The following is a 120026-nucleotide window of genomic DNA, read 5'->3' as shown; positions in this document are numbered from 1 at the left end:
GTCTCATCATCTTACCCACATGCCCTACACATGTTATCACTTGCCCCACCGATTTTGTATAAGTGAGCTCGTAGTCCTATGTGTCCCTTTATGACACCAAAAGCTATACTGACCTGCTTCTTACTTCTTTGCAATAATAGCCTCGTCCCCTCACGATCCGGATCATCCCATAGTATTTACGCCAACCTACCGACTGTTTCGCTGTTCCATAGTTTTTTACCTTTAATCGGATTGCGTCGACCCGAAAGGATTCGGGTTAACCAAGTTTATCGACGGCAGTTCTCTGGCCTTCACTGCCAAATCGTCTGCCTTTTCATTCCGTTATGGCCCGACAACAACCAATGCGGTTTGTTCCATTCTCGAAGAAGGCGTTAATCTTCTTACACTGCAAGACTTCGTGACCTTACCCTCCTGGTTGGTATTACCCTTATGGCCATTTTACTCTCCGTAATGATGTTTAAACTCGACGTCCTTGCGTTAACTCCACACCACCGCATTCCGTGATCCACCTGCAGGACCGTATTATGGTCAGGCAGTCTAAAACATATCTCAGTCCCTGGGTTCTCAATGTAGACACCTAAGCCTATTCGGTCCTCTAGCTTTAATCCATCCGTGTAACATGATCTTCCAGATGGCAATGCTAGAGTTCAGTCAATCCAAGACTGTGCTTCTGGTAGCAGTGCCTCGCGCTTGACCTCAAGCGTCGTCTCAGGTATCCGATCGAAAACCTTATCCAGATTTCCTAAAACTTCATTAAAGATATTTTATTGAAGTTTTTCACAATTAAAAACAGAAACTTTTTGATAAAATACAATTTTATTCAATGGTAAGCTAATGCCAGTTGTGTCTGTGTGACTTGGGATTTCGGAAACCAATCAACGGTTCCAATTGGTTTTGGCTTGGCAGCTTACCTATGAAACGATAAAAAGATAGGTTGGGGCGTCGGGATAGTAGCCCATCACCCGGAAAATCTGAATGAATTACTTTAAAAAAATGAAGAAGAGAAACAACGGATCCCCCATGTTGACGGCCCCCGCAAACTTTAAAATGAACGTGATTTGCGTATCCGCACTCTTTATACAGAGGATGCTATGTACGCACTGGCGGATGTATTGGAGACGCCCTATATTATAGCTGCCATGAGACGAGACATGAATTTGGCTGCGAATGCCGCTGTCCCACCCTTGATATTAAAATCGTCCAGCGAATATAGAGAAGGAAAATATCTTTGGCCCTACAGTCGGAAAATTTACCATACACTAAGAAGCTAATAGACTTCGGCAAAGAACATGATAGTTAGCAGCAACAGATTCAAATATCGAATGATTCACACGGCCACATGGCTGTCACCCGATCAAAATACGAGAAACCAACCCCATGACAGCCGGTTGTACGTACCGGATTGACATCGGCAAGGGCTGCCGCCTCAGTGTATAACACACTGCTACAACAACAACAACGAGAAACCAAATATATCATGTTGTAATAGATGGAAGGCATTCAACTAACGTGTTAAATGTACGATTGATCCGAGGGGCGAACATCAATTCGGATCATCACGTTGTTGCAGCAAAGGTTCGCACCCGTCTTAGTGTGGCGAGGCGTTCTGAGACTGCACGGAAACTGGACATTGAAAAGCTGCAACCACAACAGATAGCAACGGCCTATTCCACTCGACTGATGGTGAAAGCACTCCTTTCCCCGATGGAAAATGCCGCGAAATCCGTACTTGGGTTCAGGAGTTCTCCCCCCAAAGAACCCATGGCATGACCAAGAGTGTCGAAATGCTACTGAAGCCAAGAGAGCGGCATACAGAACCACTCTGTAATCAGTAGAAACGTGCCAGAGGAAATGGAAGCGCGTGAGTGTGAGCGAATTGAGATGTATAGGAGTCAACCGGAAATCCAGATATTCTACCAAAGAGTAAAAACATCAAACCGATAGCTTTGGTGCAGGCACATCCTCCTGCAGAGGCAAAGAAGGAAATCTGGTTACCCAACTGCTGGTGCCCGATGATGGCGGCGAAGAGGATACCGCTGAACCAATCCCTGATAAAGGTATAGATTGTTTACCTCCCAGTCAGAATGAGGTCATAGTAGCTGTGACCTACCGGAGAACAATATGGCAGCAGGAGCCGTTGGGTTGCCGGCTGAACTGTTTAAGACCGGAGGCGACAAGCTGACAAGGCGTATGCATCAGCTTGTCTCCGCGATCTGGATAGAAGAACACATACCCGATGATTGGAACATCAGCATACAATTACCCGTACACGAGAAAGGAGACAAGACATAATGTGCCAACAAAGAGGAAAACATCGCATACAATATACTTATGAGCATACTGTGCCCTATCGATGCAGCTTTATACCTGGTAAATCCACCATAGACCAGATATTCACACTGCCCCAAAACCTGGAAAAACCCAGAAAGAAGGACAAATTAGGAATCCTAGTCGACTTTCGCCTAATCGATTAGTCGACTTTCAATGATTAAAAAGTCAAATACGTAATCGATTTTGAAATCAAATAGTCGAAAAGAAAGCTGCACAGAGATACAAGTTTTGTTTTACCCATGTTGCCGCTAGGTAAAACTTATTTCCATTTTTTCTAAGATGCACTTGGGTAATTTATTCTTAAGTGCTACGATTCATCGCTCTTTGGTTTATTTTTGTTCCTATAAATTTTTTTTAATTGAATAGTTATTTAAACATTTAAACCTAATGCAAACCTTGGTAATCGCATTACATGGTTGAATCGATTTTATGATCTTCGGCAGCGGTATTCAATGGTAATAAAAATTCGTGCCATATCCAAGCAAATTTTTTGGGATTACGTCCTTATAATAAGTGTATGATTCAGCTTAATAGATTCACGTTTATGGAAGCTGAATTTTAGCGCAAATGTATTTTTTATTTTATTTCACATACAACGAGGCTTTACAATCTCATGATTAGAGTATGTGAATTTTAATAGTATAAAAATTCTGTTTACAGCATTTGATAACGTACCAATTCCTTCAATTCAAATGTATTTTGTTAAACAACAATTTCTTTACAAAAACTATTAGTTGTAAATAAATATTTAATAAATGTTGAAAAGAGGTATGTTGAACTTGCTTGCGTCGCTTAAAAATTGTATTGATGTTGTCAAAGGGTTCCATAGACGGGCTGCATTAAAAAAAGAAATGCCATTGGGACACTAGCAGATTGTGTCGCTTCGGGACGATCAATATTCCTCTGGTGGTGGTTATTGTAGAGATACACTGGTATTTTTTTTTTTTAATAATTTAATACAGCATCATTAGAGCCTTGATGTTTAAAAGGTTGTTAAAAACAACCCCTTGCAATTCTTTTGAAAACTGCGAGAAATATTCATGTTTCATTCATTCTCAGGTTGTTGTTGTAGCAGTGTGTTGTACACTGAGACGGTAGCCGATGAAGGAATTTATCGGGTCAATCCGGTACGTACAACCGGCTGCCATGGGATTCATGGGATCAGTGTTGGCAGTAAAATTTTGCCAGAAGAGTTCGGATATGTTGTGGGTTTAGTAGTTGAGTTTGATATCGTGTTCTAAGCATTCCAAATACTTTTCCCGTCGTTGCGATGACGTGATCCTTCCATGTTAAAGTGATATTTATTATTATACCTAAATTTATAGCTTTGTAAACTTGCCAACTTATCTCCGATGAGAACTGGAAACTCACAAGATATAATTTGCCTTCTGTTGTTGTTGTTGTAGCAGTTTATTGTGTACTATCTTTCGTCTGCTTGATTCTGTTGAGTGTCAAGACCCAGGAACTCCGCGACTAGGATGGGGTGCGTCCACAGGGATCTGGGTCTGAGTCGGGTGGGTCTGGCCGGGCAGTTAAACAGGTGACGTGTATCGTGCGGTCCCTGGTTATAATCGGAACATACATCTTGCACGTCGGCATCAATCCTAGCTCTGTGGGAATTGAGGCGGCTGTATCTGCCGGAACGTAATTGAGCCAGAACCACTCTGGTTTGCCGGGGGAGGTCGATTTCTTCGGGTGCAATGGGTGGTGGTCGTTCTCCAAGGACTACATTCACCCGGTAGCCAAATAACGCGTCTGCTACCGTGTCTGCATGAATGTTGTTCAGACCCGCTTGGTATGCCGCTTGATCTAGAGGTTCTCTCTTGTAGCGCTGGACCTCACGCTCTAGATCGTGTAGATCTACCTTAAGGCTTCCGGGCGGTGGGTATCTATCCACAAGATGATGATTTGGATGATTTCTGCGATAACAGCCCAAAAGGTATTGCTTAGACAGCATGTAGTTATGTCTTCGCACTGGTAGGATCTTTGTCTCCTGATGAAGGTGGTCCACATGAGAACTGAGGAGACAGCCCGTCGCAGTTCGGAGGGCGGCATTCTGACAGATCTGAATATTATTCCACTGCGTGTCACAAAGTTGACGTGACCACACTGGCGCTGCATAACTTACCACAGACCGGCCAATTGCTTTGTACGTGGTCAACAAGGTTTCTTTGTCTGCGCCCCAAGTGCTGCCAGCGAGTGACTTGAGGACCTTGTTTCTACTTTTGACTTTATTGCAGATTGCTGTGGCATGTGGGGAGAAAGTGTAGGAGCTGTCAAATGTGACGCCAAGTATTTTGGGACACTTGATGGTCGGAATCATTTCTCCATCGATCATCACAGTCAGCTCAGTATTCACCTCACGCGTATTTGTAGTGAACAGTATGGCTGAAGATTTGGTGGCGGATATCTTCAGATTTCTTGCAGCGAAATATGAGGCAAGCTCGTTGAGGTAGACGTTCAACCTATCGCAGATGTCATCAATGGGTGGGGGGCCTGATGCCATGATCGTACAATCGTCCGCATAAGATACGATCTCTATGCCGTCTGGAGGAGGTGGGATGGAGGATACGTAGAGGTTAAACAGAGCCGGAGATATCACCCCACCTTGGGGAACTCCCTGTTTCACTCTACGGTGTTTTGACTTCTTATCCCTAAATTCCACAAATGACTGGCGGCCACACAGATAATTCGCGACCCAACGTTTCAAGCCTGGCTGGAGGGACGTGTTGGCGATGTCCTCAAATAATTTGGCATGGCTGACCGTGTCGAATGCCTTCGATAGGTCCAGTGCCACGAGGACCGTCCTATCACATGGCCTGGGTTGATTGAAGCCACGGCAAATGTGTGTGGTGATGGCATGCAAAGCTGTTGTTGTTCTGTGCAGTCTCCGAAATCCGTGTTGATGCTCGGCGAATGGAAATTCTCCTACGAGGCTCGGGAGGAGTAATGCCTCAAGCGTCTTAGCCACTGGTGAGAGAAGGGAGATCGGTCTGTACGACTCCCCCAAACTCGGGTCTTTACCAGGCTTCAGTAGCGGGATCACTCTGCCCATTTTCCAGACATCGGGAACTATAAGAGTGTTCAATGACAGGTTAAGGACAGTAGTAAGGTACTCAACTCCAGGTAAATCCAGATTCTTCAGCATCAATGTAGAGATTCCGTCGGGACCCAACGCCTTGGAAGATTTGGCGCCACGGATGACATTCGTAACTTCGCCCACGGTAAATTGTGATGACTGTTCATCGGCTCGGAGACCACGAATACGGCGAATGGCTCTCCTCCTTGCCCTGTCTCTCTCAGGATGCACAATAAATTGACGGTTGAAGAACCTGGCGCATCTCTTTGGATCAGTCACGGTTACCTCGCCAAAAGTGACTGAGGTCCTGTCGTCCCGTCTACCGGGGTTCGAGAGAGACTTAACAGTGGCCCACAGTTTGCCTGCACCGGTGCCTAAGTTACATTGCTCCAAGTGTTCCAGCCACAAATTCCGCTTATGTTCGTTGACTACCCTGTTTATTTCCAGATTCAGCTCGCTGATTCTGGGGTTAGCGGGGTCCATAGCACGAATCCCATCACGCTCGTCTGCGAGTACCACTACTTGCGCCGGGAAATTGGGTCGCACTTGCGGTATTCGACCGGCTGGTATAAAGCGAGCGGCTGCTGCGTTGATGATGTCTCGGAATTTCCTCTCGGCCACAAGCACATCAGAGGGGGGTGGCAGTTCATTGAAGCGGCGATTGGTATACTCTCTGAAGCCGGTCCAATTGGCCTTCTTGTAATTGATGAACGTCCGGCGCTCAGAGGTTATGAAGTCGGGTGGTCGGTCGATGGTGAGGATTATGGGGAGGTGGTCTGACCCCAAAGAGATGACGGCTTGCCAGGATACGTCACTCAGGAGATCAGGGAATGCAATTGAGATGTCTGGCGAGCTGCTGCACCTCCTCGTAATCCTAGTGGGGGCATCCTCATTCACCGTGCAAAACGTGGAGCTATCTATCTGCTCTGCCAAAGCTATGCCACGCTGGTCATCTGATAGTGATGATTTGTGGCAATGAAGGTATATTTGATCATATGCATATATATATATATAAATATATATATATGCGTTTGACTACTCCAGTTGATGTGGCAAGTCGTTGATGTACATGGAGAACAAGAGCGGGCCCAAGATAGAACTTTAGAGATAGAACTGATTGAGTTCCATCTCGTAAGTAGTTCGATATTGGTGCGATAGCTGTGTTGGAAAAATTGAAGTAAAGGGTGATTTTTTTGAGGTTAGGATTTTCATGCATTAGTATTTGACAGATCACGTGGGATTTCAGACATGGTGTCAAAGAGAAAGATGCTCAGTATGCTTTGACATTTCATCATGAATAGACTTACTAACGAGCAACGCTTGCAAATCATTGAATTTTATTACCAAAATCAGTGTTTCATTTCCGAAAACATTGTAGCCTTCGACCTTTATCATATTGTCGGTAACTGATTCTCTGAACCAGATACGGATATTATATCCACATTAGACTGTTCGAAGATGTATCTAAATTCATCTATTTTGGTTTTTTAAACTAATGCGAAAAAAGACACCGTAATCCGTCATTGGAACTCGATGTTTTATTTAAAATCGACATATATGTGATAAACAGGCAACGCAAGCTTTGCAATATGGTTATAGTATAGGCATATGAATAGGACTGATTTAGCAAAAAATCGAAAGGACAAAAGTTTAATAAGATTATAGTAAAATCAAATTTAACTATTCATTAAGCGTTTATGTTCGAGGATGGGCTGTATAAGACAATATCTTTTCATTGTCCCCGTAAAGACTGGACTCCAGAATTGAAATCTTCAGCTACTAAAAGGTATTTAATGTCCGATATTAACAATTTTAAGCCTGCGAATGCGGTCCCTATAGGTCCAACTGTGTAGGTCCCATAATAACGTACTCATAAATTTCGGTATTTTTGCTCTGAAACCCACATTTCTGTTCCAATTTGTCTAACATTTCGCAAGCGACTTTCACGGCGTGAAAGTATAGTCCAATCATGGATGAATCGAAAAATATTTTGTAGTAGCTCCCATATAAGGGTAAATTTCACAAATAGAGATTTTTGCACCGAATTTAGCGAAGTCCAGATGGAATTTAGAATAGATAGACTACGAAGGAAATAGAAAATTATTCAGAAAATTTTGGAAATTTTTTACAAAAGGTTGAGACGTCTACTTTTTGCAAAAGTCGACTTTGATAAAGTCATAAAGTCAACTTTTTGCCAAAATAAGTCGAAAAGTCGACTTTTCGTTCCAAATTGGGATCTCCAGGAAAAATCAACATCTACCATCCATTTATTGAATACAAAGCCGCTTTCGATAGCCCTATACGTTCAAAGGTATTTCAAGCAAAGGCAAACACAAAACCATTCATTGGTGACTGTTTTTGCTGAACCCACATGATTTTGTATTCCATGACCATTGGAGAGCGAGACATGAAGACAGAGTAAAACGAACAAGTTGCTGTTGAGCAGATAATCTTGAAAAACAAACACCATCAATGCACAGACCAAATAAAACCAAGAATATTAAAATCGGTTGGATGTCATGAGAGAAATCATTATACAAAATGTTAGCCTAATCGGATGAAAATTGCGTCCTCTATAGGCGCAATGCATCTTAAAGATACATTTAGTGTCGCATTGATTATTTTTATTTAATTTTGGAAAACATTTGATTTTTCCGATAGTATCCATTGGAAAAATATCGATCGATATTCAGTGAAAAAATTAAATATCGATATTATTGATAGTGTCATCGACATTTTGCCAGCTCTACTCGGCGGAGGTTTTCAGATGGGATATAGTATCCGTATTAAATCTCGAGCAAATATGTTATAACTACGTAGTTGTAATAACTACGGCGATGTATATATTGTTACGTTTTTACCGCACACGTTTTACTTCCAATTAAAACACAGTTCGTTTACAATTACTTTACATCACAATGATTTATTGATCTACTTATTTGCTTTAAAACTTCCCAACTGCTGTTTGCTGATACGTGCTGATGCGTTATATACCTCTTGCTGGCCACATCGATGTTGCGAAAATGCCCAATCTGGTAACTTCGCGATAGGTCCTCTCTTGATCTCTACTAAAGCTAACCAGCATTAACGAAGACAAACACACTTAATTAACATGATACTTGACAGACAAACACATACACTTACATCTATTGAATATTTAGGTTAGGGGTGCAACCAACCAAAAGAAACACAAACGAAATTATTACGAGTAAAAAACAAACAACAAAGAATAATAAAAAAAAATTCCAGGGAATACTAGAAACAATATTTGATTACGTAATAAGAAAACTGTTGCAATTTGAAACTTAAAATAGCGGAAACTAAACTTAAGAAACCTTAAAACTAATAAACCCCATTTGTAACATTGCCCCCCGCTTAAGCCTATTCGTTCCGAATAGACACAGTTTCTGTTCCATATGAGGCCAACCGCTCGAGATGCACCACTTTCATTTTTGACCTTGGACATCCGTCCTTCTGGATGCGATATACGACGTCATTTATTTTCTTGATGACTTTGTATGGGCCTCCCCATTTGTTTGCAATTTCGGACATAATCCCTTCTTTCGTTGATGGTTAAATAGTAGTACCAGTTGCCCTCCTTGGAAGCCTTCAATATTTGCCGCACAGTCGTATCTTGCCTTTATCCGATTTCTGACCATTTTTATTTGATGACGAACTAAATCGTTAGGTTCACGAAAGGTTTCCTGAACATCTGTTCCATAGTCTTCAAAATGGTCTGGCTTGCCACCAAAAATCAAATTGCCAGGCAATTTTAACTCGATTCCAAATAAAATTTTGGCCGGTGTCTGAGTTGTGGAATCGTGTACTGCAGATCTATATGACATCAAAAATTTCGGTATGAGCATATCCCAGTCTTTCTGGCCTTTATCTGTCACTTTCCGTAGGTGTTCATCCAGGGTGCGTTGAACCTTTGCACCATGCCGTCGGATTGCGGATGTAGAGGCGTTGTTCTGGGTTTCCTGATTTCATATGAGTCGCACATTTCTTTAAAAATTTTAGACTCAAAATTTCTGCCCTGATCAGAATGAATCTCCAATGGAACTCCATAGCGACATATTCAAATGTTTCTGAAAACATTCACAATTGTCTTTGCCTCTTGATTCGGGATGGCATAAACCTCTGCCCATTTGCTGAAATAGTCCAAGACCACTTAGACATCATGGTTTCCTAAGTCACTAATTGGGAATGGTCCAGCCACATCCATTGCTATCCTTTTAAATGGAGATCCCGAATTATACATATGTATGGCCCGACTTTTCCGTGTTGGACCTTTAGCCTTGATACACCTTTCTTTTATCTTCTTCCCTTGCCAGAATTATCTTGTTTAGGATGTTATCTTTTCGATGTTCTACCGTCTAATCCTCACCAGACTCAATCTTCATTAGTCGGACATCCACGATGCTTTCCTCGGATTCAGCTTTTGAGCAATGCCTGCATTCAATCTTTCTTGACCGTTGACTTCTTGCGACAAGACACCTACGATACCATATGCACTAGCGTCAGTATCCAAAACAAATTTCTCGGCGGGAACAGGGTATGCCAAAAGAGGGGCTGTACATAGTAGTTCTTTCATTTTCTGTTTCAGTTTCCTCTTGAGCATCGCTCCATTGACACTTTTGGGCTTTCTGTGTCAATTTATGAAGGCTGGCAGCTGTTCTGACGAAATTTGGAACGAATCGTCTGTAATAAGTACAGAGACCAAGAAAGCTTAGTAGTTCGTGTAACTTAAGACTACGCGGAGAACATCCTTCAATACACGCTCCATAACTCTCTCAAAGGTAGCCAGGGCGTTGCACAGATCGAACGGCATAACGTTGAATTGCCAGAGACCGCCATTAACGCCAAATGTAGTTTTCTCTTTGCCTTTGACATCGTTAAGCGTTCTATAATCCACACAGAATCGAGTGCTTCCGTCTTTCTTTTTACCCAGTACCGCTGGGGAGCACCATGGACTCGATGATGGTTCTATAACACCGTTTTCTTCCATTTCACTTACTAGCTTCTGGACTTTCTCCCTTTTTGCCAGGGGAACACTTCTTGGAGCCTATTTTATCGTGCTTGCTTCCATGGTATTTATTTTATGCTTTACTGCTGATGTTCTTCCTCTATTTTCATTCGTAAAGGCAAAAGCGGATATGTGTTTAAAAAGCAATTGCTTAGCCTTATTCTTCTCAGAAGGAGAAAGAATGCTTGTCCAAACCTTGACGTAATCTTCAAGATGCTGCTTTCATTAAAAGATTAATTAGCTGAGCGGCTTTTTAAATGTACTGTTGCTTCGGCTTGTGTATATTGCCCAACATCGCCAACTACGTCAATTTCCTCATGCTTGTTTGACAATTTCAGGACTCGCACTGGGATAAGTCCCTCATCGTTCGCCGTTACCAGGCATTTGCTACTAAGTTGTTGTTGGTCTTGGTTTCTGCTGGTTCAACCACCCTCATATTGCAGGCTTCACATTCTCCATTCATTGACACCCATCTCGGAATTTGGAGGTATTATCTCCGGATGGTTCGTAGTTAGACGTCTAATATGGGTATTCTCGCCATAACCCACATTCAACGGTACGTCGATGTTAGACCAGGTCATTACATGATGCTTCATATCCAGATTAAGAATAAAGGCAATGATAAAATCGGCACCAATTATAACTTCGTTTACAATATCGGCCACTATTAACTCATAGTTTACGGATATACCGGAGATAGTCAGCTTCAAAATAACCTTTCCTTTAACTGTTGCGTGCTCCCCCGTGGCCATACGCAGTCTGATTTCATTTAACGGGGATACCCTTCCTTTTACCAAATCTGCCCTAATAAGAGAATTTAATGCTCTTTATCCAAAGTCAAGATATGCCTGTCGACATTGATATAACCAGCCAGCTATGGCTATGGAGATTGTGGGGCCATAATCTATGGGAGCCAGTTCATGCCCCGTTGGACTAGCTCGATTTAGTTTAAAGGTTACTCATTTGATGAGCTTTGAGTCACTCTTTTGCTATCCTGTGTTGGAGGTGGCGATGCGATATGCAACGTTTGCGTCTCGCTCTACATTCTAAGGCAATGTGTCCAACTTCATCACAATGGTAGCATTTTATCTTGGCCTTGCTTGATTCTCTTTTTATATTTTCTATCGCCTGTTTCATTGCTTCCTTCATAGAATCAATAAGAGTTTTTGAATCATCATACTCGGTGTCCAACTTACGCACCTTGTGTATCTGGGGCTTTGTATTAATTCTCGCCGTCTCTTGTGCAAGCGCAAATGACACGGTTTCTGCGAACGTAGCCTTTTGCGACGAATATGTCGCACATTTAATTTCAGGGTCCTGGATGCCGTTGACGAAAGTCTCGATCTTCTTCGGTACACCAACGGATGACTTTCTCCTGTGTATGTCAATAGCAACAATCGCTTTAGCTCCGTTGCGAAATACTCTAGGGTCTCGTTTAATATTTGAACTCGTCCCCTCAATTCCATTCGGTATATGTCTTGTTTATGCTCTCCCCCGTGCTTTCGTTGAAGTGCAGCTATAACTTCTTCATAATTGTTTCTTGCGGCAGCGGGTATACTTTGTATTACCTCTGCAGCACTTCCCTTTAATGCCAGCAGGAGTTCTATTGCCTTGTCGTTCCATGAATTTCTTGAGGCTACCGTTTCAAACTGGTATTTGAAGATATCGAAGGCTGTTTATCCGTCAAACACCGGAGGCTTGATTTTTGGGGTACTATCGATAATGCGCACCGGATCGCCCTTGATTTCCAGTTCCGATAATTTCTTCTAAACGTCCAGAAATTTCTCATCATACGTCAAGAATTTCTTACAAGTTTCCTAATTTGACCTTTTACATTTTCTACTCTTTTTTTCCATAGTTTTAGATATCTCCTCGTTTCTCGTTTAGAATTGAAGTATTCTCGCTTTGTTTCGCATCCAATTCATCGAGTTTTTCTCCCATTCTTCTGGAATTGTCTTCCATTCTTCTGGAATTGTTTCCATTATTTTTCTGGAATTTTTTTCCAACATAATGTCAGCTAGCATTGTTGCAAAATTTACACCACTTGGAGCTACTTTCGAAAATTCCTCGCCGCTAGCATGACCTCTTATCGATACTTCGAGATCATCCTTACTGTCGAACTTATATTCGTTGATATCAATTTTACGGCGCTCAAATTCCTCTAACAACTGTCTTTGTAGTTCCGCCTTATTGCCGGTAGTTGCTAGCTCCATTTTACTAAGCTCTTTCTTCAAATCTTCCACACGTAGATCGGCGAATTTCATTGTAGAAGTTTATTTCGTAATTTTACTTCTGACACCAGTTGTAACGTTTTTACTGTAGACGTTTTACTTTCAATTAAAACACAGTTCGTTTACAATTACTTTACTTCACAACGATAACTGCTGTTTGCTGATACAGTTTTCAGATAAGACTGACTCGCGTTGCGTTACTCCACTGCGGTATATACCTCTTGCTGGCCACATCGATGTTTCGAGAATACCCAATCTGGTAACTTCGCAATAGGTCCTCTCTTGATCTCTGCAAAGCTGACCTGCATTGACAAACACTAACACACAAACATAACATGATACCTGACAGGCAAACACATACACTTACATCTATTGAACATTTAATTTCGGGTTGCAGCCAAAAGAAACACAACAGACATTATGACGAGTAAGAGACCAACCCGGCCGATACGGGATAATTATGAGCACCACACAGGCTGGCACTTTGAGTTCCGACTTGTGTGGTGCCCATCGTTATCACGGGTAACCCCGAGTAACCCCGCCCCTGGGAAACTGAGAACTACTATGAGAAACAAATGAATAGTAAAAACGGACCCCCCAACGTTGACGACCCACGCAAACGAAAAAAGGACCATGATTTGCGGATCTGCACCTGGAATGTCCGCACTCTTTATAAAGAAGGCACAGTATACGCGCTGGTGGATGTATTAGGGAAGTACAAGGCTAATATAACCGCCTTACAGGAAGTGCGATGGACTGGGAATGGCGTCACTACAACACTAAACGGTGACGAACTATACTATAGCTGCCATAACACGAGGCATGAATTTGGCTGTGGATTTGTGTATAGACGGAGACTGAAACACCTTGTTTCCAGCTTTACTCCGGTGGATGAGAGGCTAGCCACAATCCGCATAAAAGCCAAATTCTTCAACATCAGCCTTATTTGTGCCCATGCCCCGACGGAAGACAAAGACGTGCAGACCAAGGACCGCCCATGATATTAAAGGGATACCGCCCATGATATTAAAATCGTTTTGGGAGATTTTAATGCGAAAATAGGGAAGGAAGACATTTTTGGTCTAACAGTCGGAAAGTTTAGCCTCCACGAGATAACGTCCAGTAATGAGTTGAGGCTGATAGATTTCGCCGCGGCAAAAAACATGGTAGTTAGTAGCACCAGATTTCAACATAAAAATATTCAAATAGCCACATGGCTGTCACCCGATCAAAACACGAGAAACCAAATTGATCACGTTGTGATAGATGGAAGGCATTTATCCAGCGTGTTAGATATACGATCGATCCGTGGAACGAATATAGATTCGGATCATTACCTCGTTGCAGCAAAGGTTCGCACCCGTTTGAACATGGCGAGGAAAGTACGATCTGACACTGCACGGAAGCTGGGCATTGAAAAGCTGCAAGAAACCCATGGTACGACCAAGAGTGTCGAGATGCTACTGAAGTCAAAAATACGGCATATAGAGCAACCCTGCAATCAGTAGCAACGCGCCATATGAGGGAGTGGTATCGGGAGAAACGTCTATTCCGCAGAAAGAAAAAGGAAATGGAAAGACGTGAGTGTGAGCGAATTGAGATGTACAGAAGTCAGAATGAAGTCCGGAATTCTACCAAAGAATTAAACATCAAACCGATGGCTTTGGTGCAGGCACATGCTCCTGCAGAGACAAAGAAGGAAATCTGGTAACTGACACAGATAACATGCTGAGGATATGGAAAGAACATTTTACCCAACTGCAAGTGTCCGACATTGGCGGCGAAGAGGATACCGAAGAACCAATCCCTGATGATGGTATAGAATGTTTACCTCCTAGTCAGAATGAGGTCCAAGTAGCAGTGACCCGACTAACGAACAACAAGGCAGCAGGAGCCGACGGGTTACCCGCTAAACTATTTAAGACCGGAGGTGAAACGCGAAAAGGCGTATGCATCAGCTTATCTGCGCAATCTGGCTAGAAGAACGCATACCCGATGATTGGAACCTCAGCATACTATGTCCAGTACACAAGAAAGAAGACAAGGCTACAGAGGAATAAGTCGCCTCCCCATCGCATACAAGATACTCTCGAGCGTACTGTGTGAAAGATTAAAACCTAAAGTCAATGAGGTAAATTCACCCTAGACCAGATATTCACACTGCGCCAAATCCTGGAAAAGACCCGAGAAGGTCAAATTAACACCTACCATCTCTTTGTTGACTACAAAGCCGCCGTCGATACTCCTTTACGTTCAAAGGTATTTCAAGCCATGTCTGAGTTTGGTATCCCTGCAAAATTAATAAGACTCTGCAGGATGACACTTGCTGATACGCGTTCCTCAGTAAGAAGAGGAAAGAATCTCTCCGTACCATTTAATACCAAACGAGGTTTCAGACAAGGAGACAGCCTATCGTGTGATCTCTTTAATATCCTACTGGAGAAGATTATACGAGATGCAGATGTGAATAGATATGCCGACGATATCGATATCATAGGTCGGTCACCGGAAGTAGTACCTGCAGCCTTTGAAAGAATCGAAAGAGAGTCAGTGAAAATGGGTCTGGCAGTAAATGAAGATAAGAAGAAATGGATAATATAACTCCCAAAACGCCTTGTAGAAAGAAAGTTGGGAACCACAACTTTGAGATAGTCAGTAGCTTTATCTACCGTGGCACCAACGTAACCGAAACGAACGACGACAGTTTTGAAATAAAGCGAAGAATAGTGCTGCCAAACAGGTGCTACTTTGGAGGTTTGGATGCTACGAGGGAGTGTTTGAGAGAAAGATTCTTCGTAGAATATATGGACCAGTTTGCATTAATGGAGAATATAGGCGTCATATGAATCACGAGCTGTATCAAAAGCCCAATGGAAAGATCAAGTGGTGTGAAACATGGTCAGAGATTTTAGAATGAGCGTAGAAGATCGTGGCGCATGGAACATTATTCTACATTCGGCTAATGGGACAAATGTACTGTCATAGCCAATTATATAAAGGGTGATTTTTTGAGGTTAGGATTTTCATGCATTAGTATTTGACAGATCACGTGGGATTTCAGACATGGTGTCAAAGAGAAAGATGCTCAGTATGCTTTGACATTTCATCATGAATAGACTTACTAACGAGCAACGCTTGCAAATCATTGAATTTTATTACCAAAATCAGTGTTCGGTTCGAAATGTGTTCATTCACCGTAACGTTGCGTCCAACAGCATCTTTGAAAAAATACGGTCCAATGATTCCACCAGCGTACAAACCACACCAAACAGTGCATTTTTCGGGATGCATGGGCAGTTCTTGAACGGCTTCTGGTTGCTCTTCACTCCAAATGCGGCAATTTTGCTTATTTACGTAGCCATTCAACCAGAAATGAGCCTCATCGCTGAACAAAATTTGTCAAAATTTGAACACATTTCGAACCGAACACTGATTTTGGTAATAAAATTCAATGTTTTGCAAGCGTTGCTCGTTAGTAAGTCTATTCATGATGAAATGTCAAAGCATACTGAGCATCTTTCTCTTTGACACCATGTCTGAAATCCCACGTGATCTGTCAAATACTAATGCATGAAAATCCTAACCTCAAAAAAATCACCCTTTATATACATAAACATATTAATTTTTCGGTCGTCCAATATTATTTGCTGTTCTAGAAGCACGGTCAAATGCAAAAATAAGAGAAAAAATGTTACCGCAAAGAAAGTGTTCAGAAGATTAGTCGGAAAGATATCGTCAAGGTCAAGCGCCTTGAATGAATGACATAAATAATTTCGTCCACTGTACCCAAAAGTGGCATATGTCCCAATGTTGGCGACACACGACCGTGGCCAAAAATGTGTCAAATGTCAACATATTCGGAATGTAAATTGTTGGATGCAATTTGATAGAGAACACTCCAGTTACTCTAAATGTGAATTTTGGATTCAATATGTCAAGTATTTTTGTGTAAATAGGAGTTTAAATCCAAAAATTTTTGGGAATGCCTTTTTTCCTTGCTTAAAATAAAAACCTGCATCTGATCTCATAAATTTTAATATTTAGGTTAACGGTCGATATAAAAGTGAGTCACTAGGCAAATTTATACAAGGTTAAGTCATTAGCCCAAAAACAACGATATCCTAATTGACATTCTAGTTTTTATTTGCATTATCATGTGTAGCAGCTACAAGATCGAAAGATTTATGATTATAAACGTGTAAATTAAAAATTCAAACGATAAAAATTTAAAGAAACAAAATGAAAAATCCTTTAAAATCCTAACAAAGCATTTGACGTTCTAGTAGGATTTGCATATAACCCTGGAATTAGAAAACTTCATCAGCTGGGCTAATGACTTAACCTTATATAAATTTGCCTTGGTAAATAATATGACACTATGTTTTTTATATAAATATTAATCATATGGTATTTACTTCATAAGCTGCCATTAGACGGTTAGTCATGTCACATAATATTCTCATATTCATTGTACTTTTTATAGACGTGTATCTACATGTATGTTTGTTGAAATAAAAGCTCGATTTAATTGAAAAAGTAGCATATTTATTCCAAAATCCATTTGTCATATTAAATTTTTCGTACGTATCACACGATGTGTACAACTTTCAGAGTTACTGCTTTTGAAATTACATACGACAAGTCTTACCGCCTAAAGGTTGGTACTATATTCGGCTTTCGCGGTGAAACTCCATACAAAGAAATAAGCGAAAAATATTGATGAAAAGTGTTCGTTTCGATACAGAACGACTTAATGACTTGAGGTCATGCGAACAGCTGAGTACAATTTCTTTATTTTTGTTTTGAATTTGAAGTAAATCTATATGTTAAAGGCTTAATATCACAGCTGTGATATTTTCCTAAAATCTTAAAAAGATGTTCTAATTGATCCGATTTTTCACACATAACCAACAACAGTGTTATAATGATGAAAATACAAATATAAAAACAAATTTGTAAAAGATCCGTTGTAAACCAAGTTTTTTTTAAACCACTTCGACATTTAAATTTACGACATTTGCCACTGAAGGTAGTTTCGTTAGGGTAGATTTTAATTGTGCTAATTAAGCTACCTCTTATTTGTACCATGGTTTCGATTAAACTTGTTTTTTCATCTAGAGAAAATTTACATTCCACGACGCCCAAAAAAAGCACTGCGCAACAAGTCGTTTTCTCACGTAAAATAAACTTCCAATTGTAACTAAGTGTTTGTTGGTGTTAGGGATCTTGGTCATATGTACTCATGGTACAATCAACAGGTAGTGTCATTAGTACAACAAAATTCTACCCCTAATGAAACTACCTTGAGTGGCATTGCGAAACAAAGGTGGTCTCATTTGTGGAACAACCGCAAATCATATGGTGCAACCCGTCATATTGGCATCAAGCTGATCGACGTTTTGCCAACACACACAAAGAAATTTGTGTGCGTGTGTGTATACGTGTGCGTACATGAGCAGAGAATATACGAGAAAGAAGATAACAACAAAGAGAATGCAAACAAAAATCTGACATCTTAATACCGTCAAACTTGGCCGGCTGTTAACAGCTATTTGCTTGAGACAGCCTTTTTAAATCCGCCTTGCTTGAATGGCAAATGTCGTAAATTGAAATGACAAAGTGGTTTTAGAAATAAACATTGTTTTACAACTTATCTTCTTCAAATGTGTTTTGTATTTGTATTTTCATCATTTTAAAACTGTTTTGTTGCTTTTGTGTGGAATATCGGATCAAATAGAACATATATTTTGGATTTTTCCCGAAAATCACAGCTGTGTTATCAAGCCTTTGACATTTAGATTTACTGTAAAATCCAAAAAAAAGTAAAATTGATTGGTGCCATATTAATTTTTATATGTAAATGGCAACATTTTGGCGGAATGCTGTCAAACTTCATACAAAAAACGCCGGCGAATTGCTATAGGAAAATGGGCGAAAAAGTAGTACTCTGTATATATTGAGCAAAATGGAAAAAATAACTTTTAGTGGCAAATCTTGAAACCATTGTCGGCATTGTTTTTGTTTGTTTTATTGGTTTGATTGGTTCGTTTCTTCTTTTTTTTTATTTATTAGCGAAAAAAAAACATGAAACCATAAATGCAGATAAAAAACGTATTTTGGTATGAAAATAAAAACAAATGATAACTGTTAAATATCGCTCGCAAAACAATTAAACATTTCAGCGACAAATCCGGAAGCAGTTATCATGACTTTTTCCTTAAGCTGTTATCACACTATATGTTCTTGTCTTATGACATGCCACTTTTTATGTATCATTAGTATTTCATTATTTGTGACAAATTTGTCTGTTTACATACGATTCATTATTTTTGCTATCACACTAGTATGTTTTTTTTTTATGACATAACTTAAAAATGTAACAAAAGCTCATATTTCAACCCGTACAAATTGTTACAGCTGCGCGAAAGCTGGCCAAGTCATAAACAATTTAATATGGGTTTGCTCTCATCTGAATGAGAGCAAAAACAGCTGATTTCTTTATGTTTTTGTCAGAAGAAATAGAGCACCGCTCTAATCGAAAAATAACATGTGCTATTTTAAAATGTAATTGGCTTATTTTAGTTTCATTCGTATCACACTGTGTGCAACGTTAACAATAGCAAAATTTGACATGTCATAAGACAAGAACATATAGTCTGATAGAGCCTTTACTTAAATTGGCTATGACAGAACTTTTGTCCCATTAACCGAAAGTAGAATAGCGTTCCAAGTTTCGAGGAGTATCCCACCACTTGATCTATCCATCGGACTCTTGGTCGTCCCGGTTTGCGTGTAGCACCTTGAACGCCCTTAAAAGACTTCTTTCCTGGGGCTTCTTCATCCATTCTGACAGCATGATCTAGCCAATTCAACCGTAAAAGTAACATCTTTTAGCCAGTAAGACCGGTGCCGAGGTAGATAAAGTGGCTTACTATCTCAACATTTGCTTAAATATTAGCCAAGCCCTTATTTGACTAATGCACTACATTTAAGTTAAAATATTAATAATAAATGAATGACTACACAGTTGAGACAACTTCAATGAAAAATAAATAATAATTTTAATAATAAATTACATGGAACAAGATATGAACTAACACAAAACAAGTGATTGATGAATGGTTGACTACTCTAATAACTTCAGCAACATAAAGTAGCTGAACACAGTATTAAAAATTCTAAAACTTGACATCAATTAAAATATAAATTATGGCTTTTATGTTTTTTAAGAAACCCTAAAATCAAAATGAACTAAGATACATTTAGTTTAACATTTTTAAAATATTTGCATGAGTATAAATATTTAATAATGGATGAAAAACTACTCAGTTGAGACAGCTTAAATGGAAAATCAATAATAATACTAATAATAAACTACATGAAAAACAAAAAGAATTAAAACAAAAAAATAAATCACTTGATGAATGAATGGCTACTCTTTATCTGACCGGGTTTTCAAGGATTTGTGGGAGTTGATATCATCCATTTTGTCTTATCTCAAGTTACTGCCAAATCAATTATCGTTGATTCCCTTTCTATACTTTTAAAGGCTTCGTTTGCTTCCTCCGTTGACCGACCCATAATATCGATGTCGTCGGCACGCGAGTAGCATATGTTCTCTTGTGGTTAGTGTACAATGCCTATTCACTCCTGCATATCGTATAATCTTTTCCAGAAGCATGTTAAAGAGATCACACGATAGGCTATCTCCCTGTCTGAAACCTCGTTTGGTATTGAAAGGTTCGGAGCATGCTTATCAGCATGCGTCATTCTGCAAAGTCGTATCAGTTCTACAGGGATACCAAACTCAGATATGGCTTCAAGTACCTTTTGAGGGCTGTCGAAGGGGGCTTTGTAGTTAACGAAAGGATTGTAGGTGTTGATTTGTCCTTCTCGGGTCTTTTCCAGGATTTGCCGCAGTATGAATATATGGTCTAGGGTGGATTTACCAGGTTTAAAGCCGCATTGATAGGGCCCAATTATCTCATTGACTTTAGTTTTTAATCTTTAAAATAGTACGCTCGATAGTTTCTCGAATGCGATTGAGAGGAGACTTATTTCTCTGTAGTTGGCATATACCACCTTGTCCCTTTTCTTGTGTACGGCACATAGTATGCTGAGGTTATAGCAGATTTTCTTCTTTGTCTCTGTAGGAGGATGTGCCTGTATTAAAGCTATCGATTTTCGCAATGGTTTGCCATTGCGCTGCTATACTTTCGGAACAGCGAAATGTTGTTGTAGTAGTGTGCTGTACACTGAGGCGGCAGCCCTTGCCGATGAACGAATCCATCGGGTCAATTCTTTACGTACAACCGGCTGCCGTGGGATTGGAGACAGCGAGCATGCAATTGGGTCAGCCGAGTGGAGAATGTCGTTGCCTCCTGTTGTGTTCGCAGTTTTCCGATGTCCAGCTCCTGTGCAGTGTCAGATCATACCTTTCTGGCCACACTAACACGTGTGTAAACCTTTCCTGCAACAAGTAAATAATCCGAATCGATGTTCGCCCCTCGGATCGGTCGTACATCTAACAAGGGGGTTGAATGCTTTCCATCTATCTCAACATGATCTATTTGGTTTCTCGTGTCTTGATCAGGTGACATCTAGAGGCCGTGTGAAACCTTCTATGAAGGAAACCTTGTTATTTGCCGCGGCGAAGTCTATTAGCCTCAATCCATTATCGGATGTTACTCCGTGCAGGCTAAATTTTCCGACTACTAGGCCAAAGATATTTTCCTTCCCAATTTTCGCATTAAAATCTCCCAGAACGATTTTAATATCAAGGGACAGACAGCGGTCATATTCTCATTCTAGGCGCTCGTAGAAAATTTCCTTGGTCTGTTCGTCCTTGTTTTCCGTCGGGGCATGGGCACAAAAAAGGCTGATGGTGAAGAATTTGGCTTTTATGTAGATTTTGGCTAGCCTCTCATCCACGGGAATAAACCAGACGACTAACCACAAGTCCATAGCGGAATTCATGCCTCGTTTCATGGCAGTTATAATATCACGTCTCGGTGTTGTAGTGGAGGCCTTTCCGAGCCATTGCAATTCCTGTACGGCAGTAATGTCTGCCCTGTATTTCTCCAATACATCCAATACACCCTCTCTATAAAGACTGCGGACATTACAGGTGCAGATACGCAAATCATGGTCCTTTAAACGTTTGCGGGAGTCGTCAACATAGGGAGGATTGTTGTAGTAGTAGTGTGTTGTACACTGAGGCGGTAGCCCTTGTCGATGAAAGACTCCATCGGGTCAATCCGGTACGTACAACCGGCTGACATGGGATTGTTTTTTCATAGTAATTTGTTCAAGATTTCCATACTTTTCCGGGTTATGAACTACTAACTCGACGCCCCAACCTATTTTTTTATCGTTCTACAGGTGAACTCGTGGCACATTTTAGCTCACTACCTTTAACGGATGTTGGAATGACAAAGTAGGTTCTTTAACCTGTAAAGGTACCAACTTAGTTTATCTGCATCAACAAAAGTTATTAATCTTTTTAAACCCACCACCATACGATGGAATTGGATAACTGTCATATAAAGTTATACTTCTTGAGTCACTAGAAGCCTCAGTTTTTTTCCGGTTTGGCTGAAATTTGCATGGAGTGTTTGTAACGACTTTCAACAGACTTGCCAGGTACTGTTCAAATCTGTTTATGTTGTTGTTGTAGCAGTTTGTTGTGTTCTATCTTTCGTCTGTTTGATTCTATTGAGTGTCAAGATCCAGGAACTCTGCGACTAAGATGGGGTGCGTCCAGGCTGATCTGAGTTGAGTGAGTCTGGATGGGCAAGTTATACAGGTGACGTGTATCGTGTGGTCTCTAGTCACAATCGGGACATACATCTTGCACGCCGGCATCAATCCAAACTCTTTCGGAGTTGAGGAGGCTGCATCTGCTGGAACGTAATTGGTGCAATGGGAGGCGGTCGTTCTCCAAGGACTACATTCACCCGGTAGCTCTTTATTTATTCATTCAGAACATGTAACGAAAAGCCATAAAAATAGCCAATGTAGATAATTACAATGGGCTACTTTAGGGTATTTTACTTTTTTTTGGACTTTAATCGAAATGGCAGAGTACGACTCTATATGCCAGGTTGTACTTCCGAAGTTGGTGTCCCCACCAACTGTAAATTAAAACACGTGTATTAAAAATACAGAATTAAAACCAATGTACAGTTATAACTGTACTGTGTATAACGATGACTAAGCATCGAATCCCGAAGCGTCCGCTTCAGACGAATTCTAAATGCAAAGTGAGGGTATTTTACAGTTAATAACAATGATTAAGTAGCAAATGCTTAATGACTAAGAAATAGTTAACAACAATAGTGGGCTGATTCATGTTTAAATAATACTTTTTCTTGAAAGAGATTTTATATTTTAAAATAATTTTAATTTAGTATTTAATTATATTAGTACAATAGAAAGCTACAAATTGGTCTTTTATAAGGTATAAAAAAAGTTTTATTTTATTCACTATTTTCCAAAAGATAAAGAAATAAAACCATGCCAATCGAGGATCGAAGTTCCCAAAAATTCAACGCAACAACAGGAATTAAAGAATCAGAAACCATTTTTTTAATGTGCAATATACAATCATTAATAGTCTGCTTGTGACAATAGACGTAATTACCACTACCTCAAGGCAGTAAAGAATGTGTGGCATAATTAACGCATGTTATAAAGAAAACGAAGTGGCAGATGGGTATGTGTGACATTGTCTATATGTGTGACATTGTCTATCAAAATACAATTTATCATCGATACTCACCCCTAAATATTTTATGTTTCGTTCGAAATCAATCGCATGGTTGTTATAAACCAAATGTAAGTCCTTGCAGTTATGAGTGGAAAACAAAATAGCTTTAGTCTTCGAGGGATTAATGGACAATCTATTAGACACCATTAAATTGTACATCATCCCCATAAGAAAAGGGTGAACACCAGTCCCTCAAGTCGTCAAATAAATCGCTCAAAATATGATCAACAATATTGGCCCAAGGACAGACCCTTGGGCACGCCACTCTTAACAAGGAGAACATCTGAAACCACTCCATTCACATTAATATATTGATTTCCCTGACACAGGTAAGAAAAATTAAGCATACATGCACTCAAATGCCTTCTCTAAGACCAATGAGAGAAGGACACTGATTTTCTGAGTGGAAAAATTGTTTCTTATGTAGTCGGGTAGTCCAACAAGCAACATTGAAGAGCTCCTATGACTTCGGAAGCCACACTGAATATCGCTCAAAAGTCTCCTCTCCTTTAAGTAGCCATCGAGTTGTTTCTACAGTACATACTCGACTTCCTTTCATAATACAGGCAATATATTGTAGATATCGGCCTATAGCTATCCGAATTTTTCCACTCCTTCGGAAATGTGGAGGCCATTATTATCGTATTTATCAAGTGAAGAAAATTGGCAGATATATGGGGAAATAACATCTTGAAGAATTTCTATGGATAGCCATCGTGGCCGTAGCATTTGACATCACATTTGAGAAGGCGGTAAAAGGGTCATCAATTGAGACACTACTAAATGAGAACCCCAAATCAGAGGGTATAGACCCCAAAAAAAAAATCGCCCGATTCGTCAACTACATCCAACTGGTTACTAATAAAGGAGGCATTTAGAAAATTCATGTCCTTGGTAGTAGGTGATTCCGTACGAAAAGTTTCCGAGTGGAAACCGATTATAATCTCAATTGAGATGAATATAAAGGCATGCTTTGATATGTTAAGGCAAACGAATTGATTACTGATGCTAATATTGCGGGGGTCAGAGAAGAGAAAATAATCTAGAAGAGAAGATGAGCGATGAAATGAGTCGTAATGTGAAGGTTTAGAATTATGTGAAACTGAGACACCCAATCTAGCGCATGAGCGGCGAACAGAGTGGGCCTTTGCAAGGTCGAACATATTATTATTGAAATCACCCATTATAATGATTTTGGAATAACGGACCAATAAATCCGCAATATCACACTCTAAAGACTTAAAATCGCTATAAGGTAAATATACTACACCAATCAACGCCTTCTCAACGCCAACCATAGTCTGGACAAACAAGTCCTTCAAGATGCCATATCTCTGATTGTAATGAACAATTGTACCTAGATTAGTGAGATCCAGTTTTTAAACATTTTTGCAATAATAAGAAAATGGCAGACAATATTTATCTTGAAAACACCAAGAAAAAATAAAATAAAACAAAATACGAATTGCAGCTGCTACCAATTAAAAAACAATATAAACTAATAAATATTTAACTACTCAATTATATCCGTTCTTCAACAACCGTCTGGATTTCGGACTCCATGAGGACGCCAGCAGTCAAACTAGCACATTGATCATAATGTAGAACTTTGCGTGTGCCATTAGGAAGAGTCACAATGAATGTTCGTTTATCAGCATTTACAAGTTAAAATGTGTTAATGTTAATGTTTCTGTCGCCGTAAATTTCGACATAAAAAGAGCAAAATTTAAAAGATCATTTAGAAATATTCTCTCTTATATTAATGCCCCCTACGATATCTGTCTGCCCTTGTATAGTTCGCCATAATTGTGTCTCTAGTAAAGACAGAGTTGAATTTATTGTAATTAAGACAGATTTTCCTTTAGCCATATAACAACAATGTTGTATATCAGAATGATTTATATTTATGTTGCACAAAGCAGCAATTCTTATAACTGGCTGTAGCAAATCCTGTATACCATCCGGAAAATCATTAACGACAATATCCGCGCGGTTCAGTCTTCTTTGTAAAATATCATTTTGACTTCGCAGCTGGGAAATGGCACTACTCTGATTCGACTCTAGCTTCCTGGTTACTGTTAGTCAATTTTCATGTTATTCTTGTAGCTTCTTTACTATGGTGTTAAATTCCGTTTGGACTGTTTTTATCATTGCATCCATATGATCTTTCATATCTTGAACTTTCTTGCTTATTTCCGATTTAAAAGTATCAATCTGGTTTTCAAAAGACGATGAAAAGTCAGTAAATTGGCCACGAAGTTCGCTTGACAAATTAGTGCTATTAGCAGAAGGCAAAGAAATATTTGCTTCAACAGAGTCTTCGCTAACTATGTTTATTTTTTGCGAGTACAATTTAGACATTTGTAAGAAAGGTCTTAGTTTTATGCAAAAATGTGTGCTGCTCCTTAGTAATCATAGTCATCGCAAACACAACATCCAATACTACACTGGTTTTTTTGTATATTGCTTGTAAATTTAGGGCATTTATAAGCTTTGGTTTGCAAAGCCATATTTAAGGCAAAGAAATGGTATATGGCAACTGATGAGAGAAAAATGCAACACCAAAACCAACCAGCCAAATCCACAAAACAGCAAATGGTAAACCAAATTCACACCAATACAAGCAAACAGGTTCCACAAAAACACACCAACAATTGCTCAATTGTTCTAAAAAATTGCCGCAAAAAATAATAAAAAAAATTATTCCAGGCGTTCAGCAACAGCCAATGCAAAAGAAACGCATTCACTCGTCCTTGGCGGAAAAAAACGCATGTGAATGGTACCAACACAATTGCTGACACAGCCTCGGCAGAAATGTAAACAAAAGCTCGGCGCCCAATCACAATTCAACCAGAAAGTTTTGCCAATTGCAGTTCACGTGGACAAATTCAGCTGACGTTCGCTTGTTTCAACTTACAATTTATAGTTGTTAGTTATAGTATGAATTAGTAAAGTAAAACTGATTGACTACACTTTATTTTTCAAATTATAATTCTTTTTTATTTTCTTGGAGCTCGCTAATTTTGCTTTCAATAACAGGGTTGCCTACCATTTTCCCCTATTTACCGCATCAATTACCGTGCCTGCAAAAATGTTGTCTAGCCCCGCTTGATATGGCGCTTGATCTAGAGGTTGTCTCTTGTAGCGCTGAACCTCACGGTCTAGATCATGTAGATCTACCTAAAGGCTTCTGGACAGTGGATATTTTTCCACAAGATGATGATTTGGATGGTCTCTACGATAAAACCCTAAAAGGTATTGCTGAGATAGATTGTACTGTAGTTATGTCTTCGCACTGTAGGATCTTTGTCCCTGATGGAGGTGGACCACATGAGAACTGAAGAGACAGCCCGTCGCAGTTCGGACGACGACATTCTGACAGATCTGATTATTATTCCAGCTGCCGGCAAGTGACTTGAGGACCTTGTTTCTACTTTTGAGTTTATGGCAAATTGCTGTGGCATGTGGGGGAGATGTGTAAGAGCTGTCGAATGTGACGCCAAGTGTTTTGGGACACTTGATGGTCGGTATCATTTCTCCATCGACCATCACAGTCAGCTCGGCATTCACCTCACGTGTATTTGTAGTGAACAATGTGGCTGAAGATTTGATGGCAGATATCTTTAAGATTTCTTGCAGCGAAATATGAGGCAAGTTCGGTGAGGAAGACGTTCAACCTATCGCACTGGGTGGGGGGCCTGATGCCATGATCATACAATCATACACATGGCATGGGCTGACTAAAGCCACGGCAAATGTGTGCAGTGATGGCATGCAAAGCATTTGTTGTGCTATGCAGTCTTCGAAATCCATGTTGATGCTCGGCAAATGGAAATTCTCCTACGAGGCTCGGGAGGAGTAATGCCTCAAGCGTCTTTGCTACTCGTAATCTCACTAGGATTACGAGGTGGTGTAGCAGCTCGCCGGACATTTCCATTGCATCCCCTGATCTTCTGAGTGACGTAGCCTGGCAAGCCATTATCTCTTTGGGGTTGGACCTTTCCATAATTCTCACCATCGGCCGACCACCCGACTTCATAACCTCTTAACGCCGGATGTTTATCAATCAGAAGAAGGTCGATTGAGCTGGCTTCAGAGAGTACACCAATCGCCGGTTCAGTGAACTGACACCCTCCTTGGATGTGCTAGTGACCGAGAGGAAATTCCGAGACGTCATTAACGCAAATCCGTTTACAATCGGATATAGCTCCCATATACACCAATCTCCCGATTTGACATCTTGAGCCCCTGTAAGCCGTAATTGTTGTATGATTTGGCAGAAATTTTTGTTGTCGTTGAAGCCACATTTCCATGTGGAGGTGGCGATACTCGTCAATGTCCTGTAGGTGAGTAAGCTCGTTTCGGTCCATTGGACCGATCGCCAAGGGAACAGAGTGGCCAATGGTTATTTAAAGGCGCCATTAACTCGCCTTTTCATATCGAACATCATAGGCACTCAGTATTTGTGCAAGAGCCGGTGCCGCCCGACCTCCCACTGACACTCTCCGCTCGATACCGCTGATTGTCCGCGACTGCCGTTGCAACTACTCCGTATGGATCATTCCAATATCCGCAAACTGCGGACGCTTTGAACACTTGAAAAAAATGTTTTTTATAGGCTAAAACCATTAATCAGGAGATCCGTATATGTCTTTACGGCAGCTATATGGAAAAACTATCCGAATTGGCCCATATTTCCATTGGTGATAGGCGAGAGGCCCAAAGCAAGTATTTGTTTAAAATTTGAGGGAAATCGGATAGAAAATTAAGATTTTTTGGTCTTGGGAAATAAAATCGGATAATCGAGCGATTTGGGATCTATTTCAAAACGTGTACCTATGTGGTACTGTTTGATCCTAAGTCTTCTATATTAAAAAAAATATCTTTGCCAAGTTTCATCCGCCCACGTTAACTCCTTCTATTTTTGCCCAACTTTACTATGAACTCACGACACTATGCGACATGAGCAGGGTATAAGACAATGTAAAACTTCTCTTTAAAGAGATGACTTTCAACGCGCCGTGCTTTGGACATGCGAGTGAAGATAAATTCCGAATTTAACTAGTGGAGACACAAACCGCTGACATAGCAGTTCTCTGTTGCTGGCATTAGCAGAACACTGTTAAGCAATTTTGCACGCAATTAATTTCAAAAAAAAAAATATTTGTTCATGAAAAGGCAAAAAAAAAAAAAATATTTGGAAAATAATAAGGTGATCCAACATTAAAATTTGGTTCCCTCAATATCCGCAAGGTATACTAACAAGATAACGAAGATTGTAAAATTGATTGGTCCACTGTGCAAAAAAGGAAAATAGTAAGTCGATGAGACCGGCATCAATCGACAGCTTAGGAAGCCTAGTAATGGTTAGGGTTTTTGCCAAAAAAGCGATAGTTGGACGATTATTTGGAAAATGTGGGCGTATGTTTAAGAAACTAGGCTTCCTAAGCTGTCGTTTGATGCCGGTCTGATGACTTTTTTGTTTGCTTGTTTGTCTTGTTTGAAATTAACTTTTTATGAACAAATATATATATATATTTTGAAATCAATTAATTGCGTGTTAAATAGCTTAACAGTGTTCTGCTAATGCCAGTAACAGAGGACTGCTAAGTAAGTGGTTTGTGTCTCCACTAGTTAAATTCGGAATATATCTTCACTCACATGCTTGGGACTCGCCTACAAAAAGGGCTATCTTATCATTGAGCTACAATTTCAATGGAACAGCACTCATTGATATGATAGACTAATATTTCATTAGTAATCCAAAGTTCGTGGCAGTTTTTGGAGCGCTGTTTACGAATTTTCAAAATATGAGAAACTTTTTTTTCTATATCCTAACCCTTACCGTTTCAAAATTTTGGATCTCTGTGAAAAGAGATCGTTGGCAAATTTGCGTTTGCATTACGGTTTGTTATTGAGAACATAATTTGATTGCTTGAAATCACGATCATTATTGGCCGCAGCCTCACGTTATTAGCTTGGACTAAATTCAAAATAAATAACATTTACGTATGCAACTAAAAAAACAAACATTGTTAAAAGAAAAAAACGAATTTATGAAAATATTACATACGTCTTCAAAAATTTATATATGAAATATTTATGGTAAAATTTACTTACTTGGATGCTGCTAAATCTTCCAACATTCGGTAATAACAATAACGACTGTCATATTCCATGTCATACCAGAAATTCACAGCAATACACTTATGACTTTGGCGCACATGATGATACCAATAATTTGGTAAAAACAGCAAATCTCCAGCATTAACTCGCACATGCAAGGGTTGTATTTTCGAATACTGTGGATACTTTTCCAAGTCAGGCGATAAGGGATCAATACTTATCCATTCTGTTAGTAGAGGCTCAGGGCCGTATGAAATCACATCATTGTTTTCATTATAATGTGTTTGCAACAGTGGTTCAATGTAATATTTTTTCGTCTCGTCATTTCGTTTATATACCCCTGTTGAGTACAGTCGCTTAGGTATCCACGGCAGACAGTGGGGCGGAAACAATATAAAATCCTTGTGACCAGAAATCACACAATACAAATTATCATAGGGATCCTTGTGCATAGAAGTTATGGCCTTTTCATCGCCCATCCAAAAATTGACGGCATCTGGAGGTTTATTAAAACAATGTTGTGCAAAATCCAGCAGGGAGGTGTCAATATCTTCCGTTAGCTCAGGAAAATCTAGGGACAAATTGGAATTTTGTTTTTGTATATAGTAAACAGCTCCCATTGCATCGTCCAAATGATCTAAAAATGATTCCATTGTAATTTGCTCCTCTAATGGTAAAACAAAATATTCCTTGTTGTCTTGATGACGGGTAGCTAAACCATCAGCATAACCATTTGGTGTTACAGCTACATCGACTAACTTTTGGCCCAAATGTTCTCTGAAATAATCGCCATTCCATTTTTGCAAAGCTTTCCACGAGGAAAGCACATTTCTGAAGACAACAGGTCGTTGTTTGGCATAGTATTCGCGAGCAAATTCTATTGGTTTAGGTATATTGAATACTTCGAGCACTTCAGTTCCAATGCACAAATCGTTGGCTTCATTCAGTAACAGTTCGAAAGCTGAGTTTATTTTGCTATTAGCCATTATAAAACTTAATGTGATACGACCTAGTTTGGGCGTTGAGCTTCTTACTAGACAAAACAGCTGATATTTTCAGACCATAATTCAAATGCACAAATTGCTGCAAACACTGCATGACGTATCGTACCAGTAAATATACAAAATTGTATTGCAACGAAGTCTTTAGTTTTATTTCTTTTTAAAAAGCACTTCATTTAAATGTAGTTGCTATGCAAATAATTTAAATAAAACAGTAGCACTACTCCAAAAGTTAAGACATTACAAATTTTAGGTAAACATACTCCACAATACCAAAACTACGTTACGTTTCAGCCATCGTAAAAAGTATCTGCCAACAAAGAAAAACATATGCTGAAAATTTTGCTACTGGTAGTAGTGGCATAGATCTCAAATTCCAACATATGTGGTAAAATTAGTTAAATAAATTTTTTCGTAAAATAGTGAATGAACTATTGCAAATAATTTTGCCAAAGCTACATATAATATAAAAATATGGACGGCAGCATAAAAGATGCGGAACCAGTGGCTTTGGGTACCGACAGCACTGGCATACGTCCTCCATTAGAAGGTGCCGATAATGGAGAGGAAATAATTAATTGGGAGGAGGAGGCGACAGCCATAATTAATGATGTTAAAACACATGTAGCCGAAATAGATATTGCCAAGAAATTGCCCAGCAACGAGAGTCATATATATATGAACATTTGCACTTTTGAGGGAGCTAGCTATTGTATTCATGTAAGCAGTATTGGTTTTCGCATAGTATCCAAAATATATGATACAATTGATGAGGGCAAAGAGGAGGTTTCCGAAGATGATGAAGTCTTTGAAACCCCCTACGCATTGCTGGACAAAATAAGTCCGGGATATGTGGAATCATTTGGAAATCAATTGTGCAAACAACTATTGCAGCTACAACGGATGAGAACTGAATTTAAAGAAGAGGACGAAGAAGGCCTTGAGGAGGAGGATGAGGAAGAAGAGGATTGAAGTGAAAACCACAGTCATCGAACAAATCTAGGAGAATACAGACTAACGTTTCGTTGCATTTTAAGTTAAGACTAACCCACCATCCCATGTCTCAAAACATACACCATAACCACACAAACTCTAGAAAATTAAACCCAGATTTATAACAAAATAAAATAGTTTTGTTCTGTTTTTGGTTTGTTTTTTTAGCAGCAACTTGCATTAATGTATGTTACGTATGCAAGCAATGTTTTTAGCTATAATAGTTTTAATATATGTGATTGTAATATTTAACCACTAATATTTTTCGTAATACGGAGTTGTATGGTATGACGATCGCTCCACACAAAAGATGTAATTGTCTATAAGCTGTTTAGACTTTTAAGCGTTTTAAAAATAAAGATTGTGATTGCAATTCCAAATCGGTGAGCTTTCTAACAACGGGCACCAATTGTTGTACATGGTCTTTATAGCCAGAGCCAGTATTTAGATTTTTCTGTCCATACACAACCTTACCATCGAAATCGTTAAGTGGTACAGACAAGTTCTTATCAACTTGTTGAATGGTAATATTCAAATGGTCTTCTATTTCTGCCAAGAGCTAAAACAAAATAAAAATATGAGAAAGTAAAAGTATTAAAATATATGTATTAAAATAAATGTATATTGTAATAATGATCTTTTCAAATGGTATGTTCCAGCGATACAGAAACATGAAACATAATATGATTGACTTTCAATCCCAAGATTCCATGCAATGCTTATTTTGTATCTGCTCGAATCCAGTAATTTGGTTTGTTAATTATCTTCAATATCTGATTCTTGGGAATGATTACACTCTGAACTTACATTCTTTTCATTATACCAAATACAACATCCACGATTATCTGTAAGATTGGTATTATAGCAATTTCGGCCACGGGTTTTACACCAATCGCCATGATACCACACCTAAAAGGTAAAAATAAAATTTTAAATCGAAATGTTAAGATATTAAATGACATACCTTTTCTGGAACCGTTGACACCAAGCTAATAGCCAAACCCATACGTTCGGCTCGCCCTACACGACCAATACGATGGACATAATTGGATTTCTCATCAGGCAGTGTAATGTTAATCATATATGGTAGGCCAGTTATATCCAAACCTCTTGCAGCCACATCGGTACATATCAGAAATTTAACATCCCCTCTCTTAAATAGTTCAAGATTTTGTTTGCGCTCATTTGGTTTGCGATCACCATGCAAACAAACGCAAGAATACTTTTGCCCTCCCCGGATTTTTAAATATTGTTCCAGATTGTCACAATCTAACTTGGTGCGACAAAATATAATGGCCCTGTCCATCTTGTGCTCCTCTATGGCGTGTATGCAATATTCGCCTTTCAATAATTTGATAGCCTCAGAAAAAGTTTCAGGACATTGATTTTGGGGATGTGGATTATCGCGGGCATGAACGGCATCAGTGCGTATACGCTGACGCAAATGATGCCATGAAGTATCGCGTTGTGGATCTACCATGCAGACGACATGATGCACGGTCTCGGGGACAGCATCCTCTCCTTTGAGATCTACCCATGTGGGGAAATGCATTAAACGGTCAGCCATTTTTTTAACTTCAAAGGCATGTAGTGTTGCCGAACACACCACCATCTGTAGGCGACGTCCATCTGAAGTCATCTTTGGTATTTGTTTGTGCAAGCGATCGATTAAATCAGTGTAGCCTTGTTTCAGTAAGGCATCAGCCTCATCCAAAACGAAAAATCTAAGAAAAAAAAACAGTATAGTAAAAAATCTATAAAATGTAAAAAAAGAAATAATTGTCTTACTTGCAATGAGTCAATTGCACAAAACCACCGGATATCATTTCTTCCAAACGGCCTGGGGTGCCAACTACAATGTGTACACCTTGTTGCAAAACACTTTTCTGCTGCTCTAGTTTAACGCCTCCTATCAGTAGCAAGCTTTTAACGTCTGGATTAGATAAATGTATCTTGAACTTTTCAATTTGATTGTATGTTTGTTCGGCCAGTTCTCGACTTGGCTCTATAATGATGGCCTGTGGAGCATTTGGTGAGGGTTTGTTTGAACCAGCATTTGCAGAGGGGCTTGCCAATGGATTTGATTTTGTATGGGACGGGCCTACTTGACTACCGCCAATGAAACCACCTTTAGGCGGATATCTAAAATCTGTGTTACCAAAATTGAATGCCATTTCAGCATTTTTTAAAACCACCGCTGGGTAGAATGTTTCGTTGCGTAGATTTTCATTTAAACGAAATGCCAAGCCTAAATTGGTACCATTCTTTGTGAATGACACCTCCATTTTCTCAAGGTCCAAATAGCAGCCTATAACATCATTTTTGCCAAAGGCTTCGCCATAATCATCAAACTGTCGATTATTCGATTTTTTCCCAGTGCCTCCAAAGCCAAAGCCTAAAATAAAAAAAAATGGTTGTGAAGAAAATTTTAAAACAAAATTTTTTCCAATTACCAAATCGGCAAGTGCCCAGATCTAAATTAGCTTCTTGTGTGGACCAACCCACTCGACATAACCCTTCATCCGTTACAGTTGCCTCAAAGTAAAATTTCCCTTTTCCTTTAACTCCCGTGGTACAACGACAGCCATGCCATTCTTTAAATTCCCTACTCTGACAACGCAAACCATCCGGGGTGACGGCTAAAGCATTGCCTCGGTCAAAAAAGGACATTGTCCAAGGAGCCACACTACCACTTAAGGCACCTCCTTTGCTTTTACCCTCTTCTAAATCTCTAAGGGTTTCCCAAACAATTTGTAATATTGGCAGACAAAATGCTCCCGTCTTGCCGGAACCGGTTTCCGCAGCCATAAGGACATCACCACCACCCAAAATAAGGGGAATAGCCTCTGCTTGAACATCGGTGGGTAATCTAAAATGGCAATAACAATACTAAACTTTATGTATATACAACGCCAATGAAACTTACGTCCACTCCATTTCATCAATTGCCTTGGCAATTTCTGGTAAAACTCCAAACTCTGTAAATTTATATGTTTAAAAAAACGTTTTTGCAACAATATGTGCAATAAATACCTTCGAAAGCAGTCATTTTTCTGGATTAATTAATCGGCAATCCGCAAAATTTCGTCCTTTCCAAAATGCCGGTGATGGAAAAGAAAATAGAACTATTAAAACAATGATAGCGACGTAACGTACTGCCTGGCGTGAAAACGCAACGTTATCATTCATATTTTCCGTCGTAACGTTAATGGCATCTTGTTTCTGTATGGAATCAGTGTCCATGCCAGAAAGAAAAATGTTCATGACATTAATGATTTTGTCATAACATCTAACGTCTGAAAAAAATTTTAAATACGTTCCAATGAAACTTCATTACATTTCAAAAATTTTTTTTAGTTTCATAAATCTCAATTCAATGGAACATGTCCTAATATTTAAGAAAATCGAACATCATAAACTATAGAAAAGTTGTCATAACAATTATAGGTATTTTTCATAACATTTAAGAAAAATGTCATAAAATTTATTAAATTCATGTAACCCTGTTCTGCTGCTTATAAAATGTTTTCATTACATTTATAAAAAAAAAGAAAAATAAAACCAAAAGCCTGGATATTTAGTTATTTGCTTTTACATAAATCTAGGTACTACGTTGTTGTATTGACACTTGCATGTGGAAGGTGTTAGCGATTCTTGACCAGACCGAAGCTATACACGAACACAAGTGTTCTACAGTTGAAAACAAATATTGCTTAATGTTTACTTTTTTGTGTAAATTTTGATAGTCTGGTCAATGACTTCACTTTGCAAACTATGTACTAAGTTCTTAAGCTTCAATTCATCGTACAGGCGATAGTCAGTTCAGGACGCTCCTAAAAATGTAAAGATGTGTTGTTAGATTATGGAATTCTAATGAAATATCGCTTATCCTCAGGTTTACCTCATGTTGGAAAACTTTTTTGGCATAAAAACACTATATTATCGGCAGTACTTACTTTTTACACTTTTCACTTTACTGCAAAGTTAAAACCTAATAGCTTCAATATTTTTCATAGAATGAATGACGAAGAAATCTTACTGTGTCCATTGTTATAATGTAAAATATGCATGTAGGTATGCGTATGTGAAATTTTTCATTCTTTCTTTTGCACACAACGAAAGCGTGTGAAAAAAATGGACAACAAACAAACAAACGAGAAATAGTGATAAAATGCTGAACCTCTTCCAAATATACTTTAAGTAGTTTACTGAATATTTTCCCATCAAATTTTCATAATGAGACAATTGTCATTGTATACATACATAGACATATTTCAATAACATAATTTTTGGATTTATGAGAAAAATTATTTATATTATGAAAATTTTCTTTTCATTTATGAAACAAAGTTTCATATATATAAACATTTTTTTTCATAATCGATCATAGTCATGTACTTACTTTCATTGAAAAATTTTTTTCTTATGATTTTTTCATTAAAGGTTGGTACTATATTCGGTTTTCGCGGTGAATCTCCATATAAAAAATTAGAGGAAAATATTGATGAAGTGTTCGTTTCGCCATAACTGGTTTTTTTTATCTAGTGAAAATTTACATTTCACGACGCCAAGAAGAGCACAATCACAGTTGCTGCGCAACAAGTCGTTTTCTTATGTAAAATAAACGCGATTACCAAACTTCTAATTGTAACTAAATGTTTGTTAGGGTTAGTGATCTTGCTCATATGTACTTACTCGGGGTGGAAAAAATACTGCTTGTTGATGCATAAATAAGAAACTATTATAATAAAAATATAAATAAATATACTTCTAAAATAAATTAAAAATAAATGTTTCTTTCATAACCAACTATTGTATGAATTAATAACGATGGTGAAAGTGTTGTGCTTTTGGTCTTGCTATTACAACAATATAATTTTTATACAAGTGGAAGATACTGGCAAATGCTTTTGGAAAGTTGTTTTTATTGTACTTATACTAACAATACCACAAAATCTAATTATTTTTACAAATAAAAGCATAATTTGTTTCTTTTTAAATAGTTTTGTGTTTCATTACTTATTAATTTCGAAGGGGTGAGTTTTGGTTGAAATTGCAACAACATATATGAATTTGAGTGCGGTCAACACACTCACATTTGTATGTAAACATTTACGAAAGCAGTTAATAAATTGGTTGGTGCCATTTGAATTTTTATATGAAAATGGCAAATTTTTGGCCAAAGAAACCCAAAAAATCGAATGTGGTAACCTTGTCAAACCACTGAAAGAACGATATAGGGAAAATTTTCCACCAAAAAAACATAGTACCAGCCTTATCATAATAAAACTTTTCATAATATGGTTTAATTTCCGTTACTTTAAATTTCAAATTGTAACAGTTTTCTTATTACGTCATCACACATTGTTTCTAGTATTCCCTAGTATTTCTTTATTATTCTTTGTTGTTAATCTCTTAAGCCTAGTACTGGCTTCGAAGATAATGCGAACACATTCCCTACAAGTGGTACTGAGTTCTATGAGCAAAATAGTAGCGACATGTCGCTGCATTAGCATAAATTTTGCACAATTTTAATTGCAAATGCTATTAAATGCTCACGAAATGGACCGAATCAACTCTGCTTCAGTATTATTTTGGTTGTTTATTTTTTTTTTGATCTGACAAAGAAAATAGCGCTTCGGATTTCGCAATAATTTAATAGGCATTTATGCTGTGGTTAAATTCAGTACAGGCTTTACTCATAAAAATGTCTGTTGTGTTTTTTGTTTGGTTCCACCCAAGATATATTCATTTACAGGTAGCGGCAGTTGCCCATCAGTGATTCGTGCAACTCTGATTTTGAGAATGTTACTAGTTGCGCCATTTTTCGTTGGTTTGGTGCTTAACTATAATACACACACACAACTAAAACTCATTGACAGATAGTGCACTTCGCGAGAAAAAATTGTATTCAGCTGTTTACGGTACACTACCAGTTAGTTATGTGATGGTTGCACCCAAGATAAATTCATTTACAGGTAGTGGCAGTTGCCCAACAACAAAATAGATGGGGCACTATCGGTCAAAATCATTGATTAGTGCAACTCTGATTTTGTGTATGTAACTAGTTCCAGCCTTTTTTCGTTGTTTGTGTGTTATGGTTGTTATGAAGAATTGTCACTTTTTAAATTCTTTTGTGTGATACTTGGTAGAGATGTCATGATTTAAAACAACAAAAGACATTACTATCGGAATTCTATCATTCACGTTTCGCTTATTGGTTTCACATGATCCACTCTTATTGTAACAAATTTAAAAATAGGTTTTGTGTTGTTGTTTAAGACGCTAATTCAAAAACCCCACACAAGAGAATGTATGTTCACCTTCTGTATTGAAGAAACGCGCGTAGCACAGAGGAATAGCATACAACTAACAATCGTAAGGTTGACTGTTCAAATCTCAGTCAGAGAAAATAATTTCAAATAAAATCTTCGACTATTAATTTCGATTTGAAAAAGAAATAAATAAGAAAATGAAATAAAAAAAGCCTCACTTTAACAGGTAAAAAAACATTAGACAAAAAAATATATTTATTTATATTAATGACGTTGATAATTGAAATTTAAACTTTTTTTAGTCTCTCATGGGTATTTATCGCCAAGTGGCACGTTTTCTCCCGTACCAACACAATAATTAGAGTAAAAATAGATATCGCCTGAGATTTTTAACTTCCTTGAGTGCAGATTTAGTGACTCGCACGACAGAAAATGTTTGCAGGTTCATGTTATGTACAGCGGTCAAAAAAAGTATTCATCATTAGCAAAATTGATAATAAATTCACTTATTTTGGGTAATTGAAGAAAATTTAAAGTAAACAAACAATGCAGTTTTATGCAATAGTTTATTTTTCGTAATATGTTTTAAAATAAATTCAAAAAATAAATTTAATTAGCGCAAAAAATGCAATTTTATATAATAACACCAAAAACAGAACAAAAAAAGTATTCATCATTGATGTGCTATCATCAAAGTCAAATTCAAATATTATTTGGGAATCCCCCTTTTCTGTTTTATTTAGTAAAGGAGGCTTTGCCCTTGACAGCAAATATTTAATTTCATTGAAAATATAGTTTTTGTCAAAATGGGTCGTAAGCAAAACGAGGTTTCTGATGAGGTAAAAGTTTTGATAATAAAACACCACAGGAATGGTTTAACTCAAAAAACTATCAGTGAAATATTAAATAGACCACGATCTACTATACAATCCATCATCAGAAAGTGGACAGAAACGAAAACTGTTGACAATAAACCAAGATCTGGTCGACCAAAAGCACTTTCAGTTGGAGATGTGCGTTGGCTAGTGCGGCAAGTTCAGAAAACTCCGAAGACAAATGCGACCATTCTTCGTAAAAACACTATGGAATATTTAGGGAAGGAAGTTACTACACAAACAATTCGAAATACACTCAAAAGGCATAGTTACAGAGGAAGAACTGCACGTAAGAAGCCCTTTATAAATAAAATAAACCGAGTGAAAAGGCTAAACTTCGCAAAAATGTATGTAAAACAGCCCGAATCATTTTGGAAAACAGTCATTTTTGCAGACGAGAGCAAGTTTAATCTTTTTGGGTGCGATGGAACGGTCATAGTGTACAGAAAACCAAATACAGAGCTTGAAGAACGAAACACAGTTGCTACTGTAAAACATGGTGGAGGTGGTTTAATGGTTTGGGGGTGTATGGCGGCTTCAGGAGCGGGAAATCTTGAAATTATTAATGGAGTAATGGATCATAAGTATTACATTGACATTTTAAAGAGGAATTTAAAAGATAGTGCTGTAAAACTTGGGCTTGGTAATAACTTTCAATATTATCAAGATAATGACCCCAAACATTCTGCTTTAAATACCAAGATGTGGATGCTGTATAACTGCCCCAAAGTCATTAAAATTCCTCCTCAAAGTCCCGACTTGAACCCAATTGAACATCTTTGGGAACATCTCGAACGCAAATTGAGAACGCGCAATTTTTCGAGCAAGAGTCAAATGCAACAGGTGATAATGGAGGAATGGACTAATATAGACCAAAATATAACCGCTAAATTAGTCCAATCGATGTCAAACCGTTTAAAAGAAGTTATAAGACGCGGTGGTCGAATAACAAAGTATTAATTTTTTTTAAATTATGTTATTTATTTTTTTGTTTTTTTGCAATGATGAATACTTTTTTTGTTTAATTTTTTGTGTTCAGCTGTAAAATGGCCCTTTTTGTTCCAATAAATACTATTTTTTTTTCTTTAAAAACAATGAAATTGTGTACATATATATCACACAAGCACTACTGCATCATTAGTTTAATATGTTTTTATTCCAATTGTCTTTTGTAGACTTATTAAAAAAAAAACATTGAATGATGAATACTTTTTTTGACCGCTGTATGTGTGTTTGGCTTTGTCAAGAAAAACAACCCTAGACTTCGTACTGGGCAGACGTATCTTTTCACTGCAAGATTTTTAAAATTTTTTTATTATCAGCGAATTAAGAATAAAATATATATCTCCAGGCATCCAATTGCACATTTTGCAACCGCGATGCCAGGATCCTTACCCCCCGACATGGATTATGATGTCGTGGAAGTAGTGGCCTCATCATCTAATGCACAGAAGGCGATGCATATATTACCAAACAACAACAAACACAAAAGCCGGCAAAACGAACGCAAAATTTGAATGATGATTTGCGCTCAAAGATTCAGATAACTCTTTCAAAGTTAAAAATATCAACAGAAATAAAAGCAAAGTATACTTTGACGAAGTGAATGTTCATGCAGCTATGATGGCGATTCTCGGAAAAAAGAACATCTAGTCTCACTCCTTCACACGTAAAGAACTGAGACAAGATTCCGTGGTCATAAGTGGCGTCCATTCCAACACTGATGTCGAGCAGATTGAAGCCAAATTGGACGTCCTGGTTCCAGACATTGTGGTTTCCACTACTAAATTTAAAACACCTGCATCAATAAAGAAAAATATTGACACTGCCTTGTTTCTTATTTCCCTAAAACCTGGCAAGACAATTGGTGACGTATCAACCATTTGGGGAATTCTGAATCAAATTGTAACCTCGGAGAAGCTTAAAAGGAGGAACGAAATTCAATGCCAAAGATGGGACCATATTTCTCGCAATTTTAATTCGGCGTACACTTGCGTTAAATGTGACCAGCAACATGAACCAAGAGAGTGTGCCCGTGTAAAGAAAGAATAAACAAAGCCATCCAGAACAATACTATTTTCAAAAAATAATGTGAGTAAAGCCATTACTATATCACCTAAGCTACCTTCAAAATCATTTGCAAACCTCTTCCATCAAAACACTCAACAAAAATTTTCTATCATTGAGCAATATCTAAACCTTACCAACTTTTTCTTGGAGCCTGGGGAGCTGCAAATAAAACAGGAAATCAGCACACTTCCTATGGAATACCAGACAATGTCAAAGACTCAAGCAAAAGCAGAGTTTTTCCGTCTTTTGAAAAAGGTAAAGTCTAATGATCCATAGATCATTAAAATGTCTGACTTTCAACGTAAGGTCACTTGTTGACCTAAGTCGTCAAATAGACCTAGGTAACACTCTTTTGAACAATGATATTAATGTTGGTTTGATTCAAGAATGCCACCTTAGAAAGAGACGAAACATAAAAATTAACGGCTACAACTTTGTTTTTGATGGCTCGCCCCTAGGGGTAGCTATTTTAATCAGAAATAACTTTGAATACAACACAATTTTATTCAGGGACATTGGGCTGAACTCGACTTTTATTCAGATAAATACATAATCCAACAACACCCATAAAAGAATCCTAATTGGCTCCATCTGCATCTCATGTAGTTATGCAGTGTCGAGACTGCAAGTTGATCTTGTCAAGCTATTAGAATTTCTCGCTAGATTTGACGGCTTTATAGTTGGTGGCGACTTAAATTCCAAAAGTTTTTCTTGGGGCGACAGTTCTGAGAACACAAATGGAAAAACATTGCAATCCTGGCTATTGGATAACCCTTTGGACTTGACCAGACTCTGACTCTTCGCCTTCCTATCCAAATGGTCCATCATTTCTCGACCATTTTCTCGTCAGTCCAATTCTTATAAATCCTATAAACGCTAACTTTATGATTTCAAGCCTTCCAACCTTCTCGGACCATTTTTAATAAAACTCGAACTGAATCTAATCTCCTCCGAGGTAGTAACTAAAGCACCCCGAATGTATACATCTTATAATGATACTTATTGGAATGACTTCCGAAATGATTTGGATTCTGCGTCCTTGAATATTATCTGATAGGAATCTGGAGACTAATGAAATTGACGACTTTATTAGCGAATTCAACGGCATAGTCACTTCTGTACAAGATACCCATTCCCGCAAAATTCTAATCCAATAGGACAAACTTCCACTCTCAGAGAAGGTGAAAAGATTTTTTTTAATAAAACACACTTGGCAGAAAGACCTCAAAAAGATCTTTCATAGGACAGGCAACAGGCAGTCAGGAATATTTTATTCTCTCGAAACAGATCCAGCTTCTAAAAGTTATAACTAAAGGAACTATAAATATAGAGAACACTCAGCTTTTCAAAAGAAGATTACAAGACATCGAACTGGGGCCCTCGGCTTTTAAGCAAGTCTATAATATAGTTGGGAAAAGCAAGTCCTCTTTTTGTTATAGCATTACTCACAATAACTCCGTTCTGCTGAACAAAGTGACGTATGAAAGAACCTTCAGCCAGAAAACTCCGGAAAACCCTGTCAGTGATTTTAGTACAAGGGTGGAAGATGTCCTCTCAACTCTATCGCCAAAAATGTATAACTTCAGCGAACATGTCCCGGCCATACATAACCCGGATACATTCCATTTCTCTTCCACTGACCAGATCAAAAGCCTCATCTGTAACATAAATAATAAGAAATCAAGCGGAGCTGATGGGATTTCGAACTTTATCTTAAAACAATGGCCACCATCTTCACTAAATTCCTTGAATTTTTAACCACTGCATTAATCTGGGGTACTATTGGTTGCGGTGGAAAAAGGCCATTATTATACCAATAAAGAAAAAGCCAAACAGCAAAACGGTGGCTGAATATACAATATCATTACTTTCCAATGTCGGCAAAATTTACGACCATTTCCCAAAATCTTAGAAACCAATCCAGTACTATTGCTATTGCGCTATACATAGAAAAAGCCTTTGAATCTGCTTGCCATAAAAGAATCCTGTACAAATTGATAAAAATTGGAATTGATCCTTAAGGCTGGTACTACGTTCTTCTTTATTTTATTTCCGAAAATCGTTCTTTCGGTGGTTTGAAAAGGTTGCCACATTTGATTTTTTTGGTTTTCCTTGGCCAAAATGTTGCCAATTGCATATAAAAAATAATATAGCATCAAATAATTTATCAACTGCTTACGAGCATGTGTACACACAAATGTGAGTGTATGGGTCGTACTGAAATTCATGTATGTTTTTGTAATTTCAACCAAAATTCACCCCTTCGTAATTAATACATAGTGAAACACAAAACATAGTGAAAAACAAATCCAGAATTTATTTGTAAAAATAATTAGATTTTGTAGTATGCCAAATATATCCAAATATTGTTGTTGTAATTGCAAGACCAAAAGCACAACACGTTCTTTCACAAACCCTTTTATTTCGTACAGATAGATTGAGTTGCTTTTTGTGAAAGAAGTATTTAATTTTCTTTCGAGCATATTTAGGTTAGGTTAGGTTAGGTTGAAAAGAGGGTGTAGATATTAATCCGCCCAATGCCACTATGGACATACACCTAAGCCAGTAATCGGCTTGTTGTGCGCTCTAAAAACTATAGATACCTCTAAAAAGAAAATTTAAAGTTAGGAATTCCGTGCTACTTACAAAATCCTTAATTGTTTTCAATACCACTCCCTTAAGTTGGTTCATGTCTGATATTGTGTCTCCACCTAAGTACCGGTATCTGTATGACGCAAAAGCCGGGCAATGACAAAGGAAATGCTCCAACGTCTCATCGTCTTCCCCGCATGCCCTACACATGCCATCAATTGCCGCACCTATTTTACATAAGTGAGCCCGTAGTGCTATGTGTCCCGTTATGATACCAATAGCTATACTGTCCTCCTTCTTGCTTCCTTTCAGTAATAGCCTCGTCTTCTCATGAACTGGATCCCCCCATAGGATTTTCGCCGTCCTACCGACCGATTCGCTGTTCCACAATGTTGCATGCGCATTCGTCACCCACTTCCTTAACTAGGACTGCGTCGACCCGAAAGGCTTCGGGTTAACCAAGTTTATTTATCACCGCCAAATCGTCTGTCCTTTCATTTCCCCTTACTCCGTTATGGCCCGGCACCCAAACGATGCGGATTTTCCCATCCTCAGAGAAGGTGTTAATCTCCTTCTTACACTGCAAGACTGTTCGTGACTTTACCGTCCTGGTTTTTATTGCCCTTATGGCAATTTTACTGTCGGTAAAAATGTTCAGACTTGACATCCTCGCGTTAGCACCACACCACTTCACGCATTCCGTGATCGCCTGGATCTCCGCCTGCAGGACCGTATTATGGTCAGGCAATCTAAAACGGATGTCAGTCCCTGGGTTTTCAATGTAAACTCCCAGGCCCACTCTTCCAGATGGCAATACTAGGGTTCCGTCAATCCAAGACTGTGCCGATGGCAGCAGTGCGTCGCACTTGACTTCAATGTTCATCTCAGGTATCCGATCGGAAACCTCTCTACTTCCTTCCATGTTTCCTATCATCGCCGCGATGGTATGAGCTGCTCCCATCCTCAATCCATTCTCCCATCGCCTTAAGTCTCATACCCGTAGTGGCTGCCTCACACTTAATCTGTATGTCAATGGGTCGGATATCTAAACTAGTCTCCAGTGCCCTAGTGGGCGTGGTCCTCATCGCTCCGCCTATGCCAAGACAACATGTTCTCTGAACCTGTTGTATGGTCGACTATATTTACTAATATTAAAAAATACATTCTTATTTATGCATCCACAAACACTTTATTTATTTTTTTCAACCAGATTAAATACTTGTGAGCAACATCACTAACACTAGCAAACACTCAGTTACAATTAGAAGTTTGACGATCGCGTTTATTTTTCCGTTTGTTTTTTTTATATGGAGTTTCAACGCGAAACCCGAATATAGTACCGACCTTTACTTGATAAAGATATTGAGTAGTTTCCTTACAAACCGTTACTTCACCGTGAAGATCCACGATACAATATCGTCTCCGGGCGGCGTTGGAAATGAAGTTCCTCAGGGGAGTGTTCTAGCGCCTTTTTTTCAACCTGTTATTATATGATTTCCCTCGTACCAGTCGAGATTCGCAAGCAATCCTGTACGCCGCTGACTGTATAATATATGCGCATAATTCCTCACTTATACAGGTCCTTTCCAATGCATCCACTCACCTCAGCTTGATTAATAACTGCTATAAAAAATGGGAAATTAAAATTAATGCTATTAAATCGGAATTTCCAAGGAATGTTGTTCCTGAAAGCAAACTGTTGTAGCTTTTATTTGATGGGCATTGATTTCACCAACCTGATGAAGTTTAATTCACATGCGAGGGCCACTCTACAAAAAGCAAAAAAAAATTACAGCCTTATTCGCGTATCTATTTAATAACAAATATTTATCTCAGAACACCAAATTATTGCTTTGTGAGGTTGCAATCAGGTCTGTACTCCTATATGGGTTTGCCATCTGGTTTTCAATCTCTCCTGTGGTGGCCATGGAACTTGAAATCATTGAGCGCAAAATCGTTAGAAAATGCGTTAACAAAAACTTTGCATCACCAACAAAAAGATTCTCCAATGGCACCATATACGACGCCGCAAAAATCCAGCCTCTGTGTAGATATGCTTGCACCACCAGAAGTTATTCCGTAAGAAATTACAACACCATGAGAACGCACTGCTGATTGATATTTGTAACGCTGAGCTAAATTCGCGCTGGTCTGAAGGGCATACCTTTCTCCTATTTCCATCCTCAGCGAAATGACCGACAACCATTCTGACCAAAACATCTTGCCTGAATTCTACACTAAAACGTTTTATCTTATAAGTACAACATACCTCAATAGTGCAATAAGATCCCACATACATATGTACCTGTAAAAAAGAAAGACAATAACTAATAACTTTAAGATTTCATTTTACACAAATCAATATTTATTTATACAAATTTTCTTTTACTTACCCTATGTGATATCGTGCTCAGCACGTTCATTCATTAAATCATATGCTTTGTTTTTATACACATATATACATACATACAAGCCACTGTCACTGTTTATGCAGATTCGCTTGGTTTTTTAATTTTAAGTGTTATGTAGTTGTAGTAGTTATTTACTTTGACAGAAGATTTAGCTCTGTAGACATATGTTAAGGCCGAGAGCAAGCCTTGTCTCACTCGAACACATTGGTTGCCCCGTAGATCAACCTTTCACGTAGCATGTAGCTTAAGTTCAACAACATAGAATATTAGAACAAGACAAGTATAGTTCCAAGGGTAAAATGTTACCATTCATTATGCATGTACTTACAGTATTGATAATGAAAAAAAATTTCTCAATAAAGAAAATACTTGTACTTTGTCATTGCTGGTCGGCATTAGCAGATATTAACAGAGGACCTATCGCGAAGTTACCAAATTGGGTATTCTCGAAACAGCGAGGTGGCCAGCAAGAGGTATATAACGCAGTGGCGTACCGCAGCACGAGTCAGACTTAAGGCTGGTACTATATTCAGTTTTCGCGTTAAAACTTCATATAAAAAAACAAACGGGAAAATTTGCCGAAATGTGATCGTTTCGTCATAACGTTTTTTTCGTCAAGGGAAAATTTACATTTCGGGACGCCCATTGAGAGCACAACCACAGTCGCTGTGCAACAAGTTATTTTCGTACGCAAATAAACGTGATCGTCAAACTTCTAACTGTAACTGAGTGTTTGTTAGTGTTAGTGATGTTGCCAACAAGTATTTACTCTGGTTGAAAAAAAAAAAATAAAGTGTATGTGGATGCATAAATAAGAAAGAATTTTTTAATATAAGTAAATATACTCGAAAGAAAAATAAATATTTCTTCCACAACAAGCAACTCCATCTATCTGTACGATAAAATAGGGTTTGTGAAAGATTGTGTTGTGCTTTTGGTCTTGCAATTGGCCCTACCTACTTGGTCCTACTACAAAATCTAATTATTTTTACAAATAAATTCTGTATTTGTCTCTTTTTAAATTGTTTTGTGTTTCATTATGTATACATGAATTTCAGTACGACGCAACACTCACGTTTGTATACAAATGCACGTAAGCAGCTGATAAATTTTTTGATGCCATATTAATTTGTATATGTAAAGCTGAGTATTCTGTTCAGCTTTTCAAGCGGAATTCTGTCGAACTCCATATAAAAAAAAACGTCGGCGTAACGTTGGCTAAAAATAGGCCTAAAAGTAGTACTATGCTTATAGTGAGAGAAATGACAAAAATCTAGTGGAAACACTTCAAAGCCTTGCGGGCATCGTTTTTGTATGTTTTATTGATATAAATGTTTCGCTTTTCTTAATTTTTTTGCGATAAAATAAATTAAATGGAGAAAACAATAAAAGCAGATAAAAAACGTGTTTTGGTATGGAAACAAAAACATTTGTTTTCTGTCAAATTCCGCTCGCTGAACAATTAAAAATGTCAGCAACTATTCCGAAAGCAGAATAGAATACCAACCTAAATAGCAAGATTTTGGCCAAAGAAACCCAAAAAAAATCAAATGTGGTAACCTTGTCAACCACCGAAAGAGCGTTTTTCGGAAATTTTTCCACAAAAAAGAACGTAGTACCAGCCTTTATTTGAAAGCGCGTATTGAAAACGTATCAGCAAACAGTAGTTAGCAAGATTTAAAGCTAATATGTAGCTCAATAAATCATTGTGAAGTAAAGTAATTGTAAACGAACTTTGTTTTAATTGGAAGCAAAACGTCTACAGTAAAAATATAATATTGGGTTGCCCAAAAAGTAATTGTTTGTATTATAGTAGTAATATAGTCGGCGTTGACAAATTTTTTCAACGGCTTGTGGCTCTGTAATTGCATTCTTTCTTCTGTCAGTTATCAGCTGTTACTTTTAGCTTGCTTTAGAAAAAAAGTGCGCGAAATTTTGTACAAATACAAATACAAAATTTTGTTTACATTTGTTTGTTTGGCGTCAATTTTAATATGGGTACCACATGTATTGAAAGAAATTCATTTAACAAACCGAATCAACGCTTGTGATATGCACCTTAAACGCAATGAATTCGATCCGTTTTTAAAACGAATCATAACTGGAGATGAAAAATGGATTGTTTACAACAACGTTAGTCGAAAACGATCATGGTCCAAGCATGGTGAACCAGCTCAAACCACTTCAAAGGCTGATATCCACCAAAAGAAGGTTATGCTGTCTGTTTGGTGGGATTGGGAGGGTGTGGTATATTTTGAGCTGCTTCCAAGGAACCAAACGATTAATTCGGAAGTTTACTGCCAACAATTGGACAAATTGAATACAGCCATCAAGAAGAAGCGACCAGAATTGGTCAATCGTAAAGGTGTCATATTCCACCAGGACAACGCTAGATCGCACACATCTTTGGTCACTCGCCAAAAACAGAGTGACCTTGGCTGGGAACTTTTGATGCATCCACCATATAGCCCTGACCTTGCACCATCAGACTACCATTTATTTCGATCTTTGCAGAACTCGTTAAATGGTAAAACTTTCGGCAATGATGAGGCTATAAAATCGCACTTGGTTCAGTTTTTTGCAGATAAAGGCCAGAAGTTCTATGAGTGTGGAATACTAAATTTGCCAGGAAGATGGCAAAAGGTTATCGAACAAAATGGCAATTATATATTTGATTAAAGTTCATTCTAAGTTTCATTAAAAATGCATTTACTTTCTTTTAAAAAATTCGCAATTACTTTTTGGGCAACCCAATGTATATATAAGTTGAAACTCACAATTCAATGGGGGTAATTATTTCAATGGCGTACTAACAGGCTGTTTGAAAAGATACCATGGCAACGTTATTAGATTAAAAAACTAGTTATAGCGAAACGAAAACTTTTCATCAATATATTCCGCTTATCACATATATTGAGCTTCACCGCGAAAACCGAATATTGTACCAACCTTCAATATCAAAATACTAGCGCCGACGTATCAACGATACGGCAAAAATTTAGGTGAATTTCACAAAATGACCATGAAGTTGGCTGCAGTTTTTTTTTTGTTCAAGTCCAATTTTGACGTTTTCTCGTTCTTTTCGTCGGAAACGTTAACGTATACACGTCGCTTGGCTTTGGTGAGTGCTTTTTTTTTTTGTCTTATTAAATCTTGAAAATATCCATTCATCCTTCGCATGTTTATACGAAATTATATACATTTTAACAAATTATGGACAAGCGCGTTGTTTAATTATGCTATTTCGTTTTTCTAGTTCTTAAATTCATTTTCACGAGTCCCTAATTTCACATACTTGCTACAAGATGGTTAGGGAGAACAAAGCTGCCTGGAAAGCTCAATACTTCATTAAAGTCGTCGTAAGTATTTTGTTCTATGATTTTTGTTTGTTTTAATTTGTCCGAACTAATGATGTAAAAAATTCACGTCTGAATGTTTGCCGTCTGAATGCCCCGCTTGAAAAAGCTGAACCCAGGTATTCTGGAAGACTAGTAGTTGAGAAAATGCTTCTTTGAGCGTGTCTGATGCCAATGCAAGCAAGAAAAGTTTTTAATAACAAAGGAACTGTTGACACATCATTTGTTTTTATGTCTTTTTAGGAACTCTTCAACGAATATCCCAAATGCTTCATTGTAGGTGCTGACAATGTTGGTTCACGTCAAATGCAACACATCCGTACCAGCCTTCGCGGCTTGGGTGTCGTTCTAATGGGTAAGAACACTATGATGCGTAAAGCCATCCGCGGCCATTTGGAACAAAACGGGCAATTGGAAAAGTTGTTGCCTCACATTAAGGGCAATGTAGGCTTTGTCTTCACCAAGGGCGATTTGGCTGAAGTTCGTGACAAATTGTTGGAATCCAAGGTCCGTGCTCCTGCTCGTGCCGGTGCCATTGCTCCATTGCTTGTTGTCATCCCAGCTCAAAACACTGGTTTGGGTCCCGAAAAGACTTCCTTCTTCCAAGCCTTGTCCATCCCTACCAAAATTTCTAAGGGTACAATTGAAATTATCAACGATGTGCCCATTTTGAAGCCTGGTGACAAGGTCGGTGCTTCCGAAGCTACTTTGCTTAACATGTTGAACATCTCTCCCTTCTCATATGGTTTGATCATCAACCAAGTCTACGATTCTGGTTCCATTTTCTCTCCCGAAATTTTGGATATCAAACCCGAGGATTTGCGTGCCAAGTTCCAAGCTGGTGTTGCCAATTTGGCTGCCGTCTCCTTGGAAATTGGATATCCTACCATCGCTTCTGCTCCTCACAGCATTGCCAATGGTTTCAAGAACTTGTTGGCTATTGCTGCCACCACCGAAGTGGAATTCAAGGAAGCCACCACCATCAAGGAATACATCAAAGATCCCAGCAAGTTTGCTGTCGCCGCCGCCGCTGCTGCTCCAGTTGCTGCCAGCGCCACCGAGAAGAAGGAAGAAGCCAAGAAGGAAGAATCCGAAGAAGAAGACGACGACGATATGGGCTTCGGTCTTTTCGACTAAAGTCTGCAATACGGCTAATCACAGTCAACACATCATACCAATACAATTTGGTATTATTGCTGTAAAAATTGCGCACTACTATTGCCTAGCATATATCCATCTTTTGTGTTCTATCCATCAAGGCATTAGCAAATTTTGATGTTTTTCGACGACATCTTGAAAACAACTTTTTAACTGTGATTTGTTGGCTTTCACAGGTGCAACAAATTATTGTCGAGGTGTGACAAACCCAATGGCAAGTTGTTGTTACCCTGTGTTTATGCTTAGAAATCTTAATACAAAAATAAAAAGTCGTAATCATAATGATTTTTGTGTATTTGTAAATGCATTGGTATGGTGGGTATCATAATGTACTTCGGGTCCCTACGAAATTTCTACACTGATGTTGAAGAATTTGGATATATCGTGGAATCGAGTACCTGAATTTAAATTTGGGAATTGCTTTATTTTGTACATTGCATGGCACTACGGCTGCTATGTACTATCACCCTATACGGCCCTCCAGCCAGGCCTGAAACGTTGGGTCGCGAATTATCTGTGTGGTCGCCAGTTATTTGTGGAATTTGGGGATAATAAATCGAAACACCGTAATTTCCCAATTCGGGATGATATTTCCGGCACTGTTTAAATTGCTATCCTCCATTTCACCCCCTCCAGACGGCATAGAGATCGTATCATATACGGACCATTCATTGTACGATCATGATATCAGGCCCTCCACCCATTGATGACGTCTGCGATAGGTTAAACATCTACTTCAACGAACTTATCTCTTATATTGCTGCAAGAAATTATAAGATAACTGCCACCAAATCTTCAGCCACATTGTTCACGACATACACGCATGAGGTGCGTACGGAGAAATTGGCCGGTCTGTGATAAGTTACGCAGCGCCAGTGTGGTCCCGTCAGCTTGTGACTCGCAGTGGAATAATATACAGATCTGTCAGAATGCCGGCCTTCGAACTGCGACGGGCAGTCTCCTCAGTTCTCACGTGGACCACCTCCATCAAAAGACAAAGATCCTACCCGTGTGAAGACATAACTTCATGCTGTCTAAGCAATACCTTCTGGTCTGTTATTGCAGATACCATTCAAATCATCATCTTGTGGATAATTATTCACCGCACAGAAGCCTTAAGGTAGATCCACATGATCTAGAGCGTGAGGGCGCTTCAAAAGAGAACCTCTAGATCAAGCGAGTCTAGACAACATTCATGCAGCCACGGTAACAGATGAATAACAGGTGAATCTAGTCCTTGGAGAACGACCGCCTCCCATTCCACCTGAAGAAATTGACCTCCCCAGGCAAACCAGAGTAGTTCTGGCAGATGCAGCCACCTCAACACCTATAGAGCAAGGATTGATGCCGACATGCAAGATGTATGTTCCGATTGTGACCAGGGACCACACGATACACGTCACCTGTTTACCTGCCCAGCCAGACCCACTCGTCTCAGACCAGATCCCTCTGGACGCACCCCATCTTAATCGCAGAGTTCCTGTATCTGGACAATCAACAGAATTAAGCAGACGAAAGATAGAATAAAACACACGGCTTCAACAACAATTCCATGGCAGCCGGTTGTATGTACCGGATTGCCCGATGAAGTCTTTCATCGGCAAGGGCTCCCCCGTGCAAAACACACTGCTACAACAACAACCCCATATATTAGTCGGGGTCTCAACCGGATCGGATCGCGAATTATTTGTGTGGTCCACTGCCGTATGAGTGATGCAGGAATTTCCCTAAGGAGGAGTTATATCCTTGGCACTGTCTAACCTATATTTATCCCCTATGTCACACCCACAACGCGGCATCGAGAAAAAAAATTAAGATATCTGCCACTAAATTATCAGTCAGATTGTTTTCTAAATGAAAAGCGGAATTACGCCCACAGTTTGCGGTTAGTGGATTGCTCCGTACACGGAGTAGGTGCAACTGCAGTCACGGAATCGATTGGAGAGGCCGGGCGGCACCGGGTCTTGCTTAAATAATTAGTGCCTGTGCCCTTGCCTTACTCACCTATAGGAGATTGACAAGGATCGTTACCTCCACAAGCAAGTATTTCGCTACGATGAAGGATTCCGGACACTAACTATTCCAAAATACTTGGTGACACATTGGACTACATTTGTATGCCACACGCAAATTAGTTACGGATATCATTTGGGTATCAGACAAAGAAACCTTGTTAACCACATATAAGAAAATTGACCGAACAGTGGAAACAAACCAACGCCCAATGGCGTCAGGTTGAATCTTCACGGTAGCAGAAGAAGTAGATATGGAGTGAATGCGATTATGGCGATAAAGAAGATATACAAGTTTGAAAAATTCACCCTAATTCCGGATGGCAAAGGCGTAGTCGAATTTCGTCGTGATTCCATTGCTTGATAAGGCGAAAACTATTAGAATACAAATTTATGACAATCCCAAGTACATCACACCTATTTTTTGTGGCCACCGAAGCGCAGAGATCAGCATATCCGACTATGACGGATATCCATGGCAGCCGGTTGAACGTGCCGGATTGAGCCGATGGAATCCTTCAACAGCAAGGGCTGCCGCCTCAGTGTACAACACACTGCTACAACAATAACTACGCCTGGTTTCGAATCCTGGCCAAGAACATCAGAAAAATTTCAGCGGTGGTTATCACCTCCTAATGCTGGCGACATTGGTGAGGTACTTTGCCATGTAAAAACTTCTCTCCAAAGAGGTATATTATAAATAGGAGGTCCCTTATCATTGAGCTAAAATTTGAATCGGAAAGCACTCATTGAAGTTTGCCCCTGTTCCATAATGGAATGTTTATTATTTACTGCAATCGAATTTCGCCATCGACAACCTGAATAAAGATTATTAAAAAAGATTGTATTACTGTAGAAAAGAGCAATTTATGCATGTGGATGATTTTTTTTATTTCCTTACTAATTACATTTGTACGGAAATGAATGCAGAATTTTTAAATTTCTATTTTGGGATCAGACAAAACACAAATTTTAAGTCAAGGTTTCTAACCCCAGAACTTATATACGAATGCTGACATGGTTTAACAAATAAATATTTGTACCTACTATTTCCAAAATATATTACTTTCTTTTATTTAATAACAGTTTTTCCCAAAAATTAATTGTAACAAGAATATGACTGTATATTGCTTTATAATTAACAAATAGCTTTTTATGAATAGTGGATTTATATAACACAAAATTTGTGCTGTTTCTTTTCAAGGTCACATATGTAAGTTCGTAAGGCACATTATGGAATCGAATGAATCGTACATAACTAAACAAAAAACATTGAAAAGAATAGATACTGTTTATACATATACGAAATTGAAACCTATAGAGACATTTTCGACAAATATAGGACTATATATGTTATATTGAAAGGAACACCCTCAAAATGTAGTAGAGCTATGATCTCGAAACGATTGGTAGCCACCACAGTATACTTTTAGTAGTAAGTAATGTCAATAGTATCTTTAATGGGATTGCCCCATTCCTGGGCAATAATCATGATTTCATTCATAGATAGCTTGGGGCCAATTAAGGGATTCATTTGAGTCATGTAGCAACACAGCCAGCTAGAAAAAGAAAACTTGTAAGACGCAGAAGGCAACCATGATAAGAATTGTTGATAAAAAGGGGCAAACACTTACAAGAGCCAACAGGTGGCTGCGGTCAACATTAGGCAGCATTGGGTTATACTGTTTGTAATAGAGGATAAATTAAAAAAAAACACATTAAAAAAAAACCTCAAGTTTTAATTGACTCACCCTTTGTTAGGTCCTCTGGCGAAAAATGGACAAATAATACCAATAAAAGCCCATATGCAGGTGATGATCAAGGGAGGGACATAGGCTTCAACCATTTTGTTCGTTTACTTTACACAAAACACAAAGAAATTAAAAAGGAACGAAGAAATTAAAGGAATTTGGCCAACTCCAAAAAAACTCCCAGCCAAAATAAAAACAGTAAAAATTATTTGCTGTCACGGGTTGTCACATGACTTTTGGTTTGATTGTAGTGTAAAAGTAACCAACATACACGATTACTTGTTAATTTTAAAGCTAACGATTAAATAAGACGTAACGTAACAACAACATTACTATTCTCTTTTTATGAAAACATGAAATTACAGAAATATTTTCATTTTTGTTTTCTTATAAATATATATGCAGTTTTGTTTTTGTCTTTACGCAAAACAAAAATTAGAAATGCTATGTAAACTTAAAAAATAATTTTCATTTTGTGTTTTTATAAGAAGAGATTTACCAGGTCTAAAGGTCTCAATTATTTCGTAGGCTTTAATCTTTCACAAAGTACACTCAAAAGTGTCTTGTATGCTATTGGCAGATGACATATTCCTCTGTAGTTGGCACGCACCATTTTGTCCACACTCTAGTATACGTTTCCAATCATCGGGTATGCGTTCTTCTAGCCAAATTCAGTCGGCAACCCATTGGCTGCTGCTGCCTTATTGTTTTTCAGCCGGGTTGTAATGGGCTGGTTCTGTGTAGTAAGCGTAGGTTCGTTTCCGCTTTTAACCCATCAGCATTTGATTATAAGTGCCTTGTGGTAATAAACTGAAGTTGTGCTTCCTTAAGGTTGGTACTATATTCGGTTTTCGCGGTGAAACTCCATATAAAAAAATGAGCGGAATATTATTGATGAAAAGTGTTCAATTCGCTACAACTTATTTTTTCATCTAGGGGAAATTTATATTTCACGACGCCCAAAAAAGCACAATCACTGTCGCTGCGCAACAAGTCGTTTTCTTACGTAAAATAAACGCGATCGCCAAACTTCAAATTTAACTAAGTGTTTGTTAGTGTAGGTGATCTTGCTCACATGTATTTACTCGGGGTGGAAAAAGATATTATTTGTGGATGGATAAATAATAAATTATTTGTATAAAATATAAATAAATATAATTCTATAATAAATAAAAATTAAATGTTTCTTTCATAACAAGCTATTGTAATAAATCTGTACGAAGTAATAACGATTGCGAGAGAAAGTGTTGTTTTTTTGGTTTTGCTATTACAATAACATGTTGACAAAGGCTTTTGGAAAGTTGTGCTTATGTTGTGTGCGCGACGACAGGGCCCATATTGATGCTATTGTGACTGACATGTTTGTTTAGTTGGCAACTCGGCTGAAACAGCTGACACAATATTTAACTTTAGGCACGTCAGGTCGCTTGCGGACATGGAGGAAAAAGAGAAAGGAAAGGCCATGACAGGAAATTTTGGGAAGATGGCCGGTTTCCTGGACTTTTTCCGCTCTCTTTGGTTTGGATATTGGAGCTGACTGGACGTCGAAGTTGCGTAGAAACTATACCAAACGTTGTGGTTCGAGAGAAGTTTTTTTTGTGGCGAAGTGGCCAGTCGACACAACCCACCTGATATCAACCGTATAAACAAAAAACAGAAACAAGAGACTTGATAGTCCAAATATATATTTTTTTTTATCGAATTTCGTTGTGCCTTAAATCTTAAATTGGTGAAAGGGCATTAGCCCCTAAATAAAGTGCGACCTAAGGGTCGAAGAAAAAAAAAACACTTGTGGATGTGGCAGTCGTACAAACCAAAAATCTGCAAAAGAGAAAAAACTGTGGCATTTCAATTCTATTGTGAGCGCAAACTATAAACTAATAAAAAATAAAGATTAACTAAAGTCTTAAAAGCTAAAATAAAGATTTAATCGTTACAAACTATTTAAAAGAAAAGAAATAAGCAATTAAAGTCTTACAGGCTAGATACTTTAAAGCTAATTAAACATACAAAATACAAGCAAAATTAAAAAAAAAACACGTAAGCACGCGATCGGTCATCCAGCACGTCCAGTCACCATCACCGCTCCAGTCAACGGGGGAGGCGCGAGAAAACCGGCATGATCATACCGACATGCCCATGTAAAAAATCCCTATCCCCTTGGACCGACGAACTACCGACAGACCTCCTTTTTTTATTGCAGTGGTGTATATTTGTAGCAACTTAAAAGAAAAAAAAAAACAATAGTGAAAGTTTATTTATGAAGGTGGTTAGGCATTACAATTGTGCGTAGACGAGACAGCTTACCTTTCAGCGTAACGTAAGAAGGATGTCCAAGGAGACATAGGTTGAGCTCAAGCTAGGTAGCTTAAGTGCAAGTCATAATAGGGTTATTGCCCCATTAACCCAGGCCGATTGTGGTGTCTCTGTAAAGGAGAAGAGAAAAAAACACATTATTATCCCATCGCCACTTAATTATTAAGAAAGAAATGGTATCACATATACAAATAAAATCACACGACAAAAGAAGGAAAAAGCAAATGATGCGTACATATACTAACCGACGGACATATACGGATGGACGGATCAATAGGGTCTAACTACAGCTGCTGATACGGAGCCATCGTCTACTGAGCCCGGATATCCGTCTATATAGGAGAAATAAGAAGCACATCCATCACCGATTGTTTTGGGATCCCCCTTTTTTAAAGCAAACCATTGTTTTACTTGATTTGAATTCTCTAATTGTTGTTCCCTTGAGTTTTTAATTCGATTTGTTCTTGTATTTGGAATCCATTTGCTTTCTATGACTTTCATTCCTTTTGCTGTCAATTTCAAAATCTGATTTCTTTTGTATTTAAATGGGTTCTGATGCTCAGGAATAAATACTCTCGTTTATAACGTGTGAAGAAAAGAAATCATAACGATGGTGGCTTAAGCTAATTCAGGAAGGTGGTAGGGAGCATGTAAAAGGTAAGTAAAGGTACCCGGTGTTGGAATGCCTAGCGCATGAAGTAGGTATCATGGTGAGACCCGATCGTGGTTTCTTTGGGAGGGTCAGACGCTTGGCATGTCAGCCGCCAAGTCACGTATAGTCGGTTGCAGTGTAGGTTATTTGCCCATTCGTTTCGTGAGTAAACGTGTGTGTTTTTGGTTATTGTCCCCTTTTTCTCTTTTGTATGGACATATTTCGGCGTCAATCTTTTTTCCATTTTCATTTAAGCCCGGTATGATATTCTTTTGGTATGGTGTTGAGAACTTCCCTGCAAGAACCCCCCCATCCGGCGAGCGATAGCCGCTCAAAACGCCAGCATACAGGCAAAGCCAAAAGCTCTAGCGGCTGGCGATTTATCGCCCAGCTGATACCAACCTCCAAACACGACCATAACAAAATGGCGCCCGTCGTGTCCTTTTAGTGTCAATAGCTCATGTTTTGTGTAGGAAATTTCTATGATTACTTGTGCGTCGAGAATGAGTCCCGTTTAGGTCATGTAAGAGCCCCTAACGCGTAGACAAAATCAGTTTTTGGGATATGTTGTTTTAATCTAGAAGTCTTGATAGCTCAATAAAAATGAGTTTTTAATTGTTTTTTACTTTAAAATTAATTTTGTTCCTAATTTCATTACAATAGCCCAGTCGTTTATATCTATCATTCCTACGCATCATGTAATCTCCAAGTAGAAGGTGTTTCGTTTGTTGAAGTCCCGTCCAATCGAGTTGAGAGATTCGGGAGGACGAGATGCTTCATCAAAGAAAGCGGTAGATACTTGCAGATTACAGAATGTTTATTTAAGTGACAGTTTTTTGTCTTCAACGTTTACACTCACGGAACCCTTGAACTTAAATTAATAACTATATTGGAACATGTATACACTGGCATTATACAATACGTACATCATTTTACCTTTACTTACCTTTTTGTTGATTTGTTACCTATCACCGATCCATTACATGAATTTGCAGTTCCTTTTCTTTTCCTTCAGTTTTTTTTACTTGGGTAGATTTATTCCCTTAGTAGCAGGAGGTTGCTTTTTGTACGCTAAGTGCTTTGGTGCTTCCTGTTTTTCAGTTTTTCCTGATTTTGCATCCAGCATTTACACCGTCATAAAGGAGATTTCCTTTTTGATCATACATTTGTTAGTTTTGGTTTTTTAAATTCGGCTTTTTGGCGGTATTAGTACGTTTTAGACATTTGGCATTTTGGGCAGATCTTATACTACAATGGTGAATACTCGTTCAGCAAGTAGAGAAGGTTCTGGGTATTCCAGGATGCAGCCAGGAACTTCTCGGGATTTTCGGGCGAGTACAACCTAATCAGCCGTGACTTTCATGACAGCTACAACAACCACAACGGCAGCTAGCAATGCTCCGATCATCAGCTCTTTGGTCCGTGGCTCCACCACTACCTCCAGGCATGGACGATTTGTCTCGGCTATTGAGCAGTACATTCGGCTCGCAAGGCCATATATCCTCTCCAACTTATAGCCCACTCACGTGTCTCAACGTCCCCGAGCCTCCAGCAGATCCGGCTATTAACGTTGGCATGCGCGAAATTATCGCTTCAGTCGTTGGTTTAGCCCGGATAGATTTTGAAAGAGAGCAAACGAAAATAATGAACCGCTTGATACCCACCATAGTCGAAGCTACGAGACGATCGTTAGGAGTGGGTAATTCCGTTCCTAGCAGCAATGTACCAATGGCTCCGATAGTAGCAAGACAGCCTGGACGACCACTTTTAGGCCAGGGACAACATATGTCTTTGGGGCCAACGCAAACGCATCCGCCTAGGGGTTTGCCGTACATGCAGGCGCCAGTTTCGTCGTACCAACAGGCCGAGGCGTTATACTCACAGCCACCGCCTTTTGAACCGAGCACCAGCGCTGTCCCACCATCATCGGTACCAGCACCACCAGTTTCGGAAACCGGTTGTCTTAGCTTGCCATCGGTGTACCGGAATTCTTGGGGTCCAGGCCAGCCAAACTATTATACGCGATTGAATGAGAGGACACAGCAGCCAGATATCAGTGAGCCACCACCATATTTACCGCCGCCGAATTTACCAGGTCATTATTCACACTTTGGAAAGCCTGGAGGTAGCACACACACTGATATGATCGGCAAACTACATCTGGCTAAGTGGGGAATTAAATTTGATGGAACCTCCAAGACCTTGAACGTGCAGGAGTTCATATTTCGAGTAGACGAGCTTAAAAGAGATTACGATTGCCCGGAAGGCGAGTTCCTAACCAAATTCCACCAACTCTTGGAGAAACCAGCTCTTGACTGGTACTGGAACCACCGCAAATGTGGGCCATTTCGGTCTTGGGAAGAAATTGAGAGTGCTCTGCTGACGCAATACCAGCGGTTCGAAAACGAATTCCAGATTGAATCGCAAATTCTTAATCGTCGTCAGCAGCCCCATGAATCCTTCGAAGATTTTTATAATGCGGTGATTCAGTTGCGAAACCAGCAGAAACCGCCCTATCGAGAGGCGGAAATGGTAGAGATTATGAGGGGCAACCTGAAAACAGCATTGGCGCAGATGATATTCTCAGTGAGAGTTAACGACTTGGGGAACTTCTACAGAGAATTTAAAAGAGCGGAAAGCCTTCCTGCAAGTCAGCAGTACCAGCACTCAAATCTTGTGCCACAGCGCGTTCATGAGTTAGCCTGGGAGGGAGAGTTACGCCCAGAGGCCTTAGAAGTGGATGCACTTCAGGGCAAACAAATTTGAAATGTTGGAATTGTGGAGTTGAAGGTCATAGCTGGGTGGATTGTGCCGCGCCCAGAAAATTCTTCTGCTATAGGTGTGGTCATGATGGAGTAACCGTCAAGAACTGCCCGAAATGTCAGGGAAACAGACAGAGGATCCCATCTCAGACTGGAGAGGTGCGGTCGACACCAGTTTAGATCCAGTTCCATCGTCTGATAAAAAAATCACCCTTCTTAGTAATTCCCAACAGCATACGCATAGCTCTACACTTGTCCCGAAGCTGAGAGAATTAAAGCCGTTACATGTCCGGGTTCAAGAGTATAGGGAGGCAAAGGCGAGGATTTTTGGGATCTTCAATAAGGTTAAAAAGGCGCGCGAGCGTTAGAAAAGAGAAAAGCTTTACGGCGACAAATTGCAGCGGCATCGCTCTACGAGGGCGATGACACACACTTTTATACCCGGTTGGTAATTGGCGGTCAGGAAATAGAGGGCTTACTCGACAGTGGTGCCACAGTATCCTGTCTGGGTAAAGGGTGTGTCGACTTTGTCGACAAAGCAAATTTAGTGGTACATCCATTCTACTCGTATATACACACGGAAGATGAAATTTTCTTTTTGGTACCGACTTTGGGAAGGTCTCTTTTCCTCGGCATTGATTTAATGTGCAAATTTCAACTTTTTGTCTAAATTGAGAGTTTGACCACCAACAATGTGAGCCTTTGTGAAGAAGCTGACAAGAAAGTCCATGTGTTGTCAGACTTTCAGCGGAAACGCTTGGAAGATGTGATAGAAAAATTCCCTTGCTTTACTAAGAAAGGCTTGGGCAGGACACAGTCTGAGGTAAACACAATCGACACACATGATGCAACTCCTGTGAAAAGTAGGCACTATCCGGTGTCGCCAGCTGTGCAGAAACTAATGTATGCGGAGTTGGATAGGTTGTTAGCCTTGGGGTGATAGAGCCAAGCGATAGTCCCTGGAGTCATCCAGTGACATAAGTCCACAAGGGCGAGAAAAATAGACTATGCGTTGATGCTCGCAAGCTGAATGCCCTCACCGTCAAGGACGCCTATCCTCTTTAGCATATTGAAGGTCTACTCAGCCGGCTTGGTGACACCTATTATATATCCAGTGTCGACCTAAAGGATGCTTTCTGGCAGATAACCCTTGACGAATCCAGTAAAGAGAAAACAGCCATTACGGTGCCGGGGAGGCCTCTTTACCATTTTACCGTCATGCCTTTTGGGTTGTGTAATGCAGCACAGAGGTGACGCCGGTTAATGGACAACGTGATTCCCACAGCACTAAGAGACCGTGTTTTTGTTTATCTTGGTGGTGTCGCCAGATTTTGACACTCACCTGGAGTCGCTGAAGCGTTTGGCCAAATTGTTAACCAAAGCGGGGCTCACGATAAATGTGGCAAAATCCAAATTTTGCTTCAAAGAGCTGCGATACTTAGGCTATATTGTTTGTGGAGGTACTCTCAAGGCGGATCCAGCATAGGTTGAAACTAAAGGGTGATTTTTTTGAGGTTAGGATTTCATGCATTAGTATTTGACAGATCACGTGGGATTTCAGACATGGTGTCAAAGAGAAAGATGCTCAGTATGCTTTGACATTTCATCATGAATAGACTTACTAACGAGCAACGCTTGCAAATCATTGAATTTTATTACCAAAATCAGTGTTCGGTTCGAAATGTGTTCAAATTTTGACAAATTTTGTTCAGCGATGAGGCTCATTTCTGGTTGAATGGCTACTTAAATAAGCAAAATTGCCGCATTTGGAGTGAAGAGCAACCAGAAGCCGTTCAAGAACTGCCCATGCATCCCGAAAAATGCACTGTTTGGTGTGGTTTGTACGCTGGTGGAATCATTGGACCGTATTTTTTCAAAGATGCTGTTGGACGCAACGTTACGGTGAATGAACACATTTCGAACCGAACACTGATTTTGGTAATAAAATTCAATGATTTGCAAGCGTTGCTCGTTAGTAAGTCTATTCATGATGAAATGTCAAAGCATACTGAGCATCTTTCTCTTTGACACCATGTCTGAAATCCCACGTGATCTGTCAAATACTAATGCATGAAAATCCTAACCTCAAAAAAATCACCCTTTATAACTCGATTTGACTACCCATAGACGGCCAAACAAGTGAGAAGTTCCATGGGCGCCACCGGCTGGTATAGGCGGTTCATACCCGAGTACGCGACGATAGCTACCCCGACCTTCGACCTTCCCATTGCATATTTTTCACGAAGGAATTATTCAGTAACGGAGAGAGAGTGTTTGAGTTAATGGCCCTATATTGAGTTAATGGCCTTCACCATCATCACTGATCATAGCAGCCTCAAATGGTTGATGTCCCATAGGGATTTAAGCGGAAGACTGGCGAGGTCGAGCCTCCACTTACAGTCCTTCGCGTTCGATATCGAGCATAGGCAGGGTACCCAGAACATTGTTCCGGATACCTTGTCTAGGTACGATATGGACGAACTGTCCGCGGACTTAGGACAATTATTGACCCTCTCCTCGCCAGTCTTTAAGTCTGACGCCTATCAAGATCTTACCCGGAGTATTGAATAAAACGCGGCAAGTTTACCCAATTTTCGGGTTATCGATGGTATCGCCTACAGAAGAACGCGACACTACGACGGTGATCCTTTGCGTGAGGATTTCGCGTGGAAGTTGTGGATGCCGGCCGAGCTGACTGAAGAAGTCATCAAAAGGCCTCATTGCCCACCTACCTCAGCTCATGGCGAGTTTCACAAGACGTTGCACCGTGTAAAAGAGTTATTTTACTGGCCAAACATGAATGTAATTTGTAAAGAGACAAAGCCGGCAACCAGAACTTTACGTCCGCCCATTGGAAAGGAATTTGAGGTGGGACGACCATTCCACCGCATCTATATGGATTTCCTAGGCCCCTATCCGCGCTCCATGTCGTGGAATTCCTTTATTTTTATCGTTTTAGACCATATGTCTAAATACGTGCTGTTAAAAGCAATGGGTAAGGCGAATGCCAAAAATGTGGTAGTTTCTGAATTTCGAAGTTTTCCACAAGTTCGGCACTCTAGAGGTCATTGTCTCCGACAATGGCAAACAGTTTGTAAGTAAGGAATTCCAGGACTTGGTTAAAAATTTCGGCGTAAGCCACATGAGGACCGCTACCCATTCGCCACAGGCCAACGTGTCGGAGCGTGTTAACCAGTCGATACTGGCCGAGATAAGGGCGTACCTTAGCGAAGACCATCGCGAATGGGACCTGGGGCAAGAACTAGACCCCCACCAAACAATGAGTTTATCCATGAGCGCTACGCTTCGCAATCAGCCGAAGATCTTTACTGGCAGTCTCCACAAAACATGCCGTATTCACAAATGCCGTCTCCGTGCCCAAGATATGACGTGAAGAAATTGAGAGTGCGTTTGATGGTAGCAACCAGAAGATGGACGCGAAGGATTTTATGTTTCAACTAGAATCCATGAGGCAAGACTACGGATACCCGTATGAAGAGCTGCTCAGAGACTTCCCAAAGCTACTCGAGAGTAGCGCACTGGACTGGTATTAGCAGCAGCGTCGTATCGCTCCATTCTATCACTGGAGAAGCATTCTTGGCCCAATTTCACAGCTTCCAGAATGAATTCCAAATTCAAAAGAGGATTATGGACAGACGACAATTACCTAATGAGTCGTTCAAAGATTTTTTCATTGCAATAATAAAAAGACAAATCAGTGGAAATTATGAAAGGGAACTTACATGGATTGAACCATTTCCGCCAAGAATTTAAACGTGCCGAGGCGATGGTTGCTAGACAAAGACAGGCTTATCATCAAAGACCCTACCAAACACCAAGAGTGCATGAGCTCTATTACCAGGAAATATACCCTGAGCCAGTGAAGGAAACAGTCGATCTAGAGATAGATGCGCTAAGAGATACAACGAAGTACACTTGTTGGAATTGCCGCAAGAACGGCATTGGGTGTCCTGTACCCGTAAGCTGAGAGTTTTGCTTTCGATGCGGTAAAGAAAGAGTTGTAAACCAAAGTGTCCTAAGTGTCAGGGAAACTTGATACGGAGAGCGTCCCGTACTGCGTTCGACACAAACGGAGACCCCACAGCAGTAGAGGAGGATTCCAGACAAACACCTAGCTTTTCTAATTCAACACCCATGAGAATTCTGGTTAATCCAGAGCCAAAGACTGCTAGATAGCTAACCAGATTAGGGAGCTAAAACCATGGCATGTGCGTATGAAAAAGCGAGAGTTAGAATTTTTGGACAGGTTTCCACTAAAGTAAAGAGAGCACAGGAGCGGTATAAGCGAAGGAAGCAGATTCGTCACACAATTGCTTCGGCTTCTTTGTATGAGGGTGACGATACAAGGCTCTACACTAAAATTCGAATTCAGCACTTCGAAATAGAAGGCTTGCACGATAGTGGTGCCACCGTATGCTGCCTTGGTAAGAATTGTATTGAATTTGTTTAGCGAATTGGTGTAGATATACTGTACTTTTATTCGTTTATTATTCTTTTGATGTGGAGCATCGGCAGGGTTCTAAGAATGTAGTGCCAGATACCCTGTCCAGATATGGCATGGAGGAGTCGATTCTCTGATAGATTTGTCCGCGGAGGTTTTTAAGTCGGATAGTTATAATGAACTGATTTCCACTATCTTGAGGAACACTGACAATTTTTCAGATGTTAAAGTTGTAGACGGGTATATCTACAAAAAGACCCAGCACTACGAAGGCGTGCCCATTCACGAGGATTTTTCGTGAAAACTATGGCTTCCCCAAGAATTGACCGCAGGTATGATTGAGAAACCTCACTGTTCACCGCAGGCTTCGCATGGGGGGTTTCATAGGACTTTAAGGAGGATAAGGGAGTATTTCTATTGGCCCAACATGCCTAGGTTGTGAAGTTTGCAAGTCCGCGAAGCCAGCCAATACTACCCTTCGTCCACCGATGGGGAAGGAGACCCTATTGGAGAGACCGTTCCAGCGAATCTATGTAGATTTCCTGGGTCCATACCCCCGCTCAAGGAATAAGAACTCTTTTATTTTTATCGGGTTCGGCAATGACGAAAGCAAGTTCTAAGAATGTCACAAAGTTTCTAGTTTATGGGGTCTTCCTTAAATTTGGTACGCCTCAGACAATTGTGTCCGATAACGGGCCGCAATTCGTTAGTAAGGAGTTTCGAGAGTTGATGACAAGATTCGGGATCAGTCACCTAAGAACGGCTACGCACTGTCCCCAGACAAATGCTTCGGAGAGGGTAAATCAGTCCATCCTGGCGGCTGTACGTTTGTATTTGAAGGAAAGCCACCAGGAATTGGATAAGCATTTGTCTGAGATAGAGTGCTCCCTGCGTTCTTCAGTGCACTCATTGATAGGAGTTACCCCCTACTTTGCCTTGTTTGGCATGAACATGATTTAGCATGGCAGCGTGTACGCCCTGGCAAAGAAGTAGTGGTTTTTGAATGATCCCGAAAATGACATCATTCCGAAGTCGATCAAACTGGAGCTGATAAGGAAGACCGTCAGAGAGAATCTACATAAAGCCTATTTGGGCAATAAGAGGAAATACAATGTTAGGAGTAGGACTGTTCGGTTTGTACCAGGAAAAGAGCTGTACCGCAGAAGTTTTCAACAGAGTGAATTTAAGAATCAATTCAATGCGAAATTAGGCCTGAAATTCCACAAATGCCGGAGAGTGAAACCAGTTGGAAACTGCCTCTATGAGGTAGAAGGTTTGAAAGTCAAGCCTTTGGGTGTATATCACATGAAGGACTTGAAATAGTAAAGAATCTGCGATTGCTCCATGCAGTGCGAAATTTTTTTTATTTTCTTTTTTTTTTGTCTCGAGGTTGACACCAGACGACTTCCAACAAGGAGTCAGATTTTCTCGGCGGCGATTGAGGAGAAGATATAGTTTCGACTATTATATCATTGATACGGTAGCATTTTGGCAGCTAGAATATGCCTGGAAAATTTTAGTCTTTCACAACTCGTGGAGAGTTTTTTCGGCAACAGTGGTTGGAATTGAAAGGTTTCAAACTCTGTTCTTTTTCGGTGTGGTTTGAGAGAAGGTAAAAGGAGTTCCTCCTATGTGTTTTTGAAAGACCGCGGAATGTTTGTATTTTCAATTCAATTCAAAATTAAATTTTTGTTTTGAGAACAATTTGAAAACTCTGTTCTTTTTCGGTGTGGTTTGAGAGAAGGTAAAAGGAGTTCCGCCTATGTGTTTTTGAAAGACCGCGGAATGTTTGTATTTTGAATTCAATTGAAAATTAAATTTTTGTTTTGAGATTTCAATTCACCTATTTCGAGCCCAGTGGCAGAAGTTGTTTTCGTTGGTGATTTGAGCGAAGTACATGGGACAGATGTTGCATAGATACTACAAGTTTTTTTTTTCAATCCTTTCGCGCAGATAGCGAGTGGTACTGAAACTGGTTTCCGCAAGGATAATTGACATTCCAATTTTCCCGTTCGCATTAATTTTCGATTTAAATCTTCCATTGCGGAAGAATTCTGTCCTTTGAACAACAATCTACTCTAATTCTGGTTACTATTGGGTTTGCGTAGTTCACATACTCACCGTTTACAGGATTTTTGTTGTTGTAACAGTGTATTGTACACTGATGCGGCAACCTTTGCCAATGAAGGACTCCATCGGGTCAATCAGGTACGTACAACCGGCTGCCCTGAAATTGATTTATTGTCCCGGCCAACTACTGCCCTTTTTTGGCGTATGAAATGGCCTAAAGGAAAGGAAAGAAAAAAAAAACAAGATTAGAAAAAGAAACTTTTTTATTTTTTTTATAACGCGACACGTACCTGTAACATTACGATCTTTGGACGGACATAGACAGACAGACAGAGAGTAAGCGTTCAGGTGGGACGAGATACCACCATTGACTGGCTTTATCTTTCCCAAGTGCTTACTGACCATAGAGTCAACGATGAACCATTTGCACCAAGCAACGGAGATGACTGCCGGAGATTTCGTAACCAGAGTACTACGATATCTTTCCTTAAATAGTGATTCCAACGGATGCTAACGTCTCTGGGCGGTCAAATTGTGACGAGCCTACCCCCTGGGCCCCACCGAATCTATGACAGGATGCACATCGAAGGACTATGAGCTGCCAAAGGAAATTTACAGCAGTTGGAATCCCAGTGGGAGGAAAGACACGAGGCAGAGTCACTACGGTGAAAGGGCCGAAACGCCGTACTCGGTGACGAAGACTCTGGTACCCATTCCCGAATTTGGTCTTCAGGAGCACCGCGGATAACTTTGGCACATGTTATGCTCCAAGGAGTGTTTTGGCCACACATGTTTTTGACCCGGATATTGCCCGGTGGATCTTGGTATCCAGGCTTATTTCGACTAAGCATAGTCTGGCGCTTTATTTTTAGGCATACTTTTGGTCTATGGAGGTTTTTGTTGGTACCTAGGGAATCAGAAGGTTAACCCTTTGTTAAATTATGCACTTATTACCTACCTCGCATATTAGTCCTTCGCGGAAGGCCCCCTACGTTTTCCGATGGAGGATGCTCCATTCATCGAGATGTGGGTTACGGCTTGGTCGTCAGTGCCGTCCAGTAGTTCTTTTTCTTGAGGTCTGGAAAGATATAAAGAAGATATAAAATGTTTTTTGTGCAGAAAGAAGAGGAAAAATTAGACAAAATGTAAAGAGAACTTTCAGTAGAGGTTTAATTTTTTATTGCGTTAATTTGTCGATTAGATTTGGTAATATGTTGCCTTGATTCATTTTGGGCTTCGGTTTTGGCTCTTTTCTCTAGATTTATATTTCCGTATATTCGTTTGAAATTTTTCAGTTTGCACCTTTAAATTGCATAAATTCTGTCAATCTATTTTCACTTATTTTAATTTTCTTTGGAATTTGTCCAAATTCGGTTTTTACGATTTTTAAATATATTCAAGTGTGTGTTTTAATATAAAGTTTTCTAGAAAGCGTTTTGAAAGCAAATTTTATATTTTATTCATTTATATATTTATTTTTTGTACGTTTCGTTGGAAATTTGTTTTTTCAATATCGATTTGTTTCATCAGGATCGCATGAATTTGTGTTTTCAATAATTTTTTAGGCAAACCTTATTTTGCTTGAATTTTTATTATAGTCATTCCTATTCTCACTAGATCTTCATTCCAAATTTTTGGTCTATATCTACCATGGTGCGGAATATGTTTTTTATGACCATTAGGACCCAAATGGGGTTCATACACACTCACACAAAAAATATATTTTTTTAATAGCCAAGTCGTGCATATATATATATATATATATATATATTTATATATATATAAATATATATATATATATATATATATATATATATATATATATATATATATATATATATATATATATATAGAATTCCAATGGGAATTCTGTTAAATTATAGGCTTTTATATTCATTTGTAGGAATAACATTTAATAATTTGTTTTTACACCGCTTGTAGTGGGAAATCTCTGCCTTTCATTTTCACTTACACACACACGTAATTTTTTTGCAGGGCATTTATTTTGACACAAAATTTTCGCGAAAACAATTGAAACGGGATCACGAGCACGATACACACTTTGTTTAATTTTTTTCGCACGATACTTACAAAAATTATTTTTTTTGCCATAGCCGGTCCAGTTGGTGCTGCTGCCGTGTTATTGTTATGGTGGTGTTCGGAGGTGCAGGATTTACCGTGTTTGTGGTGTCATGTGGTGCCTTGCCGGTATGCTAGCGTTGAGCACGGCTAGAGCTCGCCGGATAGGGTTGGTTTTTGCAACCAATGACAACCTTATACCATACACAAAAAATCATACCGGTCTTAACTAAATAAAAATGAAAAAGGAAGGCCGAAATAAGTCCACAAAGATAGGGGTAGACGAAGATACAATGCAAAAAAAAAGGAGAACACGTTCACTGACGAAATGAATGGACAAATAACTTACACTGCACCGGACGGTACGTGGCTTGGCGGCTGCCTTGCCAAGCGTTTGCCCTCCCACAGAAGCCGCGATCGGGCTTCACCATGATATCCATTCCCATGCATTGGATATCCCAAACTCAGTACCTTTACTTACCCTTGAACTTTGTCCCTATCACCTTCCGAAATTGGCCTAAGCCAACAACAGGTTTAGAATTCTGTTCAACGTTATAAAATCTTTCATAGTTTTATTCTAGCGAACGACTAAAATACAAAACAGGATTTGAATAGAAATTTAGTTTGAAAATCCAATGGGAAATTAAATGCAAACATTCGGAAAAACGTCAAAAAAAATCAGAATAAACTAAAAAAAAACAATAATATGAAACGGCGTTTCTCTTCTTCTTCTAGTGTAGGAACAGGACCAGGAATAATGCGAGATGGACTCCCAGATCGGCAGATGATGATGGCACCAGCTTGGTACCGGTAGATGGACCCTCAGTTGATCTGTCCGTCCGTATGTGTCTATCTGTTTATTGGTAAGTATGTTTATTTTTTCTTTGTGTTTGGTACCTATATTTGCATTAATATTGTTTTTATGTTCTTTTTATGTAGTATTTTTCTCTCGGTGGCTTTATATGTAAAAATATGCATATGCATGTATTTTTTCTTAGCTTCTCTTGCATTAGAGACAGCACAATCGGCCTCACTATTGGGACACCACCCCCACTTTAAACCTACGTCAAAGCTACCTAAGCTGAGCTCAACCTGAGACGCCTTGGCCACCTTTTATACAATAGTTAAAAAATGTAAATTTCATAGCAACTAAATACACGATTGTCTTGCCTAACCACTCTTAATAAACATTTGCATTTCTCTTTCTTTACAAATATAGGCTGAAACAAAAGGAAAATAAGGAAGTCAAGTCTGGAATCCGTTTGTCCGAAGTTAATTGTAATTCAACTGTCGGCATAGGGCTTTACATGGGGCATGTCGGTCTGAGCATGCCAGTTTGCTGCGTCTCCAACGTTGATTGAAGCGGTGATGGTGGCTGCACGTGGCCGAAAAGATACGATCATTTTGAGGTTTTGTCTAGCTTGTAAGTTTATGGTTTATTTAGCTTGTAAGTGTTTATGGTTTATTTAGCTTGTAATTGTTTGGGTAGTTTATTTTAGTTTGCAGGTTATTTATCAAGTAAGTTCATTTAGCTGTTAAGATTAAAGTCTTTTTTTTCAGGTTTCACTTTTTCATATTTCTGTTAAAAATTCAAGTTTCAATGTTTGTTTGGCACACAATTAACCATCAGTAAAAAAAACACAAGCATTAGCATCTCTTTCTTCTTCTTTAAAAGTGTTGGTTTGGTCGTACTACAAGGCATATGCCTGGCTTTAGTTTTACAACAACAAAAAACACTAGATTTCACTCGATTCCCACGTTCAACCAGCTTGAATGTTCAAATCCAAGAGAAAGGAAATGGCCCAGGAAATCGTCCATCTTCCAAAAATTTCCTGTCATGGCCCTTTTCCCTTTCACTTTTCTTCTCATTGTTTATATTTGTCCCCAAGACATCAGTCATGAACAACGGCACCTATACGGCAGCTGTTTATGCCGTGTTGCCAATCGAATACACCTTGTGTCATTCACAATACCACGGTTAGTGGCCCTATTCAAGTTTTGACATCGCGCACACAACATTATTTTAATTATGAATGACAGTGGCCATTCATCTATTTTAACAGCGTTACAGTGGTGTGGCCACTCATACAGGATACCGACCCTATTTCAATAAAGAAACGTATACGGCTGTCATTTATAGTTCCTAGCAATTCATCGTTCTTAGGGGTTGTATACACTATTAGATACGTGTGTTTGGCAGGGAGATGTAAATAGGAATTAAACCAGGGTAGATTTACCTAGTAAATTCCATAAAAAGGTCAATGTCAAACAACCAGAATAGAAATGTATTAGACGAATTGCCATGGGAGCAAGTTGTTGAAATAAGATGGCTGAACGATATGTCGCACAAAAATGAGGTTTTCCATGGTATAACTAAGCAAGGTAGCGATCCAAATATTTAGGGATTGCAGACCAAGGTAGGTTTTAGGGATCGCTGCTCGGATTTATTCGAATATAAAGCCAGGAATATCTTAGGAATTGCACTTTTTTCCCAACCATTCTTTAACAGTGATGTTGGATGGTTGGGTTTGTCGCGTGCGCCTTGACGTCGCTAAAAGCCCCATCTAGCCGACAATTGCCGAACGTAGTCAGCTGCTTAGTCATGAACCACGACCCCTGTCTGAATGACAGTAGGACAGTTGGTTGTGTGTTGTCATTTGGCTCACCAGAGGAAATTCTGGCTGGGAAGAGCGCCATGATGGGAAAAATGATAACGTAAGCCACTGGAACAGGAGGAAAAATTTGAGACGTCGAAGCAGCCGGAGGTGAGAACGAAGTGACTATCAATGAAAGTGCAGTGCCATTTATCAAGTGACAACAACAACAAAACGTGTAAAAAAATAATCTTAGCCTTTGGTCAAATTTTTTTTTTCTTAATTGTTGATGCTTGCCGGTTTCTAAATAGCAACACCGTATTTCAATCTGTGGAATTGCAAGTTATTCGACATCATTGTGAGTTATTGCTAGGGCAGGAAAGTAAACGAAAGAAGTGAAATTCCAACTCTTTCACGGTCCTTGCCCTTCCCCTATAGAAAGAGCTCGATCTGGGCAGGTAGGAAAGTTTATTAGGGATTTTTGTTCCGGCCAATTGGGCCGCAGATGCTGTCCTTTTTTTGGCGTATGAAATGGTCTAAGGGAAAGAAAAGAAAAAAAAACAAGATTAATAAAAGCAACGTTTTTATTTTTTTTGATAACGCGACACATACCTGTAACATTACGATCTTTGGACGGACATATGCGGACAGACAGAGAGTAAGCGTTCAGGTGGGACGAGATACCATTGGCGGTAAATTCCCTGGCAGAAGAGAAGCCTATGTGTAATCAGCTTTACCCTACAAATGTACATATTATTAAATGCCTTTCGTTTTGTAACATTTTATTTAATTTTCCAGAATTTTAAATTTTTATTAGTAGTCAATGAATTTGTTTGTTTATTATGAAGGGATTTAAAATTAGATTTGAGAAATTCACTTTGTTTTACTGAATTTTTAATTTGTTTACCATATTCCTTAAGAATGAGTCCATCTTATAGGAAATAAATAAAAACGGTCTTGTTTATAACGTTTAATGAAGATGATGTCTTTGATTAAAATCATGTAGATCTTACAATAGAAGGAGATACGAAAGGGATAAGATGAAGAGGTAGGTACGGGGCAACAGATTGGAAAGTTGCTATGGTGGAACACTTGCTCCAGAGGGAGAGCTATACCTCGCCATAACACCAGGCGAGAAGGCATTCCAACAGGTAGGTGTGGTGCTTCCTCTTTTTTAGTTAGACATTAGATATTTCGTTTCTTTTTCGGCCAAACATACCTTTTTTTCAGATAAGCCTGGCATGTAAAAATTTTGTTCTTGACATATGATACGCTTGCGCAAGAACCACCCTATACGGCGAGCATTAGCCGCGCATACTCCATCATGCCAGCACAGCAACAAGGGGTCAGAAAATACATGGAAATCATTGGACCAGGACAGGACAAATGCGATCAAAAAAACGGAAGTTGCAATAAAAACCTAAAACAAAACAAATTGGTTGGTGAATCCTTGAGTGGTGTAAACGAGTTCAATAGCCTGACGAGTGAAAGTGAAAAAAGAAAGTTACTCCGAGAAAGGTCAATAAAAAAAATTAAAATGTCAAAAATAATTAGTGATTACGAATAAATGCTAAAGTTTACAAATCGACCATCGGCAACCAAAAAACGAAGTAAAGTGAAAAATCAATTAAAAAAAATGTAAGAAATGGGATAGTGAGAAAGGAAAATTCAGTAAAAAAAAAAATAAAAATGATTTTTGCAAATTTTTGAAAATTGGCCAAAAAAATATAAAACCTTTTCGCAAAATACAATGAAAATAACAAAATTTAATAACTTAGAACCATATCGTTGAAATTTACTAAACCATCATATCTCTTCTTCCACTTTCAGGCTCAAGGACCACAGTCCAAAGAGGAAGCCCTCGGGCAAGCTGAAGATTAGCCATCCAGAAGCAGAGTTAATCAGGTAAGTATTGATAAATGTAGCCCACTAACACCAAAAGCTACTTTTAATCCTGACATCTCACATCTAGCTTGTCACCTCGAGGTACACCACATTTTGCCATGAGGACCAAGAGGAAACTTAGGATGACCCCAACTAAAAGGACAGGTAAGTATCCATCCACTACTTTAACTGTTTTGCAGAAATACTATCTTACGACTAATCCCAGGCCTCGCTTCAGGACCCCTATGGAACGTTACACAAGGCACAACTGAGATAACCCGTTTCTCCTCTCTTATTCCTCTTAAACCTTTGTCCGTTGGCGCTTTTCTTCGCCTATTTCGACCTCTAAATCCGTTCGTGCTTTCTGAAGATATTCCGGTTGAAGATCATATTCCACACTTTCTATATATATATATATATATATATATATATATATATATATATATATATATATATATATATATATATATATATATATATATATATATTTATATATATATAAATATATATATATATATAGAATTCCAATGGGAATTCTGTTCAATTATAGGCTTTTATTTTCATTTGTAGGAATAACATTTAATAATTTGTTTTTACACCGCTTGTAGTGGGAAATCTCTGCCTTTCATTTTCACTTACACACACGCGTAATTTTTTTGCAGGGCATTTATTTTGACACAAAATTTTCGCGAAATCAATTGAAATGGGATCACGTGCACGATACACACTTTGTTTAATTTTTTTTCGCACGATACTTACAAAAATTTTTTTTTTGCCATAGCCGGTCCAGTTGATGCTGCTGCCTTGTTATTGTTATGGTGGTGTTCGGAGGTGCAGGATTTACCGTGTTTGTGGTGTCATGTGGTGCCTTGCCGGTATGCTAGCGTTGAGCACGGCTAGAGCTCGCCGGATAGGGTTGGTTTTTGCAACCAATGACAACCTTACACCATACACAAAAAATCATACCGGTCTTAACTAAATAAAAATGAAAAAGGAAGGCCGAAATAAGTCCACAAAGATAGGGGTAGACGAAGATACAATGCAAAAAAAAAGGAGAACACGTTCACTCACGAAATGAATGGACAAATAACTTACACTGCACCGGACGGTACGTGGCTTGGCGGCTGCCTTGCCAAGCGTTTGCCCTCCCACAGAAGCCGCGATCGGGCTTCACCATGATATCCATTCCCATGCATTGGATATCCCAAACTCAGTACCTTTACTTACCCTTGAACTTTGTCCCTATCACCTTCTGAAATTGGCCTAAGCCAACAACAGGTTTAGAATTCTGTTCAACGTTATAAAATCTTTCATAGTTTTATTCTAGCGAACGACTAAAATACAAAACAGGATTTGAATAGAAATTTAGTTTGAAAATCCAATGGGAAATTAAATGCAAACATTCGGAAAAACGTCAAAAAAAATCAGAATAAACTAAAAAAAAAACAATAATATGAAACGGCGTTTCTCTTCTTCTTCTAGTGTAGGAACAGAACCAGGAATAATGCGAGATGGACTCCCAGATCGGCAGATGATGATGGCACCGGCTTGGTACCGGTAGATGGACCCTCAGTTGATCTGTCCGTCCGTATGTGTCTGTCTGTTTATTGGTAAGTATGTTTATTTTTTCTTTGTGTTTGGTACCTATATTTGCATTAATATTGTTTTTATGTTCTTTTTATGTAGTATTTTTCTCTCGGTGGCTTTATATGTAAAAATATGCATATGCATGTATTTTTTCTTAGCTTCTCTTGCATTAGAGACAGCACAATCGGCCTCACTATTGGGACACCACCCCCACTTTAAACCTACGTCAAAGCTACCTAAGCTGAGCTCAACCTGAGACGCCTTGGCCACCTTTTATACAATAGTTAAAAAATGTAAATTTCATAGCAACTAAATACACAATTGTCTTGTATGTTTATTTTTTCTTTGTGTTTGGTACCTATATTTGCATTAATATTGTTTTTATGTTCTTTTTATGTAGTATTTTTCTCTCGGTGGCTTTATATGTAAAAATATGCATATGCATGTATTTTTTCTTAGCTTCTCTTGCATTAGAGACAGCACAATCGGCCTCACTATTGGGACACCACCCCCACTTTAAACCTACGTCAAAGCTACCTAAGCTGAGCTCAACCTGAGACGCCTTGGCCACCTTTTATACAATAGTTAAAAAATGTAAATTTCATAGCAACTAAATACACAATTGTCTTGCCTAACCACTCTTAATAAACATTTGCATTTCTCTTTCTTTACAAATATAGGCTGAAACAAAAGGAAAATAAGGAAATCAAGTCTGGAATCCGTTTGTCCGAAGTTAATAGTAATTCAACTGTCGGCATAGGGTTTTACATGGGGCATGTCGGTCTGAGCATGCCAGTTTGCTGCGTCTCCAACGTTGATTGAAGCGGTGATGGTGGCTGCACGTGGCCGAAAAGATACGATCATTTTGAGGTTTTGTCTAGCTTGTAAGTTTATGGTTTATTTAGCTTGTAATTGTTTGGATAGTTTATTTTAGTTTGCAGGTTATTTAGCAAGTAAGTTCATTTAGCTGTTAAGATTAAAGTCTTTTTTTTCAGGTTTCACTTTTTCATATTTCGGTTAAAAATTCAAGTTTCAATGTTTGTTTGGCACACAATTAACCATCAGTAAAAAAAACACAAGCATTAGCATCTCTTTCTTCTTCTTTAAAAGTGTTGGTTTGGTCGTACTACAAGGCATATGCCTGGCTTTAGTTTTACAACAACAAAAAACACTAGATTTCACTCGATTCCCACGTTCAACCAGCTTGAATGTTCAAATCCAAGAGAAAGGAAATGGCCCAGGAAATCGTCCATCTTCCAAAAATTTCCTGTCATGGCCCTTTTCCCTTTCACTTTTCTTCTCATTGTTTATATTTGTCCCCAAGACATCAGTCATGAACAACGGCACCTATACGGCAGCTGTTTATGCCGTGTTGCCAATCGAATACACCTTGTGTCATTCACAATACCACGGTTAGTGGCCCTATTCAAGTTTTGACATCGCGCACACAACATTATTTTAATTATGAATGACAGTGGCCATTCATCTATTTTAACAGCGTTACAGTGGTGTGGCCACTCATACAGGATACCAACCCTATTTCAATAAAGAAACGTATACGGCTGTCATTTATAGTTCCTAGCAATTCATCGTTCTTAGGGGTTGTATACACTATTAGATACGTGTGTTTGGCAGGGAGATGTAAATAGGAATTAAACCAGGGTAGATTTACCTAGTAAATTCCATAAAAAGGTCAATGTCAAACAACCAGAATAGAAATGTATTAGACGAATTGCCATGGGAGCAAGTTGTTGAAATAAGATGGCTGAACGATATGTCGCACAAAAATGAGGTTTTCCATGGTATAACTAAGCAAGGTAGCGATCCAAATATTTAGGGATTGCAGACCAAGGTAGGTTTTAGGGATCGCTGCTCGGATTTATTCGAATATAAAGCCAGGAATATCTTAGGAATTGCACTTTTTTCCCAACCATTCTTTAACAGTGATGTTGGATGGTTGGGTTTGTCGCGTGCGCCTTGACGTCGCTAAAAGCCCCATCTAGCCGACAATTGCCGAACGTAGTCAGCTGCTTAGTCATGAACCACGACCCCTGTCTGAATGACAGTAGGACAGTTGGTTGTGTGTTGTCATTTGGCTCACCAGAGGAAATTCTGGCTGGGAAGAGCGCCATGATGGGAAAAATGATAACGTAAGCCACTGGAACAGGAGGAAAAATTTGAGACGTCGAAGCAGCCGGAGGTGAGAACGAAGTGACTATCAATGAAAGTGCAGTGCCATTTATCAAGTGACAACAACAACAAAACGTGTAAAAAAATAATCTTAGCCTTTGGTCAAATTTTTTTTTTTCTTAATTGTTGATGCTTGCCGGTTTCTAAATAGCAACACCGTATTTCAATCTGTGGAATTGCAAGTTATTCGACATCATTGTGAGTTATTGCTAGGGCAGGAAAGTAAACGAAAGAAGTGAAATTCCAACTCTTTCACGGTCCTTGCCCTTCCCCTATAGAAAGAGCTCGATCTGGGCAGGTAGGAAAGTTTATTAGGGATTTTTGTTCCGGCCAATTGGGCCGCAGATGCTGTCCTTTTTTTGGCGTATGAAATGGCCTAAGGGAAAGAAAAGAAAAAAAAAACAAGATTAATAAAAGCAACGTTTTTATTTTTTTTGATAACGCGACACATACCTGTAACATTACGATCTTTGGACGGACATAGACGGACAGACAGAGAGTAAGCGTTCAGGTGGGACGAGATACCATTGGCGGTAAATTCCCTGGCAGAAGAGAAGCCTATGTGTAATCAGCTTTACCCTACAAATGTACATATTATTAAATGCCTTTCGTTTTGTAACATTATATTTAATTTTCCAGAATTTTAAATTTTTATTAGTAGTCAATGAATTTGTTTGTTTATTATGAAGGGATTTAAAATTAGATTTGAGAAATTCACTTTGTTTTACTGAATTTTTAATTTGTTTACCATATTCCTTAAGAATGAGTCCATCTTATAGGAAATAAATAAAAACGGTCTTGTTTATAACGTTTAATGAAGATGATGTCTTTGATTAAAATCATGTAGATCTTACAATAGAAGGAAATACGAAAGGGATAAGATGAAGAGGTAGGTACGGGGCAACAGATTGGAAAGTTGCTATAGTGGAACACTTGCTCCAGAGGGAGAGCTATACCTCGCCATAACACCAGGCGAGAAGGCATTCCAACAGGTAGGTGTGGTGCTTCCTCTTTTTTAGTTAGACATTAGATATTTCGTTTCTTTTTCGGCCAAACATACCTTTTTTTCAGATAAGCCTGGCATGTAAAAATTTTGTTCTTGACATATGATACGCTTGCGCAAGAACCACCCTATACGGCGAGCATTAGCCGCGCATACGCCATCATGCCAGCACAGCAACAAGGGGTCAGAAAATACATGGAAATCATTGGACCAGGACAGGACAAATGCGATCAAAAAAACGGAAGTTGCAATAAAAACCTAAAACAAAACAAATTGGTTGGTGAATCCTTGAGTGGTGTAAACGAGTTCAATAGCCTGACGAGTGAAAGTGAAAAAAGAAAGTTACTCCGAGAAAGGTCAATAAAAAAAATTAAAATGTCAAAAATAATTAGTGATTACGAATAAATGCTAAAGTTTACAAATCGACCATCGGCAACCAAAAAACGAAGTAAAGTGAAAAATCAATTAAAAAAAATGTAAGAAATGGGATAGTGAGAAAGGAAAATTCAGTAAAAAAAAAATAAAAATGATTTTTGCAAATTTTTGAAAATTGGCCAAAAAAATATAAAACCTTTTCGCAAAATACAATGAAAATAACAAAATTTAATAACTTAGAACCATATCGTTGAAATTTACTAAACCATCATATCTCTTCTTCCACTTTCAGGCTCAAGGACCACAGTCCAAAGAGGAAGCCCTCGGGCAAGCTGAAGATTAGCCATCCAGAAGCAGAGTTAATCAGGTAAGTATTGATAAATGTAGCCCACTAACACCAAAAGCTACTTTTAATCCTGACATCTCACATCTAGCTTGTCACCTCGAGGTACACCACATTTTGCCATGAGGACCAAGAGGAAACTTAGGATGACCCCAACTAAAAGGACAGGTAAGTATCCATCCACTACTTTAACTGTTTTGCAGAAATACTATCTTACGACTAATCCCAGGCCTCGCTTCAGGACCCCTATGGAACGTTACACAAGGCACAACTGAGATAACCCGAAAACAGCTGAGTCCGTTTCTCCTCTCTTATTCCTCTTAAACCTTTGTCCGTTGGCGCTTTTCTTCGCCTATTTCGACCTCTAAATCCGTTCGTGCTTTCTGAAGATATTCCGGTTCAAGATCATATTCCACGCTTTCTATTCAAAGAACAGCATGGTAAGGAAATTTACTCATCTATTTATTTACATGCTAGGCTTATAGTAAATATAAATTTAGTATTGGGGATACAATAGCATTGGCTGCTAAAACCACCAGCTAAAAAATTCCTTAAAAGCAAGGCAAGTATGTGATATTGGAAAAAAACACTTTTAGCCAGAAAATTATCACTAGAATCGGGTACTACGAAAAAATAACGGTATTGGGCGTTGAACCAGGGCTAAGGCTTGGCAGATGATGATAGTAGATGATGAAGGACACTCCGCTGAACTGTCCGTCCGTACGTGTATGTCTGTTTGTAGGTAAGTATGTGTATATTTTTCTTGCTTGTTGTACCTATATTTGTAATATTGTCTTAATGTTTTTTCTAGGTTTCATTTCCAATTTTTAGATTTCAGTTTGTGGTGTCGTATAATTAATCATATGTTTTTTCAATTGTTAAAAACATTAATGGGGCAAATTTAAAAAGGTGAACAACCGTCCTAATAGGGTTCTTTACATGGGCATGTCGGTCTGAGCATGCCGGTTTTCTGCGCCTCCCACGATGACTGGATTGTGACTGGACGTGTTAAATGACCGACTGGGTGGTTATATAGTTATTGATTTTGTTCATATTATTTAGGTTTAATTAGTTCATTAGCTTGTAGGTATTTAGCCTTTTTTTCGTGAGTTTATATATATTTAGGTTGTAAGTCTTTAGTTTTTTTCTTCCTGTTTTTAATTAATATGCAACTATTAAGTTTTCTTTTTCTACTTTAGCTTGTAAGACTTTAGTTTTTTTATCTTTTAAATTAGTTCGTAAGCCTTGTTACTTTAGCTTGTAAGATTTTAGTTTATTCATCTTATAAGATAACATTAAGACTTTTAAGTTCATGTTCAAGCGATTTATCAGACTCTAGGTTATTTTGCCGTGTACATTAGTGGCATTATTCACACGTCCATTAGTGACACAAAATTTAATTTATTAAAAATGGACTAAAGTCTGTTTTATTTCTTGTTTTTCTCTTTTTGTTTTTGTTTGGTTCATCAGGCTATTTCAATTGGGTCGGTAAGCAACTTCGCTCGTATTACAAAGTATCGTTTTTATTCTTCTTCACACGATCCAGACGTCCAGCCAACTCCAATTTTCAAATCCAAGAGACAGGAAAAAGCCCAGGAAATCTTCTATTTTCCACAAATTTTCTGTCATGGCCTTTTTCCTTTCACTTTTCTTTTTATTGTCCATATTTATCTCCAAGCGACCAGTCATGAACATAGGCACCTATACGGCCAGCTGTTTCTGCCGTGTTGCCAATCAAATAAACATTGTGTCATTCACAATAATACAGTTAATGGCCCTACTCACGTTTTGTCATTGCGCATACAACAGTGTATTATAGTTAAGAACTATAACACGCACAAACAACGAAAAATGGCGCGAACTAGTAACATACACAAAATCAGAGTTCCACTAATCACTGATTTTGACAGATAGTGCACTCAGTATTTTGTTGTTGGGCAACTGCCACTACCTGTAAATGAATATACATACGTATCTTGGGGTTTGCCATTGCGCTACTATACTATCGGGACAGGGAGTGCTTTCTTCAAATAATTGGGTTAGCCGAGTGGAGTATGCCGTTGCCACCTGTTCAGTGCAGTGTCAGATCGTACTTTTTTCGGCACACTAAAACGTGTGCGAACCATTGCTGCAACAAGTTCAGGATGCACTTATAAGGTGAGGTCAAGGGAACAGTAAATATAAATGTCAAAGGCTTAATAACACAGCTTCGATTTTTTTCTTAAATCTTAAAAAGATGTTCTATTTGATCTAATATTCCACATACAATCAACAAAACATTGTTATAATCACTTTGACATTTCAATTGCACTTCCTATATGGCAGTAATGTCTGCCCTGTATTTCTCCAATACATCTGTACACCGCACCCTCTCTATAAAGAGTGCGGCCATTCCAGGTGCTGATGCGCAAATCACGGTCTTTAAAAGGTTTGCGGGGGTCATCAATATAAAGGGAATCGGTTTTTATTCTTCTTCGCTATTTCAAAGTAATTTCTTTAAGTTTTCCTGGTGATGGGCTATTAACCCGACCGCAACCTGTCGCGGCGCTTGAGTTTACATTTGGGATGAAGAAAGATCAAGATAAGCCTGCATTTTCCAAGTTAAAACCAATCAGAACCGTTGCTTGATTCCCAACACGTTTTATAGAAAATTTTATGTAAATTCTAGAGTGCCATTCTTGGGAATATGTACACTATGCAAAGCAAGTTGTGCAAATTTCCTTAAGCTGAGTATTCTGTAAAGCTTATGTATGCTGTCGAACTCCATATAAAAAAGGTCGGCGGAACGCTGGAGGAAAATAGGCGAAAAAGTAGTACTCTGTTAATAATAAGGACAATGACAATAAAAAATTTTAGTAGCAAAGCTTGAAACCATTGTCCGTCATTTTTGTTTGTTTTATTGGTTTCAAATTTTCGTTTTTCCATACCACCATAGGAAGGGGGTATACTAATTTCGTCATTCTGTTTGTAACACCTCGAAATTGGCGACTAAGACCCCATAAAATATATATTCTTGACCGTCCGTCTGTCTGTCGAAAGTACGCTAATTTTCGAGGGAGTAAAGCTAGTCGCTTAAAAATTACACAAATACTTTTTATTATTGTAGGTCAGTTGGGATTGTAAATGGATCAAATCGGTCCAAGTTTAGATATAGCTGCCATATAAACCGATCTTCGGGTCTTGAATTCTTGAGCCTCTAGAGGGCGCAATTCTCGTCCGATTTTACTGAAATTTTGCACGTGGTGATTACGGTAAAATTTCGCTCGCGAAACAATTAAACATTTCAAAACATAGTGAAGCCTTAAAATAGGTCTGAAACTTCTATAAAGGAAATCTGTACAAATAAACCTATTTTAAATCTACATTAAGTTTTGTGAATAAAGTCTGATAGTATATTCGTTTTCCACTGTTGAAAACACATTTTTCACGGGTCTTTTTTAAAACACTACAAAAATCTCAATGAAAACATAATACTTTTATGAAGATTTTTTCATAAGTAAAGGCTGGTATTACGTTTTTTCGGGGGGAAATTTTTCCAAAAATCGTTCTTTCATTGGATTGACCAGGGGACCACATTTAATTTTTTTGGCCAAAATTTTGCCATTTACATATTAAAATTAATATTACACCAACCAATTTATCATCTGCTTACACATGTAAGCATGTACACACAATTGTTAATGTGTAGAAATTCATGCAGTGCAATTCAGTTTTTATTCGTAAAACCTAACACTAACAAACACTTAGTTACAGTTAGAAATCTGACGATCGCGTTTATTTTACGTAAGAAAACGATTTGCTACGTAGTGACTATGGTTGTGGTCTTTTTGTGCGTCGTGAAATGAAAATTTTCCCTAGATGAAAAAACAAGTTATAGCGAAACGAACACTTTTCATTAAAATATTCCGCTTATTTTTTATATGATGTTTCACCGCGAAAACCCAATATAGTACCAACCTTAATGAGAGAATGTCCTACTGAATGAAATCAGCAAGTTTATTTCCTTCAAAATCTGTTATCTAAAAAAGAAATCACGAAAAATTTCGCGATAAACGAAATTAGCACCAGCCATAAGGCCGTTAATCGTTAAAAAGTACTAACAATTGGTTCGTTTTATTTACCAGTCTTGTGGATTCGCTATCTTAAGGGTGGTACTATGGTCTTTCAAATGAAAAAGTTCCGGAAATTCGTTTTTTCACTTATTAAAACAAAGATGCCGTATTGGAAACTTTAGTGATGTTGGCTATTACAACCGCTTTTTCGTTAAAAATGCACTTGGTTACTGTCAAGTAGACTGATGATTCATTGATTTCTAGAAAAGTGGGGTTTAAAATTAATACATTCCAAATTTTTATTTAAATATTTTTGTGCATAGGAGTGCGCTGAAGTTGCTACTCTGCCGTCACATGCCAAGAAAAAGGGCTTTATTGTACATGCCGATAAAACTGCTGGCGACAAATCGTTAACGAAAAAATACAGCAGTATGGAAGCGGATTCGGCTCATATTGCTGTCTTTGTTGGGTTTGCCCTTTTTTTCTGGGAAAAAATTTCTCAAAATCGTTCTTTTAGTGGTTTGACAAGGTTACCACATTTGCCAAAATGTTGCCATTTACAAATATTAATATGGCATCAATCAATTGAACAGCTGCTTACGGGTATTTGTACGCACAAATGTGAGTGTGTGGACCGTTCTCAAATTCACATATGTGTTGTAATTTCAATAATAACCCACCCGAGCTTTTATTTGTAAACATAATTAAATTTTGTAGTATTTCATTGGTATAATTTCAATAAGCACAGCTTTCCAAAAGCCTTTGGCATCATCTTCCACTTGTTTCAAAATAATGTTTTTGTAATTGCAAGACCAAAAGCAAAACACTAGCTTTCACAATCGTTATTACTTCGTACAGATTTATTGTAATAACTTGCCATGAAAGGAATTTTTTTTAATTATTTTAGGAATTTTTTTATTTATTTATTTTTATATGCAAACTCTTTCTTATTTATGCGTTCACATACAACAAATTGTTTTCCACCCGAGTAAGTACATGTTAGCAAGATCACTAACACTAACAAACACTTAGTTACAATTAGAAGTTTGGCGATCGCGTTTATTTTACGTAAGAACCCGACTTGCTGCGCAGCGACTGTGATTGTGCTCTTCTTGGGCGTCGTAGTGAATTGTAAATTTTTCCTATATGAAAAAACAAGTTATAGCGAAACGAACACTTTTCATCAATATTTTCCGCTTATTTTTTTATATGGAGTTTCACCGCGAAAACTAAATATAGTACCAACCTTCAAATTTTGAAAATTTATCTTGATGTAGCGACATGTCACTACTATTTTGCTCATAGAAGTCAGTACCACTTGTACGGAATGTGTTCGCATTATCTTCGTCACCTTTTTTTTAGTCGAAGTCAGTACTAGGCTTTAGAAAGAATACCAAGTGGCTTGAAGAAAAGGGCGCTACTACGCTCAAGCGCAAGAACAAAAATGTTGATTTTGCTGTGAAGTCTTCTTTTATATCAATGACAAAAATCAATCTGCGAAAGTTGGACTTGAACGCAACAAAACTATTATGTTCATTTGCTCTAATAAGGTGAATTTGATCCCAAAGAAACATGAATAACGTTCATGTATTTAAAAGCTTGACATAACTCAAAAAAATTAATTTGCAGAAAACACATTTTAAGTTTTCAAAATTTTAATGTTTATAAATCATTAACTCACAAAATTTATTTTTTTAGTTCTGTATGCCTCACTTTAAGTACGTGAGCGAAGACATTGTTTCGTTAATTTAACCAAACACGTTTTTATCATTTTTATTGCTTGTATTATAATAGTCTATGTACTTCAACTTCTTAGCGTTGGTATTCTATTCTGCTTTCGGAATAGTCGCTGAAACTTTTAATTGTTCCGCAAGCGAAATTTGACAGCAGTTAAGTTTGTTTCCATACTAAAACGCGTTTTCTTTTATCTGCACTTATTGTTTTCTCTATTTAATTTAGTTTTTAGCAAATAAATAAGGAAAAATGAATCATTGAAACTAATAAAAGATACAAAAATGATGCCAGCAATGGTTTAAGTGTTGCCACTTTGAGGTTTTTGCCATTTTCCTCACTATAAACAGAGTACTACTTTTCCGCCTATTTTTAGCCAACGTTTCGCCGACGCTTTTTTTTTATATGGAGTTTGACAGCATTCCGCTTGAAAAGTTGAACAGAATACTCAGCTTTATGATGCATGCTGTTACGTGCGAACGTAGCACTTACTGTCATTACCAGTATCATTAATTGTGATGATGATATCCACTAAAATGCTTTGGGAGTTGCTGTTGATGGTTATGAAACGACGATGACGACTAATAGTGGGAATGAGTTGATTACGTTGTCGATGTCACTGAGGAACGTTTGGCAGCATTGTGGGCGTCCTTGGGCTTGCTCTGAAAATTAAAAATAAAACAAACGACCATACTCCTATGAAGTTAGTTTTTAAAACCCGGACATAGCTGGATATATAAAATTAAATGTTGCATCGAAGCAAATAATAATCATACTTTAAAATGCTGAGTTTGTGTTTGGGTTGGTATTCTATTCTGCTTTCGGAATAGTCGCTGAAATCTTGAATTGTTTTGCGAGCGGAAATTGAGAGTTATGTTTTGTTTTTATTTTGGTACCAAAAGACGTTTTTTTAACTGCACTTATGGTTTTATTATTATTTTTTTTTTTGCAATAAATAAAATAATAAAAAGAAAAAACGAATCATTAAAATCAATAATAAAACATATATGATGCCGACAATGATGTCAAGCGTTGCCACTAAAATTTATTTTTGCCATTTACCTCACTATAAACAGAGTACTACTTTTTCACCTATTTTCCTCCAGCGTTTCGCCAACGTTTATTTTTATATGGAATTTGACAGCATTCCGCCTGAAAAGCTGATCAGAATACTCAGCTTTTGTTTGATAAGTTATGGATAAAGGGTTTGTGTTTGAAGTCGTTGAGGTGTCTTGTGTTTTGCTGGTAATTGAATTTGGGACTATTTTTGCGCAGTCCTGGCGGCTGTGTTAACTTTGTATTGACGTCTTTATCCAAACGACTGTTTAATATTGGGTTATGGTATGCAACATCTAAGCATGTGTGGAGTAATATTGGGTTGCCCAAAAAGGTAATGTCGGTAATATAGTAGTAATATAGTCGGCGTTGACAAATTTTTTCAACGGCTTGTGACTCTGTAATTGCATTCTTTCTTCTGTCAGTTATCAGCTGTTACTTTTAGCTTGCTTTAGAAAAAAAGTGCGCGAAATTTTGTTTAAATTTGTTTGTTTGGCGTCAATTTTAATATGGGTACCACATGTATTGAAAGAAATTCATTTAACAAACCGAATCAACGCTTGTGATATGCACCTTAAACGCAATGAATTCGAACGAATCATACCTGGAGATGAAAAATGGATTGTTTACAATAATGTTAGTCGAAAACGATGATGGTCCAAGCATGGTGAACCAGCTCAAACCACTTCAAAGGCTGATATCCACCAAAAGAAGGTTATGCTGTCTGTTTGGTGGGTTTGGAAGGGTGTGGTATATTTTGAGCTGCTTCCAAGGAACCAATCGATTAATTCGGATGTTTACTGTCAACAATTGGACAAATTGAATACAGCCATCAAGGAGAAGCGACCAGAATTGGTCAATCGTAAAGGTGTCATATTCCACCAGGACAACGCTAGACCGCACACATCTTTGGTCACTAGCCAAAAACAGAGTGAGCTTGGCTGGGAACTTTTGATGCATCCACCATATAGCCCTGACCTTGCACCATCAGACTACCATTTATTTCGATCTTTGCAGAAATCCTTAAATGGTAAAACTTTCGGCAATGATGAGGCTATAAAATCGCACTTGGTTCAGTTTTTTTTGCAGATAAAGGCCAAAAGTTCTATGAGCGTGGAATAATAAATTTGCCAGGAAGATGGCAATTATATATTTGATTAAAGTTCATTCTAAGTTTTATTAAAAATGCATTTAATTTTTTTTAAATCCGCAATTACTTTTTGGGCAACGCAATAATAGTGGATATTTGATATATATTTTACCAAATTTCGCTTTAACCAAACACAAGTTTATCAAATTTTATTGCTTTTATAATATTCTATGTACTTTAACATCTTAGGTCGCAAGTTGTTGGTGTGTCGATATTTCTTCAATAAATAATGCATTAAATTTATAGTACAAACAAATAAACAAGATTAATAATTTACCACATATGTGTGTATAAACATATCTTTATGGGCGTTCTCTTTGTTGTAATCAGGAATTTTACAAGATATACAAACTGCTTGGTCTTCCTAATATCGTAAAAGTTTAGATTCATGCAAGTTGGCGTGTCGAATGCAGCATTTTAACCAATTCCTCTTTTGTTTCTCCGTAATGGCTGGTACTATGTTCGTTTTTCACCGTTGAAAACCCTTTGAATTACTTTTTTGAAACATTACAAAATATTAATAAAATTGTTATTTTATCATTGTTATTTTCAACGGTGAAAAACGAATATAGTATTAGCCATTAAATAGAAAATGAATTAGTTAATTTTGGATCGCACTACATTCGTTTTTCACTGTTGAAAACCCTTTATCGTGATTGCTTTTTTGAAAATAACAATGATAAAGTAACAGTTTTATTAAAATTTTACCATAAGTGTTGAGGGAATGTCTTACTGAATGAAATCAGCAAGTTTTTTGCTTTAAAATCTATTATCTAAAAAATTAATCGGTGAAGATATAGCGAAAAGCGAATATAGTACAAGGCTTTATTACGAATTTACGCTCAAATATACATATAAACAATTTCTTTATCGTTTGGCAAAATGTATAGCAAGTTTAGAGGACTATTTTTTAATAATAGATAAATTAATAGGTAAATAAATGAAATTACAATAGATTAAAGGCTGGTACTATATTCGATTTTCGCGATATTTTTTACCAATTTTTAGACAATAGATTTTAAAGCAAAAAAACATGCTGATTGCATTCAGTAGGACATTCCTTTTGTACTTATGATAAAAATTTTTCATTTTATCATTGTAATTTTTGTAATGTTTCAAAAAAGTAATCGCGAAAAAAGGGCTTTCAACGGTGAAAAAGGAACATAGCACAAGCCATAATTGAGAAATTGGAACATGTAAACATCATACCGTAAGTAAAAAATGGCAGTTTAACACATGTTTGAATCTAAATTGTGGGTTTATTGGAGAAGACCAAGCAGTTTGTATATTAGTAAAATTCCTAAAATCTTTATAAGTGGCGATAATATTAGCCGCTTTTCTAATCGGGGACAGCTTTTTTCTCCATACAAACTAAGCGAGCAATCCCCTTACATACTCATAATCAGAGTTGCACTATTCACTGATTTTGACAGATAGTGCACTCAATATTTTGTTGTTGGGCACCTGCCACTACTTGTAAATAAATATATCTTGGGCCTATCCACATTTTGTTTACCCATGTGACCTACCTTTTATTAGGTCAATCCCATGGCAGCCGGTTGTACGCACAGGATTGACCCGATGGAATCTTCATCGGCAAGGGCTGCCGCCTCAGTGTACGTGTTCGTCTTTTTTCGTCATGGGAGAGGCACATCCCGGAGTGCCTTCTCCGTATGCTTTTGGTCCGTGCCGGGATTGAAAAGAACCCCGGACCCTGGTTCTGTTCCGTTTGCCAGAACCGCCTTCATCATCGGTCAGTGTCGGTGAGGTGTAACGGGTGCTTGGAGTGGGTACATTTTCGTTCTTGCTTTGGCCTAACTTCGCTACGGGAGTATAGTCATACTGGCTATGTCGCTAGGTGCTGTGCGAACATAGCCAGCAGTGGGTCACAAGCGTCGCCGTCGTCGCTATCGGCGTCCTCGTCGTCGGACTATGTGACCCCCCGACCTCTCCCGTACGGCAATTTATGCAAAGACAGCACCCTAGCCCTACTATTGCCAGGCCAGTGTCGGGAAATGTATCGTTCCTGCAGTTAAACTGCAATGGACTGCGAGGCAAGATTGATGAGATTGTAGATTTTATGAGTCGGAAGAGCATATCGGTCGCAGCGATCCAGGAGACAAAGCTGACTAACACCTGCAGCTTGCAAAGTTGTCACGGCTACAATGTGCTACGTAAGGATCGCTCAAGGAATGGAGGTGGGGGATTGGCCTTCCTTATACACCATTCCGTGCAGTATAGACCTATCTCGCCTGCGCTTGACGCTAGTGACCCATACATGGAATGTATGGGGGTAGCAGTCAGGTCTGGTACTGCCGAGATAGAGATATACAACGTGTATATACCGCCGGTTGGCAGCTGTGTCCCGATTAATGGCCAGGCCAACAGCCCCCACATAAGTGGGTTGCTATCTGGCCATAGTCGTCTGGTTCTGGGGGATTTTAATGCACATCACTCGTCATGGCATTCTCCCCTAGGCAACGACCAGCGTGGCATAGCTTTGGCAGAGCAGATAGATAGCTCCACGTTTTGTACGGTGAATGAGGATGCCCCCACTAGGATTACGAGGAGGTGCAGCAGCTCGCCAGACATCTCAATCGCATCCCCTGATCTCCTGAGTGACGTATCCTGGCAAGCCGTCATCTCTTTGGGGTCAGACCACCTCCCCATAATCCTCACCATCGACCGACCACCCGACTTCATAACCTCTGAGCGCCGGACGTTCATCAACTACAAGAAGGTCAATTGGACTGGCTTCAGAGAGTATACCAATCGCCGCTTCAATGAACTGCCACCCCCCTCTGATGTGCTTGTGGCCGAGAGGAAATTCCGAGACATCATCAACGCAGCAGCCGCTCGCTTTATACCTGCCGGTCGAATACCGCAAGTGCGACCCAATTTCCCGGCGCAAGCAGTGGTACTCGCAGACGAGCGTGATGGGATTCGTGCTATGGACCCCGCTTACCCCAGAATCAGCGAGCTGAATCTGGAAATAAACAGGGTAGTCAACGAACATAAGCGGAATTTGTGGCTGGAACACTTGGAGCAATGTAACTTAGGCACCGGTGCAGGCAAATTGTGGGCCACTGTTAAGTCTCTCTCGAACCCCGGTAGACGGGACGACAGGACCTCAGTCACTTTTGGCGAGTTAACCGTGACTGATCCGAAGAGATGCGCCAGGTTGTTCAACCGTCAATTTATCGTGCATCCCGAGAGAGACAGGGCAAGGAGGAGAGCCATTCGCCGTATTCGCGGTCTCCGAGCCGATGAACAGCCATCACAATTTACCGTGGGCGAAGTTACGAATGTCATCCGTGGCGCCAAATCTTCCAAGGCGTTGGGCCCCGACGGAATCTCTACATTGATGCTGAAGAATCTGGATTTACCTGGAGTTGAGTACCTTACCACTGTCCTTAACCTGTCATTGAACACTCTTATAGTTCCCGATGTCTGGAAAATGGGCAGAGTGATCCCGCTACTGAAGCCTGGTAAAGACCCGAGTTTGGGGGAGTCGTACAGACCGATCTCCCTTCTCTCACCAGTGGCTAAGACGCTTGAGGCATTACTCCTCCCGAGCCTCGTAGGAGAATTTCCATTCGCCGAGCATCAACACGGATTTCGGAGACTGCACAGCACAACAACAGCTTTGCATGCCATCACCACACACATTTGCCGTGGCTTCAATCAACCCAGGCCATGTGATAGGACGGTCCTCGTGGCACTGGACCTATCGAAGGCATTCGACACGGCCAGCCATGCCAAATTATTTGAGGACATCGCCAACACGTCCCTCCAGCCAGGCCTTAAACGTTGGGTCGCGAATTATCTGTGTGGCCGCCAGTCATTTGTGGAATTTAGGGATAAGAAGTCAAAACACCGTAGAGTGAAACAGGGAGTTCCCCAAGGCGGGGTGATATCTCCGACTCTGTTTAACCTCTACCTATCCTCCATCCCACCTCCTCCAGACGGCATAGAGATCGTATCATATGCGGACGACTGTACGATCTTGGCATCAGGCCCCCCACCCATTGATGGCATCTGCGATAGGTTGAACGTCTACCTCAACGAGCTTGCCTCATATTTCGCTGCAAGAAATCTGAAGATATCCGCCACCATATCTTCAGCCACACTGTTCACTACAAATACGCGTGAGGTGAATTCTGAGCTGACTGTGATGGTCGATGGAGAATTGATTCCGACCATCAAGTGTCCCAAAATACTTGGCGTCACATTTGACAGCTCCTACACTTTCTCCCCACATGCCACAGCAATCTGCAATAAAGTCAAAAGTAGAAACAAGGTCCTCAAGTCACTCGCTGGCATCACTTGGGGTGCAGACAAAGAAACCTTGTTGACCACGTACAAAGCAATTGGCCGGTCTGTGGTAAGTTATGCAGCGCCAGTGTGGTCACGTCAGCTCTGTGACACGCAGTGGAATAATATTCAGATCTGTCAGAATGCCGCCCTCCGAACTGCGACGGGCTGTCTCCTTAGTTCTCATGTGGACCACCTCCATCAGGAGACAAAGATCCTACCAGTGCGAAGACATAACTACATGCTGTCTAAGCAATACCTTTTGAGCTGTTATCGCAGAAATCATCCAAATCATCATCTTGTGGATAGATACCCACCGCCCAGAAGCCTTAAGGTAGATCTACATGATCTAGAGCGTGAGGTCCAGCGCTACAAGAGAGAACCTCTAGATCAAGCGGCATATCAAGCGGGTCTGAACAACATTCATGCAGACACGGTAGCAGACGCGTTAACTGGCTACCGGGTGAATGTAGTCCTTGGAGAACGACCGCACCCATTGCACCCGAAGAAATCGACCTCCCCCGGCAAACCAGAGTGGTTCTGGCTCAATTACGTTCCGGCAGATGCAGCCGCCTCAATTCCCACAGAGCTAGGATTGATGCCGACGTGCAAGATGGATGTCCCGATTGTAACCAGGGACCGCACGATACACGTCACCTGTTTAACTGCCCGGCCAGACCCACTCGACTCAGACCCAGATCCCTGTGGACGCACCCCATCTTAGTCGCGGAGTTCCTGGGTATTGACACTCAACAGAATCAAGCAGACGAAAGATAGTACACAATAAACTGCTACAACAACAACAACCTTTTATTAGTGAATCCTGATTAACTTCAAAACGTAACTTGCTAATACGTTTTGCCGCCCTCCTTTCTGCTAATATACCTTAATTAATAGCATTCGGAAAAATACAGCTCTGCATTTGTTTACTAAGAAGTGTCAACCGAAGTGATAAAGCAAATAATTACTATTCAGTGGAAGTGACAGGCAGAAATATTAGGAGAAAGACAATAAAAAAATAATTAAATAAAATAATTCAAAATGGTCCTGGAAAGTACTATGATTTGGTAAGTTTGCAAGATCTTTTAATAAATGGACAACATAAACAATTTTTATCCGAAACAACTGTTTTGTTTACGCTGTGAAATAGATGTTTTATATTGTTTGTATGACTTTGGCCAAAGTTTCGCCAATGATAGCCTTGTTAGTTTATAATTCCGTGAATTCTTCTATTGATTTCAGTTTTGATAACAGTGATTACCAACGAAATGGTGATTACTTTCCCACTCGCTTGAATGTCCAAAAAGATGGCATAAACCTTGTTTGCCTTACAAAAGTGCGTTCCAATCCGGAAAACAATGTGGGTCTTATGACCATATCGAAGTAAGTAACCTTTTCTATATTCTTAGCTGAAATATTTTTATTTTATAAATATTATTGATAGTACTGTGGAAGTTTTGGCTACTCTAACCAGCGATGTAGGCAGAATTTTTTCTAAGATGCACTTGGTGCAGCCTAAGGGAGAAATCAATCTATTGACCGGCGTTCGCATTGCCCATGTATGTATATGAAAATAGCCTTTAAAATATTGTTTAATTAATAATATACTTGTTTTAATAGCTGGTTTTAAAACATCGTCAAGGTAAAAATCATAAAATGCGCATTGTAGTTTTTGTTGGCTCACCCATAAAAAATGAAGAGGGTGATTTGGTTAAATTGGCCAAACGTCTGAAGAAGGAAAAAGTCAATGTGGATATTGTCAGTTTTGGCGATCATGAATGCAACAATGAGATTTTGCAAGTATTTATAAATACCCTCAATGGCAAAGACGGCACTAGCTCTCATTTGGTCTGTGTTCCTCGCGGTTCTGGTTTATCGGATGCCTTGTTGTCTTCGCCTATAATTCAAGGTGAAGATGGCATGGGTGGTGCTGGTCTAGGAGGAGCAGGCTTCGAGTTTGGTGTTGATCCCAATGAAGATCCCGAATTAGCTTTGGCTCTGCGTGTTTCCATGGAAGAGCAAAGACAACGCCAAGAAGAGGAACAACGTCGTGCTGCTGGTGCCAGTACTGAGGAAACTGGTGGCGAGAAGACTACAACAAGTGCTCCTGCAGCTGCAAGCACAGCTTCTGTAGATGAACCAAATTCGGAGGAAGCCATGTTGCAACGTGCATTGGCCATGTCTACGGAACAAGTATAGCAACAGATTTATCAAATTTGTATAACAAAGTCAAAATACTGATAGTTATTCAATTAAAATTACAGAGTGATGATAATTTGCCAGATTTTGCAAATATGACTGAAGAAGAACAGATCGCTTTTGCCATGCAAATGTCAATGCAAGATGCTGGTAAGAATCAAAGATTTCATTTTAAAATTTAAAAAAAATTACTACTTCTTGAATTTGGTTTCTCTTCTTCCTTCGTTATATATTATCAGATGATACTGTAACCCAACAAGCTAAACGCCCCAAAACCGAAGAAAATGCACCCATGGAAGTCGATGAAGACTATTCAGAAGTTATAGGTGATCCAGCATTTCTTCAAAGTGTATTAGAGAATCTACCCGGTGTAGATCCACAATCCGAAGCTGTACGAGATGCTGTCGGTTCTTTAAGCAAAGACAAGGACAAGGATAAGAAAAATGAAGGCAACTCAGATAAACAGTAAAATAAGAGAGTGAAAGGACATTGAAACAACTTGCGCATCATGCAGAAATATAATAAAAAACTATTAATCATTAAATTATCTTTTCTATTTTATTTAAGTGGCTTCCAAATTTTTATTTTTTCCATTGGAGACAGCCATTAAATGCTAAATAAATGTATGCTTAAAATGGGTATTTTTTATTGGGGTTTTAGGGCGATGGGCTTACTACAAACAACCTTATATAAAATATACTCCGCATTTCTTGTTTAAGCTTAATAACGGTATACCGCAAGCGCTATCTCTGGATGCGCAGCTTTTCTTGGCATGCTAACCTATGTATCAGTGAACCATTTAATTAATTAGGTAATCAATATATAAATATAAGAAGAAGAAATCACATGGCCCATATGTAAGCAATAAAACATTTCTTGGAATAAACCATTCCGATAAACCTAAGTAGTCGGGGAACGATGCAAGTAAACTGATAAATTGCAAGGAATTTATCGATCCCCACTGCAGTCGACGTACTGGAATAGATCCAGGAACCCCTCTGCATAAACGATTACAACAAGGAGTGTCTACCGACCCAGAAAGGGATAATTATAAGCACCGCGTAGGCTGGAACTTTCATTTCCGATCTATGTGGTGTTTTTCGTTATCATCAGCTCAGTTGAGAGCTACAGGACGCGTCTACAGCACTAGTACTACAGTCGCGGACAATAAGTGGTATCGAGTGAAGAGCCCCAGTGTAAGGATGGGTGTCACCGGCTCTTGCTTAAATACTGAACGCCTATGATGCTTGATATCACAAGTCAAATTACTGATGCCTTTAAATAACTATAACCATCATGTTCCTACGGCAATCGGCCCTATGGACCCGCATGAGCTTGACGAGGATCGCTACATCCACATGCAAATATTTGGCAACTACAACAGAAACCGATAAATCCTATCGTCGATTTTACCTACCGGAATCTATATACGATCATACCTGACCAAAGACTGCAATGCTTCCGCAAATCTACGGCCACAATAACATTAACAACCCGTACCGACGACATCCTCTGCGATTGGCACCTATGTTACAATAGACCCATATATTATTTCAAATACAAGAAGTTAAAAAAATGGCATTTTCGTTCCAAGCACTTAGAATTGGATATCACTTTTTATTTCTTTTGCCAACCAAAAAACTCCAACTTTACAATCTTATAACACATAATTTGACTAAATTATAAAGCTTTGATTGCACGTATTTTTGCAATTTACTTCAATCCACGGTATTCACGGATGTGATACAACACCCAAGCAGGAATGACCAAGGTGGTTGCAATCATGCCGCCACCAAGGAAAAGTTTTTCCTGAAAAAAAAAAATATTCAGAAAAAACGTCTTTACACGATTGTCTTTAAGAGGATAGGTTTACGTAACCTCTATGTACAACTTTTTTTTAAGTTACTTACAGCAGATGAAACTTTTTGGGTTGGTGGGGAGGAAATCACCGATTGGCAACGGCGTTGAAGAGCATTGCGGATGGCTGGAGCCAACAAAACAGCAGCGGATCTTTGGAACATGTTGGTCAAGGAGCAGTTTTTTCTGGTAAGCTTCTGAACTACAATGGCTAACACGATACTCAATTTTATTAAAGTGATGCCAAGTTTTTTTTATTGTAAAACTTGAATAACTAAATCAAGCAAAAGCGCAAGGCGTATGGTGGGCAAATTTGTACAAGGTAAAGTCATTAGCAAGACATAATTACCAGGTAGTGTACCATAAACAGCTACGTACATTTTTTTCTCGCGAAGTGCACTATCTTTCAAAGAGTTTCGGTTGTGTGTTTCTATTACGGTTAAGAACCATAACACACACAAACAACGAAAAATGGGGAGAACTAGTAACATACACATAATCATAGTTGCACTAATCACTGATTTTGACAGATGGTGCACTCAATATTTCGTTGTTGGGCGACTGCCACTACCCGTAAATGAATATATCTTGGTCACCAGTCCACAAGTCATATTTACCCAGGCGCTGTGCAGCAAACAGCTGAGTACAATTTTTACTCGGTATCTGTCAACAATTTTTGGTTCTGTGTGTGTATTATAGTTAAGAACCAAAGCCCACAAACAAATGGTGCAAATTAGCAACATACTCAAAATCAGAGTTGCACTGATCACTGATTTCACTTAATATTTTGTTGTTGGGCAACGCTCTTAACTGTAAATGAATATATCTTGCTAGTCCAGCTGATTCAGTTTTCCAATTTCAGAGTTGTATCCAAATCACACTAAACCCTTCTTGATTTCATAATAATAATGATTAGCTGTCTTGTTTATATGAGTTATAGTTTTTAATATGTTTTGAGTTTCATTGTAAATTTCTTATTTACATGTATAACTTTTGTAGTTTGGTTCCCTTGCTAGTCCAGCTGATTCAGTTTTCCAATTTCAGAGTTGTATCCAAATCACACTAAACCCTACTTGATTTCATAATAAAGGGTGATTTTTTTGAGGTTAGGATTTTCATGCATTAGTATTTGACAGATCACGTGGGATTTCAGACATGGTGTCAAAGAGAAAGATGCTCAGTATGCTTTGACATTTCATCATGAATAGACTTACTAACGAGCAACGCTTGCAAATCATTGAATTTTATTACCAAAATCAGTGTTCGGTTCAAAATGTGTTCATTCACCGTAACGTTGCGTCCAACAGCATCTTTGAAAAAATACGGTCCAATGATTCCACCAGCGTACAAACCACACCAAACAGTGCATTTTTCGGGATGCATGGGCAGTTCTTGAACGGCTTCTGGTTCCTCTTCACTCCAAATGCGGCAATTTTGCTTATTTACGTAGCCATTCAACCAGAAATGAGCCTCATCGCTGAACAAAATTTGTCAAAATTTGAACACATTTCGAACCGAACACTGATTTTGGTAATAAAATTCAATGATTTGCAAGCGTTGCTCGTTAGTAAGTCTATTCATGATGAAATGTCAAAGCATACTGAGCATCTTTCTCTTTGACACCATGTCTGAAATCCCACGTGATCTGTCAAATACTAATGCATGAAAATCCTAACCTCAAAAAAATCACCCTTTAATAATAATGATTAGCTGTCTTGTTTATATGAGTTATGGTTTTTAATATGTTTTGAGTTTCATTGTAAATTTCTTATTTACAAGTATAACTTTTATAGTTTGGTTCCCCACCTCGAAATTTTAATAATTTTGATGTCTTTCGACATAGTTTTGTTGTTTGTTTGTGTTAGTTGTGTTCTACCTTTCGTTTGCTTAATTCTGTTGAGTGTCCAGATCCAGGAACTCTGCCACTAAGATGGGATGCGTCCAGAGGGATTTGGGTCTGAGACGAGTGAATCTGGCTGGGCAGTTAAACAGGTGACGTGTGGTCCTGGTCACAATCGCGACATACATCTTGCATTTTGGCACCAATCCTTGCTCTGTAGGAGTTGAGGCGGCTGCATCTGACGGAACGTAATTGAGCCAGAATTACTCTGGTTTGCGGGGGAGGTCAATTTCTTCAGGTGCCATTGGAGGCGGTCGTTCTGCAAGGACTACATTCATCTGGTATATATTTGCCGCATCTGCTACAGTGTCTGCATGAATCTTGTTAGACCCGCTTGATCTAGAGGTTCTCTCTTGCAGCGCTGAACTTCACGCTCTAGATCATATAGTTCTACCTTAAGGCTTCTCGGCGATAACAGCCCAAAAGATATTGCTTACACAGCATGTAGTTATGTCTTCGCACTGGTAGGATCTTTGTCTCCTGATTAAGGTGGCCCACATTAGAACTGGGGAGACAGTCCGTCGCAGTTAGAAGAGCGGCATTCTGACAGATCTGAATATTATTCCACTGCGTGTCACAGAGCTGACGAGACCACACTGGCGCTGCCTAACTTACCACATACTGGCCAATTGCTTTGTACTTGGTCAACAACGTTTCTTTGTCAGCACCCCAAGTGCTGTCGGCAAGTGACTTGAGTTTCTATTTTTGACTTTATCGCAAAGTGCTGTGACATGTGGGGAGAATGTGGAGGAGCTGTCTAATGTGACTCCAAATATTTTGGGATACGTGATGGTCGGAATCATTTCTTCATCAACCATCACTTTCAGCTCAGTATTAACCTCACGCGTATTTCTAGTGAACAATGCGACGTGAAAGATTTGATGGCCGATGTTTTCAGATTTCCTGCAGCGAAATATGAGGCAAGTTCGTTGAGGTAGACGTTCAACCTATCGCAGATGTCATCAATGGATTGGGGGCCTGATGCCATGATCGTACAATCGTCCGCATATGATACGATCTCTATGCCGTCTTGGGTGGTGGAATGATAGGTAGAGGTTAAACAGTGCCGGAGATATCACCCCACCTTGGGGAACTCCCTCTTTCAATCTACAGTGCTTCATTATTCCTAAATTCGACAAATGACTGGCGACCACAGAGATAATTTGCTACCCACCATTTCAGGCCTGGCTGGATGGACGTGTTGGAGATGTCCTCTCATTTGGCATGGCTGATCATGTCAAATACCTTCGATAGGTCCAGCGCAACGAGGACTAACCTATCAACTGGCCTGGGCTGATTGAAACCACGGCAAATGTGTGCGGTGATGGCATGCAAAGCTCCTGTTGTGTTATGCAGTATTCGAAATTAATGCTCATGCTTGGCAAATGGAAATTCTCCTACGAGGCTCGGGAAGAGTATTGCCTCAAGCGTCTTGGCTACTGGTGAGATAAGGGAGATGGGTCTGTACGAAAGCACTGCACAAAACCATTCATTGGTGACTGTTTTTGCTGCACTTGTGAATACTGAACCCACATGATGTTGTTTTTCAAGATTACTGAAGAGTAAGACACTGTTTATTTTTAAAATATTGACATCACTGTTTTTATTTTTTTTATATAAATTATTTACATATCTAAATGAGAAACAAAATACAAACAAAAACTTTATAAACTGTAAACCACTATAGCCGTTGAGAAAAAAAGAATATATCCGTATCTCAGAATAGATACTACATATTACGAAAAAAGACCGTAGCGTGTTGTTCTCGTCTCCTATAGGTGTGGGTGCCTTTGCACCTGTAGTCGAGAGTAACGCTTCAAGCGTTCATCCGTCTTAATGAGGAAGAGACGGATGAACCAGAGGGATGCAGAGTTCGACCCCACCCTTTAGATAAAGGTGGTGTTGCTGACTCGGATTCATACAGCGACGATGTCAATGAAACAGTCATTGCAGCCGAATCGAGAGATGAGGGAATCGGGATGAAGGCAGAAGTGAGCGATGGTTTTGCTTAGCTCACAAGCAGACCGAGAAAGCGATCCGGTGCACGACGAAGTAGGCAAAAATTTTCAGCGGTGGTTTTCCCCTCCTAATGCTGGCAACATTTGTGAGGTACTATGCCATGTAAAACTTCTCTCAAAAGAGGTGTCGCACTGCGGCACGCCGTTCGGACTATGCTATAAAAAGGAGGCCCTTTATCATTGAGCTTAAACTTGAAGCGGACTTCACACATTGATATGTGAGAAGTTTGCCCCTGTTCCTTAGTGGAATGTTCATGGGCATAATTTGCAATTTTGCACGGCGAAGCAGACATAGGAGTATGTACCGGTAGCTCAATCGGGCGAAAGTGCAGGATGATGGAAAGGGTGGAACTAACATTCCAAGCACTTCTACGGAAGCTGGAAAAAGAATCAGATCTCTCGAAGAGCATAACACTGCTAAAATGATGAAGAAGAAAAAGAGCTCACCACTTTCAAGTACTCTGGGAAAACTAAGCCAGCAATCCCGCTATGGAGACCCCAGACAATGTCCTGCGGAGGTAGACAAAGTCGGAACAGGAACGAAGGAAGTGCGCACGGCCTCTGAATATTCATAGAGACTATCAAACTGAGGCCACAGCCATCACAAAAGGGAAGATGGTCCCTGAGAATGGTAAGGAGCCGCCCTCTTACGCCAGAGTGCCAAAAAAGCACAACAGAGATGAGCTGACGCATGCAGTCATCAATATCGGCTGTGCACCCGGTAAGATCTCATCAGATCCTCGGTCCCAAGTGGAGGATCTGATTAACGAGCGGATTTTCGAATATGTGTGGAACTCTGTATAGGGTCCACCCATACAAATGATGAGCTGCGAGTTTAGAGGGGACATCTTTACGCTGCGTTTGGCGTCGGCGGAATGCTCGTCAGAGGTATACACGCTCCCTGGGAGGGCGCAAAGCTCGACCTGGTGAGAAAGACGGATATCCCCCAGCTCACAAAGGCGATGGTCTTCATCAAGGGATGGGACAGTAAATTTGCGACGAAACGCATTTTGGGATTTTTGGGCAAGCAAAACCAAGGTTTGGTCGCAGAAAAGTGGGAGGTCTTCCACAGGGAGGGGAAGGAGGAAGGAACTCTCCTTGTGGTTGGCATTGATCAAGTCTCCGTGACTAGTTTGGCTGAGACTAAAGGCATGACGAAATACGGGAGCAATGCTGTCTTTTTCAAGAGTGGGAAGACTAGGATAGGCAGAAATTCTCATTTTGAGACATCAGGCCATGCAGTGGCAGGTGACTCAACACCGCCCAAAAACAGGGGGCTGACAACGAGACAATCACGGCCTCTCTCAATGTTCGAAAGACTAGGATAAGCAAATATCCTAATACTGAAATATCAGGCAGTGGAGTGGCGAGAGACCCAACACAGCCTTACAAACAGGGACCCGACGACGGACCCATCACAGACTTCAAGCTTCGGAATACTGGGATAGGTAAAGATCCTAATATTGAAACTTAGGCAGCGCAGCTCCAAGAGTTTCAATGCAACCCAACGAACAGGGAGCCGATGGTGGTACCACCACCTACTCCCAAGAAGCCCATATAATTAGGATTTGGAAGACTAAGATAGGCAAAGATCCCAGTATTGAAACATCAGGCAGTACAAGGTATGGAAACCCAATACAGCATAACGAACAGGGACCCGACGATGGAACCATTACCGACTTTATAAAAAGTCGGAAGACTAGACTAGGCAAAGGACCTAAAACGATGACATCAGACAGTGCAGTGACAGGAAAGTCAGAACAGTGTAGGGTGACTTGTCGCTGGTTTTCTGCTTTCTGCTTTATATTTTTTTTTTGCTACAATTTAGCTACAAATTTTGTTCTATTTTTTTTCTTATTTTCTATTTTTTTTATTTTTTTTTTCACGCGTTTGAATAACATCAGGCGTTAGAACAATAAAATTTATTTCGACCGGTCCGGGATTCGAACCTGGGCTTCCGGATTGCAAGGCGACGTCACTAACCGCTAGGCTATTCCTATAGTGTGGGTGGGTCTGTCGGAGTTGTGGTTTTCCTCTAGGTGCTTGTATAGGACCTCCGTGGGGCTTGATCTGGGCCTTGAGATCCATATTAGCATTGGCTTGATTGTGTTGAGGAAGGTTTTATTTTTGTATTGGTTTTTAGTACGTATACGTATACGCAGTTCCCGCAACAATTTAACGAAAATTAGCTGAATTAGCGCATTATTTCCAAGGCTTTTTATTTTATAAATAGAAGTTAGGCTCAGTGAAATTGTCTATTTCAATAAATTTTCTGGAGCCATTTAAGGGGTGAGACTATTGAATCCCGTCGCTAATGATTTTTTTTAGATTCTATTTTTTTTGTTGTTTTTTTTTTGCTTTTTTTTCTTTTTGATTTTTTTTTTGCTTCAGCAATATATTTTTTTTCTGCTGCACTTATTGGAGCCTTTTACTATTGCATCTTGACTGCTCCTGCTGCAATTTTTTTTTGGAACTTTTAACCTTTTTTTTGGTTGATCCCCATTCGCCTGGCTGGACTAGCTTTGTTTGAGATTGATGTTAGCTGTTTGGACCATCAAAGGCCGATTCTTTTTTTTTTGGGAACGGGAAACCCTCATCGACAAACCCGCATATCCTTTCGATGATGAATTTGGGAGAAATTCGCCAACGGCTTTTGGGCATTTCATCGAGTAATTTGTGAAGATTGTGAAAACTTGGCCCTGCGTCTGGTTACCAGACCAAGAAGTGTTTTAGAAAGTGTAAAATTTTGTTGACTAAGTCTCTCAAACGTCCAGAACTAAAATTTTTAAGGAGAATATATCAAAATTGGTTAAAAAAAAAAAAAAAAGTATTATTTAAAGTAAAAATAGCTATAAATATTGATAGAAAAAAAATTAGAACTCAAACTTTTGTAAGTGTTGTGCAATTTCAATGGTAAAAAGAAAAAGTCTAGAGACAAATAAAATAAAGAAAATTAGCTAAAACTGTTGTGCTAAAAATTAAAATTTTTTTTTAAAAAGAAAGTAAAAGACAGTGGTTAAAGACAAAAAAAAAGGAAAAAAAACATAGACATTGAATGCGTGAGTGTGTAAGTGCTTTGTTGCTGATTTCACCAATTTCCTGTCCATATCCGCTTTTAAATACCTCCTTGGAATCGCTGTGTTGGAAAATATCCCGGAACCGGAACACTTGAAAGATCTTTCAACGGGGGACATTTTTCAAAGTGAGTAATTAAACACCCTTTTTGATTAGATTTTAATACCCACCGAAGTTCAACGTGGTATTCACCTTGTTTTTTTGGTGTAACTAAGCAAATATCATTCAAAGTGATCAAATGGCCGCTTAGCCATCATCCCATCAAGTGGTTGGTTGGCTCAGTGGTGGGGGTAACTGACTCTGAAGTGTGAGGTCGTGGGATCAAGCCCGGGTTCGGTCATTTAATTTTTCTTTTTAAAATTTATTTTTTTTTGTCTAATTAATTAATTAGATCAATAATTTTTGTTTTTTTAAATAATTCCATTTTGGTTTGGATGATATTTGTTTGGTAACTCTCGTGGGTAAGGCAGTATATGGGAGGAAGAGGAAGCACTTGGTGCACTTTAATGTACCATACAGAGAAATAATTCTGATTAAAGCTACATACATACATCCAATGCATTTCGAATGTAATCCACCACGGCACAGTGGGTCGCAGGTTCATATCCCCGAACCAGAATGAAATTTTAAATGGATTTTCATTCTTAATTAAAGTTTTTGCCATTAACTTTTCTTTTACATTTTCTTTTATATTTAAATTTTGCATGCACATTTGATTTAAATTAACCCCATGATATCCGAATGGGATATATTTCTTTCAGCTTTTTTTTTTTCTTTGAAATTGCACATACACCGGTTAGGTTTATTTGTCATTTAGCTAGGCTGTTAGCCTTTTAGTTTTGTTTCCTGTTTTTAAAGTAAAGGGATAGTTGTTTTTAGAATCATTGTTGCCTAAATTATTATTGGACTAGTTGCTATCTAAATAATTATTGTTACTTGAATTAGATTTGGTCTAGGCCACAATGAACGTTAATTATCTGGAAATTGTTTTAATGAATTTATTAATGCTGTTTAGGATTAAGGTTATGTGAAAGTTCAAGTTAGCTTTTTCTAGAATTTTAATGGATTATTTTGGATTTTGTTTAATAAACAACATAATGAATATTAGCTAAATTTCCGTTTTGTGATTCCGGGGCTACAAACATTTGAAGGGTAGGTACAATGGGACCAATGGATAAATATGATATAACTTTGGGTTTTAGTCCTGGTCATGGATGGGCGGGCGTATTACGATGTGAACATCTCTGCATCGGTGGTAGACAAAACCCTCTCTTGAAAATTCCCCCTTTTTTTTACTTTCCTCTCTCTATTTCTCTCTCCCTCTCTTCTATCTTTAGCACGCACACTTTTAAAATAATATAGTGTAGACATCCCATAGTTTGAGTTTTCAGCCTTAAAGAACCTCCCCATTGCCGACGAGACAGAAGCCGGAAGCTAGCTGCGTGCTGCTGATTTCAGCTCAAACATTTCAGACCATCTTGGGGTTTACTAGACCTAGCGTTGTATGTTACATTATATGTTGGCGCCCAACGTGGGGCCCGACACACAAATTATTCATTATTTTTTTTCCATCGTTGGGTTTTATTCCAAATAGGCAGTGTGGGTCCTTAACTATATTTCATTTTCCCTCTAGAGATCTTTTTTTTCAGTTTATATCTATCGGTTGGTTGTTGTATAGGTTTGGAAGCTGTCTATGGATTTGAAAGCTATTGTCAGGCCGACCTATTCGCAACTCATCCCCCAATCTATCCCTTTGTATTTTCAACATTGACTTCTCTTTAATCTGGAAATGCTGTCATTGGACTTTTTTTTTTTGCTAGTGCCAGACCGGTTAGGGTGCTGTTAATGATGTTGATACCCTAAATATTCTTTTAGTTTAGTCCGGAATAGACTATTTGTCTTAAGTTCAAATTAGTACCGTCTAAACTCAACTCTTGCTTCTTCTTTTCTATTTCTTCTGAATTTTAAGAGATTGGTGATTTTTCTACTTTTTTTATACCCTTCAAAATTTTTTGATTTCCCCGGGATCAGGAAAGAGCTATTTCTTGGTGGTTTTACTGTATATTTTTTATTTATATTTGAACGAAGTCGAAATATTGTGGCAGTTACTTAGAATTTGTAGTCGGATTCGAATAGTGAAGGTCGATCAATACTAAAACTTTTTTTTTGCGTACATTTTGGTTTTTATAATGCCTTTACGTCATAGTTCGGAAGATTTGTCGAACACTGGTCGTCATCCAGAGTGCGGCATATGTTGTACATCGGTGGCTAAGGCGGCCTATTCTTACACTACAGCTTGTGGACACGTATTTCATAAGTCATGTCTCACAAATCACACTAAGACGTGCCCCAATTGCCCTGTTTGTGACACCGTTTTGACTTCACTTAGTATGTCCACAGCGGCACATGCAGGAATTGCTCCATCACCCATGGGTACCAGGTCACAGAAACAAAGAGCTAGGGAATTTGATTCTTCTCGAGCTGGGATTCAAAATACGACTTCTCCTTCTGGTATTCACAATACGACTTCTCCTCACAGTAATGAGGAAGCAGATGTAGCTGCGACTGTAATGAATCAGGGTGATAACCCGTCTACTTCCCAGAATTTTGATGCCGGTCAGACTGATCCAATTAGGAGCATGGTTGAAGAGGCAGTGAGGGCACAGCATGATGAGCTGTTGGCGACTGTTAGTCAAAGATTGTCGAGTCTCATCGAGACTAATTTGGCTGCAGGCTTTAGTAGGTTGAATACTGTTCCCCAGGACAATATTTCGTCCCGACATGTTTTTCTTCCACCCTCAACCCCTGTTGAAGTTCGAACCATTGAAAGGTTATTAGGTTTGCCAGAGAATAACAATGACGATAATAGGGGTAATCCTTTGAATCATTCCCAGGATAGGAGGCATGGTCCTACGTCTGTTCGACAACCATCATCCCATTCGTATGTTTCTTTACGTCCAGATAAGGCTGGACATATTATTCTTAATTGGCGAATTAAATTTACAGGTGATTCTAATGGCATGTCCATCGACAATTTCTTATATAGAGTTGAGGCATTGACAAATCAAACCCTGAATGGTGATTTTGACTTACTTTGTGGCCATATTTCTACCCTTTTTGATGCTAAGGCTAGTGATTTTTACTGGCGGTACCACAGGTCGGTTTCTAGGATTCGTTGGCCGGATTTATGCAGGGCTTTACGGAAACAGTACCGTGACACTCGCACCGATGTCGACTTCCGTGAGATGATTAGGGACCGGAAGCAGCGGTCTGGTGAGTCCTTTGACACCTTTTATGAGGCCATTGTTAGCATTGCCGATAAATTATCTGAACCTTTATCTGAGAATGTTTTAGTCGAAATTTTAAGAAGGAATCTTCTGCCGGAGATTCAACATGAAATTCTCAATTTACACATTTCTTCTGTTTCTCATTTACGTGAAATTTGTCGCCGTAGGGAGTTTTTCATGCAAGATGTTGCCAGGAAACAGACTTTTTCTAAACCAGTTGGCCATCGCGGCAAAATTAACGAGATTTTGGATGCCCCTTTGGAATCTTCTGAGGAAAATGAGGAGCAGGTTTCTGCTATTTCTCTGGTTTGTTGGAATTGCCAGAAAACTGGGCACCGCTACCACGATTGTATGGAAGATCGCAGGGTGTTTTGCTACGGATGCGGTGCTTCAAATGTTTATAGACCAAAGTGTTCTGTTTGTAGTTCAAAAAACTCTTCAGCGAATGCACCGAAAGGTGCGTGCAAACCCCTAAAGAATCCTTGGGCGAGCACAGATTAAGCCCTGTTAATACTGTCGACAATCAACCTGATCTTAAACCCAATTCTACACCTTCTATTTTGACAACTCTGAATGATAGTCCAATTAGTCCGACTGGAAAATGCGATTTAGTCCCGAACAACAATGTTAAAGTTTTACGTTCTGTTTCTGATTCAAAACTCAGTTCGCCACCTAAATCTTCTCCACATCCCCCAACATATTTTAAACCATTTCATGTCCGCTTAGCGGAATATAATGCGAAAAGAGCCGAAATTTTTGGTAAGGCAGTTAGCTCTGTTAGAAGAGTGAGGTCCACCGGACGTATGAGGAATTTTTGGCGACAAATTAATCATACGCGACATTTGCTGCTAAGTTCCATATATGACAAAGCTAATGATATAAGACCTTACGCGCAAGTTGAACTGCTTGGTAAGATGATTAACGGCCTTTTAGACACAGGAGCTTCCGTTAGTTGCTTAGGTTCAAATGCTGCATTATACGCTTTACAGTCAAGTAAGGATATTAAGAAATTTAGCTCTTTTGTAAAGACAGCTGATGGCAAATGTCAGCCTGTTTCTGGTGTCATCAGTACCCCCATTTCTTTTAGAGGCCTTTCCAAGCCAATTAAACTATATATTGTTCCCGGTCTGTCGCAAGATTTGTACTTAGGCATCGATTTTTGGCGCGCTTTTGATTTATTACCTATGGGTCTCGTATCGGAAATTAATACCCGATTGTTTTCACCGGTTCTTTCGGAGATTTCTACCTTAGGAACTTTGACAGATATTGAACGTGGTCGTTTGCAATCTACCATTAATAGCTTTCCATCGTTTTCGAAGCAAGGTTTGGGCCGAACAAATGTCATATCGCATGTTATAGACGTTGGAGACGTAGCTCCGATTAAACAACGACACTTTCCGGTTTCACCAGCCATAGAAAAACTTATTTATGCCGAAATCGATAGGATGTTAGAGATGGACGTTATCGAAGAATCGGAAAGTGCATGGTCTTCGCCAATGGTGCTAGTTCGCAAGCCTGGGAAAGTTCGTTTGTGCTTGGATAGCAGGAAGGTAAACTCAGTGACGGTCATGGATGCTTATCCTTTGCCCCACATAGACGGCATCCTGAGTAGACTTCCTCGCGCCGAGTACATAACGAGCTTGGACCTCAAAGATGCGTTCTGGCAAATTCCCCTCGATAAGTCGTCGAAAGATAAAACAGCATTTACCGTTCCTGGCCGTCCCTTGTACCACTTCAAGGTCATGCCCTTTGGCCTTTGTAACGCGCCACAGACCATGTCAAGGTTGATGGACAAGGTGATACCGGCGCATTTGAGAACGGAAGTGTTTGTTTATCTGGATGACTTATTGATAATCTCTGACTCCTTCGATCGGCATATGGAAGTTTTAAAGGAAGTGGCGGATAGAATTCGGTCGGCGGGCTTGACTATTAATATTGAAAAGTCGAAATTTTGCGTTCCCGAAGTCAAATACCTTGGGCACGTCGTAGGAAACGGGGTAATACGAACAGATCCTGACAAGATATCTGCCATTGTTGAATTTCCACCGCCGCGTTCGGTCCGACAAATAAGACGGTTTCTGGGTATGTCCGGTTGGTACCGGAAGTTCATTAGGAACTACGCTTCTATTACCTCTCCTTTAACTGATTTGCTCAAAACTAATCGTAGATTTGTATGGTGCGTTAATGCGCAATTAGCTTTCGATGAATTAAAGTCCATTTTGTCCACTGCCCCAGTGCTGCATAGTCCTGACTTCTCACAGCCGTTTTACATACACTGTGATGCTAGCAGTACTGGTATAGGAGGCGAGCTGGTGCAAAAAACTGCGGAGGGCGACGAGTTTCCCATCGCCTTCATGTCGAAGAAGCTCAATCAAGCCCAACGCAAATACTCTGTCACCGAACAGGAATGATTAGCCGCCGTGCTAAGCATTAAAAGGTTTAGAGCGTATGTGGAAGGACATGAGTTCACAGTGATCACTGACCATGCGTCATTGAAGTGGCTCATGTCCCAAACTGACCTCAATTCTCGGTTGGCAAGATGGGCTTTGAGACTTCAGGGCTTTAGATTCAATATAGAGCATCGTAAAGGTAGCAGAAATGTAGTTCCAGATGCACTATCCCGTGCCAACACGGAGGATCTGTCCGGAATTGAGACTACGGCTTTAGATGGGTCCGGATTATTTGTCGATCTAGAATCGCCTCACTTCAAGAGCGAACATTACCTCGGGTTGTTGAAAACGGTCAATAAGACGATTGTAAAGACACCGGATCTGAGAGTTATTGACGGTTACCTTTATAGACGCGCGGAGCACTGCACCGGAGAGCAGTTACAGGATAACTTCGCCTGGAAATTATGGATACCCAAGGAAATGGTTAACGACTTGTTAATTAAAGCGCATAACGACCCCATATCGTCTCATTGCGGCATAAACAAAATGTTGGAAAGAATTCGAAGATTTTATTTTTGGCCGAATCTAGTAAATGACGTTCGGAACTTCGTTAATAAGTGTGAAATTTGCAAGGGAACTAAACACCCGAACATCGTTATGCGTCCACCGATGGGAAAGACACCGGAAACGGAAAGATGTTTTCAAAAGCTGTTTATAGACTTTTTAGGTCCTTACCCTAGATCGAAGTCTGGAAATGTTGGTATTTTTATTACCGTCGATCATTTGTCCAAATTTTGTTTTTTAGAACCCGTTAAGAAGTTCACCACTGATGTGGTTACCAAGTATCTGGAGCAGAAGATTTTTCATGTATTTGGAACGCCTGAAACCATTGTTTCAGATAATGGGTCCCAATTTAAGTCGAGTAATTTTTCCAAATTTCTTTCAAGTTTCGGAATCCGTCATGTTTTTACGGCTGTTCATTCGCCCCAATCGAATGCCTCTGAGCGGGTCAACCGTTCAGTTCTGTCCGCAATAAGGGCTTACTTGAAACACGATCAAAGTAATTGGGATGAGTACCTCAGCAGCATCGCTTGCTCTTTACGTTCTTCGATACACACTTCGATAGGCACTACACCTTACTTTATGGCTTTCGGTCAACACATGGTAACTCATGGGCATACCTATTCTTTGCTCAGAAAACTGGAGATGCTAGAAGACAGGGCTATTAAATTTGATCGTGGAGATAACTTCGATATAATCAGAGATAGAGCTTCTAAAAATATGGAGAAACGGCGGCAGCAGAATGAACGTAATTACAATTTGCGATCTAGGCTTGTTAACTTCATTGTAGGTCAAGAGGTCTACAGGAGAAATTTTTCTCAAAGCTGTTTTGAAAAAGGGTATAACTCCAAATTGGCACCACCATTTTTAAAAGCTAGAGTCCGGAAGAAGATAGGAACGTGGTACTACGCAATAGAGGACTTAAGTGGGAAGAAAATTGGTATTTATCATGCAAAGGACCTTCGTATGTAAGAGAAATTTCAATCAGCTCCAGGCATTGTCAGCTTTGTGGTCTTCTAGGAAACCCCCAAACCTGATTTTGGTGGGGGGGATTGTAGGGTGACTTGTCGCTGGTTTTCTGCTTTCTGCTTTATATTTTTTTTTGCTACAATTTAGCTACAAATTTTGTTCTATTTTTTTCTTATTTTCTATTTTTTTTATTTTTTTTTCACGCGTTTGAATAACATCAGGCGTTAGAACAATAAAATTTATTTCGACCGGTCCGGGATTCGAACCTGGGCTTCCGGATTGCAAGGCGACGTCACTAACCGCTAGGCTATTCCTATAGTGTGGGTGGGTCTGTCGGAGTTGTGGTTTTTCTCCAAGTGCTTGTATAGGACCTCCGTGGGGCTTGATCTGGGCCTTGAGATCCATATTAGCATTGGCTTGATTGTGTTGAGGAAGGTTTTATTTTTGTATTGGTTTTTAGTACGTATACGTATACGCAGTTCCCGCAACAATTTAACGAAAATTAGCTGAATTAGCGCATTATTTCCAAGGCTTTTTATTTTATAAATAGAAGTTAGGCTCAGTGAAATTGTCTATTTCAATAAATTTTCTGGAGCCATTTAAGGGGTGAGACTATTGAATCCCGTCGCTAATGATTTTTTTTAGATTCTATTTTTTTGTTGTTTTTTTTGCCTTTTTTTCTTTTTGATTTTTTTTTTGCTTCAGCAATATATTTTTTTTTCTGCTGCACTTATTGGAGCCTTTTACTATTGCATCTTTACTGCTCCTGCTGCAATTTTTTTTTGGAACTTTTAACCTTTTTTTTGGTTGATCCCCATTCGCCTGGCTGGACTAGCTTTGTTTGAGATTGATGTTAGCTGTTTGGACCATCAAAGGCCGATTCTTTTTTTTTGGGAACGGGAAACCCTCATCGACAAACCCGCATATCCTTTCGATGATGAATTTGGGAGAAATTCGCCGACGGCTTTTGGGCATTTCATCGAGTAATTTGTGAAGATTGTGAAAACTTGGCCCTGCGTCTGGTTACCAGACCAAGAAGTGTTTTAGAAAGTGTAAAATTTTGTTGACTAAGTCTCTCAAACGTCCAGAACTAAAATTTTTAAAGAGAATATATCAAAATTGGTTAAAAACCTGTAAAAAAAAAAAAAAAATTTTGTCCATTTTATTGTAACAAAAAAAAAATTATGTACGTATATACATAAAAGAAAACGGTTCGGGGAGGGAAAAAAAAAGAAACATACATATTTCGAAAGAAACCCAAAGACCATAAGAAAACAGTAAAAAGGAAAAATTGAATTAATTCGGAAAGTTTTTTTGTCTAAAAAAAAACAAAAAAAAAAAAAAAGTATTATTTAAAGTAAAAATAGCTATAAATATTGATAGGAAAAAATTAGAACTCAAACTTTTGTAAGTGTTGTGCAATTTCAATGGTAAAAAGAAAAAGTCTAGAGACAAATAAAATAAAGAAAATTAGCTAAAACTGTTGTGCTAAAAATTAATTTTTTTTTTAAAAAGAAAGTAAAAGACAGTGGTTAAAGACAAAAAAAAAAGGAAAAAAAACATAGACATTGAATGCGTGAGTGTGTAAGTGCTTTGTTGCTGATTTCACCAATTTCCTGTCCATATCCGCTTTTAAATACCTCCTTGGAATCGCTGTGTTGGAAAATATCCCGGAACCGGAACACTTGAAAGATCTTTCAACGGGGGACATTTTTCAAAGTGAGTAATTAAACACCCTTTTTGATTAGATTTTAATACCCACCGAAGTTCAACGTGGTATTCACCTTGTTTTTTTGGTGTAACTAAGCAAATATCATTCAAAGTGATCAAATGGCCGCTTAGCCATCATCCCATCAAGTGGTTGGTTGGCTCAGTGGTGGGGGTAACTGACTCTGAAGTGTGAGGTCGTGGGATCAAGCCCGGGTTCGGTCATTTAATTTTTCTTTTTAAAATTTATTTTTTTTTGTCTAATTAATTAATTAGATCAATAATTTTTGTTTTTTTAAATAATTCCATTTTGGTTTGGATGATATTTGTTTGGTAACTCTCGTGGGTAAGGCAGTATATGGGAGGAAGAGGAAGCACTTGGTGCACTTTAATGTACCATACAGAGAAATAATTCTGATTAAAGCTACATACATACATCCAATGCATTTCGAATGTAATCCACCACGGCACAGTGGGTCGCAGGTTCATATCCCCGAACCAGAATGAAATTTTAAATGGATTTTCATTCTTAATTAAAGTTTTTGCCATTAACTTTTCTTTTACATTTTCTTTTATATTTAAATTTTGCATGCACATTTGATTTAAATTAACCCCATGATATCCGAATGGGATATATTTCTTTCAGCTTTTTTTTTTTCTTTGAAATTGCACATACACCGGTTAGGTTTATTTGTCATTTAGCTAGGCTGTTAGCCTTTTAGTTTTGTTTCCTGTTTTTAAAGTAAAGGGATAGTTGTTTTTAGAATCATTGTTGCCTAAATTATTATTGGACTAGTTGCTATCTAAATAATTATTGTTACTTGATTTGGTCTAGGCCACAATGAACGTTAATTATCTGGAAATTGTTTTAATGAATTTATTAATGCTGTTTAGGATTAAGGTTATGTGAAAGTTCAAGTTAGCTTTTTCTAGAATTTTAATGGATTATTTTGGATTTTGTTTAATAAACAACATAATGAATATTAGCTAAATTTCCGTTTTGTGATTCCGGGGCTACAAACATTTGAAGGGTAGGTACAGTGGGACCAATGGATAAATATGATATAACTTTGGGTTTTAGTCCTGGTCATGGATGGGCGGGCGTATTACGATGTGAACATCTCTGCATCGGTGGTAGACAAAACCCTCTCTTGAAAATTCCCCCTTTTTTTTTACTTTCCTCTCTCTATTTCTCTCTCCCTCTCTTCTATCTTTAGCACGCACACTTTTAAAATAATATAGTGTAGACATCCCATAGTTTGAGTTTTCAGCCTTAAAGAACCTCCCCATTGCCGACGAGACAGAAGCCGGAAGCTAGCTGCGTGCTGCTGATTTCAGCTCAAACATTTCAGACCATCTTGGGGTTTACTAGACCTAGCGTTGTATGCTACAACAGTCTGAAGAACCGGGAGCAGATGATGAGATCATCACCTACTCCCAAGATGCTCATTTATTGGAGGCCCAATGATTGAGGTAATCCAGATAAACCTCCACCGAAGCGAGACTGCTACACATGCTCTGACAGGGCAAGGTTCATAGTGCCTTAATTCAGGAGCCATGGACGACCCGGAACAAAGTTTCTGGTCTGAACCATATAAACTACCAATTATTCTATGCTAACACTGGTACTCGGCCGAGGACCTGCGTTATTTGTCATAAGAATTTGAATTATATATTTTCCCCAGGGTTGTCAACGTCGGGTGCAACAGTGGTGAGACAGGGAGACGGTGGAGCACCTGACATAACTTTATCTGCCTTTCGACTCTCCGACACCGCCACCCAAGTCGGAGCTGCAACGGCTGGTGAGGGAAGCAAAACAGACTGGAAACGAGGTACTAATAGGGTGCGATGCGAACTCTCACCACATTTTGTGGGGTAGTACTAACACTAATAAGCGGGGCCAAGCCCTGGCAGTTTTGAATACTATCGACTTAATAGCACTTAATATTGCTAACACCGCTACCTTTGATAAAAGGATTAGGGAGGAGGTATTAGATGTGACGATTTGAAAATAGAAGAATCTTTCGATGTCAAAACGTACACCCTGGCGATATGCATTGACATCGAAGGGGCTTTTAACAATGTGCGGAGCGGCACACTGATCCAATCCTTAGACCAGTACCGGGTGTACCCGGTCCTTAGAGGCTGGATAAACCATATGCTAAGGTACAGGTGGATAAATTTTGTGTCCCATGGCATAAATTTAAGGGAGAAAGTGGCACAGGTCACGCCACAGGGGGCATTTTATCGCTACTCCTATGGGTGACCACCATAAATGACCTATTACGGATGCTGACTGAGGAGGGATTTGAACCCGTCTGCCACGCAGACGATATTATAATACTTCTAAGGGTAAGGATCCGAACGAACTATGCAGTAGGGCCGAAAGGGTCTTGCAGATGGTACACGGCTGGGATAGGCCTAGGGGTCTGAATTTTAACCCAAAGAAGACACGAGGAAGACAAGGGTAGGCCAAGTTGACACATCACGTTTCCTCAATAGAACAATTTCGATACCTGACAAGGTCGAATACTTAGGTGTGATCTTGGACAGGAAACTGAGTTGGAAGTGTCACATTCAGGAGCGTACTGAAAAGGCTCACAAATGGGGCCTGAATCCGAGGATAATCCACTGGCCCCACAGGAGCGCGATTAGACCAATACTTACTTGCGCCTCATTAGTTTGGTGGACTGCTATGGAGAAAAAGTGTAACATAAGGACCATACAACAGGTTCAAAGAACATGTTGTCTTGGCATAGGCGGAGCGATTAGTGCCCACTAGGGCACTGGAGACTATTCTAGATATCCGACCCATTAAGTCCAGCTATTAGACTTAAGGCGATGGGAGAAAGGATTGTGGATGGGAACAGCTCATACCATCGCGGTATAATCGAAGCGACGATAGGAATCCTGGAAGGAAGGGAAGAGGTTTCCGATCGGATACCTGAGATGAACCTTGAAGTCGAGTGCGTGTCACTGCTGCCATCGGCAAAGTATTGAATTAACGGAACCTTAGTATTGTCATCTTGAAGATCATGTTACACGGATGGATCAAAGCTAGGTCTACATTGAGAACTCAGGGACTAAGATCTGTTTTAGACCAACTGACAACAATACGGTCCTTCAGGCGGAGATTCGGGCGATCACGGAATGCGTGAGGTGGTATGGTGTTAACGCGAGGACGTCGAGTTAATTTTACCGACAGTAAAATTGCCATAAGGGCAATAATAACCAGGACGGTAAAGTCACGAACACTTTCCAATATAAGAGGGAGATTAACGTCTTCTCTGAAGATTGTTTAGGGTGTGTTTTGAGGTTGGGATTTGCCTTGTGGCAAACCCCCGATTGTGGTGTCGCTTGCTGCCTTGCCGGTATGCTGGCGTCTAGCCCGGCCAGGGCTCGCCGGATGGGGGTTGCAACCAACGACAACGTTTACACCATACACAAAAAATCATACCGGGGTTCGAGTAAATAAACAAAAAAAGGTAGGCCGAAACAAGTCCATACAAAGGGAAGCAAAAAACAGATGACAGGAAGAGGGGAAATAGTACCGGAAAAGAAGGGCACGCGTCCACTCACGAAACGAAAACGAATTAACTTACACGGCGCTGACACGCTGCTTGGCTGGTGTTATGCCAAGCTTCTGGCCCTCACTCAGAGACTCCACCAGAGTCTCTCCTTAATGCCCCTCAAGCCATCTGGAACATCGCGTATTTGCTACCTTTACTTACCTTTTCAAAATGTAACCTACCACCTTTCAAAATTAGCCTAAGCCAACATGTTTAGCATTCCTTTCAATAAACATTATAAAATTTTAATAATGATCTTTTGGAAGACTAAAGATATGGAAAATGCAAACAAAAATCCAATAAAAACAAAAGATAATATTATGTAAATGTAACATTCAAAAGAAAAAATAAAAGAAAACCAAATATCGAAATTAATTCAGACTTAAAATCCAATATACTAAAGTTGCCTCTCTTATTCTTCCAGGCCAGAACCAGGGCTAAGGCTTAGCAGACGGTGACAGTAGATGATGATGGACCCTCCTCTGAACTGGCCGTCCGTACGTGTATGTCTATTTGTAAGTAAGTATGTGTATATTTCTTTTTTTTCTTCTCTTGCTTGTTGTGCTTATATTTGTATTTTTTTAATGTTTTTACAGGTTCCTTTTTTATTTTGCAAATTTATTTGCAATTGTGTTAATTTTTTATGGAGGCAGCACAATCGGTTTGCGTTAATGAGGCAAAAAAAAACCCTATTCTTTAACTACCAAAGCTTCTTAAAATGAGCTCACCCTAGGCGCTTCGGCACCTCTCCTACCAAAGCTGGAAAAGGTAAGTCAATTAAAGAAAATGCGCAATTGTTCTGCCTAATCACTTTCATTAAAAAGTTCTTTTTCTTTCTCACAAATTTAGGATACTTAAACAAAAGGCAGTCAGGTCTGGAGGTGATCAACAGTCCGCATAGGGTTCTTTATGTGAGCATGTCGGTGTGAGCATGCCAGTTTTCTGCGCCTCCCACGATGACTGGAGCGGTGATGGTGACTGGACGTGTTCGGTGACCGACTGGATGGTTATATAGTTGTTGATTTTATTCGTATTTCGTAGGTTTAATTAATTCATTAGCTTGTAGGTATTTTTTCATGAGTTCACAGATAGTTGTAAGTCTTTAGTTTGTAAGACTTCAGTTTTTTTCAATTAGTTTGTAAGCTGTATTAATTCACTTTAGCTTGTAAGGTATTAGTTTATTCTTCTTTTTGTTCACGCTTAGATTTTTAAGCTGGTGTTCAAGTTATTTATCACACTTTAGGTTATTTTGCCGTGTACACTATTGGCGTCATTCAACGTCCATTAGTGGCACCAAATATAATTCATAAAAAAAACTAAAGCATTGTTTTTTTTTATTTTGTTGTTGTTGTTGTCTAACCAGGCTATTTTTAGTTGGTTCGGTAAACAACTCGGTAAGCTCGGATAACCACATATAGTTTTTTTCCCACGATCGACACGTCCAGCCAGCTCCAATTTTCGAATCCAAGAGAAAGGAAAAAGACAAGGAAATCGTCCATTTTCCAAAAATTTCCTGTTATGGCCCTTTTTCCTTTCACTTTTCTTCTCATTGTTTATATTTGTCCCCAAGACATCAGTCATGAACAACGGCACCTATACGGCCAGCTGTTTCTGCCGATGGAATAACCATTGTGTCATTCACAATACAACGGTTAGTGGTCCTACTCAAGTTTTGTCATTGCGCACACAACAACATTGCAAAATCTGCATCGTTTGGGTGCCTGGCATAAAGGAAAAAGGAGGAATGAAAGGGCAGATGATTTGTCTGTGAAGGTCAGAGGACTTCCCTCAATAAACTTGGTTAACCCGAAGCCTTTCGGGTCGACGCAATTCGAGTTAAGGGAGTTGGCGACAAATGCGCATGCAACATTGTGGAACGGTGAAACGGTCGGTAGGACGGCGAAAATCCTATGGGGGGATCCATATCGTGAAAAGACGAGGCAATTACTGAAGGGAAGTAAGAAGCAGATCAGTATAGCTATTGGTATCTTAACAGGACACATAGGACTACGAGCTCACTTAAGTAAAATCGGTGCGGCAAGTGATATCATGTGCAGGCATGCGGGGAAGATGATGAGACGTTGGAGCATTTCCTTTGTCATTGCCCGGCTTTCGCGTCTAACAGATACCGGAGCCACAGTACCAGGCATGAACCAACTTAAGGGAGTGGAATTGAAAACAATTGAGGATTTTGTAAGTAGCACGGAATTCCTAAATTAAAATTTTCTTTTTAGAGATTACTTTATAGTTTTTAGAGCGCACAACAAGCCGAGTACTGGCTTAGGTGTATGTCCATAGTGGCATGGGGCAAATTAATATCTGCACCTTCTTTTCAATCTAACCTAACCTATGCGACCGTCTTCAACAATCGTTCTGCATTGTCTGCATTGCTACTGTTTTGTAGTTTTTATTGTTGGACTTTGTTCACTCTTTGTACCAACGGTCTATAGATGGTCGCGCATCCCTCTGTGTCTGCTTTGTAATTCATGCGTTTTGTTGTGTTGATGATGTGTAGCGTTTCTAGTGTTAGTCTTTTGTTGTAATTTATCTCGTTATCTATTATTCTTACTCTCTCTAAGTCTGGCTCATGGTGTTCTGTTGCAGTATGCTACTAATGCTGTTTTTTGTGTGTCTTTCTACTCCTTAATTTAATGTCGGATTTATGGTCTGCCAGTCTAGTTTTTAGTTTATTTTTGGTGGTTCCGATATATAATTTATGGCATCCGGTAGTTCTATCTCCATTGCATTTGGTCTGGAATGCTACATTCGATTTCACCATATTGTCTAATTTCGCCTTGTGTGTCAATAAATGGCGATCTAAGTGTATTTGTGGTTTTGTGTGCGATTTTATATTTTGATTTGTCTATGCAATTGGCTTTTTCAAATCTCTCCAATAGGTTTTGTTCTCTCTCTCTTTTGGCTTACTGTTCATTGATTCTTTTAATACTGATTCAATGACTGTTGATGGGACTTTAATATTTTGAAGGATAATGACAATTTTTCTAGTGGTTTTATCGTGGAATCTTTCGTCACCTATATTGTTAACTCTATTGATAAGATTTAAAGCTGTATTTAAAATAATTCTTTTTGGATAATTTAATATTCTGCCCCAGGATAAAGGCTTCTGATACCAGTCGATATCAGATATACTACTACAATTTCATCTAATCTGACAAAAGAATCTAAGTACAACGTCAAAAACTCAGGCAAATTTAAAGCAAAAATGCAGAATACTGCGATAAATACCGACGAAACAAAGTTTACGCTCGATGTAGTGTCCCTCTTCCCCAGTATATACCAATGGACTGTGTAATGAAGGAGCTGCTGAATGAATGCCTTTCAAACTGTGGTATAAGACCTAGGATCTTGACGAAATGTGTGGACGACCTTTTTGGGATAACCAAAAAAGTTGTTGCGGCACATGGACAAAGTCCAGTCGCTATGCCCAGGAAAAAAATTTTCGTGGTGGTTCCACTGTGTGGGGCCTTTAGCACCTACGTGGTGGCCTCCAGGACCACGTTGATATCCCCAGCGTGCTGGAGGGGGCTAAGTAGAACTGTGGATGTCACATGACGCTGGGAGCTTGCCCAAGGCTCACCAGCGTGTCCAGTTGTTGCATTCATGTAGAAGACTGTGGACACTATTTTATGCTGGAGCTTGCCCAAGGCTCACCAGAGGGCCCATTTGTTGCATTTACATAGATGATGATGGTGGACACTATATTTTATGCAGGGGCTTGCCCAAGGCTCACCAGCGTGCCCAATTCATGATTTTTGTTGTTGTTGCTTTTATGTGAATAAGAGTGTTAGTTGTTAATGTTTTGTTTTTTTCTTAATGCCCAACATTAGTTTGTTAGTGTTTTTGTTGTTTTTGCTTTTTTATGGTATCGTTGGGACGGTCCTTGTTTTTTTTATATTTATCAATAGGATTCTATCCATATTTTTGTTTTAATGTTTTCGCAGGAAAAGTCCGGCAGTATGCGGCTGGGTTGACACCGCGACTTTCCCGAACCCAAATCCACATGTGCTTCCTCTTGCTGGAATGCATTGTTCCTTATAGGGCTTTTGAGGGGAAACCAAATCAGCATGATTGAAACGGATTCCTTGAAAGTAGTCCATCAGGAACAATCCATGCCATCAAGAGGAAGAAGATCTGAAATGAAAAGAAGTGGAGATATTATTAAAATTGTTGAAAAATGTGGAACGATACCGCAACAGGCTGACGAAGAAAATTGTATGTGTGTATACAGCGTTTTGACAGTTGATGTATGAGATTGGCGTTACAACCACACATAAGAGCAGTGGCAAATAGACGGTATAGATAAATTGAGTGTAAATAAAAGAAAGGGTCAAATATTTATTCGAAGTGAATGAGACCAAAGATATTAGAATGGCGACCTAAGGTAAAGATGTCGTTTGTTGGAAGGTTTTTTCATGCAAAGCGACCCTATATATGCCAGTTAAGGGAGAAAAAGCCATTTCAGTGTGCTTGTATACTTGGTGCAAAGTTTATTATGTGTATCGTTGTGATCGGTTGTTGAAAATTTTAAATAAAAAGATAGTAAAAGAATTATAAATTGTGAATTTGCAAAAAAATTAAATCGACATTTGGATTTAATTTTTTTGTTACAGTTTTATCCAGAATCTTTTTATAAACAAATGCCTACCGTGCTATCCTGCCCATGATTACATTTATATAGACATAAGTACGTGCATAAAATCAAGTAAGTTCCGTTTTTTTTATTAATTGCACATTGCCAAGAAAAAGAAAGCAAATGATCTGTTGAAAGTTAAAGTAACAGAGTTTTATTTAATTTTTGTCAGGTGCTATCTACTTTTGTGTTAAATATCTTTGGCTAACAGCGTTGAATGCCACACCGGATTACCAACATCTCGCACTACTGGTACAGCACAAAGCACGGTATATTATTTGGGAGGAGCAAGGTAGGACGAACCTTTAGTTTGTTATTTATCAAAATCAAACGCAAGACAAGAAAGGCCATAGATAATTCCGACTTCAAATAAAAACTTCCAACGTAAGAGCGCAGGTCTTTCCAGAGACGTATTTTGGGAAGACAGCTGGGCATGTCCAATTAGATTTCTAAGGTCACATATGCAGAAACACACGTTGTAATTGGACCTGTGTTTTTCTGTACACGATATCTTTTGACAGAGATGCCAAATAAATGTTATCCCAAAGAAATGACGGCTTGTTAAGATACGTCACTCAGGAGAAGCAATGGAAATGTCTGACGAGCTAAATATTCACCTTGTAAAACGTCGAGCCTTTAATCTGCTCTGCCAAAGCTATACCCCGCTAGTTGTTACCTAGGGAAGAATACCATGAAAATCCACTATCTTGTTGATCTTGCCTCTGAGACCGTTGCAATTCAATTGCAAAAATGATACACTTCCAGGCACTGGCCTGGCAATATAGGGGCTGGGATGCTGGGTATATTGCCGTACGGGGAGGTCGGTGGGGTCACATAGTCCGAGGATGACGACGCTTGTGACCCACTGCTATTTATGTTCGCACAGCACCTTGCAACATATTGAGTGTGACTATACTCCAGTAGTGACCAGGCCAGAGCAAGATCGTAAATGTACCCAGCCCATGCACTTGTACCACCTCACCGACACCGACCCATAATGGAGGCAGTTCTGGTAAATCGAACTTAACCAGGGACCGGGACTCTTTTCAATCCCGGCACGGACCACAAGCGTGGTCCGGAGAAGGCACCCCGGGAAATGCCTCTCCCATGAAGAAAAAAGGGCGAACAAGTACACTGAGTCGACAGACCTTGCCGATGATGATTCCAT

The 120026-nt window shown here is 39.2% G+C and overlaps 8 protein-coding genes and 5 long non-coding RNA genes across 16 annotated transcripts; 5 read left to right on the top strand and 8 right to left on the bottom strand.

Annotated features, from left to right (window-relative positions):
* Positions 1–19921: 19921 nt before the first annotated feature.
* Positions 19922–30591, bottom strand: LOC106093578 (bifunctional peptidase and (3S)-lysyl hydroxylase Jmjd7). 2 transcript variants are annotated; one of them, XM_013260651.2, is made up of 3 exons: positions 29556–30591; positions 22180–22632; positions 19922–22117 (listed from the first exon to the last, which is right to left on the bottom strand). In XM_013260651.2, exons 1-2 carry the CDS (start codon positions 30545–30547, stop codon positions 22620–22622), a joined length of 1005 nt encoding a protein of 334 aa, XP_013116105.2. In that variant the 5' UTR covers positions 30548–30591; the 3' UTR covers positions 19922–22117; positions 22180–22619. The 2 variants fall into 2 exon arrangements, with proteins under 2 accessions (XP_013116105.2, XP_013116106.2); XM_013260652.2 differs by lacking the exons at positions 19922–22117; positions 22180–22632 and adding an exon at positions 22677–22704.
* Positions 23444–26437, top strand: LOC106093580 (uncharacterized). 2 transcript variants are annotated; one of them, XR_001222377.1, is made up of 2 exons: positions 23444–23764; positions 26145–26437. It is a non-coding gene; the product is annotated as an uncharacterized LOC106093580 (long non-coding RNA). The 2 variants fall into 2 exon arrangements; XR_001222376.2 differs by lacking the exon at positions 23444–23764 and adding an exon at positions 25619–26033.
* A 163-nt stretch (positions 30592–30754) lies between the features above and the next one.
* Positions 30755–31935, top strand: LOC106093579 (GSK3-beta interaction protein). The gene has a single exon (XM_013260653.2). It carries the CDS (start codon positions 31037–31039, stop codon positions 31532–31534), a length of 498 nt encoding a protein of 165 aa, XP_013116107.1. The 5' UTR covers positions 30755–31036; the 3' UTR covers positions 31535–31935.
* On the bottom strand, positions 31691–34698 carry LOC106093577 (ATP-dependent RNA helicase Ddx1). Its single transcript, XM_013260650.2, has 7 exons — positions 34589–34698; positions 34482–34533; positions 34009–34424; positions 33344–33950; positions 32520–33279; positions 32363–32464; positions 31691–32114 (listed from the first exon to the last, which is right to left on the bottom strand). Exons 1-7 carry the CDS (start codon positions 34602–34604, stop codon positions 31887–31889), a joined length of 2181 nt encoding a protein of 726 aa, XP_013116104.2. The 5' UTR covers positions 34605–34698; the 3' UTR covers positions 31691–31886.
* Positions 34699–44534: 9836 nt separating this feature from the next.
* On the bottom strand, positions 44535–46557 carry LOC106093582 (uncharacterized). Its single transcript, XR_001222378.2, has 3 exons — positions 46107–46557; positions 45761–46021; positions 44535–45672 (listed from the first exon to the last, which is right to left on the bottom strand). It is a non-coding gene; the product is annotated as an uncharacterized LOC106093582 (long non-coding RNA).
* A 2241-nt stretch (positions 46558–48798) lies between these two features.
* LOC106093581 (large ribosomal subunit protein uL10) lies at positions 48799–50574 on the top strand. The gene is made up of 3 exons (XM_013260655.2): positions 48799–48899; positions 49035–49137; positions 49378–50574. Exons 2-3 carry the CDS (start codon positions 49084–49086, stop codon positions 50269–50271), a joined length of 948 nt encoding a protein of 315 aa, XP_013116109.1. The 5' UTR covers positions 48799–48899; positions 49035–49083; the 3' UTR covers positions 50272–50574.
* A 2779-nt stretch (positions 50575–53353) lies between these two features.
* Positions 53354–54302, bottom strand: LOC106093575 (V-type proton ATPase subunit e). The gene is made up of 3 exons (XM_013260648.2): positions 54056–54302; positions 53939–53986; positions 53354–53863 (listed from the first exon to the last, which is right to left on the bottom strand). Exons 1-3 carry the CDS (start codon positions 54148–54150, stop codon positions 53734–53736), a joined length of 273 nt encoding a protein of 90 aa, XP_013116102.1. The 5' UTR covers positions 54151–54302; the 3' UTR covers positions 53354–53733.
* Positions 54303–67063: 12761 nt separating this feature from the next.
* On the bottom strand, positions 67064–68553 carry LOC131994295 (uncharacterized). Its single transcript, XR_009396606.1, has 3 exons — positions 68409–68553; positions 67276–67395; positions 67064–67224 (listed from the first exon to the last, which is right to left on the bottom strand). It is a non-coding gene; the product is annotated as an uncharacterized LOC131994295 (long non-coding RNA).
* Positions 68554–68936: 383 nt separating this feature from the next.
* LOC131994033 (uncharacterized) lies at positions 68937–71719 on the bottom strand. The gene is made up of 2 exons (XR_009396388.1): positions 71603–71719; positions 68937–71526 (listed from the first exon to the last, which is right to left on the bottom strand). It is a non-coding gene; the product is annotated as an uncharacterized LOC131994033 (long non-coding RNA).
* Positions 71720–74207: 2488 nt separating this feature from the next.
* Positions 74208–80056, bottom strand: LOC131995131 (uncharacterized). 2 transcript variants are annotated; one of them, XR_009397185.1, is made up of 3 exons: positions 79291–80056; positions 77105–77230; positions 74208–77027 (listed from the first exon to the last, which is right to left on the bottom strand). It is a non-coding gene; the product is annotated as an uncharacterized LOC131995131 (long non-coding RNA). The 2 variants fall into 2 exon arrangements; XR_009397184.1 differs by having other exon boundaries at positions 79312–80056.
* An 11577-nt stretch (positions 80057–91633) lies between these two features.
* LOC106095354 (26S proteasome non-ATPase regulatory subunit 4) lies at positions 91634–93418 on the top strand. The gene is made up of 6 exons (XM_013262588.2): positions 91634–91742; positions 91918–92058; positions 92120–92234; positions 92296–92868; positions 92940–93024; positions 93114–93418. Exons 1-6 carry the CDS (start codon positions 91717–91719, stop codon positions 93341–93343), a joined length of 1170 nt encoding a protein of 389 aa, XP_013118042.1. The 5' UTR covers positions 91634–91716; the 3' UTR covers positions 93344–93418.
* A 1037-nt stretch (positions 93419–94455) lies between these two features.
* Positions 94456–94955, bottom strand: LOC106095355 (uncharacterized). Its single transcript, XM_013262589.2, has 2 exons — positions 94785–94955; positions 94456–94683 (listed from the first exon to the last, which is right to left on the bottom strand). Exons 1-2 carry the CDS (start codon positions 94893–94895, stop codon positions 94588–94590), a joined length of 207 nt encoding a protein of 68 aa, XP_013118043.1. The 5' UTR covers positions 94896–94955; the 3' UTR covers positions 94456–94587.
* A 13103-nt stretch (positions 94956–108058) lies between these two features.
* LOC131995860 (uncharacterized protein K02A2.6-like) lies at positions 108059–115136 on the top strand. The gene is made up of 3 exons (XM_059365093.1): positions 108059–108161; positions 108207–108710; positions 115057–115136. The coding sequence occupies exons 1-3, from the start codon at positions 108059–108061 to the stop codon at positions 115134–115136; spliced, it is 687 nt and encodes a 228-aa protein (XP_059221076.1).
* Positions 115137–120026: the final 4890 nt, after the last annotated feature.

This window comes from Stomoxys calcitrans, chromosome 1 (genome assembly GCF_963082655.1).
Source record: "Stomoxys calcitrans chromosome 1, idStoCalc2.1, whole genome shotgun sequence".
NCBI lineage: Eukaryota > Metazoa > Arthropoda > Insecta > Diptera > Muscidae > Stomoxys > Stomoxys calcitrans.
The sequence above is the reverse complement of the archived record's forward strand: the minus strand, read 5'-3'. Positions and strand labels throughout refer to the sequence as shown.

Coding starts and splice junctions, on each gene's coding strand:
- LOC106093581 (XM_013260655.2), top strand. CDS start 49,084: ATGGTTAGGGAGAACAAAGCTGCCTGGAAAGCTCAATACTTCATTAAA. Junction 49,138..49,377: donor AATACTTCATTAAAGTCGTC/GTAAGTATTTTG, acceptor ATGTCTTTTTAG/GAACTCTTCAACGAATATCC.
- LOC106095355 (XM_013262589.2), bottom strand. CDS start 94,895: ATGTTCCAAAGATCCGCTGCTGTTTTGTTGGCTCCAGCCATCCGCAAT. Junction 94,684..94,784: donor CCCAAAAAGTTTCATCTGCT/GTAAGTAACTTA, acceptor TTTTTTTTTCAG/GAAAAACTTTTCCTTGGTGG.
- LOC106095354 (XM_013262588.2), top strand. CDS start 91,717: ATGGTCCTGGAAAGTACTATGATTTG. Junction 92,059..92,119: donor GGTCTTATGACCATATCGAA/GTAAGTAACCTT, acceptor TATTATTGATAG/TACTGTGGAAGTTTTGGCTA. Junction 92,869..92,939: donor TGGCCATGTCTACGGAACAA/GTATAGCAACAG, acceptor TTAAAATTACAG/AGTGATGATAATTTGCCAGA.
- LOC106093579 (XM_013260653.2), top strand. CDS start 31,037: ATGGACGGCAGCATAAAAGATGCGGAACCAGTGGCTTTGGGTACCGAC.
- LOC131995860 (XM_059365093.1), top strand. CDS start 108,059: ATGCGTCCACCGATGGGAAAGACACCGGAAACGGAAAGATGTTTTCAA. Junction 108,162..108,206: donor ATCGAAGTCTGGAAATGTTG/GTATTTTTATTA, acceptor TTTGTTTTTTAG/AACCCGTTAAGAAGTTCACC. Junction 108,711..115,056: donor ACGGCGGCAGCAGAATGAAC/GTAATTACAATT, acceptor TCACAAATTTAG/GATACTTAAACAAAAGGCAG.
- LOC106093578 (XM_013260651.2), bottom strand. CDS start 30,547: ATGGCTAATAGCAAAATAAACTCAGCTTTCGAACTGTTACTGAATGAA.
- LOC106093575 (XM_013260648.2), bottom strand. CDS start 54,150: ATGGTTGAAGCCTATGTCCCTCCCTTGATCATCACCTGCATATGGGCT. Junction 53,987..54,055: donor GCCAGAGGACCTAACAAAGG/GTGAGTCAATTA, acceptor TATTACAAACAG/TATAACCCAATGCTGCCTAA. Junction 53,864..53,938: donor GCAGCCACCTGTTGGCTCTT/GTAAGTGTTTGC, acceptor TTCTTTTTCTAG/CTGGCTGTGTTGCTACATGA.
- LOC106093577 (XM_013260650.2), bottom strand. Junction 34,425..34,481: donor ATTGATGAAATGGAGTGGAC/GTAAGTTTCATT, acceptor TTGCCATTTTAG/ATTACCCACCGATGTTCAAG. Junction 33,280..33,343: donor GTGCAATTGACTCATTGCAA/GTAAGACAATTA, acceptor TTTTTTTCTTAG/ATTTTTCGTTTTGGATGAGG.